We start from the raw sequence: 121,896 nt of genomic DNA on the forward strand, positions 1-121,896 counted from the left end.
GGGTTGAAATGCCTCTCCTGTGCCCTCAGCCCTTCGCAAAGTGTGAGTCTTTGTCTGCAAAGTGACCGTTCTTCCTCCCTGAGTTGTGTGGGTGTAAAGAAGTGAGTATTTGTGGATGGTCCCCCGTCTAACTACACAGTGATGCAGGAAGAGGGGATGGAGGGGACTCCCCACTTCCCTTCCTCCCTCCCCTCCCTCTGCAGGAGAGGCTCCTGGGGGGCGGGTGGGGACCAGGGGCCTGTGAGCCCGGCCCTGGAGGAGGCTGACACGGCCCCTCCCCTCAGGGAGGCATCTCCTACCGGCTGACCAGCGGAGCCCGCAGCTCTGACATCAACTCACCTGAAGCGGTGGCTTGTGCCTTGTCACCTAGCAGCTCTGGGCCGGTTCCCATCTGCACTTCAGCAAACAGCATCCTTCAGCCGCATGGAGCCAAAAGTAAGCCAGCCCTTTCCTTGTGTCTTCAATTTGAGGAACCACACTTACTACCCACACCTGTGGCAGGATTAGTGTAGCCACCTTGTGCTAAAAGTGTTAAATCTTTTAAATGAAAATGCCCCTTTGGCTGATGGGAAGTCATTTAAATTCAAGACCAGAGGGAGTAAATAAACACGAATTGGGGGGAAATCCCTTACTAGCAAAATAAATAAACAAAAATTCTCCTTGAGGCTGTGAGACACAGCAAGGCTACATGCAGACAAGCCCCTCTGTTTTTCGGGTCTGCTTGATAAATGAATCGGGGAAGGTCAAAAATGTGATCACATGTGCTCAGGAGAAGGGTTCACCACACAGAGCACGCCGCCATAAGCTAATTAATGACAACGAATCTTTTTATCTGTTGATGCGTCAAAATGCACAGCCATCGCCCGTTTTTAAAAATAAAACATTGATTCTTCGACAATAAAAGTAACAGGAAATCGGCTGCTACAGAAGGTCCTCCATGAGCATCGTTGCCCAGCACACTCCACACAGCCACGGCCCCCCCAAAGGCAGACACCCGCCAGCCCTGAAAGCGCGCCCCTCTCCTTCTCATCCAGGTATCCACCCAGGGTCTGGGACCGTTCCTGTCTCTGGGGAGGGGGGGAGGGGGTGGAAAAGCCAGGGGTCCTTACTCAGGGATCTCCCTGCTTGGCCGGGGTCCTTGCCGTTATGCCCCAGGCATATTAAATGGGCCATAGCTTTGTCCTTGTGTCCCGAACACACCATCATTCCATGTTTCAGCTCCTCCCGTGGGCACTCCCCTGGCTTCCTCATCTCCCACCCAGGAATTCTGACATCTCCTGGCCCATCTGTCCCTTATGACCCACCTGTCCTCCTGTATTCAACAGCCTCACCCCCAGGTGGCCCCTCCAGAAGCCCTGGTGGACATTTCTGATGCTGAATGCTTCCCAGGCCTCACCTGCCCCCATGGCCGCCTGTTCGGGTTATAGAAGGTATCCTGATTTGACAGGGTCCTTTCCTCAGCACTCAGCTCCGTCCCTGCAGTAGGAGGGTGAACACTGAATCTCAGCTCTTTTCACTTGGCTCGCAGGTTAATTCATTCCTTCACGCCTGGCAAGATCACAAACTATACTCCAGACGTACCCCGGGAAGTCCATTTTCTGCATGTCTTGGCACACGCTCTCATAAAACTTGCAAGGTTGGCGGGGGAGTAGAAACGGAGACCCACGTATCACATCACTAAACACAGTAAAGTTAAAGTCAAGCTAACTAGCAGTGAAGTAGAACGCTTTGGAGCCACTCCCCTTTACAGATATACTTTCACGAAATCCAGGAAGGTCTGGTTCTACCTGACAACTTGTTACCGAATCCAAGCTCACTCTGCTGGCTGCATGACAAGCCAATAAATCCGGAGAGGAGGTGTGGAGGCAGGGAATACAACTTTATTTGGAAAGCCAGCAGACTAGGGTCTCTGAAAAACCATCTGATCAGGCCCTGGATGCCAGTTTCTCTTACGGAACAGAGAGGGGGAGGAGGTGAGGAAGTAAAGTTAAAAGGCCATTTATCTTGCAAAACATCTCCGGGTGGCCAGCATTGGGGAGGGGACGCGTTAATTTCTTCCTTACTGCGGCCACTCACAGGTGGGTAGGGTCAGATTGTCTCCTGCTGAGCTGCACAAAGGCACTTCAGTTTACCATTGGGGCAGAGGGCAGGGTTCCCTGAGGCAGGCCATTATGTATGATTATAATAACAAAAGCAAAGATTAAAGTCAAAGAAACAGATCCAAGAAGTCAAAATTGGCTTTTCCCCTTTACGAACTGTTGGTCTTCTCAGAGCTCCACCTGGAGGCGGTGGCGAGCTGCAAGGAGGACTGGACACCCGGCCCTACCCTACACCCTGGGCTTCTCACCCCACGACGCAAGTGGCATCACACACACACACACACACACACACACACACACACACACACACACACACACACACACACACACACACACACACACACACACACACACACAGAGGAGTGTCGATACCCAGGCTCTGTCCACCTGCAAATCGGTGCCTCTTGGCTGCAAACTGATGAAGAGATGTGTCCCTCAGTCAAGGGACCTGGGGAAGGAGCCCAAGAACCCCTAGAATCAAGGCCAATCTCCAGGGCATCTAAGGCCCCATGGTCACATCCCCTGGACCCCACCAGTCAGAACACAGCCTGAGAGGGAGGGTCACATCAGGGGTCAGGGTGGCTCATGTCTGGACCAAGGACAGAACTGCTCTCAGAGACCCAGAGTTCACCATCAAGAGAGGTGCTAGGACCACTGCCAGTGTCTCTTGTCTCCATCCTCCTACAGAGGGGGCCACCCTGGACCACCTACCACCTCTGCATCACCCAGCGGTAACTTCCGTGTGAAGGAGGGTCCGAGTAACCATGGGACCAGAGGAGGAGAGCTGCTGTGCTCGAGGGCACAAGGCGGGGCCAGTATGACCCTGTGCTCAGTCTTCATCCTGTCCTTGGTCCCAAGGCTCCTGGGGGAGCATCTGAGCTGGGAAGGACAGAAGGAGCCCCCGAAACACTGCAACCACGGGAACCTGGGGTGGGGAGCGCCCTGGGGAAGCTGGCAGGGAGGGGGCACCCCTCCTGCAGGTGGCTCAGGGACACCGGCTTTTCCAGGTAGGCAGCACTGGTCCTTGGATTGTAAACTCCACCACGGAGCGCGCCTAGAAAATAGGGACTGTGGACTGACCTGATCTCAGGGTCCCCTCCGCACCAGGGCTGAGGTCAGAACGGCTTCCTAGACCCCGGACGGCATGAGCTGGCAGGTATCGGGACAGTTCGGGGCTGGGAGAAGTCCTGAGGGGCTGTGCTGGGTGCACACGGGATAATATACTCACATATTCATACGGCACCGGCTTGTAAACCCTTGCGGAAGCAGCCGTTCCTGCACAGATACACACTTTTCATTCTTTGGGTGTGTTTCATCAAAGGCAGATAAATTACACCTGACCTTGGGAATGTATGCACTGCGTGGGAGTCTTGCTGAGCTGTACGCTTTTTGGAAGCTTGGGGTTTTTTTCCTTTTCTTTTCTTTTCCGATACTTCACCTCTCACACAGAGGGCAGGCATCCTTCTCACTCAGTGTTCGGTAGCATCACCAGCAGTGAAGCCCGGGGGAGAACCCTCCAGGACCGCTGCCCTGTCACCTGCGATTTTGCACAGAAGCCCCTGGTGGGCGACTTACTCAGGCTGAGTGCCAGGCCTCCTGATGCCACCTGAAAAGATGCTTTTCAAGAACCAAGAAGAAATGAACGCATGTTTATAAACATAAAAAGAACTGCTTGGCGCACCAAGGGAGCTGGGAAAACAGGAGCTTTCGCTGTTATTTTATGTTTCTGTTGCCAATTCGCTCAGGACATACTTTTGGGCACTTAGAACATGTTTCAAGGGAATCACAGCCTGATGGCTTTATTATTTTTTACTTTAATTAAACATATATTAAAACTTTTAAGATCCAAGCTATTTTCCCTTTTGTTACCTTGCCCAGTACATCAAACAACTCGGCACCCAGAGAATCACTTCAGTGTCTTCTGAAGCCTTGCTCAGGTCCCCTCGCTGCCTTTGGACACTGCCAAGCTCAGAGATAAATTATTTCCATATTCAATCATTGGGTAAGTTCTCACCTCCGCATCAATTTCTCTGTGTTAATTTTTTAATCTTAATACTCCCTATAAATTTTCCCTTTGACCTAACTTCCCCTCACTTTGTGTCATTGTACTGTACATATTGAGAATTATTTCTAAATACTTTTGAAATGAGGGGCAGGATAGGTTGACTGACCAGGTGGATGGATGAATAGATAGAAGGTAGATAAATAGGGTAGATAGATACAGAGGTGATAGATACCTAGATAGATGATAGATAAGTACATACATACATACATACATAGATGATAGATAGATAGGATAATTTAAGATGTTATTAATCCTCTACCCCCGTGTGGAAGAACAGAAATAAAATTCTTAGCACTGATGATGTGGTTTGAGAGGTAAGTAAAGGAGCACAAGAGAGGAAACTGGAATAAAAACGAGCATTTTTACCACTTTCCAGTATTTTTTTCTACAATGAGCACTCATTACTTTCAATAGTTTAAAAATGCAGAACATTAGAAATATACATACTCTATAAAAATAAATGCTACATAGATATTAAAAATATATATGAATATAAAACAAATATAGGGTTGAAATGTAATATATCTTTAAATTCTACATATAAAATGCCACGAAGGCTGCACCAATTTACATTCCCACCAACAGTGCACAAGTGTTCCCTTTTCTCCACATCCTCACCAACTCTTGTTGATAACCTAATTTCTGATCTATTCTAAAGTACCTCAGAAGCCACCTTCATAATATACTCACTCATTTTATGTCTATATTATATTTCCCCCCCTCCAGCTTTGGCCATGCCACCAGGTATGTGGGATCTTAGTTCCCTGACCAGGGATCAAACCTGTGCCCCTTGCAGTGGAAGCATGGAGTCCTAACCACTGGACCACCAGGGAAGTCCCTACTCACTTTATATTTGGAAGATAGAAGCACAAATGGATTATCTAAGATTGGAGACAGAGCAAAGAGAGACCTACACTGATTTTTAATTCACTCTCCACAAGAGTTGAGAGACATGTATTTTCCAGCGAATTTATAGCAGAATATTAACAGTGTAATCATGAACTGTTTTTATTAAATGATTTTATTTGTGTTTGCTTAGTAGAGAAGATTTATGGTAAATTAAATAAGGTCCATGAGATTTCTTAAATTAAATATATTAATCATTTAGAAATAGACATGTTTATGTATTTGGTGGGTACTTTTCTTTTTAAATAATGAAATCCAGAGGAAAATTTTGATCCACACAAAACATTGAATCTAAAAATGGGCTTCCCTGGTGGCGCAGCGGTTGAGAGCCCGCCTGCCGATGCAGGGGACACGGGTTCGTGCCCCGGTCCGGGAGGATCCCACGTGCCGCGGAGCAGCTGGGCCCGTGAGCCGTGGCCGCTGAGCCTGTGCGTCCGGGGCCTGTGCTCCGCAACGGGAGAGGCCGCGACAGTCAGAGGCCCGCGTACCGCAAAAAAAAAAAAAAAAGGTACAAACACACATATATACACACACATACACATACATAAACACACACATACACATACATATACACACACACACCTCATTTGCTTCTTATTTTTTCCTAATTTCTCCACTTTCCCCTACTTTGACACAAATTTCATGGATAAAATTTATTTTTAAATATTATTTTAATTTTAATAATATTAATGATACTAAATACTATTTTAAATATATATATATATATTTTTTTTTACAGCAGCTAAACAACCTGTCAACACCATACTTTAAGGAACAGGAATTATACTGGGTTGCAAAGGACAACACAGGAGAAAGAGGCATTTGACTTTTAAAGGATGATTTTCCTGAAGCTCTGACGCCAGAGGCCGCATCCATAGTGGCTGAGATGACCTTGAACTTGGGAGTATTTATAGCCTGTTGAGTTACATAAGCCACACAAGCGTACACTGCATCAGGCAAGAGTGCTGACGGGCTCATTCCATCAGGAGAAGGAGGGGGACAGCTGGTGTGTGTGGATATTCTGTTGCTTAAGTTCCTGCTAAAACCGTCAGCCACACCCACACCCTCACCCTCTCCGCCGCCGGCAGAAAGTCGGCACAAATTGTTCCATAGACAGCAGTCTCTTCATTATCCTTCACAGCCCAGGACGGTGGCTGCTCTAAAAATAAAGCTTTTCCCCTCCTCGTTCTGAAATATGCAATGACAACACTGGATAAAAATGGCTAACGTTTTCAAAAAGACAGAAATCATGCCCCCTTTCCAAAGGATGGATGTCTGCTCCATCCTTTTTCCATGTCTGACTTGGAAAATTGGATTAAGAAAATGTCAGCTCACTGCTAAGTCTCAATTCCGTAGAAATGCATGTAGCAGAGCTCAGGGAGAGGAAGTCAAATCACTGTTAAATCTGAAGTTGATAAACTTTGAATATTCACAGGTGGTGACTTCTCTGTGAACCAAAGACTGAGGGGAGAAGCCATCAGTTTCAAGATCACAAGGCCCGGTGTCTGCTCTGTTCACAGGGCAAGTTGTTTTTCAATCTCATAATAACCCTGCAAAGAGTTACTGTCTCGATTTTACAAATGGAGAGAGGACTCCAGAGAGAACAGAGGTGATTTTCTTCAAGACCCTGGCACCTCGATGAGGCAACGATTGGTTACAGCTTCGGTCATTTTTATTATCAACACACATTGTCATGAAAACAAACAAGGGGTTAATGATTCGCGCTGAACTCTCAACGCTGCGACCCACAGGAAGGAATCCGCGTCTGTGAGAGCCCATGTTCCCTGCATTACCCTTTAAGTCTAGGACTTAATTAAAACACATCTTCACCTGCCATCTTTATACTCACACTCCCTAAGAGTGCCCTTTCGAGAAACATGACAGACAAGGGTAATGTAGAAAAACTCCTCCTATACATACCCACAAGTGCTGTTACTACAATTTTTTTTTAATATGTAAAGGACTGTGAAGCGAGAGCTGGAAATGTGGCCTAGGCCGAGGTCCCTGGGCCTCGGTCGGCGGCTAAGATGCACTGCCACCTGAACACGGGAACTTCGGGCGTAAGAAGTGAATTCTTGCTGGAAGAATGCAAAGTGCGCCGCCTCCGTTGCTTCCTGCAGAGCTGTAATGAGCAGCGATCATATGAACCGACCGCTGAGCGGTGGTGGGCACGGGGCTGGGTGGTGCCGGTGCTCCCGGGGTGAGGGGCGAATGAGCAGGTGACGGCCAATGGCTGGAGCCCGACAGATCGTTTTCTCAAAAGACCGTGAGGCAGGTAGCAGTGGTGTAGGGGTGGGAAATCCTTAAGCGTCCCTTTACTTGGGTAGCCTAGTTGATAAACAGGAGCACTTGCTTTTTCTTTTTCTTCTTTTAATCTTCAGAAGGGAAAACAAGGAAACACATTGCCCCGGCGTTTTCTTCCATTGGTCAAAAGAACTGTGGCATCTAAAAAAGTCACTCTAGCCACCAGATGACAGCCTTGAGTGGGGTCTTGAAGGGGTGGAGGCCCCAAGGCCCCGGCCTTGGAGTATAGCAAGCACCACGCCCACCCACCGGCTGGAGCAGGCGCCGCCCACTTGTAGGAAAGGCCACGCCCACCTTCTGGAGAGGCCCCACCTCCCCGCTGCAGCTCACTGTGCCCCTTCCTTTCCCAGCATGGGCTGCCCTGGGCCTCCTGCCTCCGTTCACCCAGAGCGCTGAGCTCTCTGGGGCCTGCTTGCTCAGAAGGTCTGTCCCTGGATTCCAGGTCCCTTCTAGCCCCTTTGCTGCCCCCAGGGTCCTGACTCCCTGCCTGGTTAATGAACGCCCTGCTGAACTTAAGGCGTCCTCCATCCCTTCAGAGCCGCTTCCTGCGGGTGGCAGGTGGTCTCAAAGGCGACCTGCTTCTCTGTTTCTCACCTGGTGGTCTCCGGGGGTCAGCCGACCTTTACCATGTGGTGATCTGTTTCTTTAAACGCTCTCCGTGGTTCAACTAGGACATGGGAACAAAAGCCAAAAGCATGGACATCCTGGGCGAAGGAGCCGTCCCGGAAGCCAGAGAACCTGCTGGAGCCCAGATTCCACCACGCCTCCGGCAGCACGCAGGTGTGTTTGCCCAGCCCACCTGCACCTGCGCCTCCACGCGCCCACTGGCTGGCAGCTGAGGTCTTGAACTGACTCCTCGTCAAAACGACAGACAGAGAAGCTGATGTCCTAAAATTCAGATCTGAGAAGTACTTTAGGAAACTTTTGAACTGCCTGAAAAATCCCAAGAACCTGTTGAAAAGGAGTCTTCTGGGAAGTCCCGCATATGAGACGAAAGCTGATCGTCATGATGGCGGGGCCCGATGGTGATGGCTGGGGAGCCGGTGATGCAGTGACACCCCTGCGGTACGTGGATGGAGCTCCGTTGGAGAACTGCTGGTCCTGCTTTTACAGGTAAGGAAACTGAGGCACAGAAAGATAAAGATTTGCTCAAGGTTGCTGTGCAGCTGGGTTCCGACAGAGCCAGGACTAAACCCTGAGCTCTCCCTGCGACGCTGTGTTCGCCAATTTTCTATGGCAATGTATTAAAAGCAATGAAAGAAACGATGTTTGCATTACCGGAGAAGCAGAGGAACATCTTTAATAAAATAAAAGCAGATACATCAGTGTGGCTGCTGAGTGAGAGCTGGAGTAGGGGATGGAGTGATGAAGAGGAGGCAGGAGAGCAGACGTGGTGTGGCCTTGGCATCATAAAGCTGGCTTGAGTGGGGACTGTTTATCTTCATTTCATTTTTAATATACCCCTTTAATGTACCTCTTTTATATGACCCCCTTTGTTTAAAAAATACCATCATAATTCTATGCGAAAATGAGGTTTAAATGGATTTTCAACTATCTTAAGCCAGAAAAAAAAAAAAAGAGATTGTTCTGTGTAAGCTTTTGTTCCATTTGTTATTTAACTATACGTCCAAGGGGCAATAAAAATTAAAACTTAGAGATCCCGAAACTAACCATGTTTGCTCACTAGGAGACAAAAGGTGACAGGGATTGCGAATGCCCCCTGGCAGCTTCCTCTCCCAAACATGCATTGTGGAAAAGTCGAGAAGCAGGGCAACCACTGAGAAAGTACTCAAGGACGAACACGCCCTCAGCCGACGGCGGACAGCGCCGCAGCATCCTTTGCTTCCCATCATCATGGGAAAAATTCCAGTGCTGTAATTTACTGCCTTGAAAAATGAGGGCTCCTGCTGCGTTTGACATGCCTCTCTGAAACACGGAATGTTTAAGATTCATACCCCAAACTTAATGTATAGATAGATCACATCTTTTTATGACTTCGCTGATGTAATAAGACCCTTGTAATATCTCACAAGGTATGTTTTATTCCTTCTAATGTGTATCACGTGAAGATGAAGAGGCTATATTATTGCCTTCACAATGACCGGCTATTTCCTGGACACAGTAATTTGCCGGACGTGTCCTTGTCACTGGGATAAGCATAACGCCTTTAATAATTTTCCATTCACTAAGCTATGTGTTTGCATCAGAAAGATGGATCTGGTTTGCCCGTGCAGGCAGGCGATCGGTACCTGTTCTCCGAGTGCCATCTAGAGGTTTCAGGGCCCCGAGCGCAGGAACTGGCTGGGAGAGCTTTCTCCACGTTCATTAGGTTATAGCGTTGAGAGCTTGTTCCGCAGGCTGAGCTGGGTTATCTCATCACTTCGCTCCAAGCGGGAACCGTGGGAACGCAGCCGAGAGAGTGCCCGCAGGAAAGGGGCTGCACCTGGGTCTGGGGCAGATTCGCACTGAGGACAAAGAAACCGTTTGAAGCCGCCAGCGCTCATCTGAGCTTCTAAAACCCAGCGCCGCGGAGAAGCGGGCCTTGGAAAGGCTGTTATGTTGAGTTCTTTTTCCAGCAAACGAGGTGCACATCAAAGGAGATGCGAGGAAGCAAAGGGTTTTGTAAAAACCCTGCCCGTGGCGCATGCTTGCAGCCCGCCTGCCTTCTGGGTGACCGGCCACCATCCTGTCCCCCTGCCTGCGGGCGGCCGTTCTGTGTCTCCGAGCCGCGGCCCAAGGGGTCACGGGTCACGGAAGCTCCCGCGGCATCGGCTGCCACTGCCCGGAGGGGCCGCGCTCGCCAGGCTGATGTGTGAGGCCGATGCTGCCGGGCGCTTGCGTGTGATGTGGCAGCGAGTGGAGGGAAGCGTGAGGCCGGGCGTGGCGCCCTGCTTCGCGCCGGAGCCGCAGCGCGACCTGCAGGGCCCCGTGAGCGTCCGTGATGGAGAGCTCAGCGCGACCCGTGTCACTACGGAACTACTGCCACTAATTAGCCGGCGTCCCCGCTTCTACTGCTAAGGCAGCAAAACCACCATTTTGAAGGAAGGGGGTACACGCCCAGCCTCCGCAAGGCCTTCGTTTGACATGAATGCTTAGGGGGCAATGAGGACGGGGAGGCAAACACCCCCCTGCGGCCCCGCAGCTCCACGCAAGCAACCGTGAAGGACGGGGACGGGCCCCGACTCGTGCGAAGGTTCCCTGAAGAGCGGCCTCAAATTTTACACAACATCACAGAAAAGAGGGTTGAGAAAAAGCAACAGAGTGTGGATGAGGAAAAAGAGGAAAGTAATCTGGGGGGTTAAATATTAAATGTTACTATTGAATAGTCATACAATGACGGTCACCATGAGATCAAGCACATACGCAGCCCTTGCTGTGCACCAGGCACCGGCCTCGGCGCCGTCTCTGTGCTCTGTGTCACGTGACCACCAAGCTTCATACGGAGCCTGGCGCCCAGGTCCCACCACTGACCCCGTTTTACAGCGCACGGAGGAGGACCTGAGTCGGTGAATGTGCCCGGCGCCCGGTGTGTGGATGGCAGAGCCGGTGTCCTCACGGCTCAGGCGTCTGGGCCCTCTGGCCCCCTCGGTGCACAGGGGCTGGGAGCTTAAACAGGGACATGGAGGGGGTGGGGGAGGGGAGGAGGTGGGGGGAGGACGAGGGACCCTTATTTCTAAAGAATAAACTCAGCGGCGGCAAATCTGACCTGACCTCCCCAGGCTGTGGCTACCACTGGGAGCTCCCTGGAGAGACGCTCTGATGCCCAGAGACTGGGCGGCAGGGCCCTGTCCTCCTGACGGTTGCACCGCAGAGGGGCTCGGGGCCCGGGGCCCGGGCTGTGAAACCGGCAGGAGGCCGGGGGAAGGCTTCCCTGCATCTCTGAGGGAGTCACAGGCTCGAGCCGAGTCGGGGGGAAGCCCGCCTAAGGTCACCAAACGGAGGGCAGCCGTAGGGCCGTCTGGGTCAGAGTCTGGAAATTTCCAGACAGTTTAAAGAGAAGACGCTTTGGAACTGGTGGGCCGTCGGCTGGCCACGGTGACAGGATCCGTCCCGCGGTAAGACCGCACAGTGGTTTCATGGAATTAATGTGACTTCTGACACCTTCCTATTGGTTTTTCATAACTGTCCAACAATCCCATAAAAACCAGTAAATCAATTTTAAAAAAACCAAAACACAGAACACAAAGTGGGACCTTCCTCTCTTGACGCTGCCTGACCATCTGCTGAGGACCTCCTTTCCCAACATCCAGAGCGGAAAGGTGAGCTGAGGTCGGGCCCCGCCAGGCCTAGACTCCCCCCCATTCCTGGAGAAAATCAGGAGAACCACGCGGGTCTGACCTCCATAGACGGCCCCTCCTGACCTCTCCCCCCTGCGAACGCGAAGGCACCCCAGCTCTCCAGTGTCCTTGATCACATTCCCAAAGCAGCTCTCACCCTTGCTGGAAGCCCACCTGAACAGAACCCCAGCTTCTCTCAGGCACTAGCCCAGAACCCCAAACGTGAGAATCAGCTTTCTGTGAAGTAGAAACAAAGCCTTCGCTCTCCAGTTACCGACTTGTTTCCCCCCTCGATAGACACACAAACGGACCTTCATTTAGTTAAAAAATTGTTTGAATCCATTTTCTAAAAAACGCTTTCATAAGTATCCACCCACTATGAGACACCCTCAGATACGTCACAAATATGCGTCTGTTCATTTGTTTCATGTGATCATTGATGCGAGTGTACTTTTTATGAAATTTAATTTCTCAATCTATTTATAGTTTTTAATTTTCTAAGTCATGAACGTTCACATGTGGCTTCTCACTGCACCTCTGGGTGAAAATGTTTCATGGAACAAAGAGCACACGTTTTACGGAAAGCGGCACGTTTCTGGGGCTGCACGAGGCAGACGTATGAAATTCAAGCCCTAGTACTGTCCACCATAGAGGTAACTTTCCAGCACGGGCCGCCTTTTCTGAAAACGGAAATGCAGGTGGGATCAGCGTACGGGATGGGCTTCATTTTCATGTTTATTGACTAAAGAAAGTGACAGATTCGTTTAGGAAGGGCGTTGGTGTTCAGGATTCACCTGATAGAAGGTGAGAGGGACTGAATCCTACCCAGTCAGGACCCCCCCCCCCCCACCGGTCCTGGGCGTTCTGACTGCAGGAAGCTCTGCTTTTGCCAAAAAGCCCCTCCGATGCTTGAAAACACAGCGTTCCCAGCAGGGAACCTCGGGCTCGCTTTCTCACCCCACGCAGCTTCATTCTGGCCAGGCCTGAGGGCAGAGAGGTGAACGTGAATGAGGTAACTTCAAAATTATTGCTTAAAAATAGGCTATGGGCAGTCTCAATGCCCAGTTTTAGAAGATGCAAAATCTCTGTATTTCCCACGTGAGGTGAACAAGTTAACACAGACGTTTCCCCTGGGTGTATTGAAATATGATTGACGTATAACGTTGCATGAGTTCCAGATGTAGGATGATGTGACACGTGTGTCTATTGTAAAATGATGACCCCGCCGTAGCCTCAGATCACATAATTACTATTTCTTTTTTGTGGTGAGGACGTTTGAGATTTAATCTCTTAGCCACTTTCCAGTATGCAACGGGGTATGATTAACTATAGGAGCCATGCTGTGCATTACACCCCCAGAACTTAAGTCATCTTGTAAGTGGAGGTTTGTGCCCTTCGACCAACATCTCCCCATTCACCGCCCAGCCCCGCCCTGGTAACCACCATTCTACTCTCTGTTGCTGAGTTCAGCTTCTTTACATTTCACGTGTGAGATCATTCAGTGTGTGTCTTTATCTGCCTGGCTCTTTCACTGAGCGTAATGCCCTGGACATCCATCCATGTCGTTGTTGCAAATGGCAACATTTTATTCTCTTTTATGGCTGAGCAGTATTCCGTTGTGTGTGCGTGTGTGTGCGTGTGTGCGTGTGTGTGTGTGTGTGTCCGTGTGTTCACAGATATGCATCACATTTGCAATCCTATCATAAATGGTAGACATTTTTTTATACAGCAGGTTCTTATTAGTTACCTATTTTATACATATTGGTGTATACATGTCAATCCCAATCTCCCAGTTCATCCACCCGCCACCCCCCTCCACACTTGGATTATTTTAAGTCTTGTTTTCTTGTATCTACAAAAATGGAGGAAAATGATGCCTTTTACGAGTGAGTGTGATATGTATTCTGATAGCTCAGTTATAGAAAGAGTGAATTTCAGATTCATATGATTATGAAATGTGGTAGGTAGATTTTACCATGACTAAACAAAAATGACTACTTAAACTAAAAAATAAGCAAGTTCTTTCTAACTAAATAAAGGTCAAATGTAGAGAAATCTGCCTGGGTCTACCCTTGCCAACGATGTTCTTGGAAACACTGGTGGACTTTGCAGTAATAAGAAACTCAGCTAAAGATCGCCTGTACAACAGAAGAAGTAAAGATGATTTTAAAAATTCGTATCGAGACTCCCAGAACGCTGCTCAGCTGGCTGCCGTTATGAGGGACATACGTACATTTCAGGATTTCTTTGATTACCTTAGAAAATGTCATAGAGTTTGGATTGGCCTTAATGACACAGAGAGAGAATATTCTGGACTCTCAAAGCTTTCTCTGTTACGGAGCAATACGTTTAATACAAAACTAAAATACGGAGATAGGATTTTTATGCCACAGGAATTTCAGCCTCTTTCCAAAAAAGGGAGAAAAATTCAGAGAAAGGATATGTTCATCCCACACATTTTAAAATCTCCACCAAGAGATCTTCTGTAAACAGCTAGGTTTCACTTTTTCCCCCATGACCACTACTGTGATCGTTTCAAATGAGTTTTCTTCCCTTCGAAATGCCTTAATTAACACACTCAAAAAGCACGCGGCCATCTATGTACTTTGTTTTCCTGACAGTGATTTTACATCCAGTGGACATTTCTAAGTCCTCATGAGATGTCACCTTCCCAGTCCAGTAGCCTCGAGCCCAAGTCCTGACAGGGAAGCTGCTGGGGGTAGCGGGCTGTGCTGGGGGTCTGGTCCCCACCCCAGGCTCGCGGTTTGGGGTGCATCACCTGCTTGTTCCAGCTGTGAAGCTGCACCGTGACCGGTAATTAAACAAGCCAGAGGGGAGCAGGCAGATGTGCTGGGGACGCGACGGTACAGGAGAGACACCGCAAGTTGCCTTTTAAAGTTTTATTCACCCAAAGCAAGACAGAGCTGAGAGTACGGAGGCACACACGCTGTCCCACCAGCATTTCAGAGCCCCTAGGCCTGAGGGTACTAGAGGGCACGGCCCCAGCGCAACGTCAGCTCACCTCCAACCCACCCCGTCTAGCGCCTGCAGACACAGCGGTGCAGCCTCCCGGAAGACATCCACGTGTCCGCTTAGAAGGACAGAAACCCCTAATCACCAAACATGAAGACTAAAACCGTAACGCACGATCGACTACCAAGCCACGCTGGACGCCGCGGGCCCTTGTCACCTACTGGGAACACGCACCCACGCCGTCTGGCTCCCGGGCCGCCCCTCACTTGGTGGGCGAGGACGCGGATGCGGGGATGAGCTTGGGCTTGGCCTGCTGGGGCAGCGCCACGTCGGGGATCTGCTCCCCGTGCTTGTACACACTGACCGTCACGTCGATCTTCTCGCCCCCGTACTTGTTCTTGACGTGGATGCTGTACTTGCCCGAGTCCTCGGAGGTCACGCCCTTGATGGTCATGCTGACATACTTGGCCTGCTCCACCTTGACCAAGAAGTGGTCGCTCGGCTCGATGTCCCTGTCGTTCTTGAACCACACCACGTCCGGGTCCGGGTTCCCGAACACTGTGCAGGTCAGGTTCAAGGTCTTGCGGGGACGGTGGGCAGAGAGGGGAGAGTTAGAGAGAGAAAAGCCTGGTGGCCTCCGAGCGGCCTGGGCCCTCCACCCACTCGGCTATTGATCTGCCCTTCGGGACATTTATTTAGTCAACACGCTCTTTACGTATGTAGGCACCACACTAGACACCAGGGATCCAGAAAGAGCAGGAAGTTCACAGCTTCCTGGGGCAGCTGGAGAGAAAACTCAAAATATTTTTAGCCTGGTTCTAAATTCCCTTTATAGTCAGAGTCATGGGTTCCCTTTACCAGTTCCTCTGGCAAATCCAGAGACTGCGTTGTCTTATGATAAACTGCATTGTGGGCACTTAGCAAAGCTTTCGGTCCAGGATAAAGTAAAACAAGTGCTAACCCTCCATCCACGACCTCCAGGTACAGCTCGCCAGGCTTTCTCCTCAGCTGCTAAAGAAAAGGGCTCTACATTTTCGTGTTCTGGCCTCATAAAAATTCTCTCAAGTAGCTATGTCCCAGGTGTCACTGAGATGGAATCACTCAAGCACTCAGAGAAGTACCAGTTAGATATCAGTAATTCCAGTGACAGGTGACCGATTAGAACTCTAATAAATGGTTTCCCTTATACACCCCAAAATGACCTTGACAACTGGAGCGGAGATGGCTCTTTTTATTTCACACTTGACAAGGAGGCTCCCACCTTCCCACGAGGCGGGTGGGTCGCGTAGGCGAGGGTGTGGGTGGGGCCCGCCTGCCCCTTCATTCACGCCCTCGACCGGCCCCAGGACCCGTGGCATCAGAGCCAGGTGGACACCGGGGCTGGAAACACCGGGTGTCACAAACACACCACGTAACGTGTCTCCCCGTGGTGGGAAAGGCGCTCTCTGTGCATTCGGAGGGTTGGACTGTTCCCTCCTTTGAGGACACGAGTTTCCCAGAGGCAGCCTGGGCCCAGCAGGACCGAGGACGCACCCCCCCCCCACCGCCTGCTGGCACTGGGCCTGCCGTGGGGACCCCCCGCTTCGGCCTCCCTCCCTGGGCGCCCCGTTGCCTGCCCTCACCTTTCCCTCCATTATGGTCACCACGTCGGGCAAGCCGCCGAGCACCTTGCCGCGATCTGCAAGAGCAAAGAGACTCGGCTGGGAAAGCCGTCCGCGGGGACGCTGCCGGGGCTCGGGCCCTGGGCTGAGCGTCGAGGGGCACGACAGGAGCGCTGGCCCGGGAGAGGACACAGGGCAAGGCACACCGTAGGGGGGCCCGTGCCGAGGTGCGGGGTGGGAGCGGGGGCTAAGTGACGCCGGGCACGGGGTCGCGAAACTGTCGAGAGGCCACGCGGCCGTGAGCCGGAGTGAGGAGCAAAGTCTCACCAGGGGCTCAACACAGGGCAGACCCCATCCTTCTGTAATTTGGTCAGGAACTGGGGGCCTGGCCTCTGGAGAGGGGATTTTGCAGGGGGATGTACTGCAGGTATATTTTCATTTTCTGTCCACTGCGATGCTCTGACATCGTCAGTCCCGCCTGGCTGGGCAGAGACAGCCCCCCGCCAGCCAAGGCCCCAGCCAGGAGCCCGCCTGGGACCTACGCCAACAGCCCGGCCAGGCCCGGCCTCCTCCGCCTGCCCCGCCCCCGGGGAGGTGACCCTCCTCTGCCCGAAACGCCCGGGCTGGGTGCCCAGAGGCTCGGGGCAGCCCTGTCGCCCAAAGCCCAGCAAAATCACGAAAAGCGGCCAATCGTACGGGCTCCCCCCGCCCCGCCTGCCTTTCCCCTGGAAACCCCAGTAAAGGCCATGCCCTGTCTTCCCTCCGTCCTGTCCCCTGACCCCCTGGCCATCCCCCCACGGGCCCGGAGTGGCCCTGCCTCTGGGACCCGAAATCCCAACAAACCGTCCTTCCTGGGCCTGTCCTGAGCCTCCTCCGGTGGCCGCTCCTGACTGAGCAGCTCGTGAAAGGACACAGAACAGGTGGTGGAAGGTGAAGGCAGAAAGGAGGCCGGGGTGGGGGGGGTGGGGGGAAGGCAGGCTGTGGGAAAGCAGGGGATGAGCCGGTGAAAGCAGCAGGGGCTGTGGACAGTCTTGAGGGTTTCCAAGCAGGCGACAGCATTTGCTGTCTGTTATTTAATGCACAAAATGAACAGTCTTAAGTACAGACCCTCTGCCCCACCCCAAATATTTTGTGCTCGTTATAATCTAACATGTACTTACTTTTCTCTGCAAAAGCAGCTGCCCTGAAAATTAAAGGGGGGCGGAGAGCAGAGAATAAAAGAGTCATGAGCAAATGCTATCAACCAAAAGCATCACACATTTCAGAGGTTTGCTAGAGATGATAAAAGCAAACTGAAGAAGGAAACGTGTTTGCTTCTCCTAGAAGAACGCATTTGGGTCACAGGGTCTGAGGACCCGTATGCATGTACTTTTCCTGCCGTTTCCCACTGCTCTGTCTTCCAGCGGATAAAACTCACAGAAAAGTTTCTTTTTCCACCAGATTACACTGGAGATTTTTGAAAATGTTGGTATTTGATTTACCTAAATCGTCCACTCATCCATTCAACAAACATTTACTGAATAACCTAGTGTGGGACAAAGACTGTTCTCGGTGTCGGATGCTCTGAAATTTAGACACATGTTTAGAAATCCCCAGTTATTCTTTAAAAAGTTGCCCTAAACACTGGGATATTGTTCAGCTAAAAAGAAATGAGAATTTTCTGTACCTTCCTCTCAATTTTGCTGTGAACCTAAAAGTGCCCTAGAAATATAAAGTCTTTAAAAAGAACCTAAATATACAACATTAAAAAATTGCTCTGTGTGACGTTGCTATAATTATAGCTATTTCAGAAATTCAGCATTTCAATTCATTTAAATTAACCCAGGGTTATTATAACTCTAAAGTTAATTGATAGATGCATTTATAGTTTAGAAGAATGCCTTCTTCTAGATACTGAACGGTTTAAATGGTTATTTTTAATCCCAGTTCCTAAGAGCATCACATTTCTTGGGTCAGCTACGCATCCATAGATGTTCCCACACTCAGCCAAAATGACAGCACGTCAACTGGACCCCGGACGGAAACATAATAGCCAAGCATGCAAATCTTACTTGAGCTGCTGGAATTCGGCAAATGCTTCATCAAAAGCTGCAAGGAAATATTTTGTACATTAGTAACTGTTTGAACTTGTTCGGCTTTTATTCATTCCCTTAGCTGCTCTGCTCGGGAGAGTTTGCTTAATGAAAACTGATTGGTTTGCTTAATGAAATAGCCAAATGAATAAAGTAATCTTCTCTGAATGAAAATGGTAAAATCAGATCGTTTCCCTCTCAGCACCCTTGATCACTAAGGTAATCCTTAAGTTCAAAATTATTAGGTGCTAAAGAATAATGATCTTACCTTGACCAGACAGGTCAAGTGACCGTTGATGGTTATTTTTGCCGTCAAAAATCTCGAAGGTGTATCTCCCTTTATCCTTCTCGGTGGGCTCGTGGATCTTCAGCCAGGCCATCTCCTCACTCCCACCGGCCCTCATGTGCTCACTCGATGCAATCTTAGCATCCCTTTGAAAAAGTCACAGGGACATACTCAATTTACAATCTCATATTACGTGTAAGATACCTGTGGGGCAATATTACACATCTTTCAGGGGGAGCCTCCTCTAACTTGCTGGAGCTGATGTCATCATAGATTTTTCTGGATATGATACATTTACTAACTACATCAGCAGCTCAGCTCTGAAAGCCTTCTGAAATTAAATCTGATACTTAGTTTTTAAAGACATCTTGCGGTTTAACATATGCTTCTTGGTAATAGGTAATAGACTATCAAATACTCTAGACAGTATGGCATTTTTCTGCTCAAAAAGTTAAAAATAGAGTCACTGTGGGACCCAATGGATGCACACCCAAAAGAACTGACGGCAGGGGCTCGAACAAATATTCGTACACTCATGTTCACAACGGCATCACTCACAGTAGCCAAAAGGTAGAAACAACCCAAGTGTCCATCGACAGATGACGAATAAACCAACTGTGGTCCATCCATATAACAGGATATCATTCAGCCTTAAAAAGGGAGGAAATTCTGACACCTGCTACGACATGGGTGGGCCTGGAGGACATTATGCTGAGTTAAACAATCCAGTCACAAAAGGAGAATTACCGCGGCATCGGCTCAGCCAGGGCGAGGGGTAAATGCTGCACTGGAGGAGGAGGAGGAGCCCATCAAATGCCAAACCACACGCAACCCGCTGGGTGCCCTTCTCAGAGCCCTAACCCCACCTGGGCTCTAGCGCAGGAGCTCACGGCTCCCTGAGCCAGCACGTGCGCAGCCTGGCGCGTGACACTGAGCTCAGCTCCAGAAAGGAGCCACCCACCTTCCATCCTAAGCCCTGACCTGAGTTCTGACTCCGCCTCTGTCACAGCCCCGGCGCCTTGCTGGACTGGGCACAAATGCTGTTCCCAGACACCATGTGAAGCCACCCGCCAGCAAAGGGCCAGCAGCAGACACAAACCCCCACCTGGCTCCTCCACCCAGCTCAGAGCTCCCGGCCTGGCTCCACCCCTGGGGTGAATTCCAGAACCCTCCCTGATCAGCAGTCCCACCCTCACCCTACATCCGCTATGGATGGCTTCTGCTGAATCAGCCAACTTATAAGAAGGCAAACAAGTCCTGGTAGCAAAGGACAGCTGCTGGCTGCATTGAATGTGTTATCACTGTTACCCCCTAGACAGTGACTTTGGTTCGAAGGACTATTTGTTTGTTATTGTTTTGGGACTTAAATGGGCCAAGTCGGATAAAACCTCTTCCTTGGTTTTATTATTTGATCACAAAACATGACCAAATCCCTTCACTCCCAACTAAATTTAAAATATCTTACGTTAAGGTAAGAAAGAGGAGGATGGAAGAAAGCCTAGGTGTGTCTGCTCATTTGTGCGAAAGAAACCCAGGAGATGGGTCCCTGCAGGGGGTGGGGAGGGGCTGGAGGAGAGGGTGGGGAGGGGTGGTGGGCGCACCTGCGCGGCAGCCCCGCCTCTCCCCTCCCCCGGGGAGCTCCAGGCCTCACTGAGATTTCAGGGGCCTCTGCATGCGAAATTTCCCAGGTTGAATTAAAATCCAAAGTGTTTTCTTCTATAAAGAGGCCACGCGGCGTCTTCAGCGGCTGTGATGCGTCTAAGTCTTCAGTGGTCCATACTTAGCAATTTGAGGTCTAGCCCTTTCTCGATGACAGAGTAATTTCACCTTTGAGCAAAAGAACAAAATCCTTCTTCAAAGGGACATGTGTGCTGAGTTCCCCTTTGTATGCTTCTAACTCCTTTGAAATAGGTTTCAGCCCCTCTTCTAAGATGCCCTCGATGTCTTACTCAGCATTTCGTCAAAGAACATTTCTCGCCACCCACTGGCACAGAATGTCCAGGTCCACAGCTCGAGTCTCCTTTGGGCGTCCCTGACTCTGTTAGGTGGGCTATTTAGCATCCAGCAGCACATTGTATTTCTTTCTTTTTTAAAAAATAAATTTATTTATTTTTGGCTGCGTTGGGTCTTCGTTGCTGCGCGCAGGCTTTCTCTAGTTGCGGCGAGCGGGGGCTACTCTTCGTTGCGGTGCGCGGGCTTCTCCTTGCGGTGGCTTCTCTTGTTGTGGAGCACGGGTTCTAGGCACGAGGGCTTCATGGCACGCGGGCTCTAGAGCGTGGGCTCAGTAGTTTGTGGTGCACGGGCCCAGGCGCTCCGCGGCATGTGGGATCTTCCCGGACCGGGGCTCGAACCCGTGTCCCCCGCATCGGCAGGCGGACTCTCAACCACTGCGCCACCAGGGAAGTCCTGCAGATTGTATTTCAACAAATCTTTTATATTATTCTCTATTTTTCCAAGTATTATCTAACAAGAACTTACTTAATAGTCAAATAGTGAAAAATAACCAAGGTTATATTTCAGTGCTAGAATATAACTATAAAATAAAGTTTAACATAGCATTGAATACTATGTAATAGTCAAGTAGTAAAAAATAACTAAAGGTTATATTTTAGTTACTAAAGAACTGAAGAAATACTTGTGTTGATTCTGCTTGGAGAAGAGAAAGCATGGCAACCACCACTTTCAGGAGTCCGGGGAAATCGAGCTCTGTTGGTCTCTAGGGATGGTTTCTTCTGATACGACTGTTTTGATGAGGCAGACATGTGATCCGAGCCCTCATCTCTCAGCCTGTCTGTCTGCCTGCAATCAGTCCCCTCCTTTCGGCTGGATGGCCCTCAGCACCGTAGTGGCCAGAACCAGACCAACTAGTGTCCGATCCCTGCTCTTTCACTTACTAGTTGTGTGACTTTGAACGAATGATTTACCGTCCTCTTGCAAAACCTCAGTTTTCACATCTGTAAAATGTGTGTATTAATACCAAGCTCCTAGGGCTTTTGTGAGGGTTAAATGAAATCATGTGTGTGAAGTGTATAACACACAGTAACACAACATACGTGTACCCGCGTGCCCGGGCACGTGTTCACGTGGGGTGTGGCATGTATTTAAACTCTGCATGCCCGGCACCCAGCACAGAGCCAGCCATGCCCTGGGAGGCAAAGCTGGAGAAGCAGCAGCCTCCCGCAGAGGACAGACGCGTTTACCAGGGAAGATAAGACACTTATCACAGCTGCACACAACTTACTGAAAGATGATAGGCTGTAAATAACAAAGAAGCCCAGAGAAGGAAGTGATTCATTCTCCTCTTCCAGGAGAAGGTCTGATTCAGCTAGAAACAGACATTTACTCATTGGTTTTAAAAAATAAATCCTTATCAAGAATTACATCACAAAACTACACCAGAGTTTCAGTCTTCAAAGCCCCTGTTATTGGAATCCTCTAGAAAAAGCCACTTCCCCACAAACCCCTTAGTATGGGATCTGCAGTGACTCCACCTGATACAGATTTCCAAACTAACTACCCAAAACAGAGAGGCAGGATTCCAAACACAGACGCACTAAGACGTCAATACACCTTCTTAGTTTATGCTTCTGATCATAACGTCTAAGACAAAAGCACAGCACGTCAAAATGTAAACAGGAAAAAGATATCCCAAGACATTTATCCATTCAGCGCTTCGGTTTACTCACGAATAGATTCACCTAAATAACACTTTTACAAGTAAAGTAGTCATAAGCATGAAGTTTGCCTTTTGGAATGTTAATTAGGGAAAATAACATCTAAAGGCACAAGGTGGACACTCCGAGGTCCCAGTCCGTGGAGGAGCAGACGATTCTGGTATACGGACATCACTGAAAACTTGGCCCGCAAGTGCTGCCCATGTCCTCAGGTTAGAGACAGACTCCACGGTCGGTCCCCGCTTCATCCGCCCCCTTTGACGGGTGCGTTAGAGATAACCGTGGGGGGACGGTCGGAAGGGCAGACCCCAGGGGGCTGGGGGCAGGCACTCGTCCACATGCTGGGACCATAATGAGGGTCTCCAGGGTTTTAGTAGCGAACACGCCCAGCTGGACAGGCGACCAGCAGCAGGCAGGAAATACAGAGAAACCTGCTGCTCGTACAGAGTTTCCTCCCTCGTGCTTTCTTCTTTTACGTACAATTAAGTTTGTTTGGTCCTTTTCTTTTTAATCAATCTAGTGAGAAACCAACAGACTGGAAATCTGGAGCATCTTTTCAAAATATTATTTTTCCATTAGCTCTGCTGGATTCCAGACAAAGTGTGTGTCACCAGTAAAACCACCTTTGTCCAAACCAAGACACTGAAGAACTTTGTCTCCAGTACCTTCAGGCACTTCTTTATCTCTCTCCTTCTCCACCCCCCCAGGTTCTGTGATGGTCCTGCCCCGAGCCCAAGGCTCTCATCACGTCTCAAAACTACAAAGTCTTGAGCGGACTTGGCTATGAACGCGTGTCCCAGCCGTGAGCCCCGGGCACCGCCCCGTGGATGGCGCGGCCACAGTCCACGGCACGTGGACACTTACTTGTGGTACCAGTTCACCTTCATTTCTTCGGTGAAATATTTCATGAAACACTGAAGTCTTATTTCTTCTGGGGTGCAGAGTATCTTCAGTGGAGAAGCAGAGGCTCCTGCAGAAAATAAAACATACTCAGATCTGAGGAAAGCAGTCTGTGCTATGTGAGAATGGACAAGCCCTGTGGCCAGGTTACATCCTGCTGTAAATGCATCCCACGCATATATTCTAACACCCGTCAGCCACAATTTGCCCAGGCCATGATCATTCATTAAATAAGCTTTTGCGGGCTTCCCTGGTGGCTCAGTGGTTGAGAATCCGCCTGCCAATGCAGGAGACACGGGTTCGTGCCCTGGTCCGGGAGGATCCCACATGCCGCGGAGCGACTGAACCTGTGAGCCGTGGCCGCTGGGCCTGCGCGTCCGGAGCCTGTGCTCCGCAGCGGGAGAGGCCACAGCAGTGAGAGGCCCGCATACCGCAAAAAAAAAAAAAAAAAAAAAAAATAAGCTTTTGCCACACCAAAATTATCTGAAAATCTCGTTGACGATAGCATCAAGGAACTCAAATGGCCCCAAGAAAATATTCCCTAAGGGCACTTCTCACATCCCTGGCCACTTCCATCCAGTCATTTCCACAGGAATCAACTTATAAATTAGACCACACACAAGCTTCCCATATAGATGGGATTCCAAACTGACGGGGTCTGCCCTGTCTGCCAGATTGCACCCACCTTCTTGCATCTCCCCCCTCCTTCTTCCTGGCATTTGCTAAAATAACCTTTCCCCTGAAGGGAATGGAGCCTCCAGGCACTCAATCCCTTACAGAACTTTCTGGAAAATCCATGTAAATGATGTAGGGATGGGAATCCCCTTATGGAGCTCCGCAGCTGGAGCCCATCTAGCTGAATGCCTCACCTCCCTGGCCTCTGGCGTCCTCTTTCTCTCTACTCCTGTCCAAAGAGAAAGGCAGAAATGGATTTTTCCAAACCCCTTCCTCCGCTTTGCTTCTCCCTACGTGGGGCAGGGCAAGGGGCTGACCAGATGCAGAGGGTAACAAGCTGCACATCCTTGAGCACAAAAATACGGAAACGTTGCCGTCTTAAAGAGGCCGAATAGCTGAAAGTCGAGGGTCATTTTCCAGACTACACTTGCAGTCGATAAATGATCACGAGCGCACAAGGTTTTTCCAATCAAGCGGGGAGGAGGGAAAGGTACCAGCCATGAGACGGACACAGACAGAAGGAGAGCAGTTCTCAGCTCAAATGCAAGGATGGTGCCTGGCACTTTCCCTAAATACTGAGACTCAAGCCCTGCACACAGAATTCAACTCTACCCCACAGAACCAGACGGGTTTCATTTCAGCTAGAAAATCAACAGATAATTAACTTCGCCCACCACACGGAGGAAAGGATGGCAGGGTGCACGTTCCAAGTGATCAGATTACAGGAGCCTGATTTCCAAGCAGGATGCTGACCAGGGCAACACGACCTAGGAAGTTGTTTCCCTGTTTTCTCATTTTATATCCGCTGCCTCCTTACTGAGCCTTGATTTTGAAGGTTTAAGGGGCATTTATATCTTATTAGACAAAATTTAACCAGATAGGTATTTAATCTACACAGTCCCCATACCAAAAGTAAGTTCTGTCATTGGTGTTTTTGTTTCACAATTGATTCTTAAAGTTATTTGATTAGACATTTCAGAGTTCTGTAAGTATTAAAAATCAAGGTATACAGTTTGAGCTTGGCCCCCTGTAGGTAAAATACACCTTAGACATTTTTGTAAAACTGAAGGATTGCCAACGTTAAAGAGCTGGGTGGGTAACGTCTCAGAAGATACATCTCGTGATGAGGGGGGAGTTCCGAAGTACAGTAGAAGGAGAACTGGACCCCTAATCTAGGGACCCGAGAATACTCTGCTAGTGACCCAGGACAGATCACCCAACTTCTCAGTGACCAGCGTTCTCATCTAGATAATGTGGGTCTCGTCCAAGGTTCTGCAAAAATACAGAGTCCCTTGGCACGCCTTGTCAGATACAGTTAATGGAGATGCCGAAAACCTAACCAAGGAGTTTGCGTCTCCAATTGTGCTTTCTGCATCTCAAAAGTCAACATGGAAATGAAGAGAAATGTCAAAGGCGTGCATGTGCACACATACACACAAAGCATCACCCACACGGAGAACTGTAACTCTGGCATCGATTTTTATAACGGGTTCATCTGCAGCCAGAGAATTATAGAACTTTACATCTGGATGAGAACTTGGATGCCGCCTTGTCCAAATTCCTTATCATAAGGAGGAGGAGGCTGAGGAACCCTAACTCTCTCTATAACAGCAGGTTTGCTTTGCAGCCAAGCACAGCCTTTAACCTTCGGGACACGAAGAACAAAGAGTTCTGTTCTGTGGGTTGCTAGCTGACCCGGCAGGAAAGCCTCCCACACTGTGCCATCCACAAGCCACTGCAGGGTCCTCTCTGTGGGATCAGGGTCGGGAAGGTGGAAGCCCGGGAGGCTGACGTGAGGATCCCATATTTATCCAAAGCCTCTAGTTGGCCCTGAAATTCGAACAAAATTTGGGGAGGGGGTCCCCAAGAAGAGCCACTGATTGCTTTCCAACATGCAAACCCCAGAGGCTGTTTGGTCTTAGAAGCTCCGGGAACACTATCTCCCCACACCCCGCGCCCCCACCCAAAGCTGTGAAGGGAAATTTGGATTAAGAGCCAAGAAAACGAATAGGGAGAGTTTCTGTGCTCCAGGAAACAGGAAATCACTGTTTTGACAGCTCTCTACTTGCAAATTCAGAAGAAGTACTCCATACGTCCACCCAGTATTACCCTGATGCTGCTACATGTAACTATCGAATTTGACCCAAAACGCCTCTCCCGGGTGGAGCTGGACCCTCGTTCAACAGGTAGAGGCCAGCAGGCACCCGACACGCACGGCGAGACCGTGACTCGTGTCACAGCGTCCACGTGGCCGTCAGCAGAGCACGGAGGACGCGTACCCATCTTCACTCCGGCTGTTTCAGGAGTGGCGCGCTCAGAGCTGTCTGCTCTCGGTTAGACCAACTCGGGGCTGCATTAGGTCTAAAAAGCCACTGATTGCAGGTGACAAGAGCCCACTTGGAACCCGAGCAGGAATCATGGCATTTTCAAGGATTGAGAATATTCCTGGGGGGTGGGGGGCCTCTTACGGAGAAGAGGGCCACTTCCCAGCCGCCCCAGGCGTGTGGAGACCGGGCCGTTTTCTGCAACCCGGACCATGGGCCCCCTCCACGCGCGGTAGGCGGGCGGAGGAGGAGTGGGGGTGTGTGTGTACGTGTGAGCGTGTCTGAGCATGCGCCTGGGTGTCTGCACCCCCAAGGGCTCTCAGAAGACACAGAAGAGGCAGAGGCACAGCTTCCCTGAGGTCAGAGGTCAGAGGACGGGGTGACTGAGATCCCTGAGGGATGCAGCAAGGGGACAGGGGAACCACAGATGTCACACGCGGACCGACAGCCCAGGCGGCCACGACACCTGGCTGTGGGGAAAGCCCACTGCAGCCCGAGCGGGACGGCCGGGAAGATGGGGCAGCTCTGGGGTAACGGGCCGCGCACGTGGGCTGCGGAGAAGCCCCTGCTTGCTACTGACACGTGCACCTCGTAGATCAGGTAACACTTGCTCTGCTCCTTTCCGGCCGCAACAGCACTGAACGTGCAGCGTCCGGTAGACCCAGGGCCTGGCTCCGCGGGAGGACAGAGGCTGAAAGTGGTGAGGCTGCGTGTCCCGCCCCTTCTCTCTGTCCAGCACAGTTAACTCTCAGTAAGACACACGTGGTCCTTCCGGGCTCGGGCATCTGGGACCCCAGATCACGAGAATACAACAGGAAACTACCTGCTGTGTTGCTCTGTCCCCTTCACTGGTACCTTCACTTTTCAAGACACCACGATCAATCGCGTCACCAATGTTCCAGGTCGCGTGACGCTTTAATGCAAGGCCATCCCGTGGAGCATAAGCGTGAAGCCGCCTTTCAAGTGGCTTAACGTACCTTCGCAAAGTGGCATGTACGCCACGGAGTGGCATTCGGCCCGTTAATAATCATCAGGAGTAAAACTCATTCAAAACGTGGTCATCTATGTGACAAGCCAAAGCAAAAAGGAACAGTCTACCTTACGGGGATGTTCTGAGAAAGTGATGAAAAAAATAAACGTCGGAAGTTTTCCAGAAGAATGACCAAAAAAACCTTCCGGGGCAGCAGATGAGCTCAGACGTGGGAGAGATGGGAGCTTCTGGTCCTGACTCTGGCTGCCCGAGCTCCATGGTTAAGCCACCTAACTGATCCGGGCCTTCGGTGCCTGATCTGATGATATCAATTAGGTCATCTCTAGAAAGCCCACAGCCGTAAACTTTTATAATCAGCAGAAAGCCCTCTACACAGAGAAGCTATTATTATCAAATTAATAACCAATATCTTTGTTCTCACAGTTTCCATGGAAGGGTAAATGGAGAGGAAGAATTTATTTGCAAAGCTAATAAGTGGTTTAGTATATATGAAACCAGACACAAAACCGGAGGCTTCAAATTTCAGCATTTGTAACGCCGACGCTGAGAGCAATTATGGACAAAGCGTCATCGGAGTTGACCGAAGGCAAATCACAAGAAGTGGCTAATGAGGGGGTCCAAACTGAGTTTGTTTTGTCTCTTTTTTTTTTTTTTTTTTTAAGAAAAACATTCTGCATATAATGCCGAAAACCCCCTTAAAAAGCATCACCGAGGCAGTCAGATAACTGTTCTGCCGTTGAATCTGGGCCTGTTCACAGGGGATGCACTGTGGTCCCATTAGCTGTGGAAAATGCCCTTCTCAGGAAATAGCGATTTTAGCACCAAAATGACTCGAAAGTTAGAAGGCATTTACTTACCACAGACTCTACTCAAGGCCAAAATCATGTCCTCGTACACTGAAAGGGAGAAGGAAACGTACCATTACGATGTCTAATTCTATCAGCAGCATTTTCATGTTTAATTAAATTGATACAGGAAATCAGGATGTTCATTGAAAAATGAACCATTAAAATGGCAATAGTTTTCCATAAAAGGCTCATGTGTGGCGATAAATCCTTCTAATCTATTCACTTTTTAAACAAGGAACAAGAACATTTTGCTCGACATCATTCCGACCATACATTTCATTGAAACTCTTCACTGTTTCAATCATTTTAATACATTTGGCACAGGATAGAACTTGGCTCCTGTTGGTGGACTAAGAGGGCGTTTCATTGAAGCCCAGAGTAATAGCATACCTTGTTCTAAAACACTCAAACAGCTTTGAATGCAACTCAAGTACAAATCTACTTTCTTTTCCTGTGTCCCTGCTAAAGAAACAATATGTACTAAGGATACAGATGCTGTGCCTTCATCACACGGTTCATCCTGCTGGTGAAGTGGATTTCCTTTTAGTAGAAGGAAGAAGGTTTTAGTCTACCTTTGCCAGCTATCTCAAGGACAGACACATCTTGACCTCTCTCGTCTTTCAAGGTTGCCTTATATTCACCGTGGTCCTTCTTCGACAACTGCAAATAAAACACATCCCATGTGTACGTAAAACTGACGCCATGATACAAAATGTAATACAGGCTAATACATTCTCTTTGCAAACCATGGAAATTCAGGAGGCAAACTGGGAGATAATGCAGAATTCACAGGTTGTTTACGAGAACTTTCTTATCTTGCTTCTATCTGTTTTCTTTAACACAATGTACCTTTGGTAGGAGCAGCTCACAGACCCCCTTCTCCAGATCAGGCAACTTTCCCGGTTCATACAGAGCATCATCCTTTAGCCATTTGAAAACGGTTTCCTTCTTGGTGTTTGCAACCTACGAGACAGGAATCTTACGTTGACTATGTGAATCGCTGTGGCTCATGAGAAAAAAGTCTACTCTGATTTGAAATCACAGACCTAAAAAAAAAAATCAATTTTTATTATAGACAGTCTCAGACAGAAGCACATGGGAAAGCTATCGGTTCTAATAATAGCAAATACATTTCTAAGTTTCAGCTTCTAAAATAATTAAGTCCTGACAGTTCCATTCGGAAGAACAAAAGACTCCTCTTCGTGCTAACCCATGAAATTAGACGGTGCAAGGTTTTTTGGTTATTGTGAGATGTCAGTAATAAAGACAAGACGTAAGCAGTGTATTTTAAATTTATAAATAATATAAAATATCATTATCGGTCTATAAAACTGCTGAGTGACTGCTCTTTTGGCAACATGACATTGCGGACACACAGACGCAGGGGAAAGAAACTTTAGCACAAAACGAGCCCACTGGGCGCGAGGACTTCCCTGCTACTAAAATTCCTCAAAATTCAATCTCTGCCATAAGCTTGAACTCGAAACTCAGCTTTGCAGAATTCCTAAGATGAGTAAGCATCTCAGGTCACACGCTCTGACCTACACGTCCCACGAAGAAGAAGAATTCCGGCTCTGTAGGAGCGGAATGTACTGATCACGTTGAATTGTGTGACACGGACCATTCTGCATTCACATCCCATACAGACTCGACAACAGAGACGTCAGCGACAAAAAATAAATTACAGACATGGAGAGCACGTGGTTAGTTCCGAGAGTGTAGCAGTGCACCGTATTTTAGACTTCCCATAGCAGCTACATCAGTGGCTGTCGTGGCTGATAGCCCTGGCGGACCATCCCCAGGCAGCAGGGCTCCGGAATGTTCTACTCGCACTTGCACACGGGGCACAGCAGCGTGCCCGATGTGGAGAATAATTCCATAAATGTTTCAGGGTAAGTGCAGGGCTGTCTCCCGCTGGTCTGGGAGGTATAGGCTCTTGCTTCTGAAGCCAGGACCACGTGGTGACAGTCAGCGGTAGGATGGAGCAAAGCTAAACAATCCCAGCAGACGATGTCCTTTGTCCTAACACCTCAAAATCCCCCTTGTGTCCATGGCCACGCCAGGCCAATCCCCGACTCTCCCCCACCTTAATTCAGCACTGCTTCCTCTTACTCTCTTTTCCAAGATATTTACACTGTCGGTCCCTGGGTGCTAAATAAAAACCTTCCCAATGACCTTCAGCCTCTGTTTTCTAAAACCTATATCCTCAGTTGCTTTATTTGTCCTGTAGCTCAGGGTGGGGGAGAGGGGGGGTGTCTTCTGTCCCCAGATAACTCATTTGTCGCTTCTCTGAACTCTCTGCAATGTCTCTACCACTTTTTCTTTTTCTTTTCTTCCCTCCTTCCTTCCTTCCTTCCTCCCTCCCTCCCTCTCTCTCTTTCTTTTTGGCTGCATTGGGTCTTCGTTGCTGCACGTGGGCTTTCTCTAGTTGCGGAGGGCGGGGGCTACTCTTCGTTGTGGTGCGCGGGCTTCTCCTTGCGGTGGCTTCTCTTGTTGCGGAGCACGGGCTCTAGGCACGCGGGCTCAGTAGTTGTGGTGCATGGGCTCAGTAGCTGTGGTGCACGGGCTCAGTAGTTGTGGCACGCGGGCTTCAGTAGTTGTGGCGCATGGGCTGAGTTGCTCTGCGGCATGTAGGATCTTCCCGGACCAGGGCTCAAACCTGTGTCCTCTGCGTTGGCAGGCAGATTCCTAATCACTGCACCACCAGGGAAGTCCTCTACCACTTTTTCAATACGCGCACCTCACATGCACATAAGTGTCTAGGAAAAGGTCACAACAGGATCACTCCTGAGACACGGGGCCCTGCCCGACTCTCACTGTGTGAGTGCGTCCTCCCCAAAGCTTTACTGGAGGCGTGTGAGAAATCTCTCTCCCAGATTTCCTTCCGTTCAGGACTCAGGTTTCTCTTGCCTTAAACTTTTCTTTTAAAAGATGGTTTTCTGTAAAGTTATAATATGAATACGTCCTCACATTGATTTTTCTCCATGTGTTAGAACAATGACCACCTGGCAAAGTATTATTAGGCAAAAACCTATGCGGAAGAAGGGTTCACGGAATCACAGGAGCGGTGGGACACGAGTATGCAGACTAGGTGGGTTAAATTGCAAAAGACTCACCTCTCAAGCAATAGTTATTCAGTTTCTCCAATATCTGTGTTTAAAGACTTATGACTCACTTTGATCAGGGAACTTAAAATATTGTAAAATATTCACAGGAGGGCCTACGCCACTAGGAGGACGTCAGGGCACATGGGGACCAGAATTCCTATTTGTCCCACCGCCATCGTGAGCGTGTACTCAGGACACCCTTGTCAGAACAAAGAGCCAACTGACTACAACACAGCCGTTGCCTTAATTGACATTTACCACCGTGTATGTTTAAGGTGTACAACGTACACAACGATACACGCATGTACTGCAAAATGGTTCCCACAATGAGGTTAGTTAATACATCCTCCACCTCACATGGTGACCACTGTGCCTATGTGTGAGCGGTGAGAACACCCAAGGTCACTCTCTCAGCAACTTTCAAGTACATAATACAGTGTTATTAGCTACTGCTGGGCACTAGACCCCAGAACTTACTCATTTCGTAACTGGCAGTTTGTACCCTTTGACCAGCATCTCCCCCACCCCTTAGCAACCACCACCTGTCTCTTTGTTTCTATGAGTTTGGCTTTTTTTAGATTCCACAAACAAGTGAAATCATGTCGTGTCTGTCTTTCTCTGTCCGACTTACTTCACTGAGCTTATTTCCCTCAAGATCCATCCATACTGTTACAAATGGCAGAATGTCCATCTTTTTTATGACTGAATAATATTCCTCTGTGTGTGTGTGTGTGTGTGTGTGTGTGTGTGTGTGTGTGCGCGCGCGTGTGTGACATCTTCTTTAGCCATTCATTCGTCAGCAGACCCCTGGTTGTGTCCACGTCTTGGCCATTGTGAGCAATGCTTCTACGAACACGTGGGCCAGGTGTCTCTCCGCAACAGTGACATCACTTCCTTGAGACGGACTCCCAGAGGTGGGTCCGCTGGATCGTGTGGTAGCTCTATTTTTAATCCTTGGAGAACCTCCGTACTGTTTTCCCACAGTGGCCGCACCGATTTACATTCCCACCAACAGTGCACGAGGGCTCCCTTCTCTCCACAGTTTTACCCACATTTGTCATTTCTGGTCTTTTGGATGATGGCCATTCTGACAGGTGGCCTCCACCCTTGATTCGTCTTCCGTTTTCCCACGCAGCGTCTAAACACGATTGAATGTCCCCATCCAACCAGCGGGGAGAGAAGGACTTGACCCCCACGTCCACGACCTGCGGGGCCTCCCAGGGTGTGATGGGCTCAGCTCAGTCTTCACCCATCTTCCATCCCATCAGCAAGCGCCGTTCAGACCCCCAGCCCTCCTGGACGAGGCGGCAGGCCCTGCGTCAGCCCTCCCCGCACTCAGGACACCGCTGTGTGGCACCCACTCCTTGAATTCCTCACCTTCCTCATTCCGTGAGGCCGCTTCTGGTCTCTCCTCTTATTTCTCTGAGGGCTTCCCCTCAGTAATTCCCTTAAAGATCCTTCTCTCCTGTTTCTACTCTGACAACATGATAGTTTCCAAAATTCTCCAAGTTTCCGTCATCTTTCTGTCTCTAAAGGCTGACCTTCAGCAAACCTGACCCACGGGCATCGAGCTCACCGCCACGCGTGTCCTGCTACCTCATAAACCTCCACAGCCGAGCTTCAGCTTGCTGTGAGGGCTGGGCTCCCAGTGCGCTGGTTATACCGTATCGCTTGTGCTACAGGCGTAACCAACGGAGTACTTGCAAAGCTGAATTTATCCTCAAAACCCTCAGACCTGGTCCTGCCCCTGCAGTGCCGGTTAGTATCACAGCACCACCTGGTCTCCAAGACAGAGACCCAAGATGGTCCAAGACACCGTCCTCGCTCACATCCAATTACTCACCAACTCCTGCCGGAACAGGAGCTCCTCAACAGTCTACCGGCGTATCTCCTGCTCTGTGCACGGGACCACTATGCTCGTCTGAGTTCCCATCTCTCATGGAGCCTCTTGGGCAGCCCCCCCTCTGGCCTTAGAAACAGCCAGAGTCATCACGCTCCTCCTGAAAACCCCAAAGGCAGGCTCCCCGCCGTCTGCAGACAGGAGTCCACCTCTGCCCCGCTGGATGCCCTCTGGTCCAGCTCCCAGCTGTCTTACCAACCTTACGTGTTTCTTATTGTGGGAAAATACAGATGATATAAAATTCGCCATCTTCACCATTTTTAAGTGTACAGTTCTGTGGCATTATGCACATTCACGTTGCTGTGTAACCATCACCACCGACCATCTCCAGAACCTTCTCGTCTTCCCAACCTGACACTCTGTCCCCGTTAAACACTGACTCCCCACCCCCACCCTTCGGCCCCTGGCCCCCTCCATCCTACTTTCTGTCTATGAGTCTGACTGCTCTAGGGACCTCAGGTAAGTGGAATCATACAGTGTCTGTCCTTTGGGGCTTATTTCACCCAAGGATCATCCGTTTGTAGCAGGTAACAGGATTTCCTTCCTTTTTAAGGCTGAATGACAGTCCGCGAATTTACCACATTTGTTGATCGACGGGCACTTGGGCCACCTCCACACTGGGTTATTGTGAAGCGCGCGGCCACCATTACTGTGCGCACGTATCTATCTGAGGCTGGATCGTATAGTAATTCCACGCGTTACTTCTGAGGAGCTGCCAGACTGCTCTCCACAGCGGCCGACTCTTAATTCACCCTCTAACCCTTCGGCTCCTAGTTTCCCACGCGGCTGTTTCACAGTTCAGCCTGTGGGAGCCGTTTCCGCCCTCGTCGACCTGTATCCTTCTCAGCCATCCCCCCGTACTCAGCTCAGGATTCACCGCCTTGTTGACTTGTCTGCTTGTTTTTCTCTCTTGGCTGTGAGTGGCTTGGGAACAGAAATGATGCACCATCGAGCTTTCCCCACAGCCTCTTCTTCTACAGAGACAGCCGTATAGCAGGGGCTCATTAACTTAAAGTCTGTTCCCCCCAATACAGGCTTTTATAGTTAGTCACTCAGGCTTACTTGATTACTGAATTGCTCAAACAAAAACTTAAGAGCGTCTTACTCCCCAAACATACCTTTTATTTCCTAAAGAAATCACATGAGCAGCATAGAAATTACCAGATAAATTTCACCATAGCATTCCTCCCCGTAAGTTCACTTACTGAAATCTTAAATAAATATTTTATAAACTACCTACTTGAATCTTCGTTTGGTTGCCCCCGTAATCTGTTGACAAAGACCACAGACGAGACTGGAAGTCTGAGTACCACCCGCCCCTGATCCGCCCCCCTGTGCTTCACCAGCAGTGATCTGAGCACAGCTGCTTCCTGACTGTCTCCACTGCCACGAGAAGGGGAGTCTCGCTCTCTCCTGGCTCGAACCGATCCCTCACCTTACAGACCAGCCGGACTTCACAGTCTTCTGTAACATCCCAGTGCAGATACTCAGCGAAATGAGGGCCTGGCGGGGAAAAGGGAAAAAAGTTTAAATAAAGGAACAAAATGTATACATACACACACACACACACACACACACACACACATACAAATGCATTTGGGGCAGAAGAAAGTAGCTGTTCAGTCTGAAACCAAGATAATTTGATGAAACTAATTTTCAGGGCTCCGAAGTCAGTGTGTGCAACACTGATACTGAAATCTCTATTTCTAGCTGGATGATGCTGTCTGAGCTCTCCTTCTCGGTGATGTCTAATAGCTATTGCTCTTTAGGAGGAAGAATAATGAAATGTTATATTATTTTCGCAAGACATGTGTCTAACAACATCCAACAGCGTAGTATAGAAAAACTTTAAAACAGGAGAATTACTTGAGGTAAGATGAAGAAAAAGCAGTTTGACCTAGCAATTATGTCAACACATGATATTTATATAGCATTTGAAATCAAAGATTAATTTATATATCTTTCAAAAATATCATTTTTACTTAATATAAATGCAGAAGTCATATGCTAATAATACATTCAACACAAAAATACAAAGCAGTTTTAGAAAGTATTTATTGATTTCTTCCATATAAGTACATCCTACAAAGTTGTAGAATCATATTGTAGAAAAAAAATCGTATTGTAGAAATGAGTAAAATAAATATTTTTGACTACTAAAAATAAAAATAGCTTAAAACAATAAAAATAATGTCTTCATTTTATATTTTAAAAGCTGTATTCTAACTTCTTTTCAAAAATTATAGAAATCCCGTATAAAAAATATTTTTCAAATAAACTCTTGTAGTTCAATTTCTAAAATTTATCCGTTTTCCTTTGTATCTAGTTAATATGCTTTTTATTTTTTATTTACTTATTTTTAATATGCATTTTTAAAATGATATATTTAAAAAGTATTGTTTGTAATTAAAGTTAAAACATCTAACAGTTGAAAAGTTCACACAATTTTAAGTAAAATAACAAGCTCCTGGCGATTGGAATTGGGTCTACTGCCCTCTCTCCATTTTTCCTAATAATCCCCCCAACTCGCCCACCCTCGTTCTTTATTCCTTACTGTCACAATCACTGGACTCCATCTGGACACGTAATGGAGGCACCCTTTCCTTATCACTGCAGGAAAATACGAACACTCAACAATAGATTCCAGGGCTTTTCAAGGTAGAAGCAAGAAGAAAATACAGATGAAATAAGGGGAAAGGTCAAAGAACAGAAAAGTATCCAAATTTCTACAGCTAAGAAGTGGTCTGACTTCTCAATCATTTAAAATTGAAGTTAGAGTCGTTTGGCATTAAGTAGGATCTGCTCCAAGCAAATGCTCAAATCCTAAACCTTTGTCTTGTGCTAGTGGTGGGGAAGCCAGCCAACCACCTACCTTGTTTCCTGAGAAATTCCTTTCTTTGAAATTCAGCCTCTTCTAGGACAGCCTTGAATGCTAAATTCAATGTTTAAGGGGAAAAAAATAGAAATGAAATACATTTGCTTCTCTCTGGTGGAAAGAATTTGCTTTGAATTTTCCTTTACAGACATGTGAAGACCTTCCACACAGCATACCGTCTCCAATGAGAACCAGCGAAGACTGATTTTTGGCTTTCCCATCGTGAATCTGCACAGTGTAGGTGCCTTCGTTTTCGATGGTAAAGTGATCCATCACCATCTCGATAAGGCCCGTTGACTTGTCACACTTGATTCTGTGCGTCTGGGAGCACAGAAGGAAGGGGAGAATTCCACCGTGAGATGCCTCCCTCCAGTTTTCCCGCTGGCACCTAACAGTTGCATCAACTATTGTATCTTAAGGGATCACGGTGCCCAAAAAACACAAAAAGAAATTTCAGCCACTGAACCTCTTGGTGAACCAAAGAGCAAACGAGGGACCTCTTGGTGAACCAAAGATCAAACGAGGGACATTCGGCGACGAAGCCCTAGGTCTGCGTGCGGAGTGACCTCCACACGAAGACCCCAGCAGGAACTCTGCACACTCCTCGGGAACGTGCACCCGATGTGAGATAACTCAGCACACGGGGGAAAGAGAACGGGGCGCCCTTGGCCACGTCCGGTCACAAAACCACAGGCAACAACCAACCACCTCCACAGCCGCGAGGGCGTCAGTCCCGGGGACTCTGGGGACACGGGCATCACGACTGGTCGCCCCCTACTCAACACCGCCACCGGCACCAGGGTTGAAGGTGCCCAGGATGCAGAGCATGCCCCGTCCGGGCAGCCTCCGATGGGGACCCTTTCCCGGTGCCGCCCTTCCAGAGCTCACGTCTCTGAGCTCTCATCACCTGTGACGAGCTACAGAGACTGAGGTGTGGTTGCGCGTGGACCATGTCTTATTCCACCCTTGGGTACGATATCTGCAATCAAGCAGGGGTCAGGGAGGCATCCGAAGAAGGAGCACATCCAAAGGATGCCTCGTCTGCGCTGCAGCCGTCGTTCGGGACGAGGGAGGACAGCACAGGGGCGCGGGGACCGGGGCTCCCCTCAGAACATCACTGCTTCCTCTGGCCTTGAGCCCCCCAACGCTACGCCCAGAATGAACGAAAGCATGACAACCTTTGCTGGTGGCGTTTCCTGCAGGCATTCCTGCTTCCTTTCAGAGGAGCCCAGCTGGGATTTACGCAAAGGCGTCCCAGCCTGAGGAGCGAGCCGTCCGGGGAAGGTGGGGCTGCAGGGTGAGATGAGCGGGTCATCGCCAATACCCTGTGGTCAGCCGCCAGCAAACAGGAGGGGGCGGAGGAAAGTCCACTCCTTCCCCCTGAGAACCTGCACTCCTTCTACAAGCCTTAGCTCGATGAGACTATCACAAAGAACTCCTATCTGCGGGTACCGAACAGAAAATGTGTAAGATCGGCCATTTTCTGACACCTCGTGTGTATTTATCTTCACAATGCTCTCCTTTCTCTTTCAGGTGACATTTATATTTTGGATTCTGAATGCCAGTGTCACAAGAGAGCTGAGAAGATGAATATTAGCAAAATAGCACCTTTGTTCAACATCCCTAAGCCTGTTTCCCTCAGCAGCGGGCATCGTTTCTAAACTCTCCTGCCTGACGTTGGAAGAGGCACCTCTGCCTTCTGACCCCTTCCGTTTAATCCAAGTGTATTTCCAAGATGCCCTGTGGCCACTCCCGTGGTCAGCCCACCCTCCTCGCCCCCCGGCCCCCCACCTTGCTAGCTCTCGCGTGTGCAGGCTGCAGGGCGCACCCGTTCCGGGGTCCACTCTCTGCATTCCTCCTCCGAAGGAGAACCCAGGAATCCACTGCTCTTGAAATCTCCCCTAACTACTCCAGCCTCTCCACACCCCCGCCGTCTCTGATTCGGTGCTCACTGTACTGTCTTAACACGCTCTTCATTCTGTAATTTTTCTATATCATTCTCTGATTGAAGCTGTATTTCTTCAACTCTGGGATAAGCTCCAGGAGGGCAAGTTTACGTCTCATTTTTCTAGGCTACGGCGGACAATCAAAAACAATCTGCAGACAGTAAGCTGCCATCCACGGGGAAAGGAAGATGAGTGTCTGAGGTCCCAAGGGTTAACGTGATGCCTGAGGTTCTGTTTGATCAAATATGACTTTCAGGTTTTCAGCGAATAAAGCCCACCCCTGCCCACAGGCCCCGACTTCCAGGAAACATAAAAATGTCCCCTGGAAATCGGAAACTCCAATATTGTTTCAAGTAAGTAAAGCATACACTGTGTACTTGTACAACATTGCTTAGATTTTTTTTCTCGATGTGAACTTGGTGTATATAAAGTGAGAGAGAGAGAGCATGAATGAGAAGGCATGAGCTCAGATTACATTTTGAGAGCGAGGTCATTTCAGGAGGCGGTACCGATTACAGGAAGCCTCCTGATTACGGGACCGGGACGCTGCTACCTCCCCGGAGACTCCGGTAGTTCTTGGGGGCTGGACAAGGGACAGCAGTCTGAGGGCTGCAGCAGGTGTACCTTGCTGGGGTCGTTGAGTTTCTTTGCAGTTTTGAGTATTTGCTTTTGAATACGGGGAGCAAATTTCAAGTTGATCAGACAACCGTGCTGCTCTGAGCCTGTAAGACGTTCGCCCCCATCAAACATCTGGGAGTAGAGGCCTCTAGGAACCTGCTCTCATTAGGTCTCAGAAGTGAGAAGGAACCACGCTCACCAGCCGGATTCTTAACAATCCAGAGCCTTCTCCATTTTCTCAGCTTCTGCACCGCAGGGTCTGGGCAGGTTTGAGAAAAGAATCAGCCTTCTAGCGATTGCCGTTATGCAGCGAGATGATGTTCAATGATTTTATGGGGGCCATAAAGACAGGCTATTATGTGACTTTCACAAAATAGCATCAATCTCCACATGGAAAAGTCACCTGTGGATTGCTAATTAAGGAATGAAATAGTACAGCCGTATTCCAAACGATGAGTCAGGTAGCAAAGACATCCATTTTTAAAGCAAGCTCTCCACAGCAGGTAGGAATGTTAATCAAAAGATGTTCTACAAATAAAATGCAATCACACTAAATTCCATTGCATCCCGTAGCATGATCTCTGCTCAAAGAAAATGTCTCCAATTACCTTGATCACGCGATGCTCTTCCATACACAGTATCCGTACTGTGGGCTTTTTTACAGCCAGGAGGAAACCGCATGCTTTCTACTTACTAGCCAACTGCCCAATTTGTACAGTTCTTCAAGGATGTCATCATTCTCATGGGGAAGATGGACTGGATAAGAAAACTCACGCCATCTTTGTCCATACGTGATTTCTTCCTGAGAGACGTTCGTCTAACCAAGCTTTACTAAAAACCCGTCAGACACAGAGGCCAGACTAGGGATGAGGCACCTAGCTCAGAGGGAGAGTAAGTGGACCGCGCACCTGGCACGAGCAACCCCTACATCTCAACCATCCCGTTAAGATCCGTGCAGCAGACACACCGCTGAGGCACTGAGGACTCAGTAGGATAGCTAAATAGACACGATGCATTGGGTGTCAAGGGAAAAGAGAGCGGAGCGGGTAAAGATGGTGGGATGTGAGAGCCCCCAAGGGCACCGCTGAACAACAAAGAAAGGCTCCATCAAACAGGTCATCTTTTAACTGGGTTCCCAGTCACGCTGGAATAATTAGACAAGAGGACATATATGGAAACACAATGTTCCACAGGCAAAAAAAGGAATCCTTGTAATATCTGTAAGCCTCATTCTACACAATGAAAAGCAGAAGAAGGGCAAAGTGTTTGTATCACAGCATCCTACACATTTTTCTCTGTCCAGATTTGCCAGGCCAAGGGGGCAGCCTAAAAGCTCAGGGAAGGTGCAGAAACTAATTTCCCAGCCGACGCCTTCCATGGGGCGCTCTCAGTGGGAGGGGGGCCTAGGGAGGCATTGCTCACATCAGGGCAAAAATATACCCCTTCAAAACCGTCATCAAGAGTGAATAAACTGATCCACTGAGGATAACCGCCACCCCACGTAACCTGAACCTTCTCATACCACCAAGTCTCTAAAACGTAGTTTGTCATTTTTTAATTCCAACAGGCTTGGATTTAAAGGCCTCCTGATCTCTCATCTAACCGAGACCAAATCTCTGAACATTGCAAGAATCAATCATCTCTCATTCGTGTCGTCAGCCTTCTACACCCCAACTTCTACAGCTCGAAAAGGGATGAAAACAGACCCAGAATACTGACTTTCAGGAACTGACCTTCCCAAGTCATACCTGGCCATCTCCAAAGGCAGAGGCCACGCGCACATGAACTCACCTCGCTGTCACTGACTTCTCTGTCGTTAATGATAAAGCGGTAGCTGGCGTCTGGTGATAAGTGCTCAGCCTGCAGCCAGAAGCGGACCTGGCCCTTATCAAAAATCCCATAAGCTAATTCTGACTTCAGAGGAATTGCTACAGGAAGAAAAGAAATCACAAGTCAATAATGCATGAATCCTTGTGAGAAAGAATAGCTGTATACTGTAGGAAAATATCAATCCTCATTATTAAACTTTTGGAGAATGTGAAACCCTGCAGTATTGAATTGGATTATGAAAACCAAAACAAATAAATAAGACTCTAGTTAGCCTGGCGCTGCATTCAAAGCCTCCACGCCCCGTGAAGCCTTGCACGTGCACGGTCTGCTTTCCTGAGGGGCCCCGTGAACACAGACGGATATATTCTTTCTGAGTTCAATGTAATCCAATAACTGAAGATCCCATTTGATACAATTCTCACTTGGATTAGACAGCCACACTCAACCCAAAATCTAAAACACTGCATGCAATGAAAATTGTTACACGTTACAATATTAGCTAATACTTGTTTTGAGCGAATTGTTGATAAGTGTGTAAGCTGGAGCACGAAACGAGGCCATCCTCTCCCCAGAGCGTCCCTTCCAGAGCTGCACGCGGTAACGAACATGCCTTCCCAGAGCGCGATGCTGCGCTGAGCTCCAGGCTCACTTACTGGGATTTTTTATCTCATTGCTCAGCGCCACCAAACGTTCCAGCTCTAAAATTAAGAAAAATATAATCACTGGTTTTGACCTGTACGCTCAGAAGCTGGCTTAAAAGCAAAGCAGAGATTTGACATCACATCACCAAGTTTAATTTGAGGCTGTGAAAGAAATCAGAACTGGGAGTTAAAAGGAGACTGTAACTTTGAATACTCCCTCCAGTGAACTACCGCCTGCAACTGAGATCCTCACCATTTAAAGAACCCACTTACTAAAGGGACCCGTTAGGACGGGTTAGGGCAGAGGTCCCTGGGAGTGGGGGGCACGGGGGGGGGCAGGTGTATTACTCGAAGAGAGGAAGACCTACAGAGGGGGTATGTAAAGGGACCCATTTCCAGATCCTCTAATTCCATATGAACCCTTTCCTGAAATTGGTCTGGCTGGCTGAGAACATGGCTGGTCTGTGATTTTCCTTCTGCGTTAAAAGCGTCCTGCTTCAGCGCCTCTCTCACCCACTCAGAACTTCACTGTGGTGTATTATCATGAATTTACATAATAAATAATAATGATGATACATTAGAAAATAAAAATGCGCTGCTCCTGAGCATCCCAAGAGCAAGTTAAGAACAGTTGAAGGCTCTAAACGATTTCTTTCCTTTTCCCTCCTCCTTCCTTCCTTTTCTTCTTAAAATTAGCATTTAGCAATGAGACCATGGTCACAAAGGTCTGTATGTGTCTGTTTATCTGAAATGAACAATGAAGCAGACTTTCTGTGACCAGAAGTAACTCCACCCAGACGGCTGATTTGAGGGTGAGGGCTGACACCCCCATTAGGTCTCGCAGGGGGAACTTCCATACGTCAAATGAGCTAAAGGTTTTGCCTGAAATGTACTTGAGGTCCGTATACAGTGTAAAATGTGCTGGAAATGCTCATTCTCTGCAACGATTTAAAATTAAGGTGAAAACGTCATCTGCAAACTTTCAAGTGGAGCAGAGGAGTACATCACTTGTCAGAAGTCCTTAAGGATGTTTTGCTAGTAAAAAGCTGTGTGAAGGCCACCGAGTGAGGGTCAGAGAGGGCAGTTTAAAAGGCAGGTGAGCAGATTCCGGTCCCCTCCCGCCCTGTCTGTGAGCAGTGAGCTTGCCAGGGAACCCAGGAAGCAGAGATGGTGCAGCCCCTCTGTCGTTCTCCTGCTGGTCCCGTTAAACGCACATGGGCTCACCCCAGTGCCCCCAACGTCTGCATGGGACCTGCGGACGCCTGCAGCCATCCAGACCCTGTCCCCTCCCCACCCGTCCTAGGCGTCCCCCCTTGTATCCCTCTCCTGGGACCACACCCTTCACTGTAGCCAAACAAGATGCCAGCTGATAAGGAAAGGATTAGACTATCAAGCTTAAGGCATGTTAAGTGAGGGCTCTCAGAGACTCAGAAGCTTTTAAAGGCCCAACATGGAGTTTTGAGGGTTCCGTCCAAGGCTACACAGTTCCCTCCACATCACTCACTTATCCTCGTACAAACTTGTAACACTGACTCTGACCAGCACGGTGGTCGATAAGGGTTGGATGCAAACATCAACCCAGGCAGTGGAAGAATCCTCCTCCCGAGGCCAGTTCATTGTCTGCGGGACTCAGACCTGGCGACCTGCCTAAGAGAAACGGCTGCTTTTCCCCGGGTCACCACAAACCGACTTCCTTCGCTTCTTTCTGCTGCTTTCTGTTTATAAGAGAGCAAGTGATTTTAACTATGGAAATTCAATGTTATTTCACACACATAAAAAAATATATACATATAAATGTGTGTGTATATATATATACAGGTATGTGTTTTCGTTTATCATCCGATTATCCGATTATTCAATGTTGGGAGAAAAGGGAGGGTTCTCTCATCTGTGCGCCTCTCATTAATTTTACGGACTTATTTGCTAATATGCCACTTGCCAAACTTATGAAACGTAACTAAAACTCATCTCTAAAAGTACACGTGGAAGGCTATAAAAGCAATATATACAGCAAGGAATAAAAATACTCCCAGCGTTTGTGTAATTTCCAAAGTAATTTTTGGCTTTAAAAAGGATTCCCCATCCCCAGCCTCCTGCAAACACACCCCTTTTCTAAGCAAATCGGTCTGTTCTCTGTTAGGGTCAATCTTTGCAAGTGTTATAAAAACCCCCAAAGGCAAGCCTATGTCCTACAGGTGTTACCTTCCTCATCCAAGACAAAGCTGGAGGACACACCATCCGTGTCACTGACGGACACAGAGTAAGTCCCTAAGTCCACTTTATCCAGATTCTTAAAGTACAGCTTCGAGCTGAAAGGGAAGAAAAGCCGGTATGTTAATTACTGTGTTTGCCGGCGTTCCTAGGAGGTGGTTCTCGCCAACCCCAGAGTGGAACTTACTGGTCCCCCGCGGTCTCGACCTTGAACCTCTCGTCACCCGCAATGTCCTCGTAGGATTTGCACCATGTGAAGTGAGAGGCGTCCGTCACCTCCTGGCAGTCAAAGCTCAGGTAGACGTTGCCCTTTTCATCCACGCCCGCGCTGATCTCCTTGGTGCCTGCGGAGCGAGAACGCCAGGGAGCATCTTGGGAACACCTTCCCAGTCTTTTTTTTTGGAGAAGGGATGGCCCAGGCGGAGAGCTTGTTTTACATCGAACCATCAGTGTTTGCCTACGGTCTACCCAGGTCATCGGGTAGATGTGAAAGAGCAAGCCCTCTGGGCAGCTGATGGAAAGCAGAAAAGTTCAGGTTTGGCTTTGAAGTCGTCACATGTCTGTCCGCTTCCTTTTCTGCATCCAGCACCACTGGAGAAAACCCTCTGGGCTGCCGATCCTGGCCAGAACGATCCTGTTCCCCTTTGGGATCTGACCTCTCGACACTCCTGGGTGCCCGGGCAGCGTGGTTAAGGGCACTTGTTTCCCACACACCCAGGCTCTACTTTCTCCACTTTTTCCTTCGGGGGATTGTTTGTTTGTTTGTTTGTTCCTTTTTGACCAAGTGGACACCTGGCCCAACACAGGCCAGTCAGCATCTGTCCCTTAGGAATCGTAACTGGAGGAGACACGCCGGCCTGAGCCAGGTGCCCCTTGCTACGAGGACCGAGGAGCACAGAGCCGGGTGGCAGGGTATCCATGGAGCCAATCTCCAGGGAGGGGAGAAATCCAGGGGAAACATGGTTTCCAGAGATCCTCCTCCCCACGTGTCCCGTGAGCTCACCCCCCTCCCCTCGGAAGCGCTTCCCCGCCAAGGTCCCCTCAGCTGGGCTCTTACCACTGTTAATCAAGAAGATCGCCAGCGGCTTTATAATTTCTGATCGAAACTCAGCAGTAACATAAAAGACCATCGTCATCCCTGTATGTTCTACTGCTGAAACGAAGACCCCCGCCACCGTTGCAGAATGGACTCACGCGCCCCTTGCTGCCCAGGATGCTGGGGAGGCGGCGTGCAGTGGGTCTTTGAAGACATGCTGTACTGCGTCTGTCAATCAACTCCCTCTATAAATGTGACGGGTACCATCCATGCACCCGCCGTCCATTCACACACACACACGCATCCCTCCTTCCAGATCACCCCACCGTGAGGCTTTTGCCCTGTTAACAGCCGAGCAGATGAGGCTCACCTGGCCTGGCCTCCACCAGCACCGGCTCCGACGTGTCTGAGGGCTTCCCCACCCCACTAGCATTTACTGCCCGGACACGGAAGATGTAGGTTTTTCCTTGGTGCAGGTCGCAGACCTTGAAAGAAGGAGGAAACGTCACATGTGAACGGACAGATGAAAATGACTTCATTCTTCATCACGTTTTATTACAGACGTGTTTTCTTTTTACAAATAGCCTATCCTTCCAGTTGGAATAGCCGTACAGAGGAAGTCAGGAGTGCAGAAGGGAAAAGGAGGCGGGCAGGCTCGTGACCTCACTTGGCGAGAATAAACAGGGTTTCTATTGTTCTGATGTATCCTCTTCTTTGTTCTTTGCATATTTTAAAGCAGAACTGAAATCATATCATCTAGTTTATAATCTGGTGTTGATATTTAACATAATTCTACGGGACTAAATATCATTTCACATGTGATTTTTTTTACTTTGTGCAAGATATCCCATCATTGGGGCAATATCAAAATGAAACCCATCTCTTATACATCTACAGATGATGTCTAGTGTAATCTGCATTGATAACCAAAAATAAAATGTCTATTAGCTAATTTCTAACGAATTCATTTAGCTGGATTCTGAGCAGCTTTTGTTCGTTCAGAAGACACTGATCTTGTTTCATGTTGTCCAACTGCTTTCCAGAGGCTGCTGCCCATTTACCTGTCACTCAGGTGCGGCCTTCCTTTAAGGAAGTACATTGCCTCTCTGTCTAAACCACACCCCAGAGGCCACAACCCAAAGAAGAAAGCCTCTGACGAGGGCAGCTGGGTCCCCGGGTCTAAGCCACTGTCAGCACTAACCTGCCCCCAGCGACTGGTGAACTGCAGGTGCTAAAAACAGAAGTACTTGGAGAAAGAGGGGGTAGAGAAATTACACATCATAATTCTGTCAAATGTGTTTACACTGTGTGTACTTGTGTGTGTGTGTGTGTGTATCAGATAGAAGACGTCCATCAGCGATCACGTGAACAGAGTGAAGTAAACACGGGCTTGGTGCGGAAAGACATAATTCTAGTCATCGCTGTGGAAGGCACATCGACGCGGCCCGTGACCGTGGGGTGTCAGCACCACTGGGGGTTGTCAGACGGCAGGAAGCTGAGGAAACCCACCCAGAGGGTCCCCGCACGCAGTCGCTCCCCACGCCCACGGAGGGGCGGGCACCTGGGACCCCACCGGCTGGCGGCAGGGGTACCAGGTCATGTGCACAGTGCCCTGGGGGCTTTGGGCTAGACCCCCCGCCAGGGGTGAAACACATTCCCCAGAAGACAAAGCCTGAGAAGGAGTGCCGTCACCTTTAGGTAGCGATGTGCCGTGGCGGCCTCGTTGACGGTGACCCACTCTCCAGAATCCTCTTCCTTACAGTCGATGAAATACCCGGAGACGGGGCTGCTGCCCGAATACACCGGGGCCTTCCAGAGCAGCACCAGGGATGTGTCGCGGACCTCACAGAACGTCAGGTCGTAGGCAGGACCTGAAAAGCCAGGCAAGCCCGTGGTCTAATTCACGAGTCCGCACGCTCTCCCGGGACCAGCAGGCGCGTCTCACAGAGAGCAAGGCGTGCAGGAGAGGATCCTGAGGTACCCACCCACCTCCTGGGCTGGAGACCTGGGCGTCACGGGACTCGCCCAGGGAGCCTGGCCACCCCGGGGAACCAAGCGGTCACCAGCTCCGCAGGCCTAGTACCCCAGCCCCGCCTGTGACGGTAAACCCTGCAGCGCCACCGACCAAGCCCGGGTCCAGGGGAGCCCTGAGCAGTAAAGGCAGGAGGGGTCCCACCCTAACCAATCCCTCTAAGCCCCCAGAAGCCTCTGGGAACTTCTACAGCTTCTCCTTCCACTGACTCTTCCAAAGGGAAAAAAATTAATTTCATTAAAACAAGTATCGCCCGCCCCCCGCCCCCCAAAAAAGAAAAGAAAAAGCCATATAATCTGGCCACAGAATTGAACAATCATCTCAGTTTTTTTTAGCTTTTCAGCTTCAACTTCAGGTTCGTTGCTTTGTCTCACTTTGTTTTGTTCAAACCATGAGCATATCATCCATGGCATTAGGGGTCCTGATGGACTGGATACAGAGAAATCAATGCCCAGTCCCTGCAAATTTGTGAAAACAGTTTTAAAATGTGGAGCCCTGAGTAAATGCAGGTATTTTGTCAATGTTCACTTTAGAACCAGAGGCCCCAAGCTCCCACGTGGCCTGGGAGGAGGAGACCTGAGTGCATACACCGTCAGTAAGGTCCTGCTGTCCCCACTCTGGCCCAGCTGGAGCCTCTCCTGCCGGGAGCTGCCCTCTCTCCGCCCCTTTGGGAGAAGTTCACCTGGAGCAGGTCTGCCCTGGACCAGCCTCTGGCCACAGCCTCCTCGACTCGGGAGAGCAGCCGGGGGTGGGTGGCCCCCCTGCCTCTCACTTCAGTGCTAATGACACGGTGCCTGTCACCGCCCTGCCTGTGTCTCCATGGCCCAGACCACAGGGTGGGGCCACCTAAGGCACAGCTCTGCCCCGGGCCTGGCACGTGGTAGTGGTGCCAGGATCTGTGCAGGGTGGCTGAAGCCTGCCGGCTGCAGGGCCTGGTAAGGCCTGGGCTGGCGCCACGGAAGGCCCCCTCTCCGGCCAGCCCTGCGTGTGCACGCGGGGTGCCCGGGGGTGAGTCCTGGAGAGACCGCCTCACCCGGTTCCGGCGCCGTCCAGGCCTCGCACTTGAAGAGCTCGCTGGGGTCCGACGGCTGCCCGACCCCCACGAGGTTGGCGGCGGCAATTCTGAATTCGTAGAGTGAGCCTTCCGCCAAGCCCGCCACCTGTTCAGAGGATGTTTAAATTATAGATGAACCCACAGACGCAGAAAACAAGCTTATGGTTACCAAAGGGGAAAAGGGGGGGAGGGATAAATTAGGAGGTTGGGATTAACAGGTACACACTGCTGTATATAAAACAGATAAACAACAAGGACCTACTGTACAGCACAGGGAACCACACTCAGGATTTTGTAATAACCTATAAGGGAAGAGAATCTGAAGAATATATATATATATATACACACATATATGTATGTATAACTGAATCACTGTTGTACACCTGAAACTACCACAACGTTATAAATCAGCCATACTTCAATTTTTTAAAATTAATTAATTAATAGCTGAAACAAAAGCTGCGTTACGATCCATCGGGGGAAAGGGGGTATTTCTGGTTGATTTATAGATGGAATGTGAGGGTGAGGGACCTTGTCAGTAAGTCAAGGAGGCGTCTGTGGAAGGTTATAGATCCACGTGCATTCTGCAGTCAGCACCTTCACCCCGACACGGTTTGCCTCATGCACTCCATAACCCCCCCCACCCCCGGGGATGACGTGATGACCCAGGCAGGGGAACAGGCTCAGAGACAAAAGCCACAAGGAGCCAGTGGAAGAACGGTGGGCGGGGCCAGACGTCGGGCCCAGGGTCTCCACCCTCCACCCCCCGCGACACCGCGCCTGGGGTGTCAAGGGCCCGGGACGGGAAGCGTCCTCGCGGTGGGGGGGCGGTGGGGAGTGACCTGCCTCCTCCCCGCACGCTGGCCGGAGGCCCCTGAGGGTCCACTCTGCCTGGTCTGTGCCACAAAAGATGGAGGGAAGGCCCTGGACCAGACCACCAGCCCTGCCTGGCAGCCCGGCCCCTGGATCAAACGCAGCATCGGAACACAACAGCCCCCGAAGCAAGCACGTGTCACGTGGAGCCGCTTTACCCCCTGGAAGGCGGGCCTGGCCTCGTGGAAGGTCGGCATTCAGAAAGCACGTGGGCATTTCCTCCGGAGTTTGGGGTCTGACGGCCAATAGTAAGGTGTCGGGGGACAAGCGTGGACAGAACGCCAGGATGTTCGCACCGGGCTTGCATTTTGGCAACACGCGTCATGCACAACAAAACGCCTGATAAATACGTATTGCATAAATATGGGTATTGGCACAGAATCCTGTACCAGACGGGGATTAGACCTCCTCTCCGCCTCCCGCAATGAACCCCTCGCTTTACCGCGTCGCTCCTGGGAATGAACGGGTGGGCGTGCTGCCCGGCAACCGCGTGAGCAGCCGTCACCCACCCGGGAGCTCCGTTAAGCAAACTCCTTCTCCCTCATCTCTCTCACGAGAAGCCCCGCGTGGTGGCTCCCGGGGAGGAGCGGGGACTCAGGGAGGGGAGAGCTGTCGCCTGATTCTGCTCTTTCTTACTCCAAATCCACATGGCTCCTGCTCCCTGCACCCGGACGTAACGTGTCGTTGGGCAAGAGGCTCGCTGGGAGGCTCGAGCACACGCCTTCCTTGGGAAACGGGGACACACGAGCAGGGGAGCCTCGACCGCCACCGTCTCCGGCGCATCCTGCCCCGAGGCTGAGAGCTCCAGCCACCGGGGTGGAGGCCGGATGCCTCTCACAGCAACACCTGCACCTGCAAACAACCCACCTGCCGGCTCGTCTCCTCGGCTTCGCTGCTCAAAACAAGATGCTCCGTGATCCTAAGTTCTCACGGTGAACTGTTTCATTCATTTGTGTTTCTGTGTCAAATTGCCTAACGCCACTGAACTCTGAGACACAGAATGGGGACCCTGCCCCACGTGAGAAGTTGCCTGCAAAAGGGAACGGGCCCACGAGCACCCACCGTCAGGATCCTCTCTTGGAGAGGCGAGGCGTTGACCTCATGCCAGTTTCTGTGGTGCGCCTCTCTCTTGTCTACGTAGTAACCGAGGATGGGTGAGCCCCCGCTGAACTTAGGCGTCTTCCAGCCCAGGGTCATGGAGTGGCCGTCACAGTTCAGAAGGGTGATCCCGTAAGGATGGGACGGGACGGCTGCAGGAGACACAGCGGGAAGGTCACCCGGATCTTAGTGCAATAATCACTAACCTACCGCGGCCGGCTCCAGCATCTCAGAGGGACGGGTAGCAGTGGAAGATGGCCCCGGGTGCCTGTACCCTCTGTCCTGTCCAGGTCTCCCTGCTCACCATCTTCGCTCGTCTTTGTCTCTTCTTTTAAAGAGAGTAAGTTTTTAAAAAGCTTCTTTCATATATATTTATTGCAATTTCTAAATACATCTTCCAATACATACATCCATACATCCATCCTCCAATATTTCAATAATACAAGGGCCAAGAAGGACACTTGAGACAAAAGACTCTCCCCCTCCTCTAAGGAAAACCTTGAGAGAGTAGCTTTCTCATCACGCCCGTGAAGAATGACAACCTCACCTTCCACAGCCAGTGATGACCGATAGACTTCGGCCAGTGAGTCTTAACTTCCTCCATACTTATAGAAACTTCAGATTAATTCAAATGAGTATGAATTCAAGTTTCCCTTTTGAACACCCTGTTCGGAAATGGACCATCTTTTCCTAACAGGTTGAAGAGGATGTGTCTCTGCTTCCCCCCTTCCCCAACTCTGAGCAACCTACGTCCAATCATCCTTTGTTATCCGAGATACAGGTACCCGGGAATGAGCTGGCCTTATTGCAGAACTAAAACGTAAATGATTGGCTTTCACTTAGTAGGAATGACTTGAAGAGGCTAGTGGGAATGTTTGAAAGTCCCTCCTGGGAAAAACTGATAGACTATAATGAGCTTAAAATAAGAGTTAATGTTTTACTATATTGCCCACCTAAGTATCATCAGATTTGACATTCCTTGGAAATTCCAGTCACGTTATTTTATCTATTGTTAGACGAGAAATCGTAATCTCTGAAGATACTTTTAGATTTAGTTGAAGACAAAAATAAAGAGCAAAACATTTCTCTCAGAAGTGAAAAGATAATACTATGATTCAAAATGTGTCTAAGAGGCGATCGTGGTTCTAAATCTTCCTGAATACTTTTAAGTCATGGGGTCCATTTTATATGAAACAACCAGAGCAACATTATACAACACGGAGCTGCACAAATCAAGTTTCCTAGGGCCCATCACTGCAAGTTCGGCCCCGAAGTGTTCTGTGTGGTCAGAATAATAATTTTGAAAGATCACTATTTATGAACAAAGCCACAGAGTTACATAAACAGTTGAAATTCTCTGGAGCGGCGTTAAGTTCCTTGAACTAAGAATGGCTGAAAGAGCCATCGACGTTCGGTTTTAGCACCTATTTTGAAAAGAGACGGCCACACCCTACAGCATACATTTTAATGGGGGCACCGTGCGCTTGGAAACCACTGCGACCTCTGATAATATTTTCAATTTGCATTTTACTAGCATATTATCCTTTCTCCCTCTCACACTGGCATTTCCAAGACAAGTCGCCAATTGATGAGAGGTTTCCACAGAACTGCAGGTTCTCTGTTCAACAGTTTACATCCACTTTTCCCCTCTGGTAATATTCCAAACGGTTTATTCATGCAGAAATTCAAACGTAGCGGAGAACCGAAAGCTGGCACAGGGTCGCCCATGAATTACTTACTGAGGGCGGCCTGGACTTTGATGACGTCAGACTCCTGAGAATTCTCACTCGTCCCAACAGCGTTAACGGCTTTAACTCGGAAGATATACCGCTCGCCGGTGGTTAGGCCGTGCACCACGAACCTAATAAAAACACGAATCGGGGGTGTGCATACAAGGCTCAGCGCTTTTTCTTCCTACGACAGACACAGAAAGCATTTTGAACGCGCCATGAACATTTGTCACTGGCGCTGAAAAGAAGTTGACTTTTTCGAGTGCCTCGTGGACGCATATTCATTCCAACCAACATGCCACGTCCAAAAGTAAGCCAGCTACACCCAACGACACTGGGGCTGAAGGGAGCTGGACTCGGGGGGGCGCGGCGGGGGCACCAGCTGCTGCCCGCGGGGCCCGGGGGGCGCGGGAAGCAAAGCCCTGGAAATCCCGAGCCACCCCACTCAGTGCCAAGGCTCCCCCTTCATTTCCAAGTCTTCTGGGTTCTGTCTGCATCAAAGTTCTATTCTAAAGTAGGATTCCTCTCCTTTCCTAAAAGAACCCACGTCTGTAAACCTTAGGGAGGAGGAGTTACACCCCACTGGCTAAGATTTGGCTTGGAGACCGGCTTGGACACCTAACGGATTTTAAGTCCTCAGTCAAGTTACCCAACCCCAGAAAGACTTTGTTCTCGCATCTGTGAAAGAGGATCACAGTACCTACTTCTCAGCACAGCCACCTCGCACACAGTAAGTACTCAGTAAACGTGAGCAATAGTTATTTATCTTCGAGTCTGCAAACACGTATTGGGCATTCTCAAAATTCCTGCACTAGAACATTTGAGGTGTTTTGCTCTGAGAGCTCTTCCTGCACTTGCTGGCGTGGACTGTGCATAACACCTAACTTTAGCATCAGTTATGGCTCTCCTTTGCCAGCCACGGCTTCTTCCAGTTTATTGGTTTTTAAAGAGTGAAGAGGGAAGGGTGTCAGAGGCGTAATGGATAACCCGTCCGCAGCGGAGGATCTGACAGCTATTTTCCTAAGCGCGTCCTGGGGGAAGCCTAACACACCAGGCGTTCCCTGCAGGCTCAGCATGAGACGGGAGCAAGTCAGTGTCGACAGGGAAGATGCTCAGCCCCACTGCAGGCAGAGCCGCCGTCACCTCTGCACAGGAGCCAGGTGCCTCTCTCCACCCCCTCCCCGGCTTTGTGCAACTGGCGGCCGGAGGGAAGGCCTGTCAGCTTTGTGAACAAAGCCATTTTAAAAGTTCAAAACATCAATACAGAGAACTAAAACACCCTTCCCGTCCCAGTCGCTACTTTAACTCTCCTGTTCAGGGTAAGTCTTAAACGCTGAGTGCGTCAGAGGAGATGCTCTGGGGCTTTTCTTCATCGACAGACAAAGCACTGCAGCCACCGGGTAGAACTAGCTCCCCACCTTCCAGCTCTGCAGCCTCCGTGTGTGGGTGAGGGACCCGGCCCGTGGTGTGGACATCACAGGCGTTCCTGCCGTGGCACCTGCACCCCAAGGCCCCATGGGTCCCGGGGGGGTGTGCTTCTCACGTTTGCTCGGGGGCAAGGATGTCGGGTGGAGGGGGACCCGGGCAGGCAGCACCTGTTGTAGCCGATGGGCTTGTGGTTACAGGGCTCCCAGGCGGTGGACCCGGCCACGCAGCAGTCCACGTAGTAGCCGAGCAGGTCCTCCTGGTGCTTCGGCTGGTCCCACTGCACCACCACTGACGTCCTTGTGTTCCGGGAGGTGATGACACGGCCGGGGGCTGAGGGGACCACTGTGCAGCGGGGACAGGGACACAGGCTCAGCGGCACGGGAGTCTGGGGGCATGCCAGAGAGCCCCCGGCCCTCTCGTCTGCAGAGCCTGGGGCTTTAGATGAGGTTTGGACAAGGAAGGGACAAGGAAGACGGTGCAGGGCAGAGGGGCGCCCAGGGGGTTCCGGGCAGGCCCTGTGCTCTCTGTCCCCAAGTCCCTCCCTTCCGAAGAAAGAGATTCCCAGCACGGAATCTCCTGCCCCTGCCGCCCCTACAGACCCGTCCACAAAGCTCCCCCGGTGACGCACGTGCTTTGCTACCCTGGTAGGAACTATGTGGGGATATAAAATTAGCCATTTAAAAAAAACAGGACACAGTTCTATCAGATTCAAGGGACTCTGCAAGGGACTCAGAATCAAACCATGGATTCCTCCCCTCGCACAATTCAGAATTTCTCTAATCTGTATTTGACATATTCTGAGAGGGAACTTCAAGCCATACGGGCAAGAAACCCTAATGCATTTAGGGTTGGGTTTTTGTTTTTTTTATTTTAAGTGGCCATTGCCTAAAAATACTGCTAATCCATTTATTGGTTTCATAAAAAGAAGATGGAACTTTGGAGAAATGTTGACCAAAACAAGGCAGAGAGATCTTCATCTCTTGTAAAATGGAATTTTAAGGCAATCTGAATTTTAAATCACGTGCGACACTAACGTCTTTATCAACACTGGTGATGGTTCTCCAACACGGGTGATGTTATTCGGGGCCCATCCTACAGTTTGGTCCCTCGCGCTAACAACTCACTGATGGTGTCCTGGGCCTGAATGGGGGCGGTGATTTCCGACGGGTCGCTCAGGCCGTGCTTATTTGCTGACAGCACTCGGAACACGTACGGTTTCCCCTCAGCGAGGTCGAAGACGGCGTATCGGGGGGACCGCACGGCCGTCTGTGCGTTCACCCGCTGCCAGCTCCCGCTCCCGACCACGGACTGCAAAGACAGGGGCCTCAATGGAGCCAAGCTCCCGAGACCCACACGGCGGGGAGGGGCTGCTCCGCTCTGGGCCTCAATTACACTGCGGGGGACCCACAGCCCACGGCACCTCCGGGGCCATCAATCCCTCTGTTCTGAATTTTAGGAAAAGGAAGCCAATTTGGAGAAGGAGGTGAGAAACGACCCAAAGTTGGAAATGCTACCAGAGAACATTTTTACATGAAAGCCAATAAACTATGGAAATCTTCAGGGAATCGATACATAGGTCGTAGCTTTAGTAAAGACGGAATGAACTCTAAACAGTTAGACATAATTGAGGAGTAGACGTGTAAAATTCCATCATAACTGCTCACATTTCAGTTTAAACTTTTTGCTATTTCTCAGCTATTATAGTAATAACAAAGTGACAGCAACCTAAATGATCAGCAATAGGGTAGGTACATTATGAAACAAAATGATACATACACATTAAATGTAGCCATTTACGTTATTGTATAAAGATCTTTACTCAGAGGAGAGGAATTGTATCATTTTGTTAAATGTAATACAGGATGCCAATTGTATGTATGATGTATCAAGATATAAAAACCGATGGAGAAAAAGACTAAATATGTCCCACATGTTAATAATGACTATTTTGCGTGATCAGATTATTCGTGATTTTCATTTTGTTCTATATAACATATACATGTTTTTCGAATTTTCTACACTGCGTGTTTAAGTTTTATCATTGGTAATTACTTTTAAAACTGGGATTGCATGTCTAATTTAGTTTATTCCTAGAGAGATAAGCCCCCTTTTTGTAAGGAATCCTGAGGTAGTAAAAGTTGAGTGTACACTGACCCCACTAAGCCTGCCGGAAAGGACTGGGAAAGCATTTCGAACAACCCAGGCTTCTGAAAATTAGACGCCTGTTTAGAGAAGTCTTCTCTCATTTTAGCAAAAGTGAAGTGGCTTTCTTGGACTGACGCAGGCGTCCACAGTCAGAGGCCCCCTTGTACCCGAGTATGTTCTCCATCTGGAGAGCAGGGGGAGGGGTAGCAGGGGAGCCCTGGGTACACTTAGCTCGGCCGATGGGAGAAAAGGACCCTGGGGCTGAAGGAGGGAAGACAGGGAGGGAGTGGGGAAGACACTGCTAGGGTCTTACAGCCAAGCTTCTAGAAAAGCCAGCGCCCATAAGCAGGGGTGGAGGAAGTTCTTGGGGTTCTGCACCCCGAGAACCGCAGTGCACCACTGCCTTCACCACGGCCAAACTCTCAGCACACGAGCCCAGCGTGGACAGGACGGGCCGTGCGCCTTGGGCTGTGGCCACACGTGGGCTTTCCAAGCAGAGCTCACTCAGGGGAAGACGCGTGCTTCAGACTGTGCTCAGGTGCCAAGCTATTAACCAGAGCGCCGCCGTTCCTAGCATCCTGTGCCCGGTCCTGACGTAAAGTGGAAATACAGGACTAGACAGAGGACGCTGACTCATCATCACCCCTGTGGTTCCTTTCAGGCCTGATGGGAACCAAGGCCCCCAAAGACCACCCTGGATGGGTTGGGGCAGGACCGTCCTCCATGAGCAACAGACAGAGGTGGGTGCCTCGCCCGCCCAGCTCACTGGGGAGTAACCCAGTCCAGCTCCCTCCCGGGCTCCCTGCTGCCCCTCCCTCCCGGGGTCGCTGGACACCACGGCTCCCCTCAGGCTGTTCTGGAAGCTTCCTCTCCCTGATCACACACCCTGTGCTGTTACTCACCACCCGTGGCAGTGGGGAGGGGATGGAAGGGTGCCCTCGGTGAGGCAGGCCTCTTTTTAAGAGTGGGTTGGCTAGTGGGGGGTGAAATAGGGGAAGGGGAGTCAGAGGTACAGACCCCCAGTCCTGTAGCAAATAAGTCGAGGGATATGATGTACAGCAGAAGAAAGATGGTCAATAATACTGTAACTACCTTGTATGGGGACAGATAGTGACTAAACTCCTTGCGGTGACCACCTCATAACGTATGCAGATGTCAAATCACTACCTACTGCACCCGAAACCAACATAATACTGTACATCAACCATGTTGCAATAAAAAATAATTTAAAATTTTACAAGATTTTTAAATGTGTTTGCCGAAACTTGGTCTTTCCGGCACTGGGTAGGTGAGTAGGAAAATGTCTCTGAAGAGGGTCTGAGAAAGCGCCTTTCCTCCTGGGAGGGCTGACCACTAGATTTTCATGATGCAAAAGCAACAAGCTAGCGCCCAGAAGCAAGAAGTTAACACTTGACTCTGCCCACAGGTAAGCCTTGCGGATAAGCAGAGAAAGCCGAGGGTCTTTATACCCTCTGGGGCCTGAAAACTGTTCATTTCCATCCTGCTTTCCTTCACCTTGTTGTATTACACATGATTACTGTATGGGAGATATATGCTCACATTAAGAGTTATAGACTTTATGTGTATCTTATACGTATCGGATTGTATATTACATTGTAACATAAATTTAGTATCACAAAACCACAGTTACAGGATTCGTATGGTTATACAGGTTTTTCCGCAACGGTCCACAGCCCAATCACAGGCCAGCGATCTGAATGACTGTGTCACAACCTGCATTTTTAGTGCAGTTGGACAGACCAAAGCAGGAGAGAGAACACGTGCACATGGCATGGAGTAAGGATAGTGTGTTCGAAATTTAGTTGGTGATGTACATTCAGTGTGTGTGTGTGTGTGTGTGTGTGTGTGTGTGTGTGTGTGTGTGTGTGTGTGTGTGTGTCTGCAACACACAAACTATTTCTTCCTACGTGGCCAGATCTAAAAAGTCTGCAAACCAGCGATTCTGTGTAACCCTTCGCCATCTGAAGTGTGAATTCCTCAACACGATCGCCACCAAGTGGCCACTCGGCTTATGAGCAAACTGAGAGCAGGGGCCTCTGTCCTCCCGCCCACAACCAGAATCCTCAGAACTTGGGAGCCTAGAATGTTCCAGCGGGAAGAAAGCAGGCGGCTCCCTCGGTGCGAGGCCCTCATGTACAGCGGGGACCCGGGAGCCTGACTGGCCCCCACGGAGGGCCCCACGGCCCGAGTGGGACATGCTCCTTGGATGCCACGCCCCTCGCAGAGCCCCTCAGGCGTTCACAGCTCAGCCAGTGTCTGCAGCTTCACGTTAAATAACTGATCTGAGAGCCGCCCATCCTTAAAACACAGGACACAGCACCACGGGAAAGCCTACAGAGATCTGCTGCCTCAGGAAACCCACCCGGGGTGTACCTTCTCAATGAAATACATCAGCGGCTCCTTGCCACGGGGGGAAGGTGGGTCCCAGCTGAGGACGACATATGTCCTGCTGATTTCTGAGGCGTGGACGTTGGTGGGAGGTCCTGGAATCTGCACTTCACCTGGAGGAGGAATCAACACTGTGAGTGCTGACAGAAGCCAGGTCAGCCCTCTTGCTGCAGCCCATCTCGGGTGCACGACCCTCGGCTACTTTACAGGCATTAAAAGACTCACGTTTCAGTGTCGGCTTCTGCTTCATTTCTATTCTGGGAAAGCAAGCCAACTGCAAGGACTATTTTTCCAGAGCCAGAGTATAATGAACTGGTAAAGATTGTCCAATTACTTCTGTTTCCAATATAAGCCAGTTCATAAGAAAGGAATCCAATCCAAAATTCATCCAGAATGTCGGCTGGAAGTGGGGGAGGAATTTACCCAGAAGAAACGGGGCATTTAACCAGAAATGCAGCTCTGACTGTATGGGGAATTTGTGCAGAGAGGGTACCAGCCATCGTGTTCTGCAGCAGGGAAGCCTTCCAAGATGGGGGTCGTCCTTTCTCTAAGGGCCCTCTCTGGTTGTTTTCCTCTCATTATGCCCTCAAAGCATGGAAACAATATATCGACTTCCAAAGTACAGGCTTCCCTTCCTGGGTAGATCTGTTCGACATCCACAAGCATTGCATCTATGTCTATATACTTAAAATTCCAGCGTGATTCCAATTAGCAAGTAACTATAATAGAACAGTTGCATCAAAGAAGCCCGCTACATCTCTTCTGACACACGTCTCTTTTTATAAAATGCTAGGTGTCAGGTGTGTTATGTTTGGATGTGAGAACTTTTCATGAGGGGTGGAGGTTTTCCAGACACACGGTCCCAGTCATTGCGATACAAAATATTATGAGCTTCCGATTAGATTAGCACATGATTAAGATGGTTCAAAACGTCCCCAGGACACCCCAGAGCCCTGCTCAAGATCCAATGGTTCCCTCTGGACTGCACTGCCGGCGAGGAATCTAACAGCCACGTGGAAACGGCCCAAACAAGCCTGGGTTTCATTTCGTAAGAGTCCTGTTACCGCGCTCATCACATTTTACGGGCAAAGGGGGCGCAGAGGCACAGCCGTGGGCTTACTAATGGGTTGGGTTTCAGACAAGGAGCGAGAGCATGTCCTGAAAAGTGCCAAGTGTGCCGGGCACAGCAGGGCCCTGGCACACCCCACGCGCCTTCTCTGGATCCACTCTAGAGCCCATAAGCCACAACTACTGAGCCCACGTGCCACAACTACTGAAGCCCGCGCACCTAGAACCTGTGCTCTGCAACAAGAGAAGCCACCGCAAAGAGAAACCCGTGCACCGCAACTAGAGAAAGCCTGCAAGCAGCAACGAAGACCCAATGCAACAAAAAATTAATAAATAAATTTTAAAAATCAATGTGATACACTGTATTAACAAATTGAAGAATAAAAACCATATGATAATCTCAATAGATACAGAAAAAGCTTTCAACAAAATTCAATACCCATTTATGATAAAAACGCTCCAGAAAGTGGGCACAGAGAGAATCTACCTCAACATAATAAAGGCCATATGTGACAAACCCACAGCCAACATTGTTCTCAATGGTGAAAAACTGAAAACATTTCCTCTAAGATCAGGAACAAGACAAGGTTGCCCACTCTCACCACTATTATTCAACATAGTTTTGGAAGTTTTAGCCACAGCATTCAGAGAAGAAAAATAAATAAAAGGAGTCCAAATTGGAAAAGAAGAAGTAAAACTGTCACTGTTTGCAGATGACATGATACTATACATAGAGAATCCTACAGATGCTACCAGAAAACTACTAGAGCTAATCAATGAATTCAGTAAAGTAGCAGGATACAAAATCAATGCACAGAAATCTCTTGCATTCCTATACACTAATGATGAAAAATCTGAAAGAGAAATTAAGGAAACACTCCCATTCACCACTGCAACAAAAAGAATAAAATACCTAGGAGTAAACCTACCTAAGGAGACAAAAGACCTGTATACAGAAAACTAGAAGACACTGATGAAAGAAATTAAACATGATACAAACAGATGGAGAGATATACCATGTTCTTGGATGGGAAGAATCAATACTGTGAAAATGACTATACTACCCAAAGCAATCTACAGATTCAGTGCAATCCTTATCAAACTACCAATGGAATTTTTCACAGAACTAGAACAAAAAATTTCACAATTTGTATGGAAACACAGAAGACACTGAATAACAAAAGCAATCTTGAGAAAGAAATGGAGCTGGAGGAATCAGGCTCCCTGACTTCAGACTATACTACAAAGCTACAGTAATCAAGATATATGGTACTGACACAAAAACAGAAATATAGATCAATGGAATGGGATAGAAAGCCCAGAGATAAACCCACGCACATATGGTCACTTTATCTTTGATAAAGGAGGCAAGAAATACACAGTGGAGGGCTTCCCTGGTGGCGCAGTGGTTGAGAATCAGCCTGCTGATGCAGGGGACATGGGTTCGTGCCCCAGTCCAGGAAGATCCCACATGCCGTGGAGCAGCTGGGCCCGTGAGCCATGGCCACTGAGCCTGTGCATCCAGAGCCTGTGCTCTGCAACGGGAAAGGCCACAACAGTGAGAGGCCTGCATACCGAAAAAAAAAAAAAAAAATGAAATACACAATGGAGAAAAGACAGCCTCTTCAATAAGTGGTGCTGGGAAAACTGGACAGTCTCATGTAAAAGAATGAAATTAGAACACTTCCTAACACCATATACAAAAATAAACTCAAAATGGATTAAAGACCTAAATGTAAGGCCAGACTCTATAAAACTCTTAGATGAAAACATAGGCAGAACACTCTATGACATAAATCACAGCAAGATCCTTTTTGACCCACCTCCTAGAGAAGTGGATATAAAAACAAAAATAAACAAATGGGAGCTAATGAAACTTAAAAGCTTTTGCACTGCAAAGGAAACCATAAACAAGACCAAAAGACAATCCTCAAAATGGGAGAAAATATTTGCAAACGAAGCAACTGACAAAGGATTAATCTCCAAAATATACAAGCAGCTCATGCAGCTCAATATCAGAAAAACAAACAACCCAAAATCCAAAATCCAAAAATGGGAAGAAGACCTAAACAGACATTTCTCCAAAGAAGATATACAGATTGCCAACAAACACATGAAAGGATGCTCAACATCATTAATCGTTAGAGAAATGCAAATCAAAACTTCAGTGAGGTATCACCTCACATCAGTCAGAATGGTCATCATCAAAAAATCTACAAACAACAAATGCTGGAGAGGGTGTAGAGAAAAGGGAATCCTCTTGCACTGTTGGTGGGAATGTAAATTGATACAGCCACTATGGAGAACAGTATGGAGGTTCCTTAAAAAACTAAAAATAGAACTACCGTATGACCCAGCAATTCCACTACTAGGCATATACCCTGAGAAAACCATAATTCAAAAAGAGACATGCACCACAATGTTCATTGCAGCTCTATTTACAATAGCCAGGACATGGAAGCAACCTAAGCGTCCATCAACAGATGAATGGATAAAGAAGATGTGGCACATATATTCAATGGAATATTACTCAGCCATAAAAAGAAACGAAATTGAGTTATTTGTAGTGAGGTGGATGGACCTGGAGTCTGTCATAACAGAGTAAAGTAAGTCAGAAAGAGAAAAACAAATACCATATGCTAACACATATATATGGAATCTTAAAAAAAAAATGGTTCTGAAGAACCTAGGGGCAGGACAGGAATAAAGACGCAGATGTAGAGAATGGACTTGAGGACATGGGGAGGGGGAAGGGTAAGCTGAGACGAAGTGAGAGAGTGGCATGGACTTATATATACTACCAAATGTAAAACAGACAGCTAGTGGGAAGCAGCCACATAGCACAGGGAGATCAGCTCGGTGCTTTGTGACCACCTAGAGGGGTGGGATCGGGAGGGTGGGAGGGAGACGCAAGAGGGAGGGGATATGGGGATATATGCACAGGTATAGCTGATTCACTTTGTTGTAAAGCAGAAACTAACACAACAATGCAAAGCAATTATACTCCAATAAAGATGTTTAAAAAAAAAAAAGCCATTAATAGGAGGGAAAAACAAGTATCGTATGTTAACGCATATATGTGGAACCTAGAAAAATGGTACAGATGAACCGGTTTTGCAGGGCAGAAATTGAGACACAGATGTAGAGAACAAACGTATGGACACCAAGGGTGGTAAGTGGCGGGGGGGATGTGAGATGAATTGGGAGATTGGGATTGACATATATACACTAATATGTATAACATGGATAGCTAATAAGAACCTGCTGTATAAAAAAATAAATTAAATTAAATTCCAAAATTCCAAAAAAAAATGCGTATTTTATACAGGCTGGTCTCCTGTAGCAAACATCTCTTCCAATATAACTGGGCCTTTTTATTCACTCAAACATCTGTGTTTCCATCAGCTGTTTAGGAGGTCATAACATCCACCTTTCCTAAATTGTTTCCTTTTGTTACTTCCTAGTTGGGCATCTTTCCCAGTTTCTGAGTTTTTCTGGAAGAAGAGGTTTTAACTAAGACTTTATTTTATAAATTTTTATTGGAGTACAGTTGCCTTACAATGTTGTGTTAGTTCGTACTGTACAGCAAAGTGAATCAGCTGTATGTATACATCTATCCCCCCTTTTTTGGATTTCCTTCCCATTTAGGTCACCACAGAGCACTGAGTAGAGTTCCCTGTGCTATACAGCAGGTTCTCACTAGTTATCTATTTTATACATAGTATCCATAGTGTATATATGTCAGTCCCAATTTCCCATTTCATCCACCCCCCTTGGTATCCATGTTTGTTCTCCACGTCTGTGTTTCTATTTCTGCTTTGTAAATAAGATCTTCTATACCAGTTTTTTCAGATTCCACATATATGCGTTAATATACGATATTTGTTTTTCTCTTCCTGACTTACTAATTGTTAAGTTTTCACTCATTGTCCTCTGTGAACTGTAGTTATAATTCCAATGAAAATCTTTGGATTCCTGGTTAATGATGTTAGATTCTCCTTCTCAATAAATTGATCTTCCCAGATATCTAAGGACTATTAAGAAGAAGTGTGTATAAAATCCAATAGTAAAAAGGAAATGCAAACTTTCAAACCACAGGGACATTATTTGATAGGAAAACGAGTCCCTTTTAGTTAAAATGTTAGAAATAAAATTTTTGCTTAAAACAATAATAAAACAAAATACCGTTCAGTTGTGGAGTCTGGGAGAAAGGACCCCAGCCTCGGCCAGGACTCAAGCCTCAGGTTGGGTCTGGTTACTCCTCTGTAGGTCCCCGAGGATGCCTGAGAGACCCCTCATGAGGCCATGAAGCCAGGACTCCACTAACCTCCACTCTCACTTTCATTCCCGCCCTCTGCCCTGCTGACTTTTTAAATTCCATAGACCTTAAGCTTGACCCACAGTTTTTATTTTTCCACCTGAAGAGTGTACCCACCACTCTAATTACAACCCTAAATCCCTAGGGTATAAACAGCTGAAAGGAAATGGTAACAAGTTCCTTACCTTCAAGGCCCTCCTGATAGATTATGATTTCTTTATCTCCCTCCCAGTGGACTGCTGCAGAGAGAAAGGTCAGTGCTAAATTTGACGTCCAGAAAGCGCTGGATTCCCAGAATCACCTTTGCATTGCGATGACAGCATTCGCACTACTCTGAGGTCATCAGAGTTGATATTTTGGAAGTGCTCTCAAAGAGATCCAGTGCTTCTCGGCTCTTTGTACTGGATTCAAAAGGCCACGCAGGTCAGGAAAATGCAGTGACCCACTTAAAACCGTAATTAAGGGCCCTTTCCCGTTAAGGAATCTGGGTCACGTGACATTAAAATTCAGAAAGGGAGGGGCTTGGCTTCAACGTCTTCTGAGTCTCATCATGTGTTGAAATTACAACATCAGTGGACTAAGAACAGTCTAATTCTGAACCAATTTAACTGGATTTCAGTGAAGAGCCTTAGGAAGATGAAGCACCTTCGTTTCAAGGTGTAAATGTCAGCCTGGCATCCCCATCCCTAACGTGACCTTGACGGCCACCCAGAGCCCATGAGGCACAGCTGTGCTATGCTCGGCTCTGAAGATGCTCTCAAGGCTCAGGTACAAGGTGGGGGGAAAAGAGAAAGAACAAATCACACAAAACTGCTGGAACTTGAAGTCTGAGCGCCCTACCTTGTAACGGCTTGAGGTCACGGGGGTCGAGGGCAGCCACAGCCTCAGAGACTCTGGAAGGTCGGCTGATCCCTGCATTGTTGACAGCCCGTACGCGGAATACGTAGGACCTTCCTTCAAAAAGTCCGGTTACGGGGTATTTACAGATCTTTACGGGCCGGTCATTGCACTGAACCCAACTGTCAGTTCCCACTTCACATCTTCAAATAAAAAATAAGAGGCGAGAATAACAACTATATCAGTCTAGTAAGTATATAGAGCTGTACACATACATTATGCACATATATCATATATATATATATATATATATATATATATATATATATCACAGTTATAACAGGAGAACATCTCCCACTGGTAAAATGAACGCTGTCAAAATATTGATTTACACAAATAGTAGTATAAATAAACTTTAAAAGACAGAGCTGTCTAGGAAATGTAGTATATACACATATACATCCCTGAGGCTTTCTAACTTATAGCTGAAGCTCAATTCCCCACTTCAAAAACATTTAGGCAAAATCTCCTCCAAAGGTTATTTCAGATCTATCCCTGACAGTTGTCTTTCAATTTACACCACAAAATTTCTGGGTGCCCCTAAGCTCCCTGGCACATCTGCTGCCTAGGACCAGGAAATCAACAGTCCTTCACCCGGTGTCCCAAAGACGCATCTTTCTCCACCGGGTCACAAAGTGAGTCCTCGCTGGGAGGCTGGCTCACCATCTACTCCAATCACGTTAAGATGTTTCTTTCTAGAACGCTTCTCATGTGGAATTTGGAAGTCTTTAGAAAATATTAAGTCCTGACCAGAAACCTGGAAATGTAGAAAAATTGACCTCCATTTTTCCCAGGCTGAGAAATTTCAATACAGAAACTGCATGTCAAACTCCAAGGAGAAAAGAGCGAGTTCAGAAAATTCGTCTTGTACCTGCGCTTTAGGAAGAATCAGCTCTCTTTCCTCCTAACTCTTCGGAATTTTTAATGAAAGTTCTCTGACCTGCGTATGCTGACCTGTTTCGGCCAGAGTCTGATGTGGTCAAAACTGAGAGTCTGGAAGAAACAATTTCAGCCCAGACCAACAACCGGTAGGTTACAAGGATAGGAGGGCGTCAGAAAAGAGAAGAGAGTGGAGTATTATCCGAGAAGGTGAATGAAGTCATTTTCGCCAAAAGGTTGGGAAAATGATCAAATGTCATAAGAGAATAGAAAATAGCTTTTTTTTTTTTTTTTTTTTTTTTTTGGCGATACGCTGACCTCTCACTGCTGCGGCCTCTCCCGCTGCGGAGCACGGGCTCCGGACGCGCAGGCTCAGCGGCCACGGCTCACGGGCCCAGCCGCTCCGCGGCACGTGGGATCTTCCCGGACGGGGGCACGAACCCGCGTCCCCTGCATCGGCAGGCGGACTCTCAACCCCTGCGCCCCCAGGGAAGCCCGAACCCACAACAATGCAAACCTGATGCCAGCATATCCAAATATCACCCTGATGGTGACTATAGCTTTGTTGGATGGAGAAGAGAATTTAATCAACATAATAAATAAAACTGAGCTGCTTGTTTTTTTCTGAAATAACTGCCCTATATTAATGTGTTTTACACATATAAAATCTTAAATTCCTACCCAGAGCCATCCTCTTATAACAACACAGCTTATACCCTTCTATCTTACTTCTAAATTCGTTATCTTTGGCTGTAATTTCTCTCAGTGATTAGAATGGATAATACATCGCATATCCAATAAATTCAGAGCTCTGCTTGGTTTCCCTCCCAGGCTCTGAGCACTATTCCAAGTAAAGGAACAAGAAAAGAGTTCATACTCCTTTGGGTTTAATGATGACCTGCATTTATGTTATTACTCAAATTCCAATATTTTGTACCTTAAAACATCGGTATTTTTCACCTGGAAACAAGAAGAGAACATTATTTAACCAAGAAGAAGATTGGCCTTTGGGTATAAATGAGCTGGCATCCTCAGCCTGATGTCACCATGCCCAGGCTCTCGTCCTCGGAGGGAGGTACAGGGCTGAGCACAGACATGCCGGCCGGAGCCCCATCCCAGCCCCAGGCTGGACCCTCAGCGGAGCCTGCAGGCCGGGCTCAGAGTGAGCCTGGAGAGGCAGCGTGGGATTTGATACTGGTGCCAAACTGAGCCTCAGCCAGCGCACAACGGAATCGCGTGCAGGTACACGAGGCCCTGCCTGGGGGCGATACTTTCCAATTACCCAGTGAGGAGTGACTAATAACCAAATAGTGAAGTTACCTACATCCCATCAAGAACGGCGTCACAGACTTGAGATCAGAGAAATACCTACGCACCTCGTCTGGGGTAACACTCTTTTGAGGAACGTTTCCATCCCCAGAGGAATCAGTGGACACTCACCGATCAATGAAATAGCCGATGACCGGGCTCTCCTTGGTCGTGTTGGGTGGCTTCCAAGTTACGATGACGTAATCCCGGTTTACATCGTGGCACTGCAGGTCCATGGGCGCGCCAGGGGCCCCCGTGACCAGGGGGTCAGCGTCTGGGGTGGGAGAGGAGAGGGAAGTCACGTGATCAGGGTCCTGGGTGCAGGGGGGACAGCCGAGGCCGGCTGGCAACGTCTTCAAACCCAGTGAGCTATCTGCTTGCTCTCCTCCTCTGCTTAGTCCTCAAGCCCTTGATGGACTGGTGACGAGAGACATACATGTATTGATGAGTCTTTAAACTCGAAACACTCTGTCCTCTATGACACACTCAGTCTGTGATTTTCCGTAAACGAATCCAAGTTGAAGTTCGCCTTCTGCTGATGGCATGTCATCACATAATGTCACGTCGTCCAAAACCGACCGATGAAACGATAATAACAATGAGGCCTTTTGAACACCTGAGAGATAGTACCTTAGACGTGTTGCAGAGTCCTCAGAAGGTCTGAGGACTTAGATTTATTTTTCCTGCAAGTCGTGAGCACACTTTGGGTCCGTACGCATGCATCCCTTCCGCAGCCAGTTATGATCACAGTGCGATGACGTTTGTTTTCAAACGTTAATTATGGCGGCACTGAAGGCCAACGGAGCTATTTAGAAAGTTAATACCCTGCACATTTAATTTCCTTATGTAAAATGTGTATTTATTCAGGACCTAGGGCAGTTGGACCTTCTTAGCAGTGTAAGCACTGTACACTTTCTTGTTCCCATCTCCTCAGCATATTAAAAGCTAAGGATTTCTTCACACCGAGCCAAATATTGTCTCTCATATTCAAAGTCCTCAGAAAGTTGTCAGAACACTTAAACTCCCCATACGTGCATGATTTTCTTCCTGTTGGCTGCACAAGCAAGGCAATTTCAGCTGCTGCATTCATTGTGCTTTCATGGGGCAAAACATCTTGCTAGAAGGCATGCACGGAGAATGGAAGGCACATTTTAATGCCAACCGAATAAAAATGGTAAAACTTTGTGGACGTGTCTAAAACCCCAGCCTTGCAGGTTTATGCTGTCTGGTGGGAGCGGGGGGGAGCGTGGCGGGGGTGCTTGTTGGCACTTTTTTTTAAAGTTAAAAAATTCCCTGATGATACAGCCCTTCCGTCATGCATGGATCTAACTGAAATGGTTTGGAAAACATAATATACTGACAGTGTTATTCCAGGCACATATAACCTGGAGCCCGAGGTGGGCATACAGGTGCAGGAGACACGGAGAACAGGGCAGGTAAGGCAGTGGGTGGGGAATGGAGGGCATTGTGGCCAGAACTGCGGGGAGAGGAAGACGGGGGTCCCGGTCAGGAAAGCAGCCGCCGGCCACCCGAGGCCGCTGCACGAGCCAGGGCCGGCGCAGGGTAAGGGCTCGGCTGGGGGGCACTGCCCCGCACACAGGGCCGGGGCTTTGCAGTGGGCTAGCTCCTGCTTCCCAGAGGAGGGGCCAGGCCTCTGCGCTCCACACCTTCACTGGAGAAAGAGAGAACAGTCTCTTCCAAAACTGCTGTAAGAATTTTAGATTATATACACATATGTGAATATGTGTGTGTGTGTACGCATATACATACACATATATCACCTGTATGTATGTATACACATATATATATAATATTGTATATAATTTTATCCATTTTATATATCCCTTACATAAAAGTATGTGTATGTGACATACACATCTATACCCGTATGAATATATACACCTACAAGCCTGTATATGATAGGCATTTATAGATAATATATAAATATCTGTTATACATATACATAAAGATAAATACACGTATGTATGTAACATCGACCACTGTGCCTGGTACATCACGAGCTCTGTTTTCCCTTCCATGAGAGGGATGGACAGGCTCTCATGGGCTCTGCTGGGAGGATGAAACATGACAACACGCGTGTCTCCTGGTGTACACGCCCCGGAGGTGCGGCCCCCGCGGCTACTGTCTTAAACACGCATGTGACTGAAGTCAGTGGTCCTGACAGTGTCGGTCCTTCCCACCACGGCCCTGTCCCTGTCACAACGCCTAAGTGGGGGAAGAGGGGAGGGAGGCCCAGGCCGCCCGGGAACGGGCCCTTCCACTCTGGACCCCACTCCCCGCGTGGATTTCTTCCAGAATCAGCACTTCAGGGCTGTTCACTCCTAGGAGTCATCCTACGAATTCCAGCAATTTATCAGCGATGGGGACACAAAGCTCCGCTTCTGCTCCATCCCCAGTGACACCTGCTATGTCACAGATGTGATCAGGACGCGCCCAGGACCTCCTGGCGGTCAGGCCATCTCTGGGGAGCAGCCTTGGGCTCCATCCGGGCCCCGTCCCACCCCACCCGTAGCCTGCGCACCTCGGACAAACAGGAAGGCGCTGTGTTCGCTGACCCCTCCCCTGGACACGATCCTCAGGGTGTAGAGACCCTCGTCGTCCTTGTTGAGGTGGCTGAAGGACAGCAAGGCCTGGCCTTCCCCGAAGAACATCTTTGTCCACTCGGACTCCTTCAGCAGCACGTCTGGAAGACGGTCAAGGGAGACGGGCTTCAGAGACATGCAGGGACCCGGGGCACACACGGAGGACAGAGGTGCCCGCCAGCCTGACCCAGAGCACAAACACACACACGCGACTCGGGGGGCCGGGACACATGGGACAGGTCAGAGGTCAGCACTCGGAGTGTGAAAGGCGGGACTCGTCTGCAAGGGGCCCTGTTGCGGCTTCGAAACGCACTTAACCCAGACGCTGACCCCAGGAAGTCCCCACCAGCGTTCCTTCGAAATGGATAATAAAGTGCCAAAACCAACCACAGTCAAAAGGCAATGAAACTAAACAGGCAAATTTCGGGAGAAGAAAGGTAAGTGACGAAAAATGTTCAACACTGGATAGCGAGGAGACACAAAATAAAATAATGAGAAATTAGTTTTCACCTACTGATCTGGCAACATCCATAACTGGCACGTGCAGAGAGGCCAGCCTGTCAGGTGCAGCCTTGAACCTGCCTGTTCCACTCGAATCGGCCAAGACTATGAAACTGCAGGTCCCCAGAATCCCAGGCACTTCCCAGTCACGGGAACACCTTCTAAGATCCATGCCAACATCCTCTGGGAATATTGGGAGAACTCTCCTCGAATCCATTTCATTTCCAGAAAGGGTAAATTAGAATCTTAGAACTTAGCTCTTAGATCTTAAATTAGAGGGGCAAAGGGTAAATTAATCTCCTCTGCCACCACAGAGAGGCTCTCTCCCTTCCTCTCTCCCTCCTGGACCAAGAAGAGCAGACACAACTATCCTATTGCAACCGAAGAGCACAGGCCCAGTGCCCTCGGATTCCAGCAGCGGCTCCCGGGGGTTGCAAGGTCACAGGCATCTCCTCTGCACCTGGGACGCATACCTGTTCCTCTCCGCGCTTGGGCCCAGGGGTCCCCCTCCCCCTCCGCCAGCTCAGAGCCCTTCTCATCCCCCAACAGCCTATTTTTTCTTTCCATAAAGCTCTCCATCATCACCGCAAACCTGCTTTCTTGGCTAACTTTGACAGTCCGCGGGGCCAGGGCCACGTGTTTGGCAAATTATCACAGCCTGTTCTGGGACATTCCTTATACTTTACAGAGACTCTGCTTTACCATTTTGTGTATTTTCCCCAACTAGACTAAAAATGCCTTATGGGCAGGAATGACATATGATTCTTTGTGCTATTTTGCATTGTGTTAGGCCCTGAATAAACACAGGCAGAATGTTCTGTGACTGAATCCATACACACACATCACACACACTACGCACACACCACACACACTACGCACACACCACACCCACCATACACACCACACACACACACCCCACACACACCACACGCATACACCACACACACCACACACATCACACACACCACACCCACCATACACACCACACACCACACACATCACACACACCACACACACCATACACACCACACACTACACACACACCACACACACCACACACACAGACACACACACCACACACACCACACACACCATACACACCACACACACACACACCACACGCATACACCACACACTACACACACACCACACACACACCACACACACATACACACACACACACCCCACACACGCGCGGCCGCACAGGGCAGCCCACGCTGGCTGGCGGAAGCAGTGGAGCAGGGCCCCGGGAACGGGGGCTCCCAGCCCTGCCGCCTCGCCTCCCGGAGGTCGGGGGGAGGGCGAGGAAGTTCCTTGTCTCCGCTGCCCACCTATGAGGGGTTGACAACACTTCCCTCCCAAAGACCGGATGAAGATCAAGTGAGTTATCACACTCGGAATACAGTCCAGACGCAATAAGCTCTAATAAATGGTAGCTACTGTTTCCGCAGAGGGAAAACATAAAGACACAGACACGCCGCTCACTCCTCCTAATCACACGAAGACCCTCCTTCTGGAGCTGTAACCACCCCCGAAGACTCATCCACCTCCAGGCCTCCCTGTTAACCCCATTCCCGGGGAAGTTCAAGGTCAACGCGGGTCCAAGCTGTCCCCAGGCTCGCCTGCTTTGCCGCCCGCAGCTGTCGCGGAGGTGGAGAAGCGCCAGGTCAGCACGAAGGCTCAGAGCCCACCATCACGGCAGGGAGGCCGGGGTCCGAGCCCAGGCACGGCGGGCGCGGGCGCAGCGCGCGCCCGACGCCGCGACACTCACCGTCTCGGTACCACTCGGCCCGCGGCTGCACCCGCTTCAGGTCCGGCGTCACCAGCAGCGTGCACTTGAGAGCCAGCGTCTCGCCTTCCCTCCGGAAGGTGACGCCGAATTTCTCCAGGAACTGGACGTCGAAGTGCGTGTGCGGGATCACCGAGGGCAGGGGCACTGCACAGGGCAGGGGACGCGGTCACACGGCGGGCCGGCTGCGCAGGCGGGCTCCTCAGCACCTCCCGCGCCCGCGTCCTCACGGGCTGCGCTGGGGCCCGAGCGCCTGTGTCCCCCATCCCCCGCCACCACCACCCCCGTTCTCAGGTCGAAGCCCCGCCGCCCGGTGTGAAGATAGTGGGGGACGCCCTCGGGGGATGAGGCTGCGTGAGGTCGTGGAGGAGGGGCCCGGGATGGCGGCAGTGCCCTTGCCAGAAGAGGACGAGACCACAGCTCTCGTGAGGACACGGCGTCCCACGCCTGCCAGCTGGGACGCGGTCCTCCCCTCCTTGGTGGGCACCTCGACCTCGCACCTCCAGCCTCCAGAACTGAGGGGAGTAACTGTCTGATGTTCAAGACCCAGGTGTGCAGTTTGTTATGGTGCCCGAGCTGACTCAGCCACTTCTGAAGAATCAGTAAACCAGCGTGGAGTGGAATCTGCTCATTTGTGCCGAAGGAGGGTGGAAGGCAAGGTGAGAAGGGGCTGCGTGCTCTGAGCCGCGTGCAAAGCGTAAAGGGTTTAAATCCTGCATCAGCCCCAAGACGTGTGAGCCCGAGTCCATGGCAGCGACGGTCAGCACACCGACACCAGCCAGGAGAACGGGCCTTTTGCAATACAGTTTGAAAAGAGATCTGATGCTTAGAAAATATGTTTTAACGATATATGCTATGTCAGTACACATTTTTCTGCACAAAGAAGGAAAATAATCCACTTACATCTGATGGGGAGCCCCACAGAAAGAAACGGCTCCTCGTCACCTCGGAATCCTGCAAGACAGTCAGGCGGTCACGGCGGAGAAAGAGGACACAAGGTGGGGAGACAGCGCCCCGTCCCCGCAAGACGGCCGACTCACTTCTCACCACCACCGCCGCATCGGTGGACGCCTGTCCGTGCACGTTTGTTGCCACCGCTGAGTAGATCGCGGTATCGTCGAAGTCCGCCCTTGGAGGGAAACAAGCAAGACAGAGTTCTGGGCTTTTTTTTGTTTTTTTTTGCGGTCCACGGGCCTCTCACTGCTGTGGCCTCTCCCGTTGCGGAGCACAGGCTCCGGACGCACAGGCTCAGCGGCCACGGCTCACGGGCCCAGCCGCTCGGCGGCACGTGGGATTTTCCCGGACCGGGGCACGAACCCGCGTCCCCTGCACCGGCAGGCGGACTCTCAACCACTGCGCCACCAGGGAAGCCCTTGTTTGTTTTGGTTTTTTTTTTTGTGTGTGTGTCTTTTTGAACTCAGCGTTCTGCACGTGCTGTCGGGCCAGCCTGGTCTCTGAGAGTCAGTGACCCGAACTCGAGCACAGCCTTCCTCGACAGAAGCTCGTGTGACCTGGACCCCTGGTTCGTGAGTGATTTGTTTGAGAACAGTGCCAGCTCTGGCCTCGGAACGAGGTATTAACCACAGACACGGGCGACGTCTGATCCCGTACGATGCCTTGGCTTTGGCTTTGCGGGGGAAGAAAACGTACTAGCATTTCCGAAAATGCTGAACTGCACTCTCAGCGAGAAGCTTGTGTTCCCTCTGGTTCTGCTTTTCTACCTGCAGCATCCATGGTTTTATCTTGTCAATGGGCAGCTCCAATGGCCTCAACCTCCAGGAGAATCAACCCCACCTCCCTCCCCACCAGGGGTTCCCTGCGCGGACCCCCAAAGCAGTGGGATCGCCCAGACAGGAAGCACCCACTCGTGGGCGTAACAAAGGTGCCTGCACTGGACCCACCTGAGGCCTCCAGGCCCGGACCATCACGAGGGACACGTGTCCACCCCCGGGAAGGACAACAGCCCAGGGACCGCAGAGCCCAGCTTCTCAGGGGTGGGGCTCCTCCAACTCCCCATGTCCATCTCACGGAAGCCGAAGCTTATTTTCTGGCTGTGAACTGTCTTCCCACCAGCTTCCCCCCAAAACTTGACGTGAGGACTCTTACTCAACTGACTCTCTGCTAGTTACTTTTCGTTGTTTACTTTGTATAGAAGTCTCAAGTGCCCAGCAAGACAGTACTGTTACCCTATTAACTTGGAGAGAAAGTAGAGCCTTTAAGAAGTTGGGTAGGGGCTTCCCTGGTGGTGCAGTGGTTGAGAGTCCGCCTGCCGATGCAGGGGACACGGGTTCGTGCCCTGATCCGGGAAGATCCCACGTGCCGCGGAGCGGCTGGGCCCGTGAGCCGTAGCTGCTGGGCCTGCGCGTCTGGAGCCTGTGCTCCGCAATGGGAGAGGCCACAGAGTTGAGAGGCCCACGTACCGCAAAAAAAAAAAAAAAAAAAAAAAAAAAAAGAAGTTGGGTGAACAAGGTCCACAAAACTCTGAACTCTGCAGCTTTCTGGCCCTTCTGCCATCTCTCCAAGCATGGGCGTCACAGGCATAGTGACAAAAACACAGAAAAAGTTTACTCAGGCCTCACGTTTAGATGCTTTAAGCATCCAGTGACCCAGAGACAAGCCCGTTCTTTGGAAGTCCTTCAGTTATTTTATTGTATTTTCTAGTCCACTTGGAGCTGAAAATAGTTTCTTTGAACAAAAAATACACAGTGTCTCCAAGAAACGAGAGAGAACATTTCAGGGACCCACGCTGCCTGGGAAGAACCCCGTCCCTGCCCCGACGAGGTCCTAATCCAGTCCCACGGCGCCCGGCGGTGCCATCGGGCCTCCCGTAACCGCCGTTGCTCGAGGGAGACAGAGCCGCTACCGCAGATGTTCAAACCAGTGCCTTCCGTTCAGGCTCACCTTGGAGGGATACAGGCCAACCTCAAGGCCCCTCAACAAAGCTGCAGTTCTAGCCTGAACGCATCACATTCCTTTGCCGTGCCATTTCCGCGTACACTGCGGGTACAGCATATCACCAGGGGCAGAGTAAGGGTGACGACGGTACAACACGTAGAAATCCCGTAACCATAACACGGACACTTTCCCCAACACCGGGCATTACTGTTCTCTGCTGATCTACACACGCGATGCACGCGCGCACACACACACCCCAAAACGGGCCACAGCATCTACCTCTGGGAACACGGCTAGGGCTGGGGATCTAGGGACGAGTGAAGAATTTCTTCTCTTCCGTAACCTTAGGCATCGCTTGGATTTTTTTTAACCTTGCCCTTGGGTTATTTCTTCTAAACAGTGAAACCACTGTATTTTCATAAACGCATTCTTCAAACAGGAAGTATTCTTCTGGGATTAGCCCTACACCTCGCTCTGCAAAGATCCCTCCCCACTAGCGGGACGCACCCTCCCAGCAGACCGGAGGGTTGGGCTGCCCACGGGCACGTGCTGGGGAGTCGGGAGCCAGGACAATGCCGGGGTGGGCGGGGGGCAAAGGCTCCTGTACAGACTGCCGCACCAAATCCCCTGACCCGGAGGCTGCGATGGAACCTGACTGTGACGCAGACTCAGAAGTAGGAGCCGTAAGGCGAAGACAGACACCCCACCCAGAGCCGAGAGACGGGGCAGCCCAGCACAGGAAGCGGCCCTCCCGGCGCTGGACCTGAACCAAGACTGTCCCCGGGCCCAGCCGGTCAGCGTCCCTACCCACTGCTGAGTGAGAAGCTTTTACTTAGTATCGGTAGTCTCCAAACTGTGTCCCATAGTTTGCAAACCCAATCTCCCAAATGTGCTACTGATTTCTTCTTCGGTATGAATTTCAGCAGGTTTTGAAACAGCAGTAGAAACACGCCCTTGACACACCTCGTGGTGGCCGTTCCCTGAAGCCCAGACACAGCTTGTGCGGCGCTTGACTTGCCGGTGCCCTGTCGGCCCTCAGGCAGAGCTGCTCGCACCTTCCCTGCTTAACTGAATTACATTCTGAGACTTCCAGGTCAAACTTAATGTTCCCATTTGCGACTACTAATCGCTGTGAATCAGGACTTTTCTTCCATATTGTACAATCAGAATAAAATCCGGGGCAAAATTATGTTTGCTGAGACTATTACAAGAATGCAGTCATCAGCCACAAGTTCTGATTTCAGATCTGTGCCCTCATCAGGCCAGCCTGGCAAGTCTCACCTACTGACTTTTTAACAAATAAATAGTATGTATTTAAAACTTGTCAAATACGTTTTGTGAATACCTACACTTTACTTGGGGGACACTGACGATCAAATAAAACAATGCACTTGAAAATACTCTGCAACTGTATAGTACTGTATGAACTGTGTATATTATTAGTTGAAATGTATTAGCTGAATTCTTGGACTGAAGTTCCAAAGAGGTTCCCTTTCCCGCCCCGGAGACGGTCCTCTCCTTTGCCTTCACATTCCAGTGAAACGGCACGGATTTCTAAGCGTTTTGAGAACCGCCGTGAATTGCTCTCCATCGTTTCTTAGCTGAGAACAGCTGGGGGAACCCAAGGAGGCTTGTGACACAAAGAAGGGGCAGGAGGAGCCCCAGGCACCAGGCCCACCTGGACAGCAGCGTCTCCCGCCGGAGTCTGAGCTGCTCTTCAGTTGACTCACAGAATTAGGACCCCGGAGGCAGACGTACCTAATGCTCTAGCGCTGATAGCCGGTCAAGGAACCAGTTAGCACTTGGTACTTAGCAGGAGGGACCAGGCTGGGGAAAAGGTGCCTTGGAGGCAGGATCTTGGTGCACCAAACACGTGCACACCTGCTCATGTGCACCTGTCCAGAAGAGAGGCTCCACGGGGTCATCTGATTTGTAAAGAAGCCCATGCCCCCTAAAAATATCCAGACCCACTGATTTACTGCAACAGACCCCAGGCAGGGCGCACCCGGATGAGGGAGTATGCAGGCGAGAGTGAGAACTTCTGGTTATGCTTACTTTTTTTTTTTTGCGGTACGCGGGGCTCTCACTGTTGGGGCCCCTCCCGTCGCGGAGCACAGGCTCCGGATGCGCAGGCTCAGCAGCCACAGCTCACGGGCCCAGCCGCTCCGCGGCATGTGGGATCTTCCCGGACCGGGGCACGAACCCGCGTCCCCTGCATCGGCAGGCGGACTCTCAACCACTGCGCCACCAGGGAAGCCCTATGCTTACTTTTGTCTCGTTCTTTTGGCACATCTCTTTTGTAAATGTTTTACATTCTATAAAATACAGTAGAACATATATGGATTATAAATAAACACACGTGCGTGTATTGGGGGAGGGCTCATATACATTTGTTGGCTGCTCTTGCAGGGGGTGGGCTGCAGGAAGCATGGGGCCACCGGACAGAGGGCACAGCAAGGGACCGGGCAGGCAGGACTTTGCAGATTCGGAGGAGACTGTGCTGTGCCCAACTTAAAATTCTGTTCACAGGTCACTTGGAGACCCACATGCCTGACCACAGCCCAGGCGCCCCCAATCTTCCTCTCCTTCCCGAGGCCACACTAGGAGAAGCACTTTGCCAGCCCACAGGGTCTATTTCGAGCCTCTACTTCATGCTGTCAGAAATTGCAAGCGAGTGATTAAGGGGCAAAGGGGTTTATTTTCTGTTTGGACCTCATCCCAGAATAGACAGAGGTGGTAGCCTTTGGTCTCAATTTTTACAAACTTCCATGGGGCACCTTTGCAGCCCAAAGTCTCAATCTGAAGTGCTCCCAAAACCACTCCAGGGGAGAAACTAATAATACTTCATCTACTTTAAAGAGGGGCGGGCAAACGTTTAAGTGGCACATGGATTTCTCTTGTGTAGTCAGGCCCCATGTACTCAAACTCTAAGTGGTGTTGACACGGGATTTACAATTTAATTCAAAGTAGAATTTGAATATCAAAGTCTAAAAATAAAGTGCAAGAAGAGATTAGCCCTGGAGCCGCCCTTCGAGGAGTGGGGAGTACGGAGAGGTGAGGTTGGAATAAAACACAAGATAGGATGTTCTAAACACGTTTATAAAAACACGAGAGCAGCATGAAAATTCTTTGAAGAAACAGAACTCACCCTGAGTCCCAAGAGAAAATCTTACGAGCATATAAAATCGTATCAATTACAGCTTAAATTCGAACAGTACCAAAGGGAACTAAGCTTTCTTTTCGGCACTTCAAGAATTCGGCGACAGCGGCCAAAGAATATTCATAGGAATAAATGTCACTCTTGTAACAGAAAGAAGAGCTCATTCCCCAGCCAGTGGAGCAAAGGTGCCAGCGTATCCCTCACCACTTAGCCAGCCACAGATCAGATGATGGTAACTCAGCACTTTGGAATGAACAGCTGAGGTCAGCTGTAACTTGTGGGCTTTCCCCTGGCTCTTTTTCTGAAGACTATCTACACTTCATCTGTTAAGAAGGTCCCAATGTGGGTAAGAATCCTGAGAGAAAAGTTCGTCTCAGGAATTTCCTTGTCCCAAATTCCTTCACTCTTTGCAAGCTGAGGCAAACTCCAAGTGATATATCTGAGGACACCTGGATATACGGGGCCTCACTGATTCAGTTCACCTGGTTCAAAGCTTCTCTTATTCCCAGTACAAATTTAAAAGTTGCCAACATGGTGTGAACAGGACTTTTTCATGCTTGAGAAAGGGAATTCGTTTCTCTTTTCAAAACGATGACTAAACTTCAGCTTGAAAACAAACCAGCTGCTAGGGCACCCCAGGTTAGAAGAGAGTCACCCCGCCCCCAACCAAATAAAAATACTCTTTAAAATGAAGGAAAGTTTCTCTTTCTAGATAGAATGGCTTACTGCCTGTGGAAGTTTTGGAAACTGAAGGAAAGTAGGATGCCTAGACCCCGCCCACTCCCAGCCTTCCGCACCCCAGCTGACACAGGAGCCCCCAACCCTGGGGCTGACTGCGACCCCTCTTTTTCACTGACACCCACACCCAATCCATCAGCAAATCTAACTTCAAAATCGGTCCCCGCCCACCTCGTCCACGGTGGTCCAAGCCCCACCGTCTTTCTTGAATTTCCGCCAAGCTGTCCAAGTCCGCCCTACTATCCGTTCACAGTCGGTGACCCTTTGGAAACGTAAGTCAGACCTTTCACTTCCCCTTTGCCCCCAGTAACAGCCTTGTGACGGTGACAGGGTCCGGGGTGATCTTCACGGCGCTGGTGACATCTCTACCCTTCTGTCCTGTGACTGCCACCAACTGCTGCGGCCCTGGTGTACCGATGCTCCTTCTTGGAGCCTCCGCCCCACGCCTCTGTCCCCTCCTCCATCCCCTTAGACGTCTTCTCCTCTAAGGCCTGCCTGGCCCCCCTTTAACCCCACACCCGCCCCAGCCCCAGGCCATATGCCCCGACCCCTGCACCCTGCACCAGCACCCTGATCTACTGTATGATTCCCTTTCTAGTACACTTAAGGCTTGCGGCCACGTTCTGGACCTCCGAGTCAGGAATCGAGGTTTTGGTCGCTTTAACACAAGCTCCTAGACTGCGTGGGGCACATAGTAGGTTCTCAATAAACAGTGCCGGTGGGGCCCATGGGGCCAGGGCCTCCAGCTTTTCTAAACAGATTTACCTAGAGAAACAAGGTTATGACTCGACACAAATTTTCATCTTAACTGTAACCTGTTAGCCTCTGTCCTAATTAATCTGCATAATGTTATGATCTTTTTGTAAAAGATAAAAGTTGTGTTTACAGAAAAGCAGAGAGTAAATGGACAGCGGAATCTCACTTTTGTTAAAAAAAAAAAAATCTAAGCGTGCTTGTACGGTTCTACGCGTGTGTTGTGTAAGGGAAACAGCAGTGCACCGAAATACCGACCCTGGATGTTGGAAATACGGATGAACTTCACCTTCTTTTAGTTATCTGTATTTACTGCATGTTTTCAATTTGCTATGAGAAGAAAATAAAGGTCATATTTCCTTGACGAGTTGAGCTTAGGAACTGTTGCCCAAACCTGCAGGAGATACAGCCCGGCTGCTGAGCAGGTGTGAGGGTGTCTGTGCGTTTCCCTGTGGCCCTCACACCTGGCACTGCCGTCCTTCCTTAGGCCGTTTTCTCCTTTCGATCCCAGAACAGGAGGCCTGCAGAACCAACCACTGAATCCACATCCCTCTGGCCTGACCCCAAGGAAACAAAGGGAAGCCTCTACCACCAATATTTAACTCAGAAACACCAGGAACGTCACGTGGAATTCAGATGTGGTGTGAGCTGATCTCCGCTTCCGTGTTTGGGAGGTTGATCACCTGGGCAGGTGCTGGGGCACGGCTGTGCCCGCCAAGCCCTTACCTGTTGATCTCCAGCGTGTGCACCCCGTACTTGCTCTCAATCCTGTACTTTCCTGGCTCCCCTGCCTGGCAGATCAAGCTGCCATCTTTATACCTGAAAGAGGGAAACACTCGTCTGAGCGTAAAGGCCGACTGGCTGTTTTGCACGTGTCCCCACCTTCCTATTTCCCGCGCACACACACACACACACACACACACACACACACACACACACGGCACATTTTCCGCTCTTCTGCCTGATTCACCACTCAGATCATAGGCGGCGGCCAGAACGGGAGCAGCTACGGGAAAGGCCCAGAGCCCACTCTTGGCTGTTTAAAGGGAGGTGGTTCTTGCAGGACTCAGGCTACCTGGGCAACGCTCAACCTGCATGGGACAGAGCGTGGGCCAAAGGTCCCCTGGAACTAGTTAGGAACTCTGGATACATGATTCCAAGGAAAAAAAACGTAACCAGTGTCGGTTAGGCCCTGGCCCAGCCTCTGGAGGGAGGCCGCAGTGTAGGCGGAGTGCACGTGGAGAGACCCGACTGTTCTGGACCCTGCCTGGAGGAGGCTGGCCTCGGTGTCCCCCCGGGACAGCAGGGCCACGGCTCCCCCTAGGGCAAGGGTGGCGGCTCTCAGCCTCCCCGGCCCACCTCGTGAGCAGCCAGAGGGCGGAGCCGCTGCTTTTCTGCCCTGCTGCTGAGAGCCCTGACCCAGGACGCGCGTGAAAGCACGGTGCTGTGGCCAGCGACAGACCCTGAGGACTCGGTACCACCAAGTGGGAAAATCAAGGAATATACAAGTTCGTTTTAGCAACATTCGTTGAAAGTAAAAGTGTCGGTGAGGCTTATTTAGTTTTCAGCGTCACAAGGCCCGAGGAACCCTCTCACTGTGGTTCCAGAGCCTTGGAGTTTAGGGTCTCCACTTACATGAGTAAAAGCAGAGCTGCAGGTAAACACAGGTCATTTCCGGGAACCTGGTTTTCAATAAAAGTCCTCTGGAAAATCATCTGGGTCAATTGCACTAAAATGAAAACGCCTGCCTAGGATTTCCAGGGGCCCCTCGGTGTGTTCTCACGCAGGCATTTCCTGGTGAGTTTCAAGAGCACTGGTCCCTGGAGTAGGTGCCGCGCGCTCCCTGCGGGGGGATCTTCTCCATCCGCTCAGGTGAGTCAACGGCTGCAGATCCTGCAAAGGAAGAGCAGCGGGGCCTCCGCCCCTGGGAGGCGCCCCCACTCACCACTGCACCACGGGGGTTGGGAAGCCCTGCACGGTGAAGCACAGCTTGACAGACATCCGCTCCCAGATGGTGTGCGGCCGGAGCTGCACCAGGATCTCGGGGGCCCTGCTCAGCCGTTCCTCGAGGGAGTGACTCTCCCAGGCCAGCCTGTCGTCCACCTGCCCCGGGAGGCAGCGCGTCAGGGTGCCAGGGGCGCGAGGCTCCCACCACCAGGCCCACGAGCATCGTGCTGACTACACGGCTGCACCCAGCGCCCGCCCGCCCCTACCGCGTGCTGCAGGCCGTATCTGTCCACGTGCTGCAGGGCGTATCTGTCCAGCTTGTCCCGGGCATGGGTGCGGGCCAGGTGCACGTCCTCCTCCAGCTGGGCCAGCTCTCTGAGGAAACGCTCCCGCTTGGCCTCCCCGTAGGAAGCCACCAGTGACTGGTACCTGCAGGAGCCAAGATGCCACGGTATTCTCGGGACATGTGCAAAGGGCCCGTGGTCACTGAGGGCCCTGGGACCAGACACGCGGTCCCCCGGGGCTTCCCAAGTGGGCTCGAGGAGAAGATGGGAGAGAAGCTACTTCTGCTTCTTTTGCAAGCTCTCCTCTGTGCGGCGACTCCCAGGACCCACTCTTTTTCCATATAGGCTGCCGTTTCTGAGTGAATTTAAGACTGAAGTAAAGCCTTCGGAACTAATAGATTCAAATTAAGAAATAAGTCTGTATTCTAGAAAAAGTCAAAGGATACAGTCAGCATCTTCTTAATCTGCCGGGGCAGAGAAATGAGGGGCACCTCCCTTCTGGCCCGAGGGCCACCTCTGTGGGCTCCACAGGTTACAGCCTGGCGCTGCCCGGCCCAGCGGTGCGTCCAGCCACCCTGTCACCCCTCCCCGGCCCCATCCCCTCCTTCACCACGGCGTTCCCGAGGCCCCAGCAGAGCCACAGGCTTGCCGTTCCCTGGGCTGCCCGGGAAGGGAAAACGGCAGCATCAAGTGTGCAGCCAGGGAGGCGGGGGCCAGGTGGACGTGGCTCATAAAAGTGGGGTGTCCGACTGGAGGACTCTCTGCTCTGAGTGGCCCAGCGGTGTGGGGAGAGCCATCCTAGAACCCGGGCAGCTACCCCCTCCCCGGCTTCTCCCGCCCCACCCCACCCCCCCCACCCGCAGCCCTGACAACCAGTCCACGCTTCTCCAGACACAGCGCAAATCGCTGGCCTGGAGTCAGGTGTCCGGGCAGCTGGAGGTCGAACACAGAGTTTCAGGAAACTCTGCAGCTTCTTCAAGCAGAACCGTGGCGATAGGAGCTATAATAAAAGCTAAACCCCGAGCGAGTGTTGACTCAGCCTCGTCTTCACTTCCGACCAGCCGAGCCCAGCCCACACCCACCTGCGTCCCCTCCCTGGACACATAGCCACGATCTCCTCGCTGCTTAGAGGTCATCTCCACGCCCCTCTGGCCTTTCCCCACCCCCTCTGCTCATGGTGATTCTCCACGGAGGAGAACAAGCGTCTAGGTTTTCAGGCACAGGTGCACACCCATCACATCACCCTAATCCCAAAGGCCCGGCTCCGCTTCACTCATGGAGCCCCACGCACAGAAATGATTCGTAGGTCCCTGTGGGAGAAACAGCAAGCGCCTTTGCTAAGAGGGCTCGCTGGAACCGAGCCTTCTTGTCTGCAGTGAATCCCACTCAATGACAGAGTCAGCAAAGGCAACTCTCTATTCCTGCCGCAAACTGTCCCGATAAGCTTAAAGGATCGGAAGTCCCACCTGGACCTCGTTTAAAATGTCCATGTGCATTGCACTTGTCAATAGCACGGCCAGCCCTGAATGTTTCATAATAAATATTAGAGCTAGAATTGCTCCCCCGGGCCGGCCCAGCCCTAAATACTGTGATCTGGGACACTGAGAAGGCACCCCTGCTAGTCTGTGATGGGGTGACTGGGACACCGCCCCCTTGTGTAGAACGAGGTCACTCATCGTGCATTTGCCCTGAAGAGAAGCCCCTCAGGCAGCTGCATAACGCAGGGAGGCCCACTTCTCACAGGACAGAAGTAGAGGCATCACAGGGACATTTCTAATCCCCCGTGGACACTTCCAGACCCTTCAGGGCACGCCGATGTCTCGCTGGTATTTATTTTACATGAAGACATAGCTTAACTCAAACTGATGAACCCATAACTTCATCTCTCTCCAAGGACCGATTTGTCCTGTAGGTTAAACTCATATCTGCCACAGGAGGTAAGGAATAAATACGTACTTTCAGGAACGCCTAAGGCCAGCAAGAGTAGTGAATGATCATAATAAGGACTGGAATTGTTCTAACTCCTCAAATCACCCTACACCGGGCTCCCTCCAATGGCAGGGACAGAGCAGGGGTTGCGATAAAATCTCCATTAACTCTGGCCCAGCTCACCAAAACCTCCAATCACTTAGATTTACTTTTAAAGGAGGAAAGACCTAATTTCAATAAGACTTTTCACATGGGAGATATGCACATGGGTTGTGAGAATAAGATACTGTGAGGGTCCTACAATGCAGAATCCCAAAGCATGGGTGCTGGGCTCCGTGGAGAGCTGATACAGCCTTGACCTATATCCACTGCACTTGCCCAGAGGGACTGACATTTACCCTGAGCTCCAGGGACACAGTAACCTTATAATCAGTCATCAAGAATCAAAATACATTCTTGAGTCAGATTTGCTATTGCAAGAGTAGCTTCATGTGTTTTAGGAAGATTTCCAACAGCCAGGATTGTCACAAAAGTCATTTTTGCTGAAACCACATCAATCTTGGTAACCCGCTCCCTGACTGTTCAAATTAATACGAGCTTACTTTCCCCATTTATTTCACCCCAGGAAACTGAGGAATAGGAACTTTATGGGATAAGATCACACCACGGTATAACTGATTAAAATAAAATTGTAAAGCTCTGGTCTTCTCACCAGCCAAAACCTTACGCATAGTAGAACCCTTTCTGAAATAATCCAACACATAAAAATCCAATTTCTTAAAGTACACATTCTGAAGTGATTCTTTTACAAAAGAAGTCTTCACTTGACAATAAAATTAATTTTCAGGGCAAAATTCCCATAAGGCATCTAAAAGATGATTCAAATTTTGTTCTTAATAAAAGGCTAATCTTTTCAGCTGTACAATATTTTTACTAAACAGATTCCTTAGTCATAGTGCAACTTTCAGACTGAAACATGTTGAGTCTAATCTCATTTTCCTTCCGGTTTTGAGTGTTTTAGCGATACAGAGAAAACGTTCTAGAAATAAGTAGGAGGAGAAGGTGAGGGGGAAAAAATAGAACAGATACGAAACGAGGCATTCATGAGATGCTCACGTACTCTGTTCTGAAAAGATCCAAGTCAGTTGACCACCTGTTTCTCTGTGATCTGGAAATAATTTTAAGACCGACATTCTTAGTAACCCACCCCATTCCTGTGACATCTTCCCCACCAGCTGAGTCTGTAGAAATGTGAAGCATGAGGGCCTACAGAAGCCCCTCCCTTCAGCTCTGTGTCCACACGGACACGTGGCTGGAATCCTGGCCTCTCTTTGGAAGATTCCCCACTCAAGTCTCAAGCCTCGCAGCTGTTCCTGAACAGCCGAAGAGGCCGGTGGTGGAAAGTTGAAAACTCCAACTCAGACCTTTAGGTCCCGAGGCCTCCGAATGTGAGCAGCGTGCTTTCTGGGGAAAGGGAGTGAATTTTGGGGGGGGAGGACAGAGGCCTGAGGCCAATCCAGGTGCAACGTGTGGACAGTGGCCGTGGGTCCTCTGGACGAAGATGCAGAAAATCCATCCCCAGTCGTTTCCTTGTCGGGATGAATCAAGACGGTGACGGTGGAGAATAAGAATCGACTGAAAACGGTCGTGCGTGGCTTTCACTGCAGCAAGCGTTCCCTCCCCGGTTCACACACGTCCCCTTTCAGCTATGCCCCCCGCCTCATTCTCTGACTGCAGAGCCCCTGCCCAGGCCCCGGGGCAGCGCGGGGCCCCCGGGGCTGGCCCGGCAGCAGGCAGACAAGACAGGACATTACCTGTGCCTCCTTTCCTGCTCGTCCTCTTCCAGCGCGGCCACCCTCCTGGCACACAACTTGCAGGTGGTCCCCCCCAGTGCCGCCTGGCTGGACTCTCTCTGCGAGGACGACGTCTGAGTGACAGATTTCTGGGAAGACGTCTGGCTGGAAGCGCGCCTTGGCGAACACGGGAAAAACCGCATGTGGTGGAGAAGTGTAAAAGTGCATCGTCACAAACAACATCACTCCCTTCCCACGCCCCCAAACCATCCTCGAAATGCAGGGCACCCACACCTGCACACGCGGACACACACACATGCACGTGCCTGCAGGCACACCTGTGTGTATGCACTTACTTGCACATGTGAACACACACACACACACACACACACACACATCCTTAAGTGTGGCCTCCAGCCCGTCTGCACAGGCCCATCCCCCACAGGGGCGCGCCCCCAGACTCAGCTGCCCACCACCCCTGCCCCTCCCTCAGGCCAGCCAGTGCCTTCCAGGCCCTTTTGGCCTGAGGCCATGATTATATATATATATATATATATCTCTGAAGGGATCTGAAGCTCCCTGAGGCTGCTGGGAGGGGCAGAGAATGTTTGGCTTTGTTTGTTACCAGGGTGGCAGCTAACCACAAGGACCACAGCCGGTTCTAAATATAGGGGCTGGGGACCCGGACCTGAGGCCCGAGCCCGTGCCCGGTGTCCACCTCCTAAAGCGACGCCGCAGAAACGCGGGCAGCCAGGGCATGTGCCGCTGGCCCCTGCAGACGCAGAACCTCAGAAACTCACAGATGAGGCTGCGGCTTGACACCAGCCCATCAGGCAGTGAACAAAAAAAATCTACCTTTTGCTACATTATTATTAACGTAGCAAAATGATCACTGAGATGGGCTTCCATCTGATCTTCACTTGGCCCCCATTAACTTCTGTCCCACCGACATTCTTTCCCATGGGTTTCCTTCTCATTGCCCTCGCTTTTTGGTGACCTTTTAGATTCTAGCTCTGGAAGGCATGTGAAGAAGAGTGAAGTCAAGGAGCACTTCCTGAAGGTCCATGACTCATGAGCTAAACCAGGGGCTAAGAGCCAGTCTACCGGGACCTGCTGGGATCTACAGGATTTGCTGGGATCTCCCAGGATCTGCCAGGACCTGCCAAATCTGCCAGATCTCCTAGGATCTCCCAGGATCTGCCAGGATCTCCTAGGATCTACCAGGATCTTCCAGGATCTCCCAAGATCTGCCAGGACCTGCCAGGCTCTGTTAGGATCTGCCAGGACCTGCCACGATGCCATGCAGTGCCCCACACAAAGTTTGCTGAGCAGCCGGGTAGCCACGTTCCCCGTCTGGCTCTGGACACAGGCACCGGGGAGCACGGCCCTCCCTCCCTCCCTGGCAAAACCAGTTCATCTCCAGGCTTCAGGGGACTGGATAAAGCTTCTTGCCTTGAAAGTCAGACAAAGCTCGTAATCAAGGCAAGGCTCGGCCTGCCCTATCAGTGAATTACAACTTACTTTTTTTTTTTTTTTTTTTTTTGGTTGTACGCAGGCCTCTCACTGTTGTGGCCTCTCCCGTTGTGGAGCACAGGCTCCGGACGCGCAGGCGCAGCGGCCATGGCTCACGGACCCAGCCGCTCCGCGGCATGTGGGATCTTCCCGGACCAGGGCACGAACCCGTGTCCCCTGCATCGGCAGGCGGACTCTCAACCACTGCGCCACCAGGGAAGCCCCAACTTACTTTTTTGCTGCATATTCATCCAGAAGGTACTTTGTTTGAATATTACGGTATGACTGGTCAAAGTGTTTGTGTCTCTTCTGGTAGAAGGGCACGGCAACAAGTGACATCTTTGTGGACACCTAGGAAAAAAGAGTAACAAGTAGAGCAGAGGTCCTGGAATTTCTAAAGTAATCAGGGTTCTTCAATTCACACTAACCTGTTAGGTTGTTCCAAAGAGGAAAATCAACTCCAATTAACACAAAACCCTGTGGGGGAAGAGAATATAAGAAAGAGTCTATCAGAGGAAATAATCTTGGACATCTATTAAGTTCCCTGGGAACTGACTTCATTTCTTGTTTGCTTCCATAAAAATCAGAAGATTGAGCCACACGGTTCACTTAATTGTAAACTCACCCAATGTCTATAAACTACCTAGTTTGTTCAAGGCAACGTGAAAAGCAATGTGAGCGATAAGGATAAAAATAATTAAAGCACAGGTCAGAGGAGTAAACAAACACTTAGAATACAAGAGGGGAGGAGATAAGAGCAAAGGAGACACAAAATGTGCTGGGAAGTAACAGGGAGCACGTGGCCCAGGGCCACGGCAGCCAGAGGCCCTGAAGCAGGTGACATCTGAGAAGAGCCCAATGGACTGGGGAGGTGATGGGTGGAGGTGGGGCAGGCAGAGGACATCCCAGGGGCGAAGCGGGAAGCAGGAAAACACGGGGGCTCGGGATCTCAGGAAAAGCAGACAGGAAAGGTCGCCCCGGAAAGCATGCAGCCGCACGGAGGTTTTGGCATCCGCGCGGGAGGTGAAGACTCCCCTGCTCTGAACGGGAGGTTTGAGAACAGAACAGCCTCCAGGAAGCCTTCCAGACCCAGTCCCCTAAAATCCCATCTCACTGGCCACCTGTCGGCTTGCTTGGTCGGGAGGGGCAGGCCTGGGGGCTGAGCCCAGCTCCGAAGTCTGGGGGATGCGGGGAAGTGCGTGCTCTTTGGCTAAATCCTCCCCAGACAAGAAGTCTTCGAGACCCACCCTGAAGCAGCGCAGGTATTAGACGGCCGTTTGCTGCCTGCGTTCACCCAGATGAGTAAAATGCCAACTTACCGGGCTGCTTGACTCTCTCTACAAAGGGACGCAGACAATGTCCCTAAATCCCTGGATGATTAACCTCCCAAATAAAGGGGCACAAGAACTCCTCCAAACCCGAGCTCCATTTTTGTCATCTGGGTTGAAACTGGAATAATCTGCCCCAATTTAAAGAAGGAGCCTTGGGAGGCCTCACAGCACAGCCCCGGGGGACACGGGGGTGGAAACGGGCAGAAAACGCCAGGTTCTGTCCTGAGACGGGCCGCCACCCTCATTCCTCATTGCAGCGCACACCTCTAAGCAAATGTTAGAAAACCTTACAAGCATAGACTTTGCTCCAAGTCTATGTCTCAGGATCTGTTCCCTTTAGACTGTGATTTCCTAGAATCACAGAATTACAGAGCTTGGAAAGATCCTTGGGGGTTATCCAAACCCCTATTCTATGGGGGAGAACGAGTGGAGCAGGGGACCCGATAGTCGGAGAGGAGAAGTGATTTCCCTAAAAACATACAAAAAGTGCCTGCCCATCCAGAGGCCACCAGACTTCTCCTTCAGGGTCTTCTATACTTTTCCACACTAACTCATCTCAAAATTCCCTCCTAAAAACCAGCTAGTCAACCAACTACCACGTCTCCATTGAGGGTCCAGCGCGTGTCTTGTGGCTGGCATACATTTGACTATAAATATATAATAGAATGTTGCACCTAAAAGAACCCAATGAAAACACACCCCCCTCCATCCCACCCCCATTTTTTGTTTTTTGTTTTTTTTTCTGTACGCGGGCCTCTCACCGCTGTGGCCTCTCCCGTTGCGGAGCACAGGCTACGGACGCCCAGGCTCAGCGGCCATGGCTCACGGGGCCCAGCCGCTCCGCGGCACGTGGGATCTTCCCGGATCAGGGCATGAACCCGTATCCCCTGCATCGGCAGGCGGACTCTCAACCACTGCACCACCAGGGAAGCCCCCCACCCCCGTTTTGAAAGAGGTACCATAACGTTGAGGTCAAGAGCACAGGTTTTGACACCTGACAGGCCCAGGATCGACTTCCGACTCCAGCACTGCTGTGAAGTGACCTTGGGCTGACCTACCATTTCTCTATCTTGGACGTTCTACTGAACCTGCACAGAGCTGGCACCGTGCTTGGTGGGAGGAACAGACAACTGAAAGTGGGAACCGCCCCTGGCACACTATCGTTGTTTGTTGTTGTTAAGTTGAATTCTGCAGGTAGGACAGGGTGTCTGAAAACATGCACTTATCTCTTTAATATTTGCACAATATCCTCGACTGCATCTCTGGGATTTCCCAACGAGTTACTCAGGGTGAATCTTCAAGGAAAGCTTCCTCCCATAAGGTACACACTGCGGTGCTGGGGACAGGTCACTGGACTGATGTGTTGGGGCACACGGGTCACCACTTGGAGCCAGTTTCATCTAGACGCCTTCTCCCATCACCCCTGCTCTCATGGAGGAAAAGTCAGCTACAGCAGGAAAACCCAGAACAGCCCCTGCACCTGCTGTTGCACCAGTGGTCCTGTCCCGTCACAATATTTACTTACGTCTGTGTGGAGTGACCCTTCAGATCCGGTTGTGTTTTTGGCAGAGGAGAGAGTCCAAACACGGCCTAGGTGCCCGGAGAGGATAAGCTATCTCGACATGTTTGGAGTGCGGCAGCTAGCACCCTCAGAGCCCCCCGCTTGGCGGGACCCTGCTCCTGTTCAGAGCCAGCGACCTGCGGGCTCCGAGTGCAGTCAGACCCGGCGTGTCCTGGGCTGACGTGACGCCAGCTCGTGCGGCCGGCGGGTCCCCACGCCTCCTGCCAGGAGCAGGCACTTCGTGGCGATCGGGGGCAGGGCCGGAGTCGAGTGCACGTGGTTCCGTGCTCTCGCTCTGACCGTGGGCTTGCTGGAGGTACGAGCCCCGGACACCATGGGACCGCGGCGGTACCCAGGGCTCAGCCCACGTGATTCTCTGCTAGCTGACCCACCCGCACTTGGAGCACCTGCCCTGCGCCGCGCCGGCCAAGCCCGGGCCGGGGGCCATTGCACCTCAAGGACAGAGACATCTTAGGGACGCCTGCTCCAGGGGAGGCAGCAAACTCCCACCTTCTGTGCATGGGACCCCCCCGCCCGCGCTCACTGACTTTATGGACCTCAAGCGCAGCCCAGGTGCACAGGAAGGGCCACCACACAGCCCAAGCCCACGCCAGGCCACCCATTTGGGGCTCTGCTCAGTGGATCTCAAATTCCAGAACCTGGGGACTTCCCTGGTAGCACAGTGGTTAAAAGTCCGCCTGCCAATGCAGGGGACACGGGTTCGAGCCCTGGTCCGGGAAGATCCCACATGCCGCGGAGCAACTAAGCTCGTGAGCCACAACTACTGAGCCTGCGTGCCACAACTACTGAGCCCACACGCCTGGAGCTCTTGCTCCGCAACAAGAGAAGCCACCACAGTGAGAAGCCCACGCACCACGACAAAGAGTAGCCCCTGCCTGCTGCAACTAGAGAAAGCCTGCGTGCAGCAAGTTAGACCCAATGCAGCCAAAAATAAATAAATAAAATTTTTTAAAAAAGTTCCAGAACCTGCCCGGGTGTTCCTGTCCCCACTGGGGGCCAGCAAACAGGGGTGAGGACGCCTCGTGGAAGCGAGTTCCCTGCAGGCTCAGCATGGGCTCCGACCCCCTTCAGCCTGGGGCCGTGAGGGGCGTGGCCAGCTGTGCTAGGGGGACCCCACCGAGAGGAGGGCGTGGCGGGCGGTGTGCACAGAGCTCTCTCCACTTTCTCCTCTTTAGGGAAACGACCCCCATCGGACGCCTCAAAAGACAGTGAAGACAGCGGCCCCCAGCGCAGTTCTGGGGGGGGAGTCCCGCATGCAGGGGGCGTCGGGGGCTGGATTCCAGCGCTGACCCCACCTCCCTTGTTTCTCTGAGAACAGAGGGGCCAGAGGAGGAAACAGGGACATTCCTTCAAGCGCCAGTGGCGCCGGGATCTGTGGCCAAACCACCGGAGGCAACAGCGCTCCGCCCACTGACCCCCGTCAAATACCAAAGAAGCAGAGTCGACCTTGGTCAGACACACAGGTTCAGGTGTTTTCAGCAATCGTGAGTGAACTGACACAACTTGAGATGCATCACCTTATTCTGTCCTGGTTCGAATCTCGCGACCTTTCCTACGAGGAAACTGCTTCAGGTGATGAAACTAACCCTCAGGTCACTGGTTCCCGGTGACGGAGCCAAACTTCCCTCCAGGCGTCTGACTCGGCACCGGCCTGCTTCTCACCCACCACCGCCCCTGACACGTTTGGGAAACATGACACTGAAATGAAACACGAGCCTGTCCTCAAGCACAGGGGGCTGTGCGTCCGTGACAGGCTCCATCCTGATCCCTTCCTGCGAGGACTATTTGGAACCCATCTCTCATGTCACCAAGAAGGGTTTTAATCTGTGAAACCGTTTCAATGAAAACACATGTAATAAAAGAAATTGTTGTTTGTGCAGCTAAAGTTGTTGACGTCCATGAACACACCAAGTTAAAGCTCTTCTAGAGAAACAGAAAGGGTACAGTTGGTCCACAGCCCCAAGGAACTATGCCCTCAGTTCCCAAGACGGGTCCCATTCACATCGGGAACTACTTTCCCCAAGGTTTTTCCAAAATACTCGGCTGCAAAAGTAAATATAACTGAGCACAGCGTAACTCTTAAATCCTCACCATCCAACGTGGCCTGACATCTAGTGTCAGTCAGCCAGCTTCCCAAGTGTCCCCCAAAGAGCCTCTCAGCCCCAGGACTGAATGTCTTAGCAGGTTGCTCAGCTACCTCTCTCCCTGAAGCTCCAGAGTTCTTCCAGGGAGCCTGATCCATCCGGCCCCATCGCTTAAGCAGGATCAAATTAGATGGAGAAACAAGATAATGCGCTGCTTCCTGGACGGGAGCTTTCCATCAACCCAGCGACTTACCACATTTTTCATAAATTGCGAGAATTAAAAACAAATCAATGGTTACACAAATACTTCATCCCATAAAGTTTACCCACAGGTTCTCCTTGTTTTCATGAAGCACAGGCACATGGGTGAAGGTCCCTAATTCAGAGTTAGCTTCATGCAAATTCGCTGCACATAGAACCCAGACTCAGTCTAGTAAATACTCTAAATGATCTTTGCTGCATGTGCTCTTCGACGCCTGTTTTACTTCTACTCAGTGAGGAAGGACCTTGAGACCAGGAGGTAGAGAGAGCTAAACATTTCCAAGCACTGAGACCCCACGTTCCTGCCTCACTGCCCCTCCTGGACCTTCTGGGTGCAGGCATCCAACTCCACTGCCTTTCTCTGGGGAGAGTTTCACGAGCATGACACGAGCTTCCTAAGACGAAGCTCAGGCTCTCTTAGGGGAACCGAGCCTGAAAATCCTGCAGGATCATGATGCATCAAAAAGCACAAAAGAGGGCTTCCCTGGTGGCGCAGTGGTTGCAAGTCCGCCTGCCGATGCAGGGGACACGGGTTCGAGCCCCGGTCCAGGAAGATCCCACATGCCACGGAGCGGCTGGGCCTGTGAGCCGTGGCCGCTGAGCCTGCGCGTCCGGAGCCTGTGCTCCGCAACGGGAGAGGCCACAACAGTGAGAGGCCCACGTACCGCAAAAAAAAAAAAAAGCACAAAGGAGAAAAGCATCATTGTGAGGTGAGAACTTAGAAACAGTGACCAGAAGTACTGTTTTTGTCCCCTCCCCTAGATGCTACAGTCCAGGTCTGAGCTGAATGGCCCTGCTTTCTTTCTGTTTCTCTTAAGAAAATATCCAATTTTATTTCACACCATTTCAAACCCGCCCTCTCCTGACAGAGGCTCTCATTTCCGTGACTCGTGAAAATTGCAGACATCCATCAACCAACTCAGGGACCCAAAGGAGATGCTGCAAAAACCAGGGTTAAAGTGCAAGGGCTGGGAAGGGGTTCAGAACCTCCTAACAACACAGAAAATATTCAAATCCAGTCAAAGAAACACAGACCTTGGCTCTAATTACTGGCTGACTTTTTTCTGCGTGGCGTGGAGTTCGTTGGTTCCCATGGCTTCACCCTGACACCCTCTGCTTAGGAAATCTGAGAGCAGCCAGCTTCTACATGCTATCCTTCCTTCCTCCAAAGCCTCACATCAGAAGAGGAAAGAAGCAGAGGAAACTTACCCAGAGAGAAAGGAAGGTGGTGAAGAGGAGAGAGTGTCTGCCTCACGGGCTCACCAGGCTGCAGGCTCCAGCCGAGGGAAGCAAAGCACATCTCCCTCCAAACGTCCAGCCTCCCTCCCATTTATGGCTGAGGAGATGCTATTTATAGACCCTTGGGAAGCCTGGCCCCTCGCTGATACCTGTATCGTAAATCATCAGCCTGCTTCTTAGGAGGGAAAAGGTTTAATTCGAGGCGGAAAAATCGAAAAGTGAAAAGCATCCTTCCCGACTCACAAAGTGCATTTCTCACGCCCAGGAAGCTGAGGAAGCAGCTACTGACCGAGAAAAAGAGGTCAGGGCCCTGACAGCCCACCCCAGCCCACCTTCCCCAGACTCAGCTGCACTCCGAACATAAATTTGCAGACTTATTTTTAATGCTTTGGGGCTAAAGTTTCCCTGGCACATAAACGGACACTCGCAGATGAGTCTCTAACACAGACTTGATTGCAATTAGCATTTTCACCATTTTGACACCAAACCCTGAGATTGCTGTTAGCCGTGGATGGAGGGAAGGTGGCCTCTGTGGGGGAGGTGTGTGTGTGTTTGGTTGGGTTTTTTAAAATTTTATTTCAGCAATGACTCAAGCTCTGACTTGGTTTCATCCTGGGGTTAATTTAGCCAGAACTTCTACCTAAAAGAGGACCCATGCCTAGTCGGCAAGTTACATCTTATTTATAGTTATTACCGCCGGCGTGCGTGGCATCTAACCCGCCCAGATGACTGCAGGGTGCAGCATGTGTCCAAGTATAAATAACATACGACTGGCATGATTGATCTGGGCCGTCACAGGGAGCCTATCGCCGAGAGGCGGGCCGAGTCGGGGCGCCCCGCCTCAGAGGCCAGAGCTGACCGCAGCCTTGCCCCAGGCTCGGCCGCAGTGGGGCCGTTTTCCCGCTGGCACAATGTGTGTGAGAACAACCGGCTTTTAAGTCTGTTGCAAAAATTAGTGAGAATAATATATAGGAAGTGCCCGAGAGTCCAAAAAACTCCCTGTTCCCGCACCTGGTTTATCAGGAATGTAGCCAAAGCCCAGCAGCACGGGTCAATGGATGAGCAAGATAAATACCACAAAGGCACACAAGACACGGAAGCAACCCCAGTGCCCACTGACAGATGAATGGATAGAGAGGACGTGGTACATAATATACGATGGAATATTACTCAGCCATAAAAAAGAATGAAATCATGTCATTTGCAGCAATGTGGGGGCACCTAGAGATCATCATACTAAGTAAAGTAAGTCAGAGAAAGACAAATATCATATGATATCGCTTATAGGTGCAATCTGAAAAAATAGTACAAATGAATCTATATATAAAACAGAAACAGACTCAAAGACATAGAAAACAAACTTATGGTTACCAAAGGGGAAAGGGGGGGAGGGATAAGTTAGGAGTTTGGGATTAACATATACACGCTACTATATATAAAATAGGTAACAAACAAGGACCTACTGGACAGCACAGGGAACTGTATTCAATATCTTGTAATAACCTATTGATATAGTGGAACATAATCTGGAAAAGAAATATATATTGATATGTATGCATAACTGAGTCACTCTGCTGTACACTTGAAACTAACACAATGTTGTAAATCAACTACACTTCAATAAGAAAACAAGATATCACAAAGGCACAGAGGAAAAGCTGTTTACTTCTCCATCCACTCTCCCCCCTAAACACTGCCATCTACGTTCCGAACGTGGGCTGAACCTGCAAGCAGACCAGAGCCAAAGAGAGGAAACCCAGAGGATGTGGTCAGAGGTGCGAGTTATAGCCACCCTCCCCGGCTTCCCAACCACAGGGAGCCCTTTTTTACTGAAGCCACTTGGCATTGGGTTTCCATCACGTGCGACCTGAAGAATCCTGACTGATGCAAAGAAAAACTTCAGTGATTTTACTTCTATAAATTTAGCTAAAATTTGCAATAAGATGGAGGAAAAAAAATGATATCAAGGAGAAATGTCAGAGGACATGAAAAAGGAGACTGAAAGCTAAAACGTGGCATCAGAAACGTTCTGAATCATGGAAACCTCGGGGTCACATGGATTATGGGGCAAAGTTAAGTCCTAAGGATTTCAGTAAATTATAGCACAGGGCCAAAATAGATGTTCAATGCAGAAAAATCTATTTGAATACTTGAAAAAAGTAAAATTATTCTAAGATATTTTGTTAACTTCCATACATTCTGTCTCAGAAAGCACCGAAAGAAATGGTCTAACGCAGTTTAGAAAACGTCTATCCAACTGGCTGGATAGTCGTAACTATTTTACGTTACGAAGATTGAAGGCCCATCAAAAAAGAAGCTTCCAGGCTTTGGAGAGGGCACTAAGAACAGCATCAATCACGGTGGAAACGGCGCTGCTGGCTGTGCTGGCCTTTATTTCCTCATGTCTACAGTGGGTCCCCCACTGACAGACGGCTGCCAGGAGGGGCGCCCGGAGAACTGGGCCCCCTTAGCTCCAAATGCGCCAGCTCTTTCTCCCGACCGTTCATCTCTCTGTTGTTGAGGGTTTCACTTCTCCCCAAAGAAGTGATCCTAACATTCTTGCTGCGGTGGCCCATGCTGAGCCTCTAAGCTGGACACATGCACTGCCCAGCTCACCAGCCCTGCTCAGCCATCTTCCCAGCAGACGCCACCTGACAGGCCCCACAGAGGAGGGGGGCAATGCCCATCACAGCTCCCCCATGAATTTCACTCCCTTCAGATTGCTGGCCTGCCTGCATGGGGGCTTAAGCCTGTCCCCCCAGCCCTGCCCCCTGGACCCTGTCCCCCAGACCCTGCCTCCTGGACCCTGCCCCTGGACCCTGCCCCTCCTGGACCCAGTCCCCCTGGACCCTGCCCCTGGACCCTGTACCCCTGAACCCTGCCCTCCCTGGACCCTGCCCTCCCTGGACCCTGCCCCCCGGACCCTGCCCCCCTGGACCCTGCCCCCCTGGAGCACCACCGTCCGGTGAGGCAGCTGCTCCACTGAGGCGGGCAGGCACGTCCCAGAGGAGCTCAGTAAATAACTCACGCAAGAGAAACTACAGAGCAGGATTTTAAACACAAGCTTCCTGTCTGGCTTCCTGTCCATGTTCTCAGCTGCTCCAAAGGACAATCAGAATTTTCTCAGCCCTCTCAAACAATGCCACGTTTTAGGCAATGAAGCAGCACCTCGAATGGTAAGCAGACCCTGCATGTGGGAGACGAGAACCGCAGACCTGGACGACTCCATTAGGTCACCAGCCCCACCACTGGCCCTCCTTTTCAAGCCCTGGAAAGGTGAGTATCACAAAGGAGGTACGCTCTGAGACATGTGCTCCGTCCTCCCCCTCTCTTCAGAATGTCTTTCTTCCTAGACATGTGTGTCTGTATGTTCCATACTTGGATTATACGGGAGAATGGTTTAAGCCTCAAGAGAAGCACGTCTAGATGAGAACTTTCTGAAAATGTTCGGCGTATGAGTGTGACCTTGTTCAGAGAGATGAAACCACCCCCTTTTTTAAATACCTGTGTTCAAGAAAAAGAACTACAAAATGGAGAATTTCATCAGAGAACTGGAGTTAATTCTTTTAATAACATAGATTTTTTTGGTAATTTATCCTTTACTCTTTTTTAAAAAATTAATTTATTTTAAAAATTTATTTATTTTTGGCTGCGCTGGGTCTTCGTTGCTGCGTGCGGGCTTTCTCTAGCTGCGGTGAGCGGGGGCTACTCTTCATTGGGTGCACGGGCTTCTCATTGCAGTGGCTTCTCTTGCTGCGATGCGCGGGCTCTAGGCACACGGGTTTCCGTAGCTGTGGCTCGCGAGCTCTAGATGCAGGCTCAGTAGTTGTGGCGCACAGGCTTCGTTGCTCCACGGCATGTGGGAACTTCCCGGACCAGGGCTCGAACCCATGTCCCCTGCATTGGCAGGCGGGTTCTTAACCACTGTGCCACCAGGGAAGCCCTGCTCTTTTTTTTTTTTTTTTTAAACAGACTTTTTTAGAGCAGTTTTAGGTTCACAGCAAAATGGAGTGGAAAGTATGGCGGTTTCCATCTAGTCTGGTCCCCCCACATACACACCCGCCCCCATGACCAACACTCCACAACAGGGGTGCCTTTGTCACAATTATCACTCCAAGTCCTCTCACATTAGGAGTCCTCTTGGTGTTGTACTTTCTATGGGTTTTGGCAAATGTATGACATTTATTCACATTACAGTATCATATAGCGTAGATTCATCGACTAAAAATCTTCTGTGCTCTGTCTATTCATCCCCCCCAACCCCTGATCTTTTTACTGGCTCTATAGTTTTGCCTTTTCCAGAATGTCACACAGTTTGCGGACTTTTCAGGTTGGCTTCTTTCACTCAGTGATATGCATTTGAGGTTCCTCCATGACTTTTCATGGCTTGCAGGTTTATTTCTTCTCAGTGCTGAATAATATTCCATTGTCTGGAGACACCACAGTTTATTTTATCCCCTCACCTACTGAAGGACATCTTGGGTGCTTCCAAGACTTAACAATTATGACTAAAGCTGCCATAAACATCCCTGTGCAAACTTTCATGTGAACGTGAATTTTAACTCATGAAACTTGTTTTCATGAGGTTTTCAACTCATCCAGCACCATCGCTGGATCACAGGGTAAGAGTATGTTTAGTTTTGTAAGGAACTGACTTCCAAAGTAGCTGTATTCCCACCTCTGCATCCCCACCAGCAGTGATGAGAGTTCCCGTTGCTCCACATCCTCACCAGCGTTTGCTGTTGTCAGTGCTCTGGATTTTGGTCCTTCTAATTGGTGTGTGGTGGAATTCCTTGTTTTAATTGGCATTTCCCTGATGACATGTGATGCAGAGCATCCTCTCATATGCTACTTGCCATCTTTGTATCTTCCTTGGTGAAGTGTCTGTTCAAGGCTTTTGCCCAGTTGTTGTTGTTTTGTTTTGTTTTGTTTTGCGGTACGTGGGCTTCTCACCGTTGTGGCCTCTCCCGTTGTGGAGCACAGGCTCCGGACGCACAGGCTCAGCGGCCATGGCTCACGGGCCCAGCCGCTCTGCGGCACATGGGATCTTCCCGGACCGGGGCACAAACCCGCGTCCCCTGCATCGGCAGGCAGATTCTCAACCACTGCGCCACCAGGGAAGCCCTTTTGCCCAGTTTTTAACCAGGTTTTTCATTTTCTTTTGTTGATTTTTAATAGCCCTTTGTATATTTTGGATAAGAGTCCTTTATCAGATACGTCTTTGGCAAATCTTTCTCCCGGTCTGTGACTTGTCTGTTCATTGTGCTGACAGTGTTCTGCACAGAGAAGACATTTTTACTTTTCACCACGTCCCACTGATCAATTATTTCTCTCATGAATCATGTCTTTGGTGTTGTACCTAAAAAGTCATCGCCATACTCAAAGTCATCTAGACTTTCCTCTTAGAATTTATTGTTTAAAAGGAGTAAAATGAAAATTCTAGAACTGAAAAATCCAACTATAGAAATTAAGAACTTAACAAACATTTTTAACAACACTCCCTTTCTCTCCTCCTCTCCTAAGGCCAATATGCCCCCCTGTGCTGTGGACCCCATCCCTCTCGTGTGGAATCACCCCCAGAGCTCATAGGGGGTCAGGAACACTTTGTGAGCCCATCAGCCAGAAAGGAAAAGCCCACAGTTCATGGGACATGTGAAGCGGTCCTCAGCGGGGCACTGACTAGACAACACATCAAATTACTCTAAGTAAGGCTGCTCTCACACCTCCATAAGCTCAAGAAGGAGGGAATGAATTGAACATGCTAAATGAAAACACAGACGGTACTGAGAAGATCCAAGTGAAACTTTTAGAAAGTTCCACGTCTGAGGTTTTTCAGGTACTGATGGGATTGATGGCACATTACTTCAGAAACAAATATCGCTGAATACTGAGGCTGCAACAATAGAACATATACAAGATAAAATACACAGAGAAAGAAGATGGGAAAAAGTAAAAAGAGCCTCAGAGAGCTGTAGGACATCTTGAGGCAGGTAATACACATAGAATTCAGGTCCCCAGAGGGATCGGGCTGGACAGAAGAAAATATTTGAAAAAATAACTTGCAAAATGTTCCTAAAATTGCTAAAACTATAAACCCACAGACACAAGCAGCTCAACAAACATCAAGTTCAAGAAACATGAATGAAACTATACGAGTCATATCGGTATCCAAGTGCTTAAAGGCAGTGATTAAGAGGAAAGCTTAAAAGCAAAAAGAGAAACAAGACATATTCTGTAGAGGAATGAAGCTAAGAAGGGTTTTTCACGGAAACAATGCAAAGGACAGTATTCAGCCCAAAGAAGGAAAAAACCTTTCAGAAACGAAGGTGACCCCCGCCCATGCACACACACAGCCAGGGTGCTGTGAGTGGGAACCCCAGGAGGCACCCCTGCCTCATACCCGGGGTGTCGGCCGAGGCCCGGGGGGCGCCTGGTCTCACCCTCCTGTCAGCTCAGGGTGTCCACGCTGTCGCCCCGCAGCCCCACTGGGCCCTTTCCCATCACTACCCGAAAGTCCTTCCAGCGTCCCCCGGCTGTGGGAACGGGGCCCCCCAGCCCCACACGCGCTGCGGCCGGCCGCGGCCTCGCCCTCCTGGCCTGGCTCCCAGCCTGCACGAGCTCGCATTCCCCGTTTATCCCCTTTCCATTTGTCCTTTGGCCTCTTCCAATCGCCTTCCGTTCCTGTCACATCACTCACCAAAATAGCCCCAAGTCCCCCACGACCCCGTGTCACCACCTCCAAGGGACGCGTCTGCTCTCAGGTTCCTCAGCCTACGGCCAGCGCCCTCCCAAGACGCCCATCCTCCGCCTCGCGACCCCGCCGTGACCCCGCCGTGAGACGTCAGAGCTGCCCCAGGGCGCTGCTCGCGGCCCCTCCTCTTCCCATCTGGGCCCCTCCTCTTACCCTTCGGAGGCGCCACCTGGAGGCCGGTGCCTCCCCGGGCGGCGGGGGGCCCAGCGTTTCTGACCAGCCGCCCTTCCCTCCCTCATCTGAAGCGCAGATGGAACCTTCAACTCAACAAGGCCAAGACTGAACTCAGGCCCCCTCCTGCCCCCGTCTCCGCGTCCAGCCGTCCCCACCCCACGAGTGGCACGGGCAGGGAGCCCGGCCGCCTCCCCCAGGCCTTCCTGATCCTGCACAATCTTCCTCCTGGACGCCCTCAGGTCCCGCCACCTCTGACCCCCTCCGGGGCCATCGCCCCAGGCCGAGTTGGGGCCATCTGCTGAACGACGACCGCCTCTCTCCGCGCCCGTCCTGGCTCCTCTAACGAGTACTCTCCAGACCAGGACCAAATAAGTGTCTCAGCAGGCAAATCTGAGCAGTCACCCCACGCCCCTCAGAGCCCTTGAACTAACGACCAGGACCTTGACGTCTGAGCCCCGCCCGCAGGGTCCTGGCTGGAAGGCTCCAGGTTGGTTGCACGGTCTCCCTCTTTCCGCCCAGGTCACCCCTGTTCAGACCTCATCTCGAGCACCGATTTTTCAGGCGCCTTTTCCGAGCCCAGTCTGAGTGGGGTCCCTCCGTCACATCCTCCCCAGGGCCCTCGCTGCGACTGGTAGCCGCGCATGCGCGGTGACTCGGGTGCCGGTCCGGCTCGTCCATCTCACCGGTAGGACTCTTAAGCACCGGCTGCTCTGCTGGCCATGAAAATGCAGGGGCTCAGCTCCAAACCCACTCAGAAAACACTCTCCACAAAGAAGGGCTTCCTACCGAATACACCAAACTCGTTAATGTGCCTCCCTCCATATTAGCAAGAAACTGGGTGGTGACCCCGACCAGTGCTGTCCCAACATCAAAGCAACCGCGTGGCCTGGAGCATTTCTCGGCGCCTCTGTAATGGAGCCCGAAGTTTTTCCATCTTTTGTAAATCAAAACTAATCCTAGGAAACCTGGCACCAGCTCTCGGCCTTGTACCTCGCAGGTATCATGTGTGCATTCTGTTTCGCGGTGTGACCTCCATCGCGGTGTGACCTCCATCGCACGCCTCACCGAGATGGGGGTGCCGGGAGCCCCCAGGGCCATGGGTGACATGCAGCCCAGCTCACCCGGGGTCACATGTTTCTCAGCTCGTGAGGTTCATCTGCACCAGATAGAGGATAAAAATTGTCTTAGCAGAGGAGAAACCCAAAGAGGCTATGAAAACCCACGTGGGAGAGGAAAGGCTGACATTGAAGTGGCTTAGAGTCGTCAAGGCAACCACAGATTTCTACATGTTGGTAACATTCAAGATTACAATGCGATCCTTAATGCAATATTCGTGGCTGCGTTTTAAAACTATGAGAACTGCCACCTGACTGTTAGAACTGTACCCTGTATGCCTTTCTTCTAAACCAACTGTCCCCAACGCCCAAGGACTGGTGCAGAGACAGGAGTTGGTTTGGATCTGCACTCTCACTTGGACCAGACCATGCCTAGCCCATTGCACAAGCTCAACAACACATTTTTACTAAATGTGAAAGCATGGCCTTTACCCTGTAGATGCTATTTACGGGTTCCTGCTTACAGCCATGGCCCTCAATTAATGGGAAGTTTATCTCTACCCTGTCATTAAATAATCATAGCAAGGCCAGAGGAGGTAAGACGTGGCCAGAGGGCCCTGAGCTGTTGTCAAGGGCACTGGCTCCGGGCCTGGTTTTCCTGTTTGTTAATCTGTTGCTGAAGCTGCGTGCCTTGGGCAGACTCTGTCCACCCTCCCAGACCTTGGCTTCCCCACTGGGAAAGTGAGACTTAGATTAGATGAGCCTTGCCTAAGCCCGGATATGCTATGATTTCAGTCCTGAACGATGACGCCAGGAGAAGAGAGCCTCACCCACTCCAACACGTCGCCAGCGGCCTGGCCCAGAATAGGATCCAGGAAACGGGAACCAGAGCACAGAACGGTCCTGCCAAGAGGATTCTGAAAGCGCTTAATGGCTGAAAGATCACCAGCAGCACAAGCCGGGTGCCTGTAAAATAGAGGCTGTCATAAGACAAAGGCGCGTGGGAAGTGTGGGAGTGTGTTCAGCTGGCTGGGGCCGCCTGTCCTGTGCACAGCAGGAGACAGACCGCGTGCCCCTGGGCTCCGGGGCGGTGCACGCGGTGAGGACAGAGACAGGCCCAAGGCCAGCCCACGGAGGACGCTCAGAACCGGACAGAACATCCCGTCCGGCCCTCACTTCACCCTATCAACTCGGAAACTGAGGCCCAACAAGGTTAAAGACAGTGGGCAGGGTCACATGCCTTGCACGGGTTCAAGCTAAAATCCAGGTATCTTTATTTTTTCAGGCCCTCATGATTTAGCCTCCAGGGAGAAGTCGGTTGCCACAGTGGGTGTGTTAGGCCAGGTCAAGGTCAAGGGGACGGCCACGACCCGTTCAGCAAGTGACTTGGGCCGCCGCCCACTCGGCAAGGCCACAGCCGGGGTGAGTTATGGGGCGACCCACGCCCAGGTCAAGTCTGCTGAGGGGCCAGGCCCACAGGACGCACCCAAACATGGGCTCTGAGGTCCAGTTCTTTTTTTTTTAAATTGAAGTGTAGTTGATGTACAATGTGACATGTTACAGGTGTACAATATAGTGATTCACAATTTTTAAAGGTTACACTCCATTTATAGTTATTATAAAATATATATAATATATATTATAAAAGATATATATATCGTTATTATAAAATAGAATAACTATATATTATATAGTTATATACAATATAACTCTCCCTATATTGCCCCTCCCCCCTTCCCTCTCCCCGCTGGTAACCTCTAGTTGGTTCTGTATATCTGCGAGTCTGCGTCTGTTTTGTTATATTCACTAGTTTATTTTCAGATTCCACATATAACTGACATCGTACAGTATTTGTCTTTCTCCATCTGACTTATTTCACTGAGCATAATGCCCTCCTAATCCATCCCTGTTGCTGCAAATGACAAAATGTCATTTGTTTATATGGCGGAGAAGTATTCCATTGTATATATATATGTACCACATCTTCTTTATCCATTCATCTGATGACAGACACTTAGGTTGCTTCCATATCATGGCAATTGTAAATAATGCTGCTATAAACATCTCTTCTAATTAGTATTTTCATTTTTTTTGGATGTACACCCAGGAGTGAGATTGCTGGATTACATGGTAGTTCTACTTTAAGTTTTTAAAGGAAACTCCATATCGTTCTCCATCGTGTCTGCACCAACTTACACTGCCACCAACAGCGTACGGGGGCTCCCTTTCGTCCACGTCCTCGCCAACACGTGTTATTTGGGTTCTTTTCGACTATGGCCATTCTGACAGATGTGAGGTTATCTCTCATGGTGGTTCCGATGTGCATTTTAAGGTCCACTTCTTCCTAAGCACGTGGAGGTCAGGAAGAGGCTCTAGAATCCAGTGCGGCTTAGTTCTCACCTCCTTGTTCCTGAGAGAGCAGACACAGTCAGGGGTGAGAGCCAGGGCGACATTTGGGCCCAGAGACCCGCACTGACGATAACTAGGCGTTTGAACAAGACAAGGCCTGGAAAACCACAACGATTTTCCCCGGGAGGTTCAATTCCGTGTCTACTTGAAAGCAAGAATACGTTTGTGTTTCCTCAGGCTTCCTGGAAAACCCCAGATTCTCCCATTCACAGCCATGTGTCCGTGATTCTGTTATAATGAGGGACCTTACGACTTATCCGCCAGGCTGAAACCATCTGAAGAGTGAGAGCAAGGACCATACAAAACACTCTGAGACAACAGACATGTGCCTGCTGCCGCCTGGGGTGTCTGATTTCATGTGTCACCCGGACGGAGCCGAGGGGTGCTGGGAGAGACGGGGAAACGGTACTCCTGGAGGCGTCTGGGTGGGTGTGTCTGGAAGAGATCAGCATCTGAGCTAGTAACCGAGTAAGACCATCCTCCTCAGTGTGGGCGGCTTCATCCAGTCCTCTGAGGTCCTGAGTAGGACCCACGGGTGGAGGAAGGGACAACGCGCTCTCTCTTCTTGAGCCGGGACGTCCGTCTCCTGCCCTCAGACGTCGGGGCCCCTGGTTCTCGGAAACTGCACTTGGACCAAGTCCCACCACAGGCTGTCCTGGTCCCCAGCTTGCAGATGGCCGATGGCGGGGGGCTTCTTGGCCTCTGTAACCCCCCCCCCGGCCACTTCCTAGAATACACCTCCCCTTGTGCCCGTCTGTCCATCCGTCTGTCCTGTTGGCTGTCTCTCTGGAGGACCCTGACGACCACACCCTCACTACAACCAGCGTAAGCTCAGCCCCACGGATGGGGAAGTTGTTACCTCACGTCCTGGGGAACGAGAACCGTCTGGGGGCCCAGATGTACTTCAGAAAACGTGGAACACTTGAGAGGCGCTCTCTCTGTGAGGATGACGTGTTTTCTCCAAAAGACTAGTCTTTTTCCTTCTGGTCTGATGAAAAGCTCAGTTCACAGAGTTTTGCTATTTTTCCCATGAGCTCTGCACTTTATTTTTTTTTACTTAGAGAAGACTCTGAGAAAAAAATGTACAGATGACCCCCCCAGTGGTAAAATATCCTAAGTTCATGGAACCGTTATTTACGTAAAATTCTAATTTCAGCCAATTAGGTATAAAACTGCAGACCTAGGGCCTACAGTAGGCCTAGGGCCTAAAAGTACTCCATTATTCATAAATTAAAAGATGACCTTCCTGAGTTGAATTTGGCACTGATTTTAGAAATTTGAGCAAATTATTTTCAACAATGCACATAAATAAGGCTATTATTATTCTTCCCCAGGAGAGGCAGAAACTGTGTCTCATTTTCTTTTTCTTTTAAACAACTATTCCTGGGGCTGGCGTAGAATAGACACGTGATAAATACTCCTTATTTGATTGTTGGAAAGAAACTTAAATGAACTGACCTAAGAGATGTGGTCAAGTCAGGAGTGGAATCTGCTTTAATGCTGTGAAAAGTAAAGATACAAGTGTCAACTCCTGATTTTTTGACGTACAAATGAAGTGATGTTAAAGTATCAAAAATTAACAATATATAAACGTTGATTATTATTATTTATTACCCCATTCTAGTTTTATAATTCAGCATTACATTTTATCATGAACTATCTGCAGATTATCAAGTAGTCCTTTAGCCCAAAGTTTCCTGAACATTTTAGTCAAACTTTTTGGACCCCTGTAAAGAGATCCCAAACAGCTTTTACTTATGTGGGTTATATATCTACCTACATGTACCACACTAGAAATTTTAATTCACTTTAAGGTAACAAAACCTAACCCATTTTACGTTAACACAAATAACATATTTATGAAAAATAACTATATTTTTGAAAACAAAAAAATAGTTAGAGTGGGTCTCTTTTATGTTTTTACAAATCTCTCTGACGTTTGGTGGGGGTGTGTTTCTGCATTCAATTTGTTGCAGTCCAATTCTTGGCTGAAATGTGTGGGAAAGGTCCAGTCTCACGTTGACAGACAGTTTAAGACTGCGCGGATCTTAACAGCCTTTTCAGAAGTGAATAGTGTTTTCTTTTACTGCAGACACCATCTGGTAATTTCTTAAAGATTAGTTGCAATGTGGAATCCGAAACCATAGCAATGACCTTTACATGCCTGTTACGTTACATCCTCTGGCCTCTCTTGCAGCTTGGATGCGCCTTCTACCCACGCACGATCTGTGACATCCTGTGCTGGCCACTGGAAAATAAGTCTTCACGGAATTTGCACAGAATCTTCCAAATCCCATCATACGGTAGCAAAAACTCACACTGTTGATATAGCCACCGACCTCATCAGTACTATGAAAATGATTCTTGACACCCAGGCTCTGTAAGAGGGCATCAGAAACTTCCAGGCCACTCGGGACCACATTCAGAAGTGCCGTTTTAGCCTCTGCTGAAGCTGCTACCCTTCCAGGCTCTGGAAATCTTGACCAAGTGACTATTCAACGTATGGCCACTAGAGGGCGCACCAAACTGGCAGAACCGTCAAAAAAATGTATTCATACCAATTCCTTTAAGAAGAAATTCAAAAGCGTTTTATAAGCCGGAGGAAAAACACCATAAGCAACTTTAAATAATTATATTACCAATAATCTTTGGCAATTTTGAGAAAAAGTTACATTAATCCTAACTTGGTCCCAGCTGGTCACAGCAGTTGTGTCAAAAACACATCAGTGTAAAAGCTCCAAGCTGAGTAATGGCAGGTTAGTTCTTCATAGTAACTCTTTTATACTGAAAGTAAGTCTTTAAAAATCTGAGGGTGTGTGTGTGTGTGCGTCTGTGTGTACACACTGGGACATTCCATTTTATGTGTTAACTTGGCTAGGCCGTGGCACCCAGATGTTTGGTCAAACACCCACGTAGCTGTTCCTGTGAAGGTATTTTGTGGATGGGATTAACACTTAAATCAGTGAACTCTGAGTGAAGCCGATCATCCTCTGTGATGTGACTGGGTGGGCCTCGTCCAATCAGTTGAAGGCCTTGATAGAAAAAGACCAAGGTCCCCATAAACAGGGGCTCCGCCAGCAGACCCTCCTCAGGCTCGAGCTACAGCGCCCCCCCCACCCCGGTCTCCAGCCTGCCGCCTGCCCTCCAGATGTTGGACGTGCAAGCCAGTTTCAGTCTCTCTCTAGCTCGGTTTTTACATTGATTTTATGTGTTCCATCCTGTCGGTTCTGCTTCTCTGGAGAACCCTGCCAGGCACGCACATGCAGACACATGCACACACACACAGGCAGACGAGGAATTCCACAAGGAACAGCAGCCTGAAGCGGAGGGAATCAGGAAGCCCCTTCCATGACGGCTGGTCACACGTAACTGTCATCTGACAGCCTCACTTAGAAGGCAGAAATCAAAAATCCCACGTCTGGAATAAGGTGAGGAATCCAGTAGGTGACCCCCACCCCCAGGGGTCCCCTCAGGGTGGGGACACGGTGGGTGCAATAGTACAGCCTCAGGTCAGGTCCCGTGTACCCTCAGGAGCACCGTAAGCCCTGACCTTGGCTAAAGGGAGTCCCACCCACCCACCCGATGCCCCGCAGAGGTAAGTGTAAATCAAATCTGCAAAAGGGCATCTCATCTGCGGGGGAAATTATTCCTCCAAATACTTTTCCCAATACAGTGACTAGTGTCTCGTCAAAGATAAAGTAACGTCCGTGAAAACGACTGACGGAAACAGATCCACAGAGACTGCACTTAGGGCCACCGTCGGGCAGACCGTAACAAAAACGCTACAGCCTCAGCCGCCAGGGAAACGCAGACCGAAACCACGGCGAGGTGGCCCTTCACCCCCCAGCCCCACGGCAGTGAGCAGGACAGACGGGGACAGGCCGGGGGGCCCCGAGGAGGACTGTCAGTGAAGCACCCACGCTGGCGAACAGTCTGGCAGCTCCTCAAGGCGTCTGACACAGAGACGCTGGGTGAAAGGACCCCGGGTCCCCACGACGCTGGGATCCCAGCGCCCCCAGACGCATTCCTCACGATATTCCAAAGAGCGGAAACAACTAACTGATTCATGGATAAAATAAAATGTGGTCTAATCACAAAGACCACGTGTCGTGTGATCCCATTTTATGAAATGTCCAGAGCAGGCAAATCAGCAGAGGCTGAAAGCAGATTCGTGGTCGTCTGGGGCTGAGAGATTGAGGAGAAATGGTCTGTGATAGTTGCACAACCCTGTAAATATACTAAAGCCCATGGAATTTTATACTGTAAATGGGGGAACTGCATGGTATGTGAATTATGTCTCCACAAAACTACAGTAGAGTGAAAAAATATGTGAAAATGTTGAAATAAGTAAGAGACAATCCTGACGATATCTAAGATAACAGGAAAACAGATCAGATTTTAAAAACAACTAAATAGAGCTTTTTTTTTTTTTTTTTTTGGTATGCGGGCCTCTCACTGCTGTGGCCTCTCCCGTTGCGGAGCACAGGCTCCGGACGCGCAGGCGCAGCGGCCACGGCTCACGGGACCAGCCGCTCCGCGGCACGTGGCATCTTCCCGGACCGGGGCACGAACCCGCGTCCCCTGCATCGGCAGGCGGATTCTCAACCACTGCGCCACCAGGGAAGCCCTAAATAGAGCTTTTAGAAATAAAAATTAAATGACCCAAACCAAAAACACAACGGATGGATTTTGCTGCAGAGTCGGCACAGAAATATAAATATATGGCATTTAAATCAGAATAAATGATCCAGAGGCTAAAATTAGAGAGTGACCCGGAGACGACAGATGCAGACAGTGGGATTTTTCCAGAATGGATGAAAAATACCAACCCTCAGACCCCAGAATACGAACAAATCCCAAGAAGATTCAATTGCAGAAATCCACACCTCAGTTGATCGTAAGGAAACTGCAGGAAACCAGATACAAATAAAATCCTATCGGAAGGCAGAGGAAAAGAAGGGATTTCCTCAGTCATGACGTGTGCGGATGAGCTGACCTCTCAGCAGCCGCAAGGCCCAACGGCGTCCACGGTGCACAGAGAGCACACAGCCGGTAGCTTGCAACTCTACAGCCAGAGACGTGATCTTTCGAGAATGAGGCAATGGCCGTAGTTTTTTCAGACAAAGAGAAAGTAAGACATTTTGCCACCAGCAGAAAATACTAAAGGACGAGATTCAGGCAGTAGGAACACAGCCAGAAGAAAAGTCTACAGGACACAAATACATAAGGAACGGAGAAAGTAAGAAATGGTCCCAACTCGACATAAACGAACATCCATCAAATTCGCGGAAATTGTTTTTAATTGGGATGAATTTTTAAGACTTTCACGACATCCTAATGGGATATTTATGATGAATGGCCCACACCACTGGAATTTACCTCATTTGCAGGACATATTTATTTCAGAAAAATTAGGGAAAACCGTTCTGGCCATGTACACCCAGGGCTGTGTATTCCTTCAGGCCCAGTTCAGCGGCCTTTAAGCCAAAATGGCTTTTACGTTTTTAAAGGGATGTTAAAACAAAACAAACAAAAACAAAGAAGACTGTGTCACAAAGACGAGTAGGTCCACCAAACTTAAAATACTTACTCTCTGGCCCTTTACAGACAAAGCTGGCTGACTGCTGGTCCAGATCATCTAAGTTATAGGATGGTGTTTTTTTCTTTTCTGTCGTAGATGCAAAAAGTTTTTAATTAAAAGAGCAGTTTGTGGGGCCTCCCTGGTGGCGCAGTGGTTGAGAGTCCGCCTGCCGATGTGGGGGATGCGGGTTCGTGCCCCGGTCCGGGAGGATCCCACGTGCCGCAGAGCGGCTGGGCCCATGAGCCATGGCCGCTGAGCCTGTGCGTCCGGAGCCTGTGCTCTGCAACAGAGGAGGCCACAACAGTGAGAGGCCGCAAAAAAAGGGAAAAAAAAAAAAAAAAAAAGGAGCAGTTTGTTGTCGTCAGGTGGAGACAATGTGTAAAGTGTGCTGGGGGTAAGTGGTAGGAAGTCGACTTATGAATTAACCCCCCAGGCGCCCATGCTGACCTGTCACCTGAAAGGGATGTCCCCAGACCCCTGTCTGGTAGGCAGCTAATCGGTGTCACCATTCGCCTCACACTTCTGGCCCTCCTGCTGGAAAGCACAGCTTTCAAATCTTAAGTGACACACAAAACGTCTATCGTGCGGGACTTCCCTGGGCGCAGTGGTTAAGAATCCGCCTGCCAATGCAGGGGACACAGGTTCGATCCCTGGTCCGGGAAGATCCCACATGCCGCGGAGCAACTAAGCCCGTGCGCCACAACTACTGAGCCTGCGCTCTAGAGCCCACGAGCCACAACTACTGGAGCCCGCGTGCCACAGCTACTGAGCCCACAAGCCACAACTACTGAAGCCCGGGCACCTAGAGCCCGTGCTCCTCAACAAGAGAAGCCACCGCAGGGAGAGGCCTGCGCACCGACCGCAACAAAGAGTAGCCCCCGCTCGCCGCAACTGGAGAAAGCCCGCGCGCAGCAACGAGGACCCGATGCAGCCAAAAAAAAAAAAGTCTGTCGTGCGATCAAGCAAAGCCTAGAATCACAATGACCAAGGTGTGTGGATTCAGCGTGAGTGTGATGCTTTCACTCTTCCTGAGTCAAGTGTGGCGTATGAAGCCCTGGGAACTGGGTGACTTACCTCCCCAAAGTTTTCCTCTCCAAATAAATGGGAAAACCAATGGTGACTTAATGGCAGCACAGAATTCGTATGTATGGATTTACATTTGAAGATACAAATGAAACGTTTTAGAGGTAAACCCTTCTAAAAACATTTGAGGGTGTGACGGAAGAATACAGAGAGGCTCTGCATGCCGACCTGGGGGCGTCACCTTTCCAAGTGACAAGTCAGCTTCGGCTCCTGGGGTTTTAATTAGTACCTCAACCCTGCCACATGCTCCAGCTCTCACCACACACTCCCTTTGCCTGAGAGAAACACTACATCCCAGGCACTAGCAAGGAAAAAGGGATCTAGAATATTCATTCTTCTTTCTTCCCTCCCACGATGTCAATTCAATTCGTGTTTGCTGCATTCCTCTATCAGGCAACCTAAGTTTTAACCACGTCATATATTTACGTGAAGAACATTAGCTGGTGTGTTAGCTGGGAGTTTCGGGATAATTAGCTCAGAGTAATCTATAACGTTCTTAGTATTTACCCCGCTACTTCAGACAGCCCAGGACCCCAGGCCCGCTGGAGGGCTCCGTGTCCCAGCGCTTACTTATTCTTGCAAAGAAGAAACTGGGCTTGTGTGCTAGGTTTTCCTGCCGGCAAAATTCTGTGTTGAAATAGCTGACCCACCCATACCAGTTGGTGTACCCAAGACACTACATAATTTTTCTTTCTCAAAAACATAACTGTGCTCCCGGAAAGGCAGTGACATTTCAAATTCCACCCCTCTCTCTAGTGCCGGCTGCACAGGATCCCAGAGAGAGAAAATGGCCCTCAAGATGTAGTCCGGCCCCTCCTCGCACAGATTAGGAGGCTGATGTCCTCAGGAATGAACCCCGCTCACCCAGAGCCCGTGGTACCCACATCCGCTGCCCCGAAGGCCCCCATCGCTTCTCTGGGTCAGCTTCCGGGAAACCCGAAGGGACGGTGTGCCAGCTTCCTCGGGCCAAGTTCCTCTGTGAGTCTTTATCCTATGACCGCCTGTCATTTGCCTTTTAAATTAAAGAATGGCCGCCACATGTAAACCTTTTCCCCGAGAGAGAAGGATGCTCCAGAAATGTACCTACGGGAAGATTCGCTTACTTAACTTTCAACATGATTTGAAAGTTTGAAGAGAAAGGTGTTGGGTTAATGAACAAACCCCGTGCGTGTGGGGACCATGCCCTCTGGTGGGGATTAGCCATTTCAGACAAAATGTGCGTTATTTCTCCAAAATCGTCTGCCAGGGCCAGAGAGGGCTGTGAAAGGAAGGGCCCGGGACATGGGGGTGTGTAATAAAGAGGACGTGGGCCTGAGCGGCCCCTGGAAACCACGTGGGCCCTTCCGAAGCCCACACCTGTCCACCAGCCCCTGCCACCGTGTACCCACTATGTGCAGGCACTGTTCCCATCTGTGGTCAAAACACCAGAGGTCACAGTAAGACAGGACCCAGAGAGGTCACACAAACACGCTGGCTGGTGGTCTGCACTGCGGGGAGCAGAGCAGAGACGGAGACCGGGGACCCGGGACCGGCCGGCTTGCGGTCTTGGACAGGAGATGGAGGAGGAGAGAAGCATCTCGTCAGAAGGAGATACTGTCGGATACGTCAGACAGAGGCATCGCTTCCTCAATATCACACGAACTTGCTGCCAGATGGGAAAACTTCCTAGATTCTTCTGCTTAGGTTGCTAATTTTTTTACATTATAAATCCTGGATATAATTTTTCTAGCCTCTTCAATAACCGTGGGCTGCTATTTGAGATTTTCCAAAGGGCCCCTATTGACAGCAGGAAGCCACGTGCTTCCTGAAGCCACCTGAGGGTGACTGTCACACACCGTAGTGGGCACACGTGAAGGAGCCTATCGTGTGTCGTGTTACTGACAGAAATGTGTGTCCCTGGAGGATTCAACTCGTTGTAGGGCGTGCGTCACCTTTGAAAATAGAGACGCACCTCTATTCTTGAATTAACAAGCATTCACTGTGTGGATGCACTTGAAGTAACGTTAAGCGTACATAAAAGGGTTTTGAAAGTATCTCACATGCCCTGATCTATGTTATAGTAGTTGTAACGTCATTTAAAACATTCGGCTCTTTCCCCAATTCAACGTCCTGAGTATTCAGTTCACACTTGGCTCTAAAGTGTAATGTCTCCTTTTGTCCAGCAGATGGTGGTATTGGACGCAGCACCGCCCATCACGGCCTGGGACGCGGGGGCCTGGGGTTCTAGACAGACCCCCCCCCGGAGGCCCCAGAATCGTCCCATCCGGCGGAGGAGGCCCGAGCATTTCCACCCTGCTTGTTCTGAGGCCAGAATCCAGGCTCGCAAATGCAGGGGGTGCAGCGGACTCGAGGTGCGGTGAGCTCTGGCCCAAACTGGAGGGGACAGAACAAAACTCCTCTTTCTCCCACTTAAAGTCAGGTGAGGTACCAAGGACATGCGGGTTTATGCAGACACTGCACGTGGAATTCGGAAGGGAAAGGTATAAATTCTCTCTCTAAACAGAACATTAGCAGTGGGACAGGCTGCACCAGCAGGGCACAGCCCACCAGCTTCTTTGCCCGGGTTCTCTCTCCACCTCCAGGGCTGCACCTGGCGTATCAAACGTATTTGCCTCTGTGATGGTTGGTTTCATGTGTCGACTCCACGGGGCCCAGGGCTGCCCTGATTTCTGAGTGAACATCATTTCTGGGCGTGTCTGGTGGCATCTCCCATCCACTGCGGGCCCAAACAGAACCAAAAGACACAGTGGGGCACATGCACTCTCTCTGCCTTTCTGCTTGAGTCCAACATCTGTCCCGGGCACTCCTGGCTCCCAGGCCCTCAGACTCGGACTGGGGTCTACACAGCAGCCCTCCAGCTCTCAGGCCTCAAGCTGCCCCCTCGGCCACCCTGCACCTTCAGCTCCAAGACAGCTCATCACGGGGCTTCTCTGCCTCCAGCGTCACATGAGCAAATACTTTACGACAGACAAGCCTCTTTCTAGAAGTAGATGTAGTTATGTATGTATACAGACACAGATGTTCATCCATGCATCTATATTGATATCAGTATCTATCTATCTATCTCTGTACCTCCTACTGGTCCTGCAGCCTCCATGATCTCTAACTGGAAGTCACAAATGATGCAAAGATCGCTGGGCGTGCGGCACCAGACGTCTTACGGACAGGAGAGGAGGGTAGACAGGCGGGCACAGGAGGGCAGCAAGTGCAATGTCAAAGGCCCCTTGCCATTGCCCCAGAGGGCACGTGTGTGTGTGTGTGTGTGTGTGTATGTGTGTGAGAGAGAGAGAGAGAGAGAGAGAGAGAGAGAAGCTCTGATATTGGTAATTCTGCCTTTTTCAACTCCTATGTGAGGCTGCATCCCAGCAAACTGATTTCCTGACACGTGAGCCACGACCCGAGGTTTGAAAACACTGATCCGTAAGACAGCTAATTCCTGCTGGCATTTCTGTGGCTTAGAAGTTGCCCAGCTGTGTGGGGTGGGACTAAGTACTTGCTGTTAGAACTGAAAAAAACGAAACAGAAGTGGGATGTGGGCGGGGCATCGTGGCAGCTCCGCCCCCCCGCCTCGGCTCCCCACTCTGTGCGTTCACTCCGGATGCACGTGGCGGCTACAGCATCACCCCCTCCTCCGTGCACTGCGGGGCTCCTGCCCTGCTCCCGGCAGCGGTGCAGCCCTGAGACTGAGTCCAGCTCATGTCCTTCAAGGAGGGATGCCTGCCCCCTGCCCCCACCAGCCTGTGACTCAGATGCAGAGCTGAGTTCCTCCTGTCACAGGAAGGAAAGGGACACACACTTCTAAACCCCTTAAGCTGCTGTTGTTGGCTTGAGTCTCTGCTATTCGTGGCTAAACCTGCCTCAGCGCTGACACACCAGCCACATGAAACGCACCGGGAACTCGGAAATGAAACCACGGGCACGGCCTCTGCCCTCCAGGGACTCACGGTTTAGTAGGATGGGCTAAAAATAAACTAAATAATAAATGGATGGATTGATGTGGTGAATTGAGCATTGACAGTTTTATCAACAGTTAAGTGTATGTAATCATTGGCTTTGGTTAACAATTTGATTATAATCAACTAAGTAGAACAGTTACAAGTTGTGACCAGCACTGAGAAGGACAGGAAGGGGCTGAAACACACCAGGAGGCTGGGGGCGGGGGTGGGGGGGGTTGGAAAAGGTGACATCCCGATCAGACCCCCCCAGATGAGCAGGAGGGTGGAGGCCCCCAGAGATGTCGCAGGTCTGGGCTGAGGAGGATGAAGCAGCCGGGCTGGGGGTCGGAGGTGGCCGCCGGGGAGTCACAGCTAGAAGAGGAGTGAACTTCGTCTCAGAGACAGTGCATCATCCTGGCTTTCATTTTCTGTCCACTGCGATGCTCTGACATCGTCAGTCCCGCCTGGCTGGGCAGAGACAGCCCCCCGCCAGCCAAGGCCCCAGCCAGGAGCCCGCCTGCGACCTACGCCAACAGCCCGGCCAGGCCCGGCCTCCTCCGCCTGCCCCGCCCCCGGGGAGGTGACCCTCCTCTGCCCGAAGCTCCTGGGCCGGGTGCCCAGAGGCTCGGGGCAGCCCTGTCGCCCAAAGCCCAGCAAAATCACGAAAAGCGGCCAATCGTACGGGGTCCCCCCGCCCCGCCTGCCTTTCCCCTGGAAACCCCAGTAAAGGCCGTGCCCTGTCTTCCCTCTGTCCTGTCCTCTGTCCCCTGGCCATCCCCCCACGGGCCCGGCGTGGCCAGCTGTGCCGTCTTTCCAGGGGACTGTAACATGAGACCGACTTCCCCCTGCCATCACCCAGTCACCTTCATAAATGAAGACCCAGAACAGGACGGAGAGGAGGAGAAAGTCAGCCCCTCTCGATGTCTCAGATAATAATGAATTTAACATCGGTTCTGGTAGGCAGTGTTTTCTAGGAACTGTCAGCCTGTTGGTGGCAGACGGAGAGGTGACAGGAGAGAGGGGGGAGGTGGGGAGTGCGTGAGAAGGCGGGGGGTTGTGCTGACGGAGGAGGTGCCTGCAGAGGCCGGAGGGAAATGGGGAACCGGCGTGGACGCAGGGGCGTGGGTGCAGGGGTGTGGACGCAGGGTCGTGGACTCAGGGTCGTGGGTGCAGGGGTGTGAACGCAGGGGCCTGGACACAGGCGCGTGCGTGCAAGGGCGTGGGCGCGGGCGCGTGGGTGCAGGAGCTCCAGCGAAGGTGGAGGGTGGTGTGGAGCCGTGGGCGAAGAGCAGGAGGAAACAGGAAGGGGTGACCCTGAGCAGGTCACCGAATCAGCATCTCTGTGATCTGCAGGTGGCGGCTGAACAGAGAAGGGGTCCTGGGCTCCTGGCCAGGCTGGGGTCACCCGCCTGGGTCTCTGGGATGCCATCTCCCAGCCTCCTCTGAGCCCAGGGTTCACGGGGAAAGGGAGGAGGGGGTTCGGAAGCAGCCAGGGCCCAAGGGTCTCTGGTCCCTGACACTGTCTCCCCTGACCTCAAGGCCATGGAAAGCTGGCCTTTTTTCTGGAAGATGGAGCTCACTCCTCCCTCATCTCCCGGGGGCGCAGGGGACCCTTCCTCCTCTGTGTCCCTGCTCCTGAGGGGACAGAAGACCAGCAGCCCTGGACTTGCTGTGGTCACAGCCCTGGGCGTGGGCCTCGCTCACTCACATCTCGGTGGCCGCGCCCTCGTGTCCGCAGCACCCCGAGGACGCACGTGCCCCCCACACACGGCGAGCAGGTGAGAAGCTGGTTGGTCCAGGCCCCGTGAGCCCTGACACGCGGTCCTCCTGGCCTCGGCTTCGTGCGGGTGTCGACGACCCTCACCCCATCCTCCTCCTCTGACCCCACCAGCTCCCGAAGCCTCACTGGGCCCCTGGGAGGCGCTGACCAGCCACACCTGGTCCCCCTGCCTCTTCCCTGGCCTCTGACACGGTCCCCAGAACCACGGCGAGCCCCCGGCCGGCCCTGCCTGGCCACGTGCCATCCCTCACCTGTCAGGCTCAGCCCCTCAGACTGCAGTGTCCCGGGGTCCATCCTCCACCTGCCCGGGTACCACCTTCTCCAGGAAGCCTTCCCTGACCGCTCAGGACCCCCAGTCGTGCCGGCAGCATAGACACAGCTGCACTAGGCCTGCTCACAGCGGGGGTCCTTACAGCTGCTGGCCACTCCGCCCCCCCAGCCCCCGGCTGCATCTCCTTCTGTCTGCGGCTCCGGCGCAACGGGAGCTCCACCACTGTTGAGAAAACAACTCCTACCTATGGTTGTGTATTATCGCCCCTCCCTAGAACACGAATCTCTGTTTGGGTTTAATGCATCTGAATTGTCCCAAATCAATGATCAGTAACCAGATGGGCCAGACCAGCCATTCCTTAGGGCCAGGGGTTAGAGGATGACGTCCCTGACCCGGATACAAGTCCTTAGACCTGGTCCTAAAAAGAACACAGCAAGGGCATCACAGAAAGCCCTTTAACTGCTAAGGAAAACTGCGAAGAATTAACAGATGCCTCGGCTCTTTTCTCCACTGCGGTCACCTTTCTCAGCAGCAGAGGCCCCTGCGAGGTTTCTCATTTGCTCCCGGACGCCGTCCCACTGGAACCCAGGAAACAGTAGGAGATTCAGACCAGAGGCCGGCGGAGAGAAAGAGCCTTTGTCTGCCGGGAGCGGCCGATTCCCAGAGTCGCTTTCACACACACACACAAAGGAAGGCCGTGGACACTCCTCTGCTGTTTTCCTGTCCCTGGGTGTTTACAGCGCAGGACGGAAGGGAGGGAAGCGCCTGCCGTGTGGAACTCGGCCTGGGAAATCAGAGTGTCGGTTACAGAGTCTTTCCAAGGAAAAGGTAACGGGAGGTTGAACAGCAGAAAAAGTGGGCGAGGAAAACCTGGAAATCGGTCGGCAATGTTCACGTAGTGGGAGAGCTGAGGTTTGGGGCTTGTCCTGAGCCAGCTGCCCCCAAAGGTCTGGATATCTGCTAGAATTGTTTGTGACCTGCCTTGGAGGAGTTTCCAGGACGCCGCACCCTGATGGAAGCCAAGACCGGGCCGGAGGAGTCACGGCCGTGGTACCGTATCCGGGGATCCGGCTGGCCTCCTCGGCTCATCCCGGGTCGCCATCCTGGGCCCGTTTGAGACCCAAAGCAAAGCGGATTCTAGAGCAGTAGATGTGCCCACATCCTCCTGTAAGTTACCACTTGAATCACAAAAATCACATCTGAAGAGTAAACACTCTCTAAACGGCAACAGCTGCTGGGCAGCTCTTGTGCTGGATACGGGGGGTGGGGAGCTAAGCCTCGACCTCCCGTGTCCCAGGGCGCTGTCAAAGGAAAACAGCCTTTGTGACCTAACGGCCTTGATATCAGGTTACTCGTAGAATATTCTGGGGGCCCGTTGTCTGAAGCCCAAGAGCAGAGCAGAGCAGCCTGACTTGGCATGGGCAGTGTACTTAAAGGGTTACACAATACTGAAGCCACCGCCATGGGCATGATAGGTATTTCTGATCTATGAAATTTTTCCTTCGAGTGTATGGGTAAGCCCAATTATACCATTACTGCTCAGACTTTAGAGGGCTTCCGAATTATGCCACGGGAGCAGAAGAAAATAATTTCAGAACGCATTAGAAGGGTTAACGTCAAATCTGCAGAAGAAGGAGTGGGTTTGGATTTGAACCTCACTAGTCCCTGAGCACCTCCCCCAGCTGGGTTACTCTGCCTCCCCGAGGACTCCGGGCTCTGCACATCAACCACTCCATCTGAACCGGGACGCCAGGACCCTCGACCAAACCCCAGCAGGGCCGCTGGACCCAGGCTGTGTCCTGGGGGGACCGGACCCCGTCGAAACACCTGCCCCCAAAAGCTTAGGGCCGCCGGGGGAATTCACCATCTGTCCCACCCACACCCGGCCGTAGCCCTGGCCTTTCAGAGCGTTTCCTAAAACGGGGTGACGAGTCTGGGTCCTTCCCCTGTCCCTCTGAGACGCCCATGTCCCCTCCCACAGTTCGGGAGCATCCTTCTCAGGGGCCTGAGCGCCACGCCCTCGAGACGGAGCCTTCAGGAAGGACGGGCTGGCCTCCCAGGCCCTGGGGAGGGTGCACCCCCAACTTGGCAACCGCCAGCTACAGACACGCGGCCCCGCCGTGGAACAGGGATGGACGCCGGCACCGCCTGCCGGTCCCCTCTCTCCCATCCCGGCTCCTTCGGTCCCCTGCTGAGGCGCCATCACCCCTGCGTGAACCCCAGGGGCCCTCGGCTCTCCCCGCCGTGGGTGGGAACTGAACAGAGCCTGCTGTCACTGCTTCAACTGAAGTCCAGCTGTGTTTGTCTTTGATGGGCTTCAAGGGTCAGGAAACTCACAGTTACACCCAAGCCTTGATCTGGAGGGAGGCACAGTGGCTCCGAAGATGTCTTGATGAGACTCGGGTGTTGGTGAGTGAGACAGTGGCTTTGTAAGGATCGGGGGCCAGAGACGCGGGAGCTTTGGGCTGGGACGCTGTGGACACAGGCCTGTGACAGAGGAGCTGGAGGACGGCAGGGGAGGAGAGAGAGGGGAAAATGAAACGAGAGCACGTGTGTTTGACAGTTTGGGTTTGGCGGACTCTCCTACAGAAAAATCGGGGGCCTGCTCGCTAAGCTAATGGCCCTACCTGCTCACGCGCCTTCTAAAGGCTGTTCGGACAGTGGATTTTCATAGGGAAACATAAAAAGGCCAGGTTGGTACTGGTCGCTTCTGGAGCCACAGGTGTTTCACCGCCATCGGGGCAGCAGCCGGGCTCTGCTTCCTCCACGTAAGCGACACTCCAAGATTCCGGGCCTGGCGGTGGGGCTCCTGGATGGGACGCGCTGACCTGCAGATCATCTTGCGTTCATCCGCGGTGCCCATGGCTCACAGGTGCCAGCCGAGTGCCCGCCATCCCAGCAGCTGACCGAGATTCTGGGGACGCAGGGGTCAAAGGACCAGGCCCACCCATGTCTTCATAGAGCTTGGGGACCACAGACCACAGCAAACAGAAAAAGACCTGCTCTAACTGGATAGTAACAACAGAGACGTGATCTACATGGATAATAATAAAGACATAAGTGTACCAACAATAAGAAAGACCTGATGTAAGTGGATAATAAGAAAGACATGACACCATAGATATGAACAATAAAGACGTGATCTAATTGGATAATACAATAAAGGCCTGGGCTTCCCTGGTGGCTTAGTGGTTAAGAATCCGCCTGCCAATGCAGGGGACACGGGTTCAAGCCCTGGTCCAGGAAAATCCCACATACCGTGGAGCAACTTAAGCCCGTGTGCCACAACTACTGAAGCCCGCACGCCTAGAGCCCGTGCTCCGCAACAAGAGAAGCCACCGCAATGAGAGGCCCGTGCACCGCAACAAAGAGTAGCCCCCGCTCGCCGCTACTAGAGAAAGCCCGTGTGCAGCAACAAAGACCCGATGCAGCCCAAAATTAATTAATTAAAAGTAATAATAGCAAAGGCCTGATAAAACAGGATAGTAATGATAAAGACATGACACACTGGACGTTAACAATAAGGACACGACATAATGGATAATAAAAATAAAGACACGACCTAACTAGATATTAACAAGGGCCATCAAGGAAACCAAAACATGCTGAGTGGACGGGCAGTGGCTGGGTTGGAGGGTGGTGTCGGAAGGCCGTCTCCAGGGCAGGACTGAGAGAGAGACAGGTGGACATGGGAGGCCGGAGACGTGGGGACAGGGGGCCCTGGCAGAGGGGACAACAGCAGACACTGTGGGGCAGGTACAAGCATGGCCCAGGTGAGGACCAGCAAGACAGCCCGAGTGCCTGGAAAAGCGCGAAGGTGGGGGAACAGTAGGGACGGCGCGCAGAGGTTGGCAGAAGCTGATCGTGGAGCCCTGTGGGCCAGGGCTGGAGTTTGGGGTCCACCGAGGTGTGTTAGCAAGCCACCAGGGGGTCTGTGTGGGAGAGAGACAGACCCATCCCAGAAATGGTCGTCCCCAGGGAGATGACAAAGGCCAGAGGGTGAGATTCGTGCCGAGTCCTCCCCATGGATTTAAAACCCTGTCGGGGGCTTCCCTGGTGGCGCAGTGGTTGGGGGTCCGCCTGCCGATGCGGGGGACGTGGGTTTGTGTCCCGGTCCGGGAGGATCCCACACGCCGCGGAGCGGCTGGGCCCGTGAGCCATGGCCGCTGAGCCTGCGCGTCCGGAGCCTGCGCTCCGCAACGGGAGAGGCCACAGCAGTGAGAGGCCCGCGTACCGCAAAAAAACAAAGCAAAACAAAAAGAACCCGGTCGGTTCCACACAAAACCCTGCACACTTTATCCATAATCGCCAAAAGCTGGAAGCAACCAAGGTATCCTTCTGTAGGTGAAGGATAAACAAACAGTGATACATCCAGACAATGGAGTATTTACTTAGGGCTAAAAGGAATTGCGGCTTCAAGCCATGAAAAGGCATGAAGGAGCCTTCAGTGCATATATCTGAGTGAAAGAAGCCAATCTGAAAAGGCTACAGAGTGTGTGATTCCAACTCCACGGCATCCTGGAAAAGGCAAAACTGTGGAGAGAGTGCAAGACGAGTGGTTGCCAGGGGTTGGGGGAAGGAGGGGTGACCAGGTGGAGCACAGAGGGTTCTCAGGGCAGTGAAACCACTCTGTGTGACACTGTCATGGTGGGTACCCGTCATTAGACATTTGTCCAAACCCACAGAACATCCAACACCGAGAGTGAACCCGGGACTTAGGGTGACGTGGCGTGTCAGCATGGGTCTGGCGATTGTAGCAAACGTCCCGCCTGGTGGGGATGCCGACGACGGGGCCACCGTGGCGTGTGGGCAGGGGTGTAAGGGACCGCTCAGTCGGCTGCCGTCTCCACAGCCAGCGCGCACCCCCGTCGGCAAGGCTCAGGAAGGGCCACTGCAGTCCTCGGGGGCTGTCGGGGACACCCCTGCCGAAAGTGGGGCTCCTCTGTGCCTCCCTTCATCCCGCGTGTGCATGGCGACAAACACCATCTCTTTGGGGTAATCTGAATTTAACCACGCCAGGTGGCGTCTGCCAGGACAGGTGCCGGGCAAGGGTGAGGAAGCAGTTATGTCAGCAGACGAGGAGCTCCATGACCCCCAGTGGTGTTTGTTAAAAACGCGGGTCCCTGGCTCCGCCTCAGACATATTCAATGGGACTCCCTCCTGTTGGGACCTAGGAATTCCTATTTTTAAGCAGTTCCCTAAGTGATTCTCCTGGACTCTGAACTTGAGAAGCACTGACCCCACCGGGCACCGTGACAGGCAAGTGCGCGCACCCGACCTCGTGAGCGCACCGCAGGGTGCTGGAAACTTATCTCACAAATAAGGAAATGCGACGTTACTGAGCCCAGTGGTCTGTCCCACAACCTAGCAAGAGACAGAACCGCAGTCCCAACGGATTGCGAGCGACCCCACAGCGGCGGTTTCCCGGCTGAGTTACAACCAGCCCCAAGGGGAAGCTCTGTGGAGTTCACACCAAGATTTACTTACTATGTGTTTATTTATTTAATTTATTTTTGGCTGCTTTGGGTCTTAGTTGCGGCACGCGGGATCTTCATTGAGGCAGGCGGGATATTTCGTGGCGATACGTGGGCTTCTCTCTAGTGGTGGCGGGCAGGCTCTAGAGCGCGTGGGCTCTGTAGTGGCAGCACGTGGGCTCTCTAGTTGAGGCATGGGCTCAGTAGTTGTGGCGCACGGGCTTGGCTGCCCTGCGGCATGTGGGATCTCAGTTCCCCAGCCAGGGATCGAACCTGCGTCCCCTGCATTGGAAGGCAGATTCTTTACCACGGGACCACCAGGAAAGTCCCGAGTTCACATCTGATGACCAGTTCTCAGTGGTTGGCTGAGACACCCCAATATCGTGTTTACAGCATGAATTCCTTGGGACGAGGCTGGGTGCATTCAAATGCTTGACTTCCTTCGCTGAAATGTCTGGGGGCGTCTTCCAAGACGCAGGAAATCAGTCAGGCGGCTACGGGGCACCCACCCGACTGCAGTGCCCAGGCCCCTCTGCAGTCAGTGCCTCGGGATAGGGACACCACCTACCAGCCCCAATGGATGTCTTCAACGTGGTGCTTGGCTCATGACCTCCAAAGAACTGTGCACAAGGAAATCTTCACAAAAATAGATTCAATTGAATTTGTCTGAAGAGGTTAGAAAACATCCTTCCTTCTCACTGCGCAGGAATACTAGACTTTTGTGAATTCTCCCCACATCCGACGCCTGCCCCAACTCTCCTTATAAGAGTCATCATCTGTCTGCAAAGCCTGTGTGTTTTGTGCCATTACATCCAATTGAGGAGATGCCAAAGGCCAAGAAAATCATTTTAACTGATTATCAAAATCCCAAAACTCATCAGGAGAAAAACATGAAGCCATGGGTACGTTCAGGTTTAACTCTATTTCTGCAGAAGAAAATGCTACTTAAGAACAATGCTGTGTTAGCAGCATCTCCTGCCATGAAAAAATACACGTTTTCAAGAGGGAAAAGTAAATTTTCAAAGAATCCCTACAAGTCAGCAGCAACACTGGGGTCCATACTCATGTTCGGGGCAAACAATCGGGCGTGCACCACGTCTTCACATGCTTTCCGTTCCAGGAGGCTGAGCAGGGCGTGTCGGTGCGATGGAATTGGCGCAGCTGCCGCTCAAGCCCGGGGTGCGTGGAAGGGCGCGCGCTCTCTCCTCCAGAGTTGAGGGATACAGGCTGCAAGGCACAGCGAGGAGACGGCCTCCGGCTTTCCTGCCCATCAGAGCCTCGCCCTGACTCACCGCCACAGAACCCTCCTCTCCAGGGCTTCGGGCCATCTCTCCACCGTGCGCATCAGAACTGCTTCCCCGGTGCTGGCGCTGCAGCCGTGACCCGCCTCCACTGCCCTGGTCTGTCTCAGACCCTGCACGCCCCTCCCAAAGCAGCCGCGCTTGACGCTTCCGTGCACGGCCGGGGGTCAGAGCAAAGGGCACTGGAGCCTTGTCTGCAACAGCCCGTGTCTGCCATACTCACCCAAACTCGGGCTCGAAACTCAGCAGAGTGCACTGGACAACCTCTAAACGGGCTCCTCCC

General features: G+C 50.6%; 1 protein-coding gene and 1 long non-coding RNA gene across 5 annotated transcripts; one reads left to right on the top strand and one right to left on the bottom strand.

Annotated features, from left to right (window-relative positions):
• Positions 1–14,536: 14,536 nt before the first annotated feature.
• On the bottom strand, positions 14,537–100,722 carry MYOM2 (myomesin 2). Of its 3 annotated transcripts, XM_067022452.1 has the most exons (39): positions 100,610–100,722; positions 99,715–99,880; positions 85,731–85,779; positions 85,535–85,653; positions 83,812–83,967; positions 80,051–80,213; positions 79,783–79,940; positions 78,564–78,656; positions 71,332–71,420; positions 71,195–71,245; positions 70,274–70,438; positions 67,941–68,102; positions 65,531–65,672; positions 63,155–63,354; positions 62,500–62,553; positions 56,914–57,041; positions 53,499–53,682; positions 52,542–52,716; positions 50,956–51,077; positions 49,181–49,368; positions 47,225–47,351; positions 45,852–46,030; positions 44,530–44,644; positions 43,311–43,467; positions 43,115–43,221; positions 40,925–40,969; positions 40,233–40,369; positions 36,054–36,198; positions 35,875–35,934; positions 34,438–34,505; positions 28,845–28,958; positions 28,568–28,655; positions 28,005–28,043; positions 23,122–23,227; positions 18,566–18,729; positions 18,277–18,313; positions 17,386–17,408; positions 16,247–16,302; positions 14,537–15,204 (listed from the first exon to the last, which is right to left on the bottom strand). In XM_067022452.1, exons 4-39 carry the CDS (start codon positions 85,639–85,641, stop codon positions 14,887–14,889), a joined length of 4,422 nt encoding a protein of 1,473 aa, XP_066878553.1. In that variant the 5' UTR covers positions 85,642–85,653; positions 85,731–85,779; positions 99,715–99,880; positions 100,610–100,722; the 3' UTR covers positions 14,537–14,886. The 3 variants fall into 3 exon arrangements, with proteins under 3 accessions (XP_066878553.1, XP_066878552.1, XP_066878554.1); XM_067022451.1 differs by lacking the exons at positions 99,715–99,880; positions 100,610–100,722 and adding an exon at positions 91,770–92,148; XM_067022453.1 differs by lacking the exons at positions 70,274–70,438; positions 99,715–99,880; positions 100,610–100,722 and adding an exon at positions 91,770–91,888.
• LOC136793305 (uncharacterized) lies at positions 94,883–112,839 on the top strand. Of its 2 annotated transcripts, XR_010838434.1 has the most exons (4): positions 94,883–95,075; positions 104,386–105,616; positions 109,609–109,830; positions 111,018–112,839. It is a non-coding gene; the product is annotated as an uncharacterized lncRNA (long non-coding RNA). The 2 variants fall into 2 exon arrangements; XR_010838435.1 differs by lacking the exon at positions 109,609–109,830.
• The last annotated feature ends 9,057 nt before the right edge of the window (positions 112,840–121,896 follow it).

This window comes from Kogia breviceps, chromosome 20 (assembly GCF_026419965.1).
Source record: "Kogia breviceps isolate mKogBre1 chromosome 20, mKogBre1 haplotype 1, whole genome shotgun sequence".
NCBI classification, from domain to species: domain Eukaryota; kingdom Metazoa; phylum Chordata; class Mammalia; order Artiodactyla; family Physeteridae; genus Kogia; species Kogia breviceps.

Coding starts and splice junctions, on each gene's coding strand:
- MYOM2 (XM_067022452.1), bottom strand. CDS start 85,641: ATGTCACTTGTTGCCGTGCCCTTCTACCAGAAGAGACACAAACACTTT. Junction 57,042..62,499: donor CTATCAGGAGGGCCTTGAAG/GTAAGGAACTTG, acceptor TTCCTCCTCCAG/GTGAAGTGCAGATTCCAGGA. Junction 28,959..34,437: donor AAGTCCGGCTGGTCTGTAAG/GTGAGGGATCGG, acceptor CCTGTCTCGTAG/GTTGCAAACACCAAGAAGGA.